Source organism: Musa acuminata, chromosome BXJ1-10 (genome assembly GCF_036884655.1).
Source record: "Musa acuminata AAA Group cultivar baxijiao chromosome BXJ1-10, Cavendish_Baxijiao_AAA, whole genome shotgun sequence".
In the NCBI taxonomy this organism is placed as follows: Eukaryota; Viridiplantae; Streptophyta; class Magnoliopsida; order Zingiberales; family Musaceae; genus Musa; species Musa acuminata.
This window is the reverse complement of record NC_088336.1, coordinates 26,384,767-26,506,662: the sequence shown is the minus strand read 5'-3', so window position 1 is coordinate 26,506,662 and position 121,896 is coordinate 26,384,767. Positions and strand designations below refer to the sequence as shown.

Here is a 121,896-nt window from a genome sequence, read left to right as displayed (position 1 = left end):
TTCAAAAGTATTCCTCTGAGTCCTAAACAAATGCTTAATTAATATTAATTTCTTCCAAATGTGACAATACTCACTGACCAAATAAAGCTAATTTTGCTAAATCAAATTAAAGATCAAATTTGATCTTATTAACATAATATAAAAAATTATTAAAAAAAATAAATTTAGTAAAAATAAAAAAGGTTAATTATTACGAATCAAATACTATCCAAAGATGCGTTTGCTGGTTTCTTTAATCGGACCGATCAGACCCGTAAGTCATTCATTCCTTCTTCCCATGTACGTATATCTACTCCTAACACGTAGGTAACACGTGAGATGTACCCACACGCCCTCTTTCTTTTACATACATGGATATATCTACGGCACGTGGATTTCACGTGAGTGTTCCCTGAGGAAGTTCTATCGATCCTCCTCATCCCTTCTCCGTTCTGGTGTCTTTTCTCTCTCTCTCTCTCTCTCTATATATGTATATTTATCGTTAAACACGTGGATATCACGTGAGAGTGGCCTCTATGGGGATCCGCTCCCCCTCTCGTCATTTCTCCGTTACGCCGACCTCGCTCGCGAATATATCTGTATATATGTCTCGCTTCAACCCCCCATCCCCCATTTGGTTTTTAACGGTGGCGGCCCTTTTCCTTTCCTTTCCTTCGTAGCTACTCTCTCTCTCTCTCCTCCGTTGTGGCCTCTCTTTCGCTCTCTCTTTTTATGTCTTTCGTTCGATGTGTATGCATCATCGCCTCATCAGCTCTTTCTCCAAAACCCTCTTTTCTTCGCCCTTTTTTCCGCATCGCCCTAATCGTAGGCCCGTATCATTTTTCGATCTTTTTCCTCTTTTAATTTAGATTCTTGGGGCTCTGATCTGTATCGCCGTTTGTTCTGGGCTTTTTGGTTGATCTTTGGGTGTTTGTTGGGGGTTGCAGGTTCTTGAGATAGGGGAGAGGCTGGAATCGAGATGGCGGGGAACCGGTCAAATCTGCCCTTGCGGCTGCAGCAGATCCTGTCCGGCGGGAGGTCCGTCTCGCCGGTCCTTAAATTGGAGTCCGAACCGGTGAGTTGTTTCTAGATTAAACCCCTTTTCTATTCCGTTCTTGGCGTTCCAATTTACTTGACATGATCAGATGGGGGTTTTCTTTTCGGTTGGTTCTTAATCGTTGGTCGTGGAGTGTGATCGGTGCTTGTAGTTGATTCGATGGGTCACGTGATGGACTCGTATCTTAGGTATTATGTTAGCTGACTGTGATGAAAGTTATGCTGGGCTTCATTTGGGCATGTTATGCTGTTCTGAATTATTTGCTCTAGTCGGTTTTGTTACGAGGGGGAAAAAAATATTGCGCGACTGTGACGTAACAAATCTTGGTACTGCTTTTGGTGCTTCAATGGTGATATAACTCCATTGCTCCTTCTTTCTATCTCTAATCTGAGCCTTTTTTTTATTTTATTTCACTTTGTTGTTGGACGTGTGTTGGATATACTAATTACTCATGCATCACAGATAAAATAGATGATCTGTTCTCTATGCCTGACTTGGCATGACGGCTAACAGAAAGAAGAAGAAATTATTTGAGTTGCGATATTGCTCTTTGGAGTGGTTAATAAGATGGTAAGGTAAAAAATAGAAGACAAATGAGAATTGCTAGTGGTTTGTAACCCCTTTGGCACTTTAGCAATTGCTCTTCATGTGTATTTCCATGCTTTTCTTGCCTAGCCTTCTTGGGGGTGCATAAGAAAAATATAGGAGTTTTCATTTTATCATTTATGGAGAATTAGTTCCATCTGTTTTTCTTGTGAAAGAAGCTAGACTATTATGGAATTTTAAAACAATAAATAAACTGTAGGGAAGAGCTATGGTGATTGAATTTTTTACTTTGATCAGAGTAAAGAAACTTATGTATGGTTTGCATCGCTTAGATAAAAGAATTTTTCTATTTAGAAATAGATTCTATCAATCGGAAATGATCAATTCTTAAACCTGAATCAAAGAATGTGCTGCTGTCTTTTAGAAGCTTCCTGTCATATGAATTTCATAGTAGATTTGCAATTCATTGGATATTTCATATTCATAGATTGTTCATTTATGTTGGATATGCAGAAATATAAGATCTTGGTATGTGATTTCCTAATGAACAGGTGATCTACTGAGACCATGGAGAGGCTATTTTAGATTTTTAGACTTTTATGGTGTAGAGTTCTTTCTTTAATATAATGATCAGTGTTTGGACTTATATTTAATGGATAATATACTTAGTAACAACATCTTTAGTTGTTCTGAAGTATCTGGGTCAGTTAGATTGTTTGCTTCCCGCAATATATAACCTTTGGAGGACAAATTCATAGATAATCAAAGGGTTACAGTATTTTTCTTAATTCAGCAAAGCCTTTTTTCTGTTGGTTGTCTATCCCAGACTCCACTAACTGACTTATAAAATCAATATATTAGATGCCTTCTTGAAGATGGGTAAAATGTTTTAGAGATCTTTTTTCTTTTTTTGTTTTTTGATTATAACTATTACCATTGACTTTCCTTGAAAAATCATTTCTCATCATTGAACATTCATCCACTTATATTTGATGCACCAACGTTTTGAGGTGTGTTTCTACTCACATTTGTCATTTAATGGTTTACACAAATCTGTTTGTAGTTTATATTGTGTTCTTTGACTTGTATTTGCTTGTTGTTCAAGATGTACTCTCTGAGAGATAATCTCATCACTTTAGTGCATATTGATCAAGTAACTTGATGTTATCATAATTAATGCGTAGCTTAGATCACATCCATGTCTAAGCAACTGGCGAAACAAAGCCTCAAATCCTTCTATGCTTTTCCTTTAAGATAGTTTTTCAGTCATTAGGCTCTTGAATGAGCCTTTGCATATTCATCTCCCAATGCCTGTTTCTGAAAAAAAAGGTTGGATAGTGATTAATATTCATTCGACAAATACATTTAATGATAAAGTTGCAAACTATTGTTTTTTGGCAACTATATGTGTTGCTAAAGTAGACTTAGTTTATTTAATGATGATATATGTACAATAAAATCATATAACCTCCTAGCTGACAAATTAGGAGAGCTAAGAGCTCATTTGCTAAGTGCCCTCTTTTATCATCTTCATCTCCTTGTTGCAGTAACACTATTCGTATCATGCATTTACCATTTTATTCTGGATTATATTAATTGTTTCACCTTCTTCATTCTAACCATATACATCGTGTAAGTATAACTGTATTTCTTATATGATGTATTTAAATGAATTAGCACAATTTCATTGTTTCAATGCATGGAACTATGTTTCCAGTCAAGAGATAATAACTTCTTTGCTAGTGTTTAGCTATAGTGTTAGGATCCTTTTGGGTTAGCATTGACATGATTCTTGGTTGTTCTTATGGTATGGTTTGATCCTTGTTATAGTTTACTTTGTCTAGTGTAACACAATATGCACAGACAGCCTTTTATCACTCTTTAATACATTTTATGGTTTAGATTGTCCTTGTTTGTTCAGGTACAGTTTACATTTTTTCTGTCAGTTACTGTTTGTAGTGGTAAGTGCTATAACTAGTTTTTCATGTACAATAATGAGAAATGTGACCCATGTATGTCTATGATCTGTTCTCGTTTAGGTTTAGTTTTGATTCTGGGGTTGAGTTGCACTGATCTAGCTGTTAGGTATTTCCACTTTATAAATTGCTAGGGTTTGTAGGTTCACGCTTGATGATTTGTGCATCAAAATAATTTTGATTACAACAAATTGTGACAGAGGATATTTGTAATGTCTGGATATTCAGAATTCTTGTGGGATTATAGTAGAGTTTTACGATTGGGATGGCATTTCAACTTAAAGATGAACCAGAATCAAAATATCAAAAAATTTCAAGAATATAAAACCAAAGTTCGCAATTCCATGTATTGGTAGTGTGCTGATTAGGGTTTGGACCGGTATACTGATGTATGTATGTATTGAGTTTCACAAAAAAAGTCTTAAAAATAAAACTGTACAGTACCAAGAATATGGTCTGATTTACCCTGGTCTGGGTGCCAGTTGGTCGTTGGACTGGTGAATACCCTCCGGACTGAACCATAGCAGGTGGTTTTGCAAACCTTGTATAAAACCAAACATAGTACGAGCGAGAGAAAATTAAGCTAATCAATATGTGCACAGGTATACCATAATACCAAGATATTGGCTCGGTGTTTGTTTATCTTCTAAAGTAGAATGTTGGTTGTGATCTTGATGGCAAATTTTGGACTTTCCTGTGGAAACTGATACTTGTCTTAAGTATGTTACTATTTGTATTTGCAGCCTCCAAAGGTTAAAGCTTTCATTGATAGGGTGATCAAGAGCCCATTACACGATATAGCTATACCTCTTTCAGGCTTCCGTTGGGAGTACAATAAGGTGCAGTTGAGTTTAATAACCAGAAGAGTTTCTCAAATGCTTTGCTTGTTTTGAATTTTGATGTTAGTTTTTTGTTTCATTTCAGGGAAATTTTCATCATTGGAGGCCGCTTTTTATGCATTTTGATACATACTTTAAGACGTATCTTTCTTGTAGGAAAGACCTCCTTTTATCTGACAATATCGTTGAGGAAGATCCATTTCCCAAACATTCCATTATGCAGATATTGAGAGTCATGCAAGTTATTTTGGAAAATTGCCACAACAAGAGTTCATTTGGAGGTCTAGAGGTGAAACTCAAGATTCAAGTTCAGAATTATGTCCATAATATTGCACAATTTCAGCAAAATTGTAGATTATTTTATTTGGCATTCAGGCTTTCTAACTTTTTTTTAATCATGTTCTTCAATCAGCATTTCAAGCTTCTACTTGCATCCACAGATCCAGATATTCTTATAGCTACCTTGGAAACTCTTTCAGCTTTGGTGAGAATAAATCCATCCAAGATGCATTTGGGTGGGAAATTGATTGGCTGTGGCTCTACGAATAGCTATCTCCTGTCTCTAGCACAGGGATGGGGAAGCAAAGAAGAAGGCTTGGGTTTACACTCATGCGTAGTGGCAAACGAGAGGAACCAACATGAAGGACTGTGCTTGTTCCCTTCAGATCTTGGAGATAATTGTGATGGCACCCAGCATCGTCTGGGTTCAACTCTTCATTTTGAATACAATATGGGTTCTTCCATAGGTACTGAGGGAACTAAGCCATCCAATATACATGTTATAAAAATTCCAGATCTGCATCTAAGAAAGGAGGATGATCTGGGCATTTTGAAGCAGTGTGTCGACCAGTTCAATGTACCTCCAGAGCACAGATTCTCATTGCTTACAAGAATTAGGTTTGCACATGCTTTCCGCTCGCCGAGAATTTGTAGACTATATAGCAGGATCAGCATTCTTGCATTTGTTGTTCTGGTACAATCAAATGATGCTCATGATGAACTTGTGTCTTTCTTTGCAAACGAGCCTGAATACACAAATGAGCTGATCAGGCTTGTTCGTTCTGAAGACTGTGTTCCAGGAACCATAAGAGCACTTGCTATGCTTGCATTAGGAGCACAGTTAGCAGCATATGCATCATCTCATGAACGGGCTAGAATATTGAGTGGTTCAAGTATTATATCTGCTGGTGGAAATCGGATGATGTTGCTAAATGTGCTACAGAAAGCTATTGTGTCACTTAGCAACCCCAGTGATCCATCTACTCCAGTATTTGTTGATGCTCTTCTGCAGTTTTTCTTACTTCATGTTCTATCATCTTCAAGTTCTGGTAGTGCTATAAGGGGGTCAGGAATGGTTCATCCTCTTCTACCCCTTCTGCAGGACTCTGATCCAGCACATATTCATCTCGTCTCCTCTGCAGTTAAAACCTTGCAAAAGCTGATGGAGTATAGTAGCCAAGCTGTATCACTATTTAAAGATTTAGGTGGGATTGAACTTTTGGCTCAGAGGCTACAGATTGAAGTTCATAGAATTATTGGCTCAGGAGAAGGCAGCAGTAACACAGTGATTTGCACCGATCTAGGAAAATCTGATGCAGATCATATGTACTTGCAGAAACGCCTCATCAAGTTTTTGCTTAAGACATTGGGTTCTGCTACATATTCCCCAGCAAATGCTACAAGGGCCCATAATTCCCACCATAATTCCTTGCTTTCTTCTTTATCTTTAATATTTAACAATGTGAACTGGTTTGGAGGGGACATATATTTTTCAGCAGTATCTGTTATGAGTGAAATCATTCACAAGGACCCCACATGCTTTCCTGTTCTGAATGAATTGGGTGTCCCAGAATCATTTTTATCATCAGTTAATTCTGGGATTATCCCTTCCTCAAAAGCACTTATATGTGTTCCTAATGGTCTTGGTGCCATCTGCCTTAACGCTAAAGGATTGGAGGCGGTTAAAGAAACTGCTGTACTGCGATTTCTGGTGGAGGCCTTCACAACAAGGAAATATTTGGTAGCAATGAATGAGGGTGTTGTTCTTTTAGCAAATGCTGTTGAGGAGCTTCTTCGGCATGTATCTTCGTTAAGAGGTGCTGGTGTTGAGATAATAATTGAAATTGTTAACAAGCTTGCTTCCATGGGAGAGGAGAAGTGCAAGGAAACTGCAGATGATATGAATGAGAACACTGCCATGGAAACTGATCTTGAAGAAAAGGCAAATGAGGGGCATGATTTGGTAAGTGCTATGGATTTGGCTGCAGATAGCATCAGCGATGAGCAGTTTGAGCAATTAAGCATTTTTCATGTGATGGTATTAGTTCATCGAACAATGGAAAATTCTGAAACTTGTAGAATGTTCGTAGAGAAGGGGGGCATAGAGACTTTGTTGAGACTTCTTCAACGACCTAGTATCACACAGTCATCTGATGGGATGCCAATTGCTCTGCATAGTACTGTGGTCTTCAAGGGCTTTACACAGCATCATTCTGCACCCCTTGCACATGCATTTTCTTCCTCTCTTAGGGGGCACTTGATGAAAGCCCTGAATGAATTTAGTTCAGTTTCTGGCTCGCTTTTGCAGGATACCAAGTCTGTGCAAGACAATGGAATTTTCTCTTCTCTTTTTGTTGTTGAGTTTCTCCTTTTCCTTGCTGCTTCTAAAGATAATCGTTGGATGAGTGCATTACTCACTGAATTTGGAGACTCTAGCAAGGATGTCCTAGAAGATATTGGACGAGTTCATCGTGAGGTGCTGTGGCAGATTGCCCTTCTTGAAGATTCAAAAGTTGAAAGAGATTATGATTCTTCTTCAAGTGACATAAATGTAGATCCTGGTATGGTCGATTCAGAAGAGCAACGGATTGGTTCTTTTAGGCAGTATCTTGATCCATTGCTGAGACGGAGAGTGTCTGGGTGGAGTATAGAGTCCCAATTTTCTGACCTCGTTAGTATATATCGTGACCTCGGCCGTGCTGCTACTGGTTCACATAGACATGGTATAGATGGCTATTCAACTTTGCGAGTTGCTCCTACTACCCGATCTCAGCCTTCTAATTCTTTAGACACAAGTTCTGCAAGCAAAACAGAAGAGGACAAGCAGAGATCTTATTATTCTTTATGCCATGAGACGATGAGGTCACTTTGTTATCATATTAACCATCTCTTTATGGAGCTGGGTAAAGCGATGTTGCTCACTTTGCGTCGTGAGAACAATCCTGTAAATGTTTCCCCTTCAATTGTGTCTGTTGTCGGCACAGTTGCTTCCATTGTGTTGGGACACTTGAATTTTGCGGGGCGTGTGAGTGCTGCTATGGAGAGTGAGGTTTCTGTTTCCACAAAATGTCGATACCTTGGCAAAGTTATTGATTTTGTTAGTGGAATTCTATTCGACAGGCCAGAAATATCGAACCCCATCATGGTAAAGTGCTTTTTTGGACATGGGGTCATTCAGGCTGTTTTAACCACTTTTGAAGCTACAAGCCAGTTGCTCTTCACGATCAACAGGATGCCAGCTTCCCCAATGGATATGGACGATAAATGCCAGAAAGAAGAAAAAGAAGAATCAGATAATTCATGGATATCTGGTCCTTTAGCAAGCTATGGGACACTATTGGACCACTTAGCCACATCATCTTCCATCTTGTCTTCCTCAACAAAGCAGTTGCTTGAGCAACCTATTGCAAATGGAAGCATTTCATTTCCTCAAGATGCAGAGACATTTGTGAAGGTGCTTCAATCTAAGGTGTTAAAAGCTGTACTTCCTATTTGGACGCATCCTCACTTTGCTGAATGCAATTTGGAGTTTATTACGTCAATGATCTCTATTATGAAGCACGTCTACATTGGGGTTGAAGTTCGAAATGTCAGTGGCAATGCTGGAGCTCACTTACCTGGTCCCCCGCCTGATGAATCAGCTATTTCATTGATTGTAGAGATGGGTTTTTCTCGTGCTAGGGCAGAAGAAGCACTGAGACAGGTTGGCACGAATAGTGTTGAGATTGCAACTGATTGGCTATTTTCTCATCCAGAAGAACCACAAGAAGATGATGAACTTGCTCGAGCTGTTGCTATGTCCCTAGGGAACTCAGACACATCCTTGAAGGAAGATGAAATTTTAAATGCTGGTATTTTTGACCAAGAAGAGGAAGCTGTTCAATTACCTCCTGTTGATGAAATTTTATCGGCATGTATCAGACTCCTTCAGGTGAATGAACCTTTAGCATTTCCGATTAGGGACCTTCTTGTTATGATTTGTTCTCAAAATGATGGTGAACACCGACTGAAGGTCCTCTCTTATATCATTGATCATGTCAAGCATTGTTGTGTGCCATCAGCTCCGTTAAGTGAAAGTATGCTATCTGCATTATTTCATGTGCTTGCTTTAGTTCTCCATGAGGATTTTATGGCACGGGAAATTGCCTTTCAGGCTGGCCTGGTAAAGATTGCTTTAGACCTGCTTTCTGGATGGAATCTGGGCTCTTCTGATGGGGAGAAATCTCAAGTTCCAAAGTGGGTGACTGCATGTTTGCTTTCTGTTGATCAGATGCTTCAGGTGGATCCTAAGATGACTCCAGGAGCAATTAATTTGGAACAACTGAAAAAGGATAAACATAATTCCCAGAATTCAGTTGTGATTGATGAGAATAGAAAGAAGGATTTACAGTCTTCTTTGGGATCAACTACTGGGAATTTGGATATTCAGGACCAGAGGAGGCTTTTGGAGATATGCTGCAGATGTATACAGAATCAATTACCTTCTGAGACAATGCATGTGGTGCTGCAGCTATGTTCTACATTAACTAAAGTTCATACAATTGCTGTTAGTTTTCTCGATTCTGGAGGTTTGCATGCATTGCTTAGTTTGCCTTCCAGCAGCTTATTCCCTGGATTCAATAACGTAGCAGCTGCCATCATCCGTCACATTTTGGAAGACCCGCATACTCTTCAGCAAGCCATGGAATTGGAGATACGTCATAGCCTCATTGCGGCCACAAATAGACATTCAAATGCCAGAGTTTCACCACGGACCTTTGTTCAAAACTTGGCTATTGTTATTTCCAGGGACCCTGTGGTGTTTCTGAAAGCTGCACAAGCTGTATGCCAGATTGAGATGGTAGGTGACAGACCTAATATTGTGCTGTTGAAAGATCGTGAGAAGGAAAGGTCCAAGGCAAAAGACAAGGAAAAAACAGCCGAGAAAGACAAAGTAGCAGCAAGCGATGGAAAGACTACTGGAACGGAAGTGGTCTCAGTGGCCGCAGGAAGTGGACATAGTAAACTACCAGACTTGAGTGTAAAGAACACCAAAGCTCATCGAAAATCTCCTCAGAGCTTTACAAGTGTAATTGAATATCTTTTGGATTTAATTGTGAAATTTGTCCCTCCTTCAGAAGTTAATTGCCATACTGATACAGTTCCTGGTACTCCCTCGTTATCAGACATGGATATTGATTCCACTTCAGCTAAAGGAAAAGAAAAAGTTATTGCTGTTTCATCTGAAGATGGCAAAATTACTACCCAGGAGGCTTTAGCCTCTCTTGCAAAAATTGCTTTTATTATCAAGTTATTGACAGAGATACTTCTGACGTATGCTTCATCAATTCATGTATTGCTTAGAAAAGATGCTGAACTCAGTAGTTCGCGTGCAACTTCAAAAGGTTTATCTGGCAATAGCAGTGGGGGAATTTTTCATCACATTCTTCACAATTTTCTCCCATATCCAGGAATCCACAAAAAGGATAAGAAAACTGATGGAGATTGGAGGCATAAGTTAGCTACCAGAGCAAACCAGTTTTTGGTGGCATCATCTGTTCGTTCAACAGAAGGACGCAGAAGGATTTTTTCTGAAATTAGTCGTGTGTTTAATGACCTTGTTGACTCATCTAATAATTGTAGAGCAGCTGATTCCCATATGCATGCCTTTGTTGATCTACTTAATGATATCCTTGCTGCTCGTTCACCAACTGGTTCATATATTTCAGCAGAAGCTTCAGTTACGTTTATTGATGTTGGGCTTGTTCGCTCTCTAAGTCGGACTCTTCAAGTTCTGGACTTGGACCATGCTGATTCACCAAAGCTTATCCCAGGGATTATCAAGGTGTTGGAGTTGGTGACCAAAGAACATGTGCATTCTGCGTACATTAACTCTGCAAAGGGGGACAACTCTCTGAAGCTTGCTTCTAATGAGCATCAAGTCGGTTCTTCTGATTTTCATGGCGAAAGGTTTCAGGCCCTAGAAATGGCATCACAACCTGACCATACCGAAGTGGTGGCTGACCAGCGGGAAGCTGTTAATGGTATCCAAACTTCAGGCAATTATCATTCTGATGATATGGAACATGACCGGGAATTGGATGGAAATTTTGCTCGTGAAGCTGAAGATGATTTCATGCATGAAGCATCTGAGGATGGTACTGGCCTGGAGAATGGTGTTTCAACTGTGGAAATCAGATTTGAAATACCACAGAATGCGGAAGATGATATGGGTGATGAAGATGACGATGAAGATATGTCAGGGGATGAAGGAGAAGTTGATGAAGACGATGAGGATGATGAAGAAAATAATGATTTGGAAGAAGATGAAGTTCATCAAATGTCTCATCCTGACACAGATCATGATGACCATGAAATTGATGATGAAGAGTTTGATGAAGATGTCTTGGAAGAAGAGGATGATGACGACGACGACGATGATGGTGTGATACTCAGGTTGGAGGAGGGATTCAGTGGAATAAATGTTTTTGACCACATTGAAGTCCTTGGTGGTGACAATTTTTCTGTGATGCCTCTTGACATATTTGGCTCTAGACGTCAAGGACGGACAACATCCATTTACAATCTTATTGGAAGAACTGGTGATCATGGTGCTCTTCATTTTGATCATCCATTGTTGGAGGAACCTTCTTCCTTTAGACAGCTTGTTCACCAAAGACAATCAGGTGAAGTATCCATTTCCTATGTTGCATTATCGTTGATTTGATGTTTAACTGTTAATTTCCATGTGATTTTTTCATTTAAAGACAATCAGGTGAAATATCCAACTATCGATTTCCTTTGCTGTTACATCTAACCGTTTCATCTCTACATGGTTTTTCTCATCCAACCGTAGTTTCTTACATGAGTAAACAATAATACAAATAGTTAATTTGTCAAAATTGTATTTATAGGAATTTCTCAAGGCATTACATGCTGACAGTTTCAGAATTTGCTTTTTCAGAGAATGCAGTGGATATAGCTTACTCAGATAGGAATCACGAGAGTGCTTCTTATAGAATGAATGCTATCTTCCGGACATTGAGAAATGGGCGGCATGGGCATCGTTTTAATATGTGGCTAGATGATAATCATCAACGTGGTACATCTAGTGCTCCTGCAGTGCCACAAGGCATTGAAGAACTACTTGTTTCCCAATTAAGGCAGCCTACTGTCCAAATTTCTGACCAAAATATACCCACTAACAGTCCACAGGAAACCCATGAAACCAGCCAGTTACAGATGTCAGAAGTGGAAGTTAGAGAAGAAGCGGAAACAAGAGCTTCTGACAATAATGAGAATATTACTCTTCCTTCACGAGTGATAGGTGGTTCTGGAAATGCCAGTGTTGGATCCACAAATGGTGATATAATTCAAGATGCAGGTGTATCTGCTACAGGTGAGCAAGTGACAGAGATGCAGTATGAACGAGGTGATGTAATTGTACGAGATGTTGAAGCAGTGAGCCAAGCAAGCAGTGGCAGTGGGGCAACTTTAGGGGAAAGCCTTCGCAGTTTGGAAGTGGAAATAGGGAGTGTTGATGGACACGATGATGGAGACAGGCCAGGTCCTGTGGATAGGCTTCCTTTGGGTGATTTGCAGCCACCTGTTCGGCTGAGAAGGTCTTCTGGAAATCCCGTGCCAGTAAGTGGTCGTGATACGTCACTGGAAAGCGTTAGTGAGGTCCCACAACATCAGGACCAAGAAACTGATCGGAGTGCTCCACATGAGGAGCCACAACCCAATGGAAACGTTGAGACAGACACAATCGACCCTACATTTTTGGAGGCTCTTCCTGAGGAATTACGAGCTGAAGTCCTTTCATCACGGCAAAATCAGGTGGCACAGACTTCGAGCGAGCAACCTCAAGCTGATGGAGATATAGATCCTGAATTTCTTGCTGCACTTCCACCTGATATACGGGAAGAGGTCCTAGCACAACAACGTGCTCAAAGGCGACAGCAAGCACAACAATTGGAAGGTCAACCAGTTGAGATGGATGCTGTTTCAATAATTGCTACACTTCCTTCAGAAATTCGGGAAGAGGTAAGCTTAAAGCAGCACTGTTATTAGAAGTTCTAGCTATAAGTTTCCACTACATAGTTATAGCCATTAGTTTCTTAATTTGTGACATTTCTGTTCACGTTCTTGAAGATGACCTTTTTTTTGTTCATGATGTCTAAATGTTTGATCGTTCCAGGTGCTTTTAACATCACCAGATACACTCTTGGCTACATTGACTCCTGCACTTGTTGCTGAAGCAAACCTGTTGCGTGAAAGGTTTGCTCATCGTCACCACAGTGGCACACTTTTTGGCATGAGTTCTAGAAATCGTCGGGGTGAGTCTTCTAGGCATGGTGAAACTATTGGTTCCACACTAGATAGAACTGTTGAGGCTGCTGCTCGGGGAACTGCAGTTGGCAAACTGATTGAAACAGACGGTATCCCTCTAGTTGATATAGATGATCTAAAAGCAATGATCAGACTGCTGCGTATGGTTCAGGTAGTTGCTTGCTTTTATCAACTTTGTGTTGTATGAAAAGTTTACATGATTGACAGTTTGACATGCAACTTGCAGCCATTGTATAAGGGTCAGCTACAGAGGCTTCTCTTGAATCTATGCACCCATTATGAAACAAGAACTTCACTGGTGAAAATTTTAATGGATATGTTAATGCTTGAACTACGGGGATCCATTAACAATTCAGTTGACTCTGCTGAATCACCATTTCGATTGTATGGTTGCCAGAGTCATGTCGCGTACTCCCGTCCTCAATTTAATGGCGGTATAGTTTTAGCTTCAGCAGTACATTTAATTGATTGTAATAATTTGTTCATGTTTTTGTAGTTTCAGCTTTTCTCATCTAGCTTACTTTATTGGTTGCTTTGTTTAGAATAATGAATTAGCATTCATGCTAGTAAAAGCTGGTTGATTAGATATGTCGATGATCTCTCTCACATTTTGGTTAGCAGAATATTATTTTAATTATTTATCATGCTCCATGTTCACTAGATCTTTGATAATATGCAGGAGTGCCCCCCCTAGTGTCTCGTCGTATTTTGGAAACTCTGACTTACTTGGCGCGAAACCATCCGAAGGTGTCTAAACTGTTACTCCATCTTGAATTGCCATGTACACCTGCATGCCTTTTGGAAACATCTGTTCAGGCACGTGGGAAAGCTGTTCTCATGGAAGAAGATAAACCTGAAGATGAAAGAGGTGCTTTTGCCATTGTGTTGCTTCTACGTCTTCTGAGTCAACCATTGTACATGAGGAGTGTCGCTCATCTAGAACAGGTACAACTTAAGAACAAGTGCTGTGATCTTGTTGCTGTTTTAGAAGTTCATGACTGATAGAACTTCCTTTCCATTTCAGTTGTTAAACCTTGTTGAAGTTATTATTGTAAATGGTGAAAGTGACTCTGGCCTATCCAACAAACCTGGAGCTTCTCTTGAACAACAATCTGGTTCTGAAAACACCACGCAAGATGCACAGGTTACTGCTGATGCTGTTGGATCTGCTGCTGAAGAGGGTGTTAAATCTGTACAGGCCAAAGACTCTGAAAGGGCTTCTACTTCACGTGCAGACAATGTGAACAGTATAAGTGACATTCTATTGAGCATTCCAGAGGGAGAACTGCAACTTTTATGCTCATTGCTTGCACGTGAAGGGTATGTGAACAAAGCCTTTCTCTATATTCTCTTTCTAGTTACCTTTAAGTGATGCATCTAATGGCTAGTTGCTGTTGTTGCCATAATCTAAAAGAACCCTTCTTGTTTGTCATTGCGACGGGCTTCAATTTAGAGGTCATTTCTTTTAACAAAAAAGGGAATCACGGCCATTTATACAGTTCAGTGTGTGTGATCGGACTATTGGTGCTTGTTTTATTTCTCTATCATAAACTTAGCAATAGGGCAGTAAGATTTAGTAGTAATATGCTGATGCAAACTGATTTAGAGCATTTGATCAAGTCGAGTCTGTAATGTGTCTTCTTTTTGTGTGTTCTTGTATATTTGTTGGGGGTTGAGGATTACCTTCAAATTTTTCTATGTAGAAAATATATTGGTTAGGTTGGGGTCTATTTTACCTAGGAAAAATTCTCACATTGGAGATAATCATGGTTGGATTCGTTCTGTGATAAGCAATGAAGTTGTGTGTGTGTTAATATTCTATGATAGAAAATGACTACCAATTGGTGCTCTGTTGACTGATGATTAACTGTACATATTTGTTCTTGCTAGACAGAAAAGGGCCACCAATTTGTACCCACTAGATGCTTCAGTTCTAGTCTCCAAGGTGGATCAAGGGGAGCAAAAGATCATTTTTAGCTATTGCGTCTTTTTTTTATTTTTTTGAGAACCTGTTCTGGATGTTTATAAAGATGTGATGAAATTTCAATAAATCTTTAGTCATGTGGCGTTATATATCTCTTCCCTCTGATTAATGTTTTCTCTAATCTACTCATCCGTAGCAACAATCTTCTACCTGCACATTTCTTTCAATCTTGTTTCTTATCTTGTTGTCATCTTTATTTATGTATTACATAAATGGCTGCACTACATGAATTCTAAAACATATTGGAGCAGTGGGTCCGACTTACTAAGCTACTTTGTTTTATGATGTTGCAGTCTTCAAGTACTTTTTAGTTTTTAATTATTTCCTTTTAAAGTTTTAGTTTTCTGTTAATTTCTTGCGAGGTTATGATATTATTTGGAATAAAAGGTAGGTACCTTCTTGTAAAGTTACCCACTGGTTTGCCATCAGCTTTTCAGTCTTAATTTATTCTGCTTTTTCACAATGCCTATCTGGAGAAATATGTTTGTCCTCAATTTTAACAGGTTGATATTTTATTAATTAAATTTTAACCAACACAACTTAATTTTAACTGCCCATTAATATTGGCTATTGTGTGAAAGCATTCACTCAGCTATGCTGTAGGGTTTTTTCTGTTGGCTGCAGTTTAAAATCTCTTATCAGTCCACCTTAGTATAGTTGTTTGGGACTTAGGTGTAAAAGGGTGAGCCAAATGTGTGAGGCTCCCACAGATATCACCAATGTAGGATAGAGGGAGGTACAATGAGTGGATCTGCCTTTAAATACATGATGTCTTCTCATTGAAATAAAGCTGTTGTGACCATCTGGCCTCTATAGCAATTCCCGTTGTTGCTGTCACCCTTTTTCACTCGTAGTAAGCCCTAAGTGATATTTTTTAATCTTATTTATGCTCTATGCTTTAATGCTGCACATGTGCTTCTCCGATATATGACATATTAAATTAACATCATGGAACACTTGCTATGCCAATGTAAATCCTTCTGCCACCCAAGGCTTCAACTTGTTTTATCGTGCTCTTTCTTACTTTTGAAGTTCTTTCCACTGCAGATTGTCAGATAATGCATATGTTCTTTTGGCTGAAGTATTAAAAATGATGGTAGCCAGTGCTCCTACGTATTGTCGTTTGTTCACTACGGAGCTTGTCAATGCTGCGCGAAGTTTGAGTGTCTGTGCAATGAATGAACTGAACTTATATGAGGATGCTGAAAAAGCTCTTCTCAGTTCATCTTCTACCAATGGAACCGCAATCTTGAGAGTTCTGCAGGCCTTGAGTTCTCTTGTCACTGGATTGCATGAAAAGGCTCCTGATGTGCTCCCCGAGAAAGGCCATACTGATGCGCTTTCTCATGTATGGGACATAAATGCTGCACTTGAACCTTTGTGGTTAGAGTTGAGCAACTGCATAAGCAAAATAGAGATTTCTTCAGAAACCCCATCAGATATGGTTTCTATTTCAGGAAATTTGGCATCCACAAGTACACCACTGCCAGCTGGTGCCCAAAACATCTTGCCATACATTGAGTCATTCTTTGTGACATGTGAAAAATTACGTCCTGGGCAATGTGAAGTAGTTCAGGATTTTGCTACTACAAGTGACATTGAAGAGGCAACAACACCAGCTTGTGGGCAGAAGTCATCTGGGGCATGTACAAGCACTGATGAAAAACATGTTGTTTTTGTTAGGTTTTTAGAGAAACATAGGAAATTGTTAAACTCATTCATTCGGCAGAATCCTGGTTTGCTTGAGAAGTCATTTTCTCTCATGCTCAAGGTTCCACGCTTCATTGATTTTGACAATAAACGTGCTCATTTTCGGTCAAAAATAAGGCATCAACATGACCATCATCACAGTCCAGTCAGAATTTCAGTGAGAAGAGCCTACATACTGGAGGACTCCTATAATCAATTGCGAATGCGATCACCACAAGATCTGAAGGGAAAATTGACTGTTCATTTTCAAGGTGAAGAAGGTATTGATGCTGGTGGGCTTACTCGAGAATGGTATCAGTTGCTTTCACGAGTAATTTTTGATAAGGGTGCTCTGCTTTTTACAACTGTTGGCAATGAATCGACATTCCAGCCAAATCCCAATTCAGTTTACCAGACAGAACATCTTTCATACTTCAAGTTTGTTGGACGAGTGGTGAGTGGTGTCTTCCATTTATATCATTTACTTTTAAAACTATTTTTTTTTCTGTGGTTTACAGACAGAAGTTGCCTATTTCCTTCCAGGTTGGTAAAGCACTCTTTGATGGTCAGCTCCTGGATGTCCATTTCACCCGCTCATTCTACAAACACATTCTTGGTGTGAAGGTTACGTATCATGACATTGAGGCTGTTGATCCTGATTACTTTAAGAACCTGAAGTGGATGCTTGAGGTATGCTTCACTTGATATGCACTCAGGAGTTTTTGATTCTTTTGCTACCTCCAAATCTTGCTTCACTTTTGTTGTTTCATGAATATTTTATTACCCAATTATGATATTCTATTAATTTCTTATTGCAGAATGATATAAGTGATGTTTTGGACCTTACTTTTAGCATGGATGCTGATGAGGAAAAGCTGATACTGTATGAAAGGGCAGAGGTAGTTGACTGTTTCTAATTCAGATAATAATTTTACTTGTTTATAATTTTTTTAGGAATGGACATTAGAAGATGTTATAACTTAGATATGTCCTAAGATGAACATATTTGCTAGAGTTAAACAAAATGAACAAAACAGTTGGTTATTCTTGGGGACTTCTTTAAAACACATAATTAGTGTTGTATATAGTAGAAATTCAATGATGATATCTGTGATTTATTGCTGTCAAATGGAAGGTGGTCATACATCTTCTATATTAATTTTCCCTTATTAGGTTATGTATATATTCTTCTTCTTTTTGATGTGATGATCCATAAATTATATCCACATGCTTGCTGCTAAAGCTACCTCAAGGTGACCATAAAGAACATGATCACAAGTCCTCTTTTGTTATCTCTTCTTCCAGCATATGCTGTGTTTACTGTGTGCTTTCATGTGGACATGTATGTTGTTCCGTGGAGTAGCTTTAGGTGTTTTGCAGTTCCCTAAGGCTGTTCTGCTGAATCATGTGATACTGCCATGTCCGTGTGGTTAATAATGAAAAATCATTTTTAATGATTTATCTTGTACTCTTTTATTTAAAGTTGTTGTAAAGTCCTAATAACCTAAATAAGTTATGCTTTGTTATTTCTCATTTGATACTATACTTGTTCTGACATGTTGGCTGTGTAGGTAACTGATTGTGAGTTGATTCCTGGTGGGCGAAATATCAGGGTCACCGAAGAAAACAAACATGAATACGTTGATCGTGTAGCAGAACATTTGCTAACAACTGCAATTAGGCCTCAGATCAATGCTTTTATGGAAGGCTTTAATGAATTGATTCCTCGGGAGTTGATATCTATTTTCAATGATAAAGAGCTGGAATTATTAATAAGTGGACTTCCAGATATAGACTGTAAGTTGTTAATTTATATGTTTGCATGATTCTAGCATTTCATTCAATTGACATGGTTTATGTTATTTTACTTGTTACTTATATTCTTTGTTTAACTCTTTGGCAGTGGATGACTTGAGAGCAAATACTGAATATTCTGGCTACAGTAATGCATCCCCTGTAATTCAGTGGTTCTGGGAAGTCATTCAGGGCTTCAGCAAGGAGGATAAAGCTCGATTCCTGCAATTTGTGACAGGCACCTCCAAGGTATTTCTCCGAGGTTAAACGTCATATTTTTTTATGTTTCATGAAGTAGCAAGCTGCTTATAAATAGAAGCTGACAAATATATAGGGCAGTTTGTTTAGGTAATTTGCTTAAGTTTCCAGTTGATAGCAGCCGAAAGAGGGGACATTCGGTTTCATGACTCAGCTTTAAATTTGATATGCCTAAACCACATGGTTCAAAATACTCAAGCCTAAATTAATAGTAGTAGACTCATTCAAATCCCCTTCCTCATCTGATGTGGGGTTAAGTTTGTCACAATCTTCTCTGCATAAAAGTTGATGTTCTTATCGAGGTCCAAACATAAATAAAATACAAATCTTAGTATGGTGCATGTGAGGCATAGTCCAACTATGGTTCCATGTCATGATGTGCCTCTAACCCCATTTACAAATAACCTTATTCTACTTGCCCTCTTATCATGCCAAGTTATAGGGTTGCTCATATAATTTCACACGGTCCCATATGATAGATTTGAATTACATGGAAAACCTTGATATGGTTTCTCACAAACCCATCTAATAGATTGGAATCACATACTTCAAAAAGTTTATGCCCAAATTAATAATAGTATGCCCATCTAACCCCATAAACTTTCACAAATCTCCTCTTGCGTTTGATGAGGAATTAAACTGGGGTGTCACATTTTGACTTCTTGTTGCTACTAGTTCATGGTAAAATTCATAGTATGAACCTCTATGAGCCATCACCGTACATCTAATCTGATTGCTTTTTTTATGTTAAATTTTTTTAATGTAAATCTAGCTTGAAGTCACTGATGCAACATTGTCTCACTGCATTTCTTTTTAACCAATGTGCTCCACTTATTTTGGTTTTTGACATTTCTCTGTGGTTTGGAGTACCAAGGTGCACCGAGCGCACCATGTCTGTTTAACACCATATATTTGATTTATGATTTGCTGGTCGGTACTAACATGATCTTACTGGTCAGTGCTTTTTACATAGTAAGCTTTTCATCTTCATATTTGCATGAGTTATTATACATGCATAGATATCTACCTAATAAATTCTTTATGTATTTGGATGCTCTTAACTTGTTATCCTTTCTATCAGGTCCCATTGGAAGGTTTCAGTGCTCTTCAAGGAATTTCAGGCTCACAGAGGTTTCAGATTCACAAGGCATATGGGAGCCCCCACCACCTGCCTTCAGCTCATACCTGGTAAGTCTTTTTTCCTTGTATATTAACGAACTTCAGAAAATAAGTGGACCAAAAGAGAGCCAGAGTTTCAGCAATTTTAAATCTTCAAGTATTTTCATTTGTTTGAAAAAACCAATTGCATGACATCTTCCAAGGAACAAACACGTACCATCTCTTGGTGTTTTACTCAATTTGAAAAGATAAAGGTTAGTTATATGTGTTTCAGGTAGCAAAGAATAATCAACAAATTTATAAATAGGTTGATATGGGTGTCTAACCAATTTAGATATAGAATTGTCTTGCCCATATGCACTATTTAGGTCAAGTTTGTAAGAAGTTGGCAGGTTAAGATAGGAATCTGCTTGATCCTAATTGGTGGATCGGGTTAGTCAACCAGGGTGGGATTAAAATTTACAAAATGACGGAATATTATTTCACCTGCTGGTTAGACTTTTTTTTATGTGAAATACCATGTTTAATCTGATTGATGCCGTTCAGATTTGTTTGAGTTAATTCCATTTTGGTTCTGTAGCAGTAATTGTCTCCTGTGATATTATGCCCAATAGATGCAATGCTCAATCTCCAACAGTCATTTTTTCATGGCACTCAGTTCCAATAGCTTGTTGGCATGGGCTTTCATTTTATGCCTTCTAAGAGCTTAGTGTGTATAGATAAAGAAGGTGCTGCTAGATATAATGCTCTTAATGTAAGATGTCAGAGGGCTCTATGTTATGTCAACATCCATTGTTATAGCTGTTGCTTGTTTTTCCTGTCAGTTCTTCCATTACTGTGGTCTTCTGCCATATGAACCATTAGTGTTATGATCTCATGTCCACTCGTTAACATGATCATGGATCACATTGTACTTGTTGCAGCTTTAACCAATTAGACCTGCCTGAGTACACCTCCAAAGAACAGCTGCAGGAGAGGTTACTTCTAGCTATCCATGAAGCCAATGAGGGGTTCGGCTTTGGCTGAGTCGGATGGAACATTTGCATCCCTTTTGTACAGATACTGTATTGAACATGATGTCTGGATCCGACTCGGCCTTCCTAACGATTGGAAATGTGGTTTCTTGGACGCTTTCCACCTCCCACAGATGCTAGGGTTCAGAGTTCAACTGTGAAGCTGTTTCTTGATCGAATAATGATGATTTGAAAGGAGTGAAGGCCGTATATATTCTCCATCGCCATGTTCTAGTTTGCAGGTTGGGGGTGAGGTATGCTTCGAGATCAGAGTACCGTTTGGTGTTCGGTGTGATAATCTGCACGGCAACTTTCTTTTTCTTTCTCCCCAATTGTTTCCGACAGCTTTTGTACCTGAAAGTAGCACATAGTTTTTTTTATTTTTATTTTTATTTTACTTGGAATACTTTTGGAAAGATTATGTATGGTGACCTCTAGTTATCAATCAGTACAAGGTTTACATAACAATCTCATCCGGAAGGTTCTTGTGGTTTGTGTGCCTATCTGGGTTTGTAAGTAGACACTATTGAATGGTTCTGCTAGTGGAAACAATCCGTGGCATGCTTTACTCGACGGTCATGCGTTTCGACTCTGCCACGCTGGTTTGGCTCCATTCTATGCAATTGCATTACATTTCATTGTCCTCGGTTCGTCCGTGTAGGGGGATAAAATTACAACCGGTTCGGTTCATTCTGGGATCATATCTCATCCACCGAAGAAAAGCACATAATAAAATTAAAAGGGCGAGAGCGTACTCGGTCGTGGGGAGAAGCGTCAAGAGCTTTTCCGAAACAAGTTATGAGAATTAGAGATTAAGATCAATTGGCTTTCATAGCTCAGTTGGTTAGAGCACCCGTTTAGTAAGCGGGAGGTCTTGAGTTCAAATCTCAATGAAAGCATTATATTGCTTGCTATTAGTTCCTTCTTTGTTATTTTTTTAACCTTTTAGCAGCGTTGAAGACTTCTAAAATAAAATTTCTAGCACTCAAAATTGAACACTTACTAATTTCTAGCACTCATCAAATAGCTTGCTATGTGCAAAAGGTATAGCTAATTAAATATATTAAGTAAAAATATAGGAGATGTAGCTTAGATGGTAAAACGCTCATTTAGCAATACGTTTACCATAATTTCGCATTAAACAGATTTTATCATAATTGGTATTCTTTTACTTGTAAATCTCTGTTAAAGAATTCACTTATGGTAAAACCTACTTCATAAGAAAATAGACGTCCTTGTATAATTCTGAAGAATAATTACTTCCATAAACTTGGGTTACTAACCTAATAACCTAAATAAAACAGACATTAAACTATGCCATCTGAAATGTGATTTGAAGGCTTATTTCTTCCAAAAGAGAGTCCAAGCATCCTGTAACCCAATGTGATTTGCAAAAACAATGCTGCTGTGATGATGTTCTCAACAAAACAAGTTTTGAGATGGTACATGGTGTGTGAATGAATGAATGGCTAGAGGCAGAATTATGTAACAATGGCATGAGATTTATAAACCAATTTAGAGATCCATGCGATCTTACTTTTATTATTTCTTCTTCTCAGATTGATCGTTTATGTTTAGGTCATCTCTATTCATTGTAGACAAATTTGGACAATGAACTGCATGATTGCTGGGAATTTGAAAGTTCAAGGAATATGCCCAGAGCAATCATCACTAGAAGATACACCATTCACCTTCAGATGCAAAGACCAAGTGGCAAATGCTAGTTTGAAGTAGAACATGTGAAAAACTTCTGGGGAAACTAGAAACTTACAGAACCCTCTGCAAGTTAAGACCTGAGCTAACCGAGGTACCTGAAGAACTTATTTCTGCTGGTTAACTTGTCTGAACTGTCTGCACTAGACTTATCGAGGTATCGAAGTGTGTGTTTTACCGAGTCATCTCTCCTGTGTTTTCCAACATTGACTTATACCGAACTAAAAAACCCTTGGATGCTGATCTGCTTTGAGGTGCCAGAGTTAGAGTATCATGCTGAACAATATACAAATCAAATCTACTTGATCTTAGTCAAACTGTATATGATGGATGCAGCACCTGGATTTAGTTAATAGAAAGTAGAAACATCATCAAGATATTGAAGCTAACCATAAGAAGATCAAGTTCTAGCATCTTCTGAAACATTTTAGACCATGCTGTTCTGACTTCAAACTGTTTTGCCGTAACAATCAAGTAGCATCGATTGAAACATAAAGAGTATGAATTTATGTGACAAGAATATACCCTTCCTGTACTTTTAATTATACACTTCAAGTTCATATACCAATTATGTGATACTAATACGACTTGCTACTTCATGGAAAGAATGACTATTGAAGCTACATGGTTTGCAGGACCATAAAAAGAGTGAACAGAAACTGCAATTAGTTAACGTTATCTAGTTGTCGTCACTAAGAAAACAATGAGCAGATCTCATTAATCTATTCTTAATGTGCACATACTTTGCACTAGAATTATGATGCTCATCATTTCTATCTAAGTATTACAGCCTTGATAAGTAGGTAAGCTTTGTAAAGGGAGACATCTCCATGTTTTTGTTGCGGTATCATCATTCGATCCTGTAAGTTTGCGCAAAGTGAAAGTTGCAAGTCCCTCCTTTTTAAAAGAAAAACACATTTAGTGCTTGATATGTGCTTATGACAATGATGCTCTTTCAATTCATTCTTCTTCCAATGTTCACTTTAACTAATGGCTTCTATTCAGTTTGAAATGTCACAACTATTAATCTTCTTGATTAGAAAACTGAACAACAGTTTTCTATAGATGATAGGATAAAATGAGAAGAATGTTTCTATATCATGCAAATGTATTGTTATTAAATAGAGAAGAACAAAGAGAGAAGTGCAAGAAATCTGATAACACAAAGACTTCTGTGGTAAATGAAAACATATGTGAGTAAAGACAGAGACGAGTTGACAATAGCAGAAGTAAATGAAAACAGCTGCAAAGAAACCCTAAGCAGGAAATGGAACAGACTGCAAAATCCAAGATAAGACGAACTGCCAAAATTGGAAGCACAACTAACCAATTTGATTTCTTTCCAAATTGACAGCAGGCCTGATGCAGGTTTGAATTCAAGGCACACCTCACATAAATAGTATTCCCAAGCTGCACCATGTCTATCGCTGCCTTGTCACTGGGTCAACCCATCTTTAACTTCTGTGCTTGGCCTTAAATTCCCAGTGATCATGTCAGACATTATCAACTTTTATAAATCTCTCTGCTAGTTCAGACAATTCGTCAAACATCTTTGTTTCTTCAATCTTGGCTGTTATCTATCAACCTGCTCATTGTGTACTCACACCAATTGATGAACAAAAGATCACCTGGCTCCTAGTCTCGTTACTCTTGAGTCCTTTTTGTTCCTGCACTAAAGAGGTTCTACCATAAACACTGATGGTCTGCAATTAGAACTTTGCTCTCATCATCTAGAATTGCTGCTAGAATCTCTCTTTGTTCTTGAGCTACCTAGACTACACAAACTAGAATAACTATATCAACTTGTCAAGTTTGTTATACTCTGGCTAATTCTATTTAGTTGACATGAGATAAATCTCATTCAACTTCACTTATAGAGCCATCCACAAGCAGAATCAAAGTCAACACCTACTTGATGGATGCTGATACCTAGCAAAAAGTCTGGAAATCCCTTAGCAGCCAAGATCTTTTGATGAAGACTGTGACTTCAAATCAATTGGATAGGCTCACCTATAGTATCTGAACTGCAGATTGGGAACAAAACCTATCAGAACCGGAGTGAGCTGCAACCCTAAAATGCCACAATTTCCCCTTGGAAGAGACCAAATTCTCATGACACAGGAACTCCCATGAGTACCACTTCTCGATCATGCGATCCGTATCATGAACAAAGACATCGGCGTTCGCACCCATGCGTGCAAGCCTGGCTGCTGTGTAGATCGTCCCCATCCTTCCTGGCGCCTCAGGTTGGTCTCCGCTCGGTCCATCGATTACAATCACATCCCATTTCCTCCCGTATACTGCCTCCGGAAGCCCCTTCAGTGCTAGCTTGCACCCAGATTCAGTGATCAGACCCACCTGCAGCCTGCAAGAAGGGTGCTTCCGGGCATGTTCAAGCAGCTCAAATCCTTTGCCAGCTTTCTCATGGTTCTTCACCAGGTAGATCCCGATCCCTTTGGGCAGCTGAGTCTTGAGCTTCTCTGAATCATCCTCCAGAAATATGGTAGTGCCTTCAGTATTCAGTGCAGCTAGGTCAAGAAACTGCGGCTTGAGCCCAAAGAAGAGAAGGTTGCAGGGGGCTCTCCTAGAGATAAGATTGGAGAGAAGCTGGTACTCCTTCGGGCCGAGTGCGTCCTCAGTAGGAAGAGAGTCATGGTGGCTAATCTTGTGGGATACATAAGGAGTCTCATACTCTGAGATGGTGGGTGCTAAGGTATAGAGCTTGAGGAAGGACAAGGCTGAGAAGATTACCAAGATGACGATGATGGCCTTCTTTGGGATCATCTTGTGCCTTTCCCTTGACCACCTTACCACCTCATTCATGGCTTTTGTATCTTTGTTGCAATCTCTTCGAGAGATGCTGCCCTTGTGTCTCCTGTGATTCTTCTTCTTCTTCTTTTTCCCTCCTGCTTCTTTGGTGGAGATGATTTCTACTGTTGAAGGTGTACTCTCTTGCCAAGCTGCCCCAAAGTTGACCAAATGGAACAGCCCACAATAATCAATGGTTGGTGATCATTTTCACTCCTTGAATTGGATTGGTGATCTGCAATGCGTTCTTTTATGTTGCACCCAAAAGACACATCTAGTTGGTCATTTCTTCAATATATATATATATATATATATGTATGTATATATTCTTGTATATGCATGTAAATATTTATTTGGGAATGATTGCTTACACATTTTGTGTAATATGTCATGTTAAATGAATTAAATTCTAATCCTTCATAAATTCGATTGATTAATGCTCTGATTCACAAGTTTGATGCTAATAAATGTGGGACCGAGTGTAGATTTGAGTGCAATGTCAGACAGATTAGCTCCCTAAATGGGCTGGGCTAAGAAGGTACCTTGGCCCAATTAGCCTGCTATTGTTCTCATCATCAAAAGTATCTGCAAGTTTATCGGATTCTGATCTGGATTCGGATCCACAATCCGGTTCGACTACATCCGCAGACGCAAGAAACTTAATCAGAACTGCCTAATTAGCACTTGGTTCGGTTAATATAGCAGCAAGAGGGACCCGATTGGCGAAGGGAAGTGGATCCCACGAGTTATTGAGTCACTAACTCGGACTACCGAGTCAATCCCACGCCACTTTACCAACCGAGTCATCTCGGAAACCCTTCTATCGTACGAGGGTCTCCTCCAAGCTTCGCCATGACCACCGTGGCTGTGGACGCGAAGCCCTCGCCGCCCGCTCCTCCGGCTAGCATCGTCGCCTCCGCGCCTCTCCATGGCGACGACGACGACCACGACGACCTCTACGGGCGCCTGAAGTCCCTGCAGCGCCAGCTGGAGTTCATCGAGATCCAGGATGAGAACGTGAAGGACGAGCAGAAGAATCTGAAGCGCCCCATGAGGAGATGAAGCGGATCCAGTCCGTGCCCCTCGTCGTTAGTATACCAGAACAACGCCACCGTCGGATCCCCCACCGGCTCCAACTACTACGTCCGGATCCTCAGCACCAACAACCGCGAGCTCCTCAAACCCTCGGCCTCCGTCGCCCTCCACCGCCACTCCAATGCCCTTGTCGACGTTCTCCCGCCCGAGGCAGGCAGCAGCATCTCCTTCCTAAGCCAGTCTGAGAAGCCCGTCTGTGGAGACTAAATTCATCTTTGGATAATGCTAAGATCCAGAAATGAAGAGGGGATTTGGTGAAGATGATATCCAGGCAAGGATTCAAGGAGCAATTTGCAGGGCATCACTTCCAGCCGCCTCTGTTTTTTTCTCCTTGTATCTTGTTGCAATTGTCTGCCAGCAGCTGTTCTATGTGTGTGAGCGCGTGTATATATCTCTTGATTCTGGGTCTAAATGAGCCTGAGCTACCAACAGTGGATGATTCAAGAGAAGGTATGTACCTTAAAAAGAAGAACAACCAGCTGCCTAATGGATAGAAATATTGTGATACAATGCTCATTGTTTATGTTTTGGTCCATCCCGAGAGGAAGCATGAAGAAGGAACCATCACAGGGATGTCCGAGTACGCATCATTTGACTCGAGGCATGAGGAAGACGAAGGATAGTAGGGACGCGCATGACAGCGTGAGACAGTGCGTAATGTACCAAACGATGGCTTTAGCCGGTGTAGACGTGTACGCCGACGGCGATGAGGAAGATGGTGATGAGGGCGAAGTAGATGACGGCGTGGACGAGGATGGAGACGCCGCTGGTCTGGAAGTTGCCGAACTCCACCAACCTCCCGCCCTTCCCCGGGATCTGGAACAGCAGCCCCGGCGAGAGCAGCACGAACAGCACCACCGCTACCACCACCGGCCCCCAGTCCGCCATCCTCTCTGTCGAGCGACCGTGTCGGCGGAGAGAGATCAGAGCAGGTGAGGAGAGAAAAGGGGAAGCCAAGGAGACAGCGAGGGGGAGACAGTGTCAGTGCTTCGCCTCGTGGTGAGTGCGCGATCCTCGAGATCGAGGTTCTCCCCCCCTTGTATTCTCCCCCCTCGCGATGACGCGGCGAAGTCGTTCGCCTGCGGTAGCGCGCTCGGAAAAATGTGCCCTTTTTATCGTTTTCTTTTATATTTGACTCAACTTATGATTTTTCATACTACTCGTCACGATTTAATTCGAATTATTTAACGCTTATAATACCTACCCTTAAAATTGTTTTAGTGCTAACAAAATTCTTGAATTAATAATATCTATTTATCGGAAAATATTAAATATATTTAATATTCATATATCTGCCTTTCATTATATCCTTATCTAACAATTAAATAAATAATGTCAATTTCTCGATTCAAATCAAACCCAATACTAATCCAATTCAACGCGGAAGGCTCTGTTGTCGTGCCCCGCGGAAGCGTATAACATAAACTAGGCCAGGAGCTGCACCGACTGTGAGTCAGCCCAACAACAAGAAGAGCCACGTTTGTCAGAGCACCTAATAATACATGCTTCCGGAAGAGCACCGGACGCCAATTAGGGTCCTTGTCAATCGAGTAATCGAGAGGTTTGCGGAGCCGATCTCGAGGGGGTTTCTTCTAGGGTTATTGACGGTCGAGGTACGGAAAATTTCCTTTCGGCCAGATCTTGTCCTTTTCTTCTCCTTATTGATCCCTCCTCTGATTTCCTTTTTCTTCTAAGATTGGCATTTGTCTGGCCTCAATACTTCTTGTGAGTGTTAACATAGGGTAACGAAATCTTGAATTTGTTGACAAGGTTGGTTCTGCCGCTCTGTGAATAATTTATGTGAGACGTCTTTCGATTCGGCCTACGTTATGTTTTCTCAAGAAACAGTTTCTTGAGACGTTCCATTTGTTCGTTTCAAAGATTTCACGAGGGAGCCATACTCCGTTCGGTCTCGTCTGTCGCGGTGCTTATCCTCAGGGAAAATAGTAGAAAACAATTTTGTCTGGTCTCATTCTTTAAGTGTTAACCTAGTGTTGCGAAATCTTGAATCAACAAGTGTGGCTCATAAGGTTTGATCTGCCGCTCTGTGATTAGTATCTGTGAGACATCTTTCGATTCGGCTTATGCCTTGGTTCTTTTTTCTTTTCTGGAGAAACCGTCTTTGATATGCTTCATATGTTCTTTTCAAAGATTTCATTACGGCGTCATAACTGCCCGTTCTTGTCTGCTGCACTTGGGTTTTCCTTCGAGTCTCATTCTCGAGTGTTTACCTAGGGCTGCAAAATCTTGAATTAAGAAGTGTGGTTTATAAGGTTGGATCTTTTGCCCTGATAATAATTTCTGCGAGTTTTCTTTTGATTTGCCTATGCCATAGTTATTTTTTTCAAAGTACCGTTTCTTGATATGTTTCATACGTTTGTTCCAAAGATCTCGTGATGGAGTTGTACTCTGTTCGTTCTTCTCTGCCACGCTTGTGATTTTGCAGTGAATAAAACATATAATATCCTTAGAGAAAACATGGAAAGAATCTCGTAGAGAGTTGTTGGATAATACTGTTGTTGACAATAATTTGTCTGGTCTCATTCTTTTAAGTGTTAACCCTATGTTAACCTAGGGTTTTGAAATCTTGAATTTACAAGTATGGTTCACAAGGTTGGATCTTCCGCTCTGTGAATAATTACTGTGGGATATCTCTCGAGTCAGCTTATGTATTAGTTTTTTTTTTTCTTTCTCAAGAAACCATTTATTGAGATGCCATATATTTCTTGTCTTCTTCGTGCATGATATTTTGAGAATAAAGCAGATGATGTTCTTAGGAAATATGTGGAAAAAGAGCCGTCGGACGTTAATAAAGTAGTTGCAAAAGTTTTGACCTAGATTTCAATTTATTTAGACAAGATGGTTTTTGGGTTGAAAGATTTTTTATTGATGAGAGAGAGAGAGAGAGAGAGAGAGAGAGAGAGAGAGAGAGAGAGAGAGGACAAGATGGTCGTAAGTAGTGTGGAAATTTTGGAATGTGAGTTGTATTTTCAACAAAAAGAAAACATATAAAATTTGTGAAGTTTTTTAAAACAAACATTCTCATATCCATAATAATAGACCTTAAACCATCAGAGAAGTTAGGATGAAGTTACAATCAAGTGTGACATCCCCATTTGACTTGAATCTCAAGGAGATCACATTATGCACGAACCATAATCTTCTCTAAGAGATATTTATGTATTTTTTTACATTTTCTCAAATATTTTTAGACATCTCTTGCAACATGATCAGTTATGACTTATCTTTATCTTGAATAATCATTATATTCTTTTTTGGCAAAAGAATATCAATTATGATTTTATAGTTCTACAAAAGGACCTGTGGAGGTCGTTATACAAAAGAGATGACAGTTCATGGGGGAATGAATCCATCCATATGAGAGAGTTTGTCTATCCTAGCTGTTATAGCGGCCCAATGAGCTGCTTAGTTACATTCTTGAGAATAATGTATAACTGTGTATGAGATAAAGTGCTTCAATAGCTCCTTGATATCCACAATAGTATGTGAGATGGATCATGATGACTCTTTTGTTGTGGTGCGTATAGATGTGTGATGGTTCTTGCAATTGCTGATTCCAGTCCCATTTTAACTAGGGACATTGTTGTAATTTTAGTTAATGTCTAACAAAAGTAAGATATCGGATTATAGTTAGCTGCCTCCTCTATATGTACCTCATCACTGTTTCCTCCTTATCATCATCATCGCGAGTCACACAGCTTAACTATGGAAAAGATTTGAAGATAACAGAGGGGTATCACCTACGAGGGACATTGGTAGGGATTTATGTATAATGTTTTCTCTCTTGATTGCATCTGAGTTCCACACCATATTGAATTAGTGGGATGCAATCAAAAGTGAAAACATATTAAAAAGGTTCTTTCTTTATATTTTTTATATAAGATATATCATTATAGAACAACCATATCATGGTACTTGTAACCTATCGAAATCGTAGAATTTGAATATGTTTCATGTAATTCTAATACCATGATAAGAAAAAAATTAAATTCAAGATAAGATCAAAGGAAATGGATCACTATCAATCTTTCTCTTAGACGTGCCTTTTTGTCTGCTTCACCCTTTTCCGTAGCCATCTTTCCATTGAAACAATGGTCGAGGCAAGGGTGATGAGATATATATAGTGGTAGTTAACTCTGTTTTTAGTTCCTTTTTACTTAGAGATTAACTCAGATTATAAAAATACCCCTACTTAGAATTTGGGGATAACATCAAGGATTTAGATCGTAGTCTGTTATGATCCTTTGATGGACATGCTTATTTTATCCTCTAGTATTTTCATTGGCAAAGATACTTGGGTGTCAAGAAACTTTTGATCTTTTATGGTAATCTTTTATTATTTTTTATCTTTATGATACTTGAACTGAATAGTTATATTTCTTAGTGTTGATGTACTCTGTAAGGTCCTTATCTTCACGTAGTATACTTCTTCCATTTATCAATGCATGAAGATGATATAGACAAAGATAGGCTTCAGGAGATTGTAGTGCATAAAGAAAAGATGGAATCACCACATTTAGTATATTCTAAACAAAGGCACATCTAATTAAGAAGAATGATCGATATATAAGACTGTCATAAAAACAGCTCATTGTTTAGTTTGGATGGTGTATGGGATTTTATGGAAATTCCGTAAGGTAAAAATCTTTTTCATTAAATGACAAGGTTCTGTCTTCTGAGGCAACATCACAATGAAAAATGGAAACAAAAGATAATCAAACAAAGTGTTTACTGATGGTTTTTCTATAGCTTTCTTGATCTCGGCTCGAGAAGTTTAGACTCCCCTCAGATATTGAGAAAAAAAAATATATAACACTCAAAAGATGAGGAATCGGTTCTAATTTTTTTTCTTGTTTGTCCAGGAACTTTTGGGTGATTAAAGGATCATGGCCAAGCATCATCCTGATCTCATCATGTGTCGGAAGCAGCCAGGGATAGCCATCGGCCGTTTGTGTGAGAAATGTGATGGGAAGTGTGTCATCTGTGACTCTTATGTTCGCCCATGCACCCTTGTACGTGTGTGTGACGAGTGCAACTATGGATCATTCCAGGGAAGGTGTGTAATATGTGGTGGAGTCGGGATATCTGATGCTTACTATTGCAAAGAATGCACTCAGCAGGAAAAAGATCGTGATGGGTGTCCCAAGATTGTTAATTTGGGAAGTGCCAAGACCGATCTGTTCTATGAACGTAAAAAGTATGGATTTAAGAAAAGATGATCCATATCCAATTTTCATATGATGATTAGCATTATAATGAGACTGCTGAATTCAAAACCCCTGTAGTAGTTTAAATATATTAGTGCTGCCAAAGTTGGTGGCAGTCCGTTTCAACATTTCCTAGTTCTCATATAAGTAGAATGTACTGGAGAATTAAAGAAGCAATGCAAAATTGTAAAGACCACACGATCTTCTTGCCATCACGGAGTTGTATTGAATAGCCTCCATGCTTCAGAAAAGGTTCATTCTACTTTCTGATATCAACTATAGTTGTGTTGTGATTTCATTATTGATCTGACTTGGATGTTGTCAGGGATATGAATGATAGAAATGTTAATAATGCTGCATTGGCGTTTCCCGTTCATTGCCCCTGATATTTCTCTCATGGATTCATCTTCTCTTTGACACTCCAACAGAATGAATTGAAACCATTTTCTTCCGTCTGCTATGATGATTTCAACTTCCATTCCTGTTCTCTAGATCTGATTCATATCTGTCACAGGGTCTTATATTAAACTGGGAAAAAGCTACTTCATTTCGTTGATTACTGGGTTTTGACTTAGAACAGTTCATCGTGCAGCAATCTGCTATAGCATCAAAGATGGAGAGCTACAAGTATACACTTCCCGCTGATGCAACAGAAAACTCCACCTGCTTAAAATATTGCACCAGGTCCAACTTGAAAAGAGAATCATTTTTATAAGGCACAAGTGGTTACACCACACTAACTACATCTTCCAGCTACAATCTTTACTGCAAATATTGCAGATCATGGAAAGCTAATTGTGAAAGAGTTGGCTTCTCTATTTATCAGACTTCTGGATGAAGTTATTCTAGTAAGTTCAATCAGGACCAGCAACCAGGTTAAACAGAGATTCCACCATTTGTGTTTAGTAGATTATTGGAGTACAAAATGGAGTCTCCATGCTTTAAGGAGAGAGAGTTATGTGGGCAGAGTTGTCCTGTCGGAGGCACATGGTATTCAGTGATTGGTGATGCTAAAGAAAAGTTGGATTACTCCTTTCCTTCATCAGCAACAACATGAAACATTAAATCTACAGAATTATCTTTGGTGCTGGAAAAATGATGTTTATTCATAAACATTAAGCAAGCAAAGATATGGGTCCTGCCAGGAAGTAGCTCAACTAAGAAATCATTGTGCTTTGAATGGTTCTTGAGATATCTCCAAATTAATGACATCAACAAGGGGTACACAAAACCCATGAAGCCATTAACCTACTTCATATCCTTACTCCAAACTCATTGTATTACAAGTCAAAGTTTCAATGCTTCCATAGTATGTAGGGGCTTATATGGATATTTATTAGTTTGAAATGCTTCACATGAGATTATATACATCCTCTAAAGCAATAGTACTCATTCACATAGTAGCTGTATTATTATGTATTGGAATTTTTATTTTGAATTATATTTGATCTTTTGTTAATTAAAGTGGTTTTTAATCCTATTATTGACAAATCACACCTTGTAATTAGAATGTAGAGGATAGAATGGTAAAATTTTGCTTCTTAGAATATATATATAAGGCTGTGACCTTTTCCTTTTAATTTTTCTCCTTTTTAATGTTGGTCTTTATGTATTATATGTTTTGGGTCTGACGGGTGTTTGACTAAGGGAACTCTCCGGCTCCGTAATATTCGAAGCCTCAGGGTGAAATTTTGGTGTCTGAGAGCTGCTCATGGTGGCCGTTTGGTTCTGATGATTCCATCATTTACGTGGAATTCTCCTAAATTGGTGATCTCTCCTCCTCTTGATTCCCGATTGCGTGCCCTGGTTTCGTTTTTACTCCCAGCTCCGATCTGTTGGCAAAGATCTAGGGTTTCTAGGTTTATTGCTGCATAAAAGAAGATCTTTTTAAGCCAAATGATTGCCAGTTTGGACGTTTATCTTGCAGCATAAAAGAAGATTAATGTGGAGAGAGACTGTTAAGCAATTTTTTTCTGAAGAAACATTTACAGGAAGTTAGCCCTCCAGCGACACCCTGACAAGAACAAGTCCATAGGGGCAGACAGTGCTTTCAAGCTCATGTCTGATAAGAATTGGAAAATGGAATATGACCAGTTGAGAAATGTTAATGGTTTTCGAAACCAAGGTTCTCAACCGAATGGAGATCATTCTGTTCGTAGTTCTGCCATTGGTTTCTGCTCATTTTCCCACACCACATTGTCCAATAAAGGGCCTCAAAATAGCAACAGTTCAATTTGAACAGATTTTGGACATCATGCGATTATTGAAGAATGCAGTATGAATACTCTATGATTTTCTTTAATCACAATCTTTTATATCCCAATTGCCATCAAGCCTTCGTGGCTATTGAGCTTGGAATTCCAGGTAATGCAGCAAATTCTTCTATTTCTTGGTTAGCTAAGCGATGCCCACAGAATTTGAACCATAATTACATTGCTGAAAATTGCTGGTTTCAAAGCGGGCCCAAAGGAGGTTAATAGGATCACAAAAGAAGAGATGTTTCAATTTTCGCATCAGGTACCTTCTTATTTGCTTACGGGTGAAGAAGCTCATAATGCTCTGAAGGCCTGCTTTGAATTGGACCCATCCACAACTCATGTTGATCTGATTTGGAAATTTTATAAGGCACATGATGAACCTTTGGCATCAAACATAGTGGACTTGTTGCAAAATGAAGTCTCAGCGAGCTTCAAAACTCCATTTCATCATCCCAGGGTAGTTGGGCTATTCACGAATCTTATATGACAGTTGATTCTTATCCCAATATACACGGAGGTTGTTGCTGGAATAGCAATCAATTTTTGGAGACCATATTATCTTGTTAGAACCTGATTTCCATCTTTACCTTTGAAGGTCGAACTTCCTATGCCCTTAAAGGTGAGTGCAGTTCTATCATAATAGTTTCAGCAAATTGATTGTCAGTCAGAAGCTAAGACATGAGATTAATAGGCGGTTCTAGCTTCTGTTCAGTAGTTGAAGCATTCCATATGTATTAACAACCAAGAACTATGAGTAAGTGGATTTGAAATTCTGGGCGATGTAGGCAATTCCCTTTTAGGTACAATTATGAACAATAATTATGCCTACCTTAATTTCCAAAATGAGCAAATTGGGCACTTGACTTGTGTCAAGATTTTAGGTTGATTAGAAACTCGTTTAACACTGGATAATTGCACAGTGTTTTCTTTAAAATAACATCTCTCATTTTAATAGCAGACAACATCTATTACTGCAACTTTTTTGTTTTATTTAGCTGATGTTCATTAATATGATGCCTGTATTTGTCTAGTGAATATGTATATGTCCTTCCATAAAGGGGTTTCTTTTCACACATTAGCAAATTGATCTCCGTGAGTTGAACTGTTTATGAAGAAGCATCCAATTATGTTTGCCCGAAATTCATCTTAAGTACCAAATTATTCACATATATTTTCAAGTTATTTTAATGCTTTCTAGTCCACATTCATGCAAGGATGAGCTGGTTTCATGGAAAAATTAACCTCCAACACCTGAGCTAGTGGAATGAAAACCTTCAATCTGCTAATTTTTGGTACCTTACCTTTGAGAATTATAAACTGCTACCTGTGCTTTATATGCTGTTAGGATTCTACACGCATGTGACTGTCTTCTGCTGGAATTATGTCTGCGAATCAAGTCCGACACCTTTTGAGGTTAATCATGAACTCCTCTTGGCATCAACAATTTCTTGGCTACTTTCTTCTGATGAACAGATTGTCGGATTAGCCAAAAATAAATAGAAGGAGAAAAAAAGGTCCTAAATAGGTAGAGTATATGATAGAGATGGCACACAATAGCTACTTCATTTATTGATACTGACATGAATGAGTAGCCACAATTAACAGGATTAGGCAACAACTGAAATATGAGACATGATGCTGGTGATAGCTACAGTGAAGGAAGAAGGAACTAGTAGCTGTCTTGCTGCTTTAGCTCAGCCTCTCGGGTGGTGGTGGAGTCTCGGACAGATTCTTTTCTATAGTATCAAGGTGCTGGATCTGTCCAACTACACGATCATATGGAGGGTTCTGCGGATTTGGACCTGATGGAACCTGTCGCTGAATTGGAAGTAGACCTTGCATCTCATCATCATGTTTTCTGGTAACATCGATGGTGCCAGAGGCTATTTGCAGATGCTTGACAGGAAAGGCAGTCTGGCTTGTATCTTCAGCAACATGCCTGCTACTCTTTTCGAGTCTTCTTCCCATTGCATCGCCTGCAGACACAGCCAGAAGAAATGCTAGAATATAAATGACTTCTCTTTGCTCCATACCTCTGGTATGTTGAGTTTTAGATGGATCCATATGAATGAGTTCCTGGTCTTTTTATAGGCCCCTAAATGTGGAGGGAAGTATATAGATTCAGGAAACCATGTGTCTTTTTTCTTATAACCCTAGCAAACTTGTTGTCATCTACTTTAATTAGGTAACAATCTCTTTCTGTGTACTTTAAAAAGCTCTTATTGCCCTTCTGATCAGGTTGGCTAGCACTTCAGGTGTCACCCAAATCAATCACTTTCTGATCATATGTGGGAGTGGCCAACGTCAAGTAGGAGACATGAGCGCACATCATTACTTGCCAAGTGGTCAGTTCATTTCTTCAACTCAAAACTCAGTGGAGAAACCAGTATAAATTGGTACATTCTATCTAATAAACCTAAATCTTTTGATCTTGGCTTATTATAAATGATGTTGATACAGGACAATGTAGTTTTGAGATACAGCAACATGATGGTTTTAAAATGAGAATAAAATAGTTTAACTATTTTCATCCTAGATCAGACATTTTATCTAATTTATTTAAGACATTAGAAAAACACATTACACGTATTGGATGTCAGAAATTGCAGCTCTTTTAGTCGATCCATTTCATATCTTTTTAATTTGTGTTGATGGTTCAGGCAAGTGCAATATTTTATTAAATACAATAGTCTCAATTTTTTTCATTCCCATGGTTTTGTCCTTGCACCGATTGAAAATTATGAATTTTTTGTTCTTGAGGTCTATAAATGTTTACTCCTTTTTATGTTACCATGGTGTGTCAGATACACAGAGCTTCCTTGGTCAACTTTATACTTGGTTGCCTGATAGCAAAAGTTTTTGGCCAAAAATTGACCTCTGAGAAGGCCAAAAAACAGGTTCGCTGTCATCCAAATAGTTGTCAATAATGTATGCCAAAACCATGTTCCAATATTGTAAGAATAACCAGTATTTAAATGTCAATCTAAATTAAAGAAATCTTACCTTGTACTCTCACTAAGTTGCAGATGATAGCACTCTTAAAGAGCACTATAGTCTAAAACGATGAGTGATGTTGAAAGTAGTTTTGTCAATTGCCTTTTAAGTGATCCTTAATGATTTCATATGCTACCAAAATTATCTTAATGCTACCAAAGTTTTGTTAGCATAAGATTGCTCCTTAATGATTGTCCATATCAAGATTGCTTGTAGGAGTATTATTGTCCATATTGAGATTTATAATGAAGATATTATTGTAAAGCTAATGAAATAAAAGCATCATGAGTTGTGTGTGGGATAGTCAACAACATGGTGGTGGTCACATGAAGCCAATAGTGTAGGTTGCCAACCAAGTTAAAGGTGAAACACTCCCACAACCATCAATCACCTCCCACCACTTATCTCTTGCACAGTGGGACAAACTAATCTTCTTAACAATGCCATTATATGTCACGAGGCTTAAAAGAAGCACAGGTACTCACCTAAACAGCACTAATCATGCCAAGCACTTAGGAAATATTCCCCCCACCATGCGACACACTTCCACATGGTATATGCTTCATCAACAACAATGTGGAGCTCCCACTTCATAAATTTAAGTTTTGCTTTTTGGCTAAGCCTGTATGCATGCCAATTCCCCCAGAATCTACACCAAAAAGTGGTCACAGACTCCATATTAAACTGTACCCCATTATGTGTTGTCTCCTTAGTCCCCATACATGAAGCTTCCTATCTCTCACAGGGAATGCTTGGAGGAAGGTCCCTTTCTCCCCAGACGCTCTACTCCACTTGCGCTGCAATCACATTGATAGCTGACATTGACATGTAGCCAATGACTTCCATCTCTCAGGCTTTCCCTAACTTTAAGGTTGTGAGTGCAAAATCAAATCTTAGCTCCAAGTTTACTATGTTTATTGTAGCCAACACTGAGACGTCAGAAAGAAACAAGTGAGGATTCACCTCTTGTTTTAACTTACAAGGATTAGCATATACTTTACACTAACTTTCACCTAAGAAACACACCAAAAAAATATTATATTTGTTCTCTTATAGGAATTACATCACATTATAATGATCTCCAATTTTAGATGGACAAGTAGCTCTCATCCTTTTTTTTCTTCCACCTTTACATGCTCACTTTCTTTCTTTTTCTTTTCCTCAACTAATCATGTCTTTTTCCTTCTCACGCCTTTCTCTCCCCCTGCAGTCAACACAGTCCTCACGGGAAGAATATGATCGAGCGCAAACATACATTCTTTCTAGTCACAATAATATCTGTCCCATCACAAGTACAGATATTATTGTGACTTCCTTCACAATGATTCCAGTGAAGTATTGTTTAGATAGAGGCTAATTGTGATTTTTTTGAGGTCAATGACCGGCCTAAGCTTGTTTTTGATACTGTGAACTCTCACAGAAATGTAGTATGTTGTGCTTTATGGGAGTGTCAGTGCAGCATAAGGAAGAAGCTTGTCAGATACAGGCTATATATATATATATATATATATATATGCACACACACACACACACACACACACACACACACACACACACACACACACACACATATATATATATATATATATATATATATATATATATATATATATATATTTGTATATGTGTATAGGTATATATATATATATATTTGTATATGTGTATAGGTATATATATGTATATATTTGTATATGTGTATAGGTATATATAAGTATATATATGTGTGTGTATACATATATATATACACACACATATATGTATATATGCATATATAAATAAATATATATATATATATATTTATATATATACATATATGTGTGTGTATATATATATGTACACACACACATATATATATATGATGCTGGAAAGTTTGCTTGTGTATTGAAGATAAAGATTGGAGATGAATTTAAGATTAGAATTCAACTGAAATTGGCAAAGGGATATGGTGGTAACCCTAAACTTGTGTGATTATGCAGTTGTAGATAGGCACTATTTGATTCTTAGAGAACTATGTAGGATCTGAAGATATGACAATATCAGGGGATCCTTGATTCCTGGAGCTGTACTCTATTGGTAAAGATTGCTGAGATTGTATCTGCAACTTGATAATTAACACTTTGTCTGTATATTAACATGGTGGCCGTTTGGTTCTGATGATTCCATCATTTACGTGGAATTCTCCTAAATTGGTGATCTCTCCTCCTCTTGATTCCCGATTGCGTGCCCTGGTTTCGTTTTTACTCCCAGCTCCGATCTGTTGGCGAGGATCTAGGGTTTCTAGGTTTGTTGCTGCATAAAAGAAGATCTTTTTAAGCCAAATGATTGCCAGTTTGGACGTTTATCTTGCAGCATACTAGAAGATTAATGTGGAGAGAGACTGTTAAGCAATTTTTTTCTGAAGAAACATTTACAGGAAGTTAGCCCTCCAGCGACACCCTGACAAGAACAAGTCCATAGGGGCAGACAGTGCTTTCAAGCTCATGTCTGATAAGAATTGGAAAATGGAATATGACCAGTTGAGAAATGTTAATGGTTTTCGAAACCAAGGTTCTCAACCGAATGGAGATCATTCTGTTCGTAGTTCTGCCATTGGTTTCTGCTCATTTTCCCAGACCACATTGTCCAATAAAGGGCCTTGAAATAGCAACAGTTCAATTTGAACAGATTTTGGACATCATGCGATTATTGAAGAATGCAGTATGAATACTCTAGGATTTTCTTTAATCACAATCTTTTATGTCCCAATTGCCATCAAGCCTTCGTGGCTATTGAGCTTGGAATTCCAGGTAATGCAGCAAATTCTTCTATTTCTTGGTTAGCTAAGCGATGCCCACAGAATTTGAACCATAATTACATTGCTGAAAATTGCTGGTTTCAAAGCGGGCCCAAAGGAGGTTAATAGGATCACAAAAGAAGAGATGTTTCAATTTTCGCATCAGGTACCTTCTTATTTGCTTACGGGTGAAGAAGCTCATAATGCTCTGAAGGCCTGCTTTGAATTGGACCCATCCACAACTCATGTTGATCTAATTTGGAAATTTTATAAGGCACATGATGAACCTTTGGCATCAAACATAGTGGACTTGTTGCAAAATGAAGTTTCATCGAGCTTCTAAACTCCATTTCATCATCCCAGGGTAGTTGGGCTATTCACGAATCTTATATGACAGTTGATTCTTATCCCAATATACACGGAGGTTGTTGCTGGAATAGCAATCAATTTTTGGAGACCATATTATCTTGTTAGAACCTGATTTCCATCTTTACCTTTGAAGGTCGAACTTCCTATGCCCTTAAAGGTGAGTGCAGTTCTATCATAATAGTTTCAGCAAATTGATTGTCAGTCAGAAGCTAAGACATGAGATTAATAGGCGGTTCTAGCTTCTGTTCAGTAGTTGAAGCATTCCATATGTATTAACAACCAAGAACTATGAGTAAGTGGATTTGAAATTCTGGGCGATGTAGGCAATTCCCTTTTAGGTACAATTATGAACAATAATTATGCCTACCTTAATTTCCTAAATGAGCAAATTGGGCACTTGACTTGTGTCAAGCTTTTAGGTTGATTAGAAACTCGTTTAACACTGGACAATTGCACACAGTGTTTTCCTTAAAATAACATCTCTCATTTTAATAGCAGACAACATCTATTACTGCAACTTTTTTGTTTTATTTAGCTGATGTTCATTAATATGATGCCTGTATTTGTCTAGTTAGTGAATATGTATATGTCCTTCCATAAAGGGGTTTCTTTTCACACATTAGCAAATTGATCTCCGTGAGTTGAACTGTTTATGAAGAAGCATCCAATTATGTTTGTCCGAAATTCATCTTTAAGTACCAAATTATTCACATATATTTTCCAGTTATTTTAATGCTTTCTAGTCCACATTCATGCAAGGATGAGCTGGTTTCATGGACAAATTAACCTCCAACACCTGAGCTAGTGGAATGAAAACCTTCAATCTGCTAATTTTTGTTACCTTGCCTTTGAGAATTATAAACTGTTACCTGTGCTTTATATGCTGTTAGGAATTATGTTAATCACAAACTCCTCTTAGCATCAAAAATTCCTTGGCTACTTTCTTCTGATGAACAGATTGTAGGATTAGCCAAAAATAAATAGAAGGAGAAAAAAAGGTCCTAAACAGGTAGAGTATATGATAGAGATGGCACACAATAGCTACTTCATTTATTGATACTGACAAGAATGAGTAGCCACAATTAACAGGATTAGGCAACAACTGAAATATGAGACATGATGCTAGTGATAGCTACAGTGAAGGAAGAAGGAACTAGTAGCTGTCTTGCTGCTTTAGCTCAGCCTCTCGGGTGGTGGTGGAGGCTCGGACAGATTCTTTTCTACAGTATCAAGGTGCTGGATCTGTCCAACTACACGATCATATGGAGGGTCCTGCTGATTTGGACCTGATGGAACCTGTCGCTGAATTGGAAGTAGACCTTGCATCTCATCATCATGTTTTCTGGCAACATCGATGGTGCCAGAGGCTATTTGCAGATGCTTGTCAGCAAAGGCAGTCTGGCTCGTATCTTCAGCTACATGCCTGCTACTCTTTTCGAGTCTTCTTCCCATTGCATTGCCTGCAGACACAGCCAGAAGAAATGCTAGAATATAAATGACTTCTCTTTGCTCCATACCTCTGGTATGCTGAGTTTTAGATGGATCCATATGAATGAGTTCCTGGTCTTTTTATAGGGCCCTAAATGTGGAGAGAAGTATATAGATTCAGGAAACCATGTGTCTTTTTTTTTATAACCCCAGCAAACTTGTTGTCATCTACTTTAATTAGGTAACAATCTCTTTCTGTGTACTTTAAAAAGCTATTATTGCCCTTCTGATCAGGTTGGCTAGCACTTCAGGTGTCACCCAAATCAATCACTTTCTGATCATATGTGGAAGTGGTCAACGTCAAGTAGGAGACGTGAGCACACATCATTACTTTCCAAGTGGTCAGTTCATTTCTTCAACTCAAAACTCAGTGGAGAAACCAGTATAAATTGGTACATTCTATCTTATAAACCTAAATCTTTTGATCTTGGCTTAATATAAATGATGTTGATACAGGACAATGTAGTTTTGAGATACAGCAACATGATGGCTTTAAAATGAGAATAAAATAGTTTAACTATTTTCATCCTAGATCAGACATTTTATCTAATTTATTTAAGACATTAGAAAAACACATTACACGTATTGGATGTCAGAAATTGCAGCTCTTGTAGTCAATCCATTTCATATCTTTTTAATTTGTGTTGATGGTTCAGGCAACTGCAATATTTTATTAATGACAATAGTCTCAATTTTTTTCATTCCCATGGTTTTGTCCTTGCACCGACTGAAAATTATGAATTTTTTGTTCTTGAGGTCTATAAATGTTTACTCCTTTTTATGTTACCATGGTGTGTCAGATACACAGAGAGCTTCCTTGGTCAACTTTATACTTGGTTGCCTGATAGCAAAAGTTTTTGGCCAAAAATTGACCTCTGAGAAGGCCAAAAAACAGGTTCGCTGTCATCCAAATAGTTGTCAATAATGTATGCCAAAACCATGTTCCAATATTGTGAGAATAACCAGTATGTAAATGTCAACCTAAATTAAAGAAATCTTACCTTGTACTCTCACTAAGTTGCAGATGATAGCACTCTTAAAGAGCACTATAGTATAAAACGATGAGTGATGTTGAAAGTAGTTTTGTCAATTGCCTTTAAGTGATCCTTAATGATTTCATATGCTACCAAAATTATCTTAATGCTACCAAAGTTTTGTTAGCATAAGATTGCTCCTTAATGATTGTCCATATCAAGATTGCTTGTAGGAGTATTATTGTCCATATCGAGATTCATAATGAAGATATTATTGTAAAGCTAATGAAATAAAAGCATCATGAGTTGTGTGTGGGATAGTCAACAACATGGTGGTGGTCACATGAAGCCAATAGTGTTGGTTGCCAACCAAGTTAAAGGTGAAACACTCCCACAACCATCAATCACCTCCCACCACTTATCTCTTGCACAGTGGGACAAACTAATCTTCTTAACAATGCCATTATATGTCACGAGGCTTAGAAGAAGCACAGGTGCTCACCTAAACAGCACTAATCATGCCAAGCACTTAGGAAATATTCCCCCCACCATGCGACACACTTCCACATGGTATATGCTTCATCAACAACGTGGAGCTCCCACTTCATAAATTTATGTTTAGCTTTTTGGCTAAGCCTGTATGCATACCAATTCCCCCAGAATCTGCACCAAAAAGTGGTCACAGACTCCATATTAAACTGTACCCCATTATGTGTTGTCTCCTTAGTCCCCATACATGAAGCTTCCTTTCTCTCACAGGGAACACTTGGAGGAAGGTCCCTTTCTCCCCAATAGCTCTACTCCACTTGTGCTGCAATCACATTGATAGCTGACATTGACATGTAGCCAATGACTTCCATCTCTCAGGCTTTCCCTAACTTTAAGGTTGTGAGTGCAAAATCAAATCTTAGCTCCAAGTTTACTATGTTTATTGTAGCCAACACTGAGACGTCAGAAAGAAACAAGTGAGGATTCACCTCTTGTTTTAACTTACAAGGATTAGCATATACTTTACACTAACTTTCACCTAAGAAACACACCAAAAAAATATTATATTTGTTCTCTTATAGGAATTACATCACATTATAATGATCTCCAATTTTAGATGGACAAGTAGCTCTCATCCTTTTTTTTCTTCCACCTTTACATATATATGTATATATATGTATATATATGTATGTGTGTGTGTGTGTATGTATATATATGTGTGTGTATATATATATATATATATATGTGTGTGTGTGTGTGTGTGTGTGTGTGTGTGTGTGTGTGTGTGATGCTGGAAAGTTTGCTTGTTTATTGAAGATAAAGATTGGAGATGAATTTAACATTAGAATTCAACTGAAATTAGTAAAGGGATATGGTGGTAACCCTAAACTTGTGTGATTATGCAGTTGTAGATTGGCACTATTTGATTCTTAAAAGAACTATGTAGGATCTGAAGATATGACAATAGCAGGGGATCCTTGATTCCTGGAGCTGTACTCTATTGGTAAAGATTGCTGAGATTGTATCTGCAACTTGATAATTAACACATTGTCTGTATATTAACATGATGAACTTCATAAGCTAATCAACATTTTGTTTACAGGAAAACCACTCTTTTCCAATGATCTGTTGGAGGTGCTGTCATCAGATCAGCAAGCTTCTGCAGAAGGTTTAGCCTTTTGGTCTTCCCTTAATACTGTGAAAGACCAATATGCATCCATTTTAATTAGCTTTTTTTTTATTCAAACTCTACTAGTATTTTCCCTAAACTCTTCAACAGCAGCAGGTACTTCAGTCTTTTCCTTTTTTTAAAGTACATATCCTCAGGAAAATTTTGCTCTCCATACCAGCTTGATATGATGCAAGCTTAATAAAGACTCCAATAATCTGAACTACCAAAACATTCAGAGATGGACTTCCAATTGGTAGACCATATATCTAGAGCAAGCCATGGAGAAGAGCTGAGAAAGAAGAGGACACAGGTATAGCCCCAAAACAGCTCCATGAAACTATCAGGACATGTTTTTCCCCAGCATGAAAGCACCAGTAAATGTGAAGTATAATTTTCTGGAACTATTCAAATCATCAATGTTTTCTTCTCCTGCAGTCACAACAACAGATGAATGGTGTCCATAGCACAAGTGCTGCATACAGGCACAAAGCTTACCTCAAACAGAACAGGGTGATGGTAATGGACAATGCTACTGGGTGCTAATGTTCAACAGAGACATGAGATGAAGAGACAATGATGGTTTGGACCCATATTATGGAGACGCTGCTTCCCTTCATCACATCCAGTCTGTCTATATGGAGTAGATGAGGTAGCCTGCCTACTAAAGATTGGTTGGATGTCAGAATCTTCACAATCTTTAGCCAAAGCATAAGAACTCTATGGCAGGCAAACAGCAACCTGACATGCCTCAAGCACACCTCCTAATTCTGAGCACAGTGACTCACTGGTCAATCAATGAAACCTTGTTCAGTGAAACCAACATACTACAAATCCCAGGCTGCAGCATCTCATCATTAATCACCAGCATCATATTTAATCAGCAGTAACCATCATTCCTGATGTAACTTTGCTTCTTGGACAAAGTGATATGGAGTCCTGGGGATTAGGAGGCCAACCCTACCTACTATTCATCAACAAGGAGATTTTAATTGGCTGTGGTTGGTTCCATGCCAGTAGCCAACCCCAACCAAGTGAAACTGAAACATGAAGAAGATTTTGAGCTCTCAAACATGGTTGGTGTACGATCCTTCAACCCCACCAACCAGCTCAGGTCCATGTTCTCACTCTATTAGTTAAATCTATTCTGTTAGAGAAGATGCAGGATCATTGAGTTCTTCTTTCAATCTCTCTATAAATAGCACGATCCGTTGGCACGCAAGAACCATCACCTCCATCATCTCTGGTTGCTCAGGTTGCTCATCAGATTCCTCAGCTGTCAAAGATGGTAGAGTCTATCTCAACTCACTTCCTCTGTTCAGCTCAGCGGCACTTAACCCTGAACACTTTTTATTGGTGCATGTGGTGTTCAGGTTGCAGAGACCAGGGAGATGTTTGAACTCAGCGTGAGGCAAGGGGAAGTAACGCTTGTTCCCCCAGCGGAAGAGACGCAGAAGGGCCTCTACTTCCTCACCAACCTCGACCAGAACATTGCAGTCATAGTGCAGACCATATACTGCTTCAGGTCGTCGGAGAAGGGGAATGAGAAGGCTGGGGAGGTGATAAAGGAGGCTTTGGCGAAGGTCCTCGTTCATTACTACCCGCTCGCCGGCCGGCTTACGATCAGCAACGAGGGGAAGCTCATCGTGGATTGCACCGGAGAAGGTGCGGTGTTCGTCGAGGCCGACGCAGACTGTGAGATGGCGGACATCGGTGACATCGCCAAGCCCGACCCCAACACACTTGGGAAGCTCGTTTACAACGTTCCTGGTGCCAAGAACATACTGGAGATACCTCCACTGGCGGCTCAGGTACTCCTCACTTCGATCACCTTGATCTGTGGCTGTTCTTTCGGGTAGAGATTGATCCGAGTTCTTAGCGTTCTTCTTCCAGGTCACAAGGTTTAGATGCGGGGGATTCATCCTTGGGTTGGCCATGAACCACTGCATGTTCGACGGCCTCGGAGCAATGGAGTTCGTCAACTCGTGGGGCGAAACGGCGCGAGGGCAGCCGGTGTCGGTGCCGCCCTTCATCGACCGCACCATCCTCAAGCCACGAGAACCCCCCGTCATCAGTTTCCCCCACCACGAGTTCGCTGAGATCGAAGACGTCTCTGACGTCGTGACCGTGTACCAGGAAGAGATGCTGTACAGATCCTTCTGCTTCGACCCCGAGAAGCTCGGGCGCGTCAAGAGGAGTGCCATGGACGACGGGGCCCTGGACAAGTGCACCACTTTCGAGGCGCTCTCCGGACTGGTCTGGCGAGCCCGGACGGAGGCGCTGCTGCTGCAGCCCGGCCAGCAGACCAAGCTCTTGTTCGCGGTCGACGGGCGGTCGCGATTCGACCCTCCGCTGCCGGAGGGGTACTTCGGCAACGGCATCGTACTCACCAATTCCCTGTGCACCGCGGGAGAGCTTCTGGCTCGCCCGCTCTCCTTCGCCGTCGGACTGGTGCAGGACGCAGTCAAGATGGTCACCGACGAGTACATGAGATCCGCCATGGACTACTTCGAGGCGACGAGGGCGAGGCCTTCTCTGACTGCTACTCTACTGATCACGACTTGGTCAAGACTGTCCTTCCACACCACGGACTTCGGGTGGGGGGAGCCGGTTCAGTCCGGGCCGGTGACTCTCCCTCAGAAGGAGGTCATCCTGTTCCTGTCGCATGGGAAGGAGAGGAAGAGCATCAATGTGCTCCTGGGGCTCCCAAACTCAGCAATGGCGAGGTTCCAAGAGCTCATGGAGATATAGGAAGTCATGGAGGACGGGTCTTCTACGTTCATGGATGTCTGTTTCCGTAGTAACTATACGCTTATGCATTCATAATTGTTTCATCATTGTGTCAGATGTGCTATTGTGGGAAAAACTATAATAAGATGGCGAATTATTAATCTTATTCTCTTTCATGATATGGTTTACATATCCTAGCATTTTTCCTATGATATTTTCGGGATGTGGACGTAGTATGCAGTGAATCGTTTCTACCATGTGCTATATTGATCATGCTAAAATGATTCCAGAGGCATTATCTATCTAATTTTATTTTCTACCATGATTGATGAGATTCTGATTTGAGCTGAACCATAAAAATTTCTTATTGCTGGTAGGAAAACCAGGATCATCACTTTTACTGACAGATACTATTTCATGAGCATGCCAAATCCTCAATTTACAGGCATCGAGACCATCGATATCTACCAAGAAATCAACATGCTATGTGCGGGAAACAAGATCGAGACAGGTAGACGAGAGAGAAACCATCGGGACTATTGAATTAAATTCCAGTTGATGCAATCGATATACATACGTTCAAGAAGTGCGATTATATATCTATATATATATATATATATATATATATATATATATATATATATATATATCGAGGAACAATCTACTCCACATGTAATAATACTCTGCTCAGACTTACCTGCTTTAAGACAAATAGTACAGCCGTCCACCAACTCGATCTGCGCAACAGAATACACAAGAAAAGACAACTTTGGCCCCTAAGAAAAGAAAACATCTGCCCCAAGTGGTTTCTGCTTACCACCAGGGGTTTCACAGATGATACTCTATTGCTGCCAACCAAACATTACCGATACATCCTTGCTCTACAATATAGAGCAAGAACAGGCACTCTTCTTCGCCAACTTGTCCACCTTCTTTTCTGTTGTTTATTGGAGAAAAAAGAAATCAAAAGCAAGCAGTTTAAATTTAGATCGGTAGTGAGAAGGCAGACACTAGTTATTAGAAATCTTCTGTAGGAAATAAATGGGCAAGAGAGATTGCTACATGTCTCATCAACTAAAGGATTTATCACACAAGCAACTCTGGCAACCAAACAAATGCCGAACACAGCAGGCATATTTTCCAGGAGAATAGCATTTTCTATCTTAAGGTCAGATAAAGAGGCACTAATGTCATTTTGAACAACAATTTGTCACGTTTTATGCTGTCATATTCTTATTCTATGACTAGTCATTGCTCGTGTTACAGTTACATGCTGATCTTAGGATCTAGGTGGATTCTATCGAATATTACAATCATGATCAGTCACTAATCTGGATGGTATCTATCAGCTCATTATTTCTTTGATATTCAACTTTCAGGTTACTAAAAGAAAGCCCCTCACCTAAAAGCCTTTTGGAAAAGCACTTAGTCAGCTGATTAGCATTCAAGTCAAGACTTATTTGAAGAATCCTATTCCATGGCATGGTACTGTCTGATCTTAAGTTTATTAATAGAAGCATATTTAACAAAAAAGATATCAGTATTTACATGTATAATTGATTGCAAGGAAAAAAAAAAAAAAAAAAAATCCTTCCAGCAGTACTTTGTTTTCCCCAAGAAAAAAAAGCATCTACCATCCAACAGCAGATCATTCGTTAGTTTCAGCTCAAGTCAGTTGCACACTTATTAGCAAATTTGATTGGTACAGTGAGGTCTAAAATGCTTTTGTATACTTCCTGATATTAAACTAGAAATAGATTGCACTATTTATAGATGCATCATATCATGAGTATTCAACTATCATCTAGTTAGTGAAAAGACCACACAATTGACCTACCTTAACAAATTGATTATTGATTAAAGGTGTCGATGCAAGATTTTGTTACTTATAAGCCTTTGCAAGAGCTTTATAAATAAGTTCTGATGAGGTTCTCCAACTAGTGACAATTTAAATCATTCTTAACAATAATACCAACCTGCTTCTACTAAAAAAAGCTACTTAATTAATGCATCAAAAGACATGGAATTGCACATACATCTAACTGTACTTCAGTGACACCAAGAAAAGATATCACAATTCATAGCATTCAAGAAGTAGCAAGATCCAGCTTACCTGTTTTAGTTTTAGTCAATGACGGTTGCACAACAACATGCATGGTGACAACCCCTGAAGGAAGTTCACCAAAAGGTGATCTGCACTGGGCAATTGTTGTGTTGTTCTCTAATACTTTGCCAGCACTTATCAATTTGACATCATTAGCCACCTTTGGTATAATCTTCTTGTCTGCAGAGAATGCAAGGACAGAAGATGATTGAGTCACTAATGAAATTAGCAATATAAAGCTAAATTAGATCAGCAAAAAATTTAGACAATCACAGGATAATATCACAAAGACAGAGAACAGACCAAAACATAAAAGTGAAAGTAACATGATGAGTATATGTAATCATTTAAATGCTACAATAATAAATTTATAGGAAAAAAAATCCTAATAACCATATGTAACTAAATCGCCAAACTTTAGATGAGCCTTAAGCAGCTTATAGTCAAACGCAACTAGTGCTACTGCAATACACACTTATATGGCCAAAATTGCCATTCGATATTCCATGTCTTAAAGCGAGATTTGCTCCTTTGGTTCCAAATAAAGGTCTTTTCGAGGAGAGTTGTGAGAGAAATGGAGTGAGACAATTCTCTTCAGAAAATATAACAATATCAACGTTACTAGTCTAACTGTATAAGTAGGATTTTCTCTTTTTGCATATCCAAAAAATCAAGCTACGAGTCCATTAGCCAATTTGACATAGATAACACCCAAAGGTTCTCCTTTCAAAGAGATACAGATACATGCCATTGAAAAGAACAGATTTAAACACAGTAAGTAAACTAAACTCGAATAACCAACTGAAAAAAGTTGTCCCTGTTATCAGATTAATGGCACAAACTTTAAAGCCTACAATTAGGCACCAAAAAGGAAATATATTCACAGAATATCCCAAAAAGATAAGATCAACCTGACTGGAAAAGCACAATACTGATAACAAATTGAATGAATCATAAAAGATACTTTAAAAGATCTCACCAGCCTGGCTAGAAAAGCCCACTGCCAACAAAAGGTTATTTTTAAACGCAATGTGATTGGTAGAATTATAGGTTTGACAGGACATATGATAAAATGCAACGAAAAATATCTCATCCATACAGTGTCAACCGAATCAACCAACTGCTATTCCTACAAATGAAATATTGTGTAAGCCCTTTCATGTCATTTCTCTGAACATAATGAATAAATACAAGTGTCACCCAATGACCTTCCTTTTATCTCTACAAGGAAACACCAAAAATGGAAAGGCACTGTCACCAATGATCATGAGAATCAGAAGCGGAAAAAGAAACAGGGCACTAAATCAATAAATCCAAGCTTCTAAGTATCACCCAGCCTTGCAAGACTCATTATATGATAGTGATAAATAGAACATGAACTGTAACTTATACCTGATTCTAATTATAACTCTACAATCAAGATACTTGATCTACATATCCAAGCTTCCAAGTATAACTTAGCCTTCAAGGAGACCTTACATGGTAGTGTAAACGGAACAGGCAAATTATATCTATAACCTGATTCTGACCATAACTTCAAATTCCAACTAAACTATGGAATTTATTCTTTTCCCTCATTACTTAGGAACCGACTCGAGACAGCTTAGTAAAAACTAAAAGATAAACTTATATTATGCACTATAACAAATCTTGTTTTATAGATTATATCATCATTTGCAAAGTGCTCCAAACTAGACAAACTAGTATTACATAAAATTCTCAAGAGGCATTCTGGTAAAAACCATCTCATATTTTATGCATCTTCCTAAAAGTTTGAGTACATCATAAGCAGTATAAGAATGAGATTTTAATTTCAAGAACATGTTATACATTTCTTAGCTTGCAGTGTTGTTTTTTCTTCTTTGTCATAGCACTTCTGGCCCATTTAGATCAGAAACAGCCACGCATTTACCCCATTTTTCAATATAGTATCCATCACACGCACTTACAATTCTACCCTTTTGGCATGACCATCAGCTACTTATATGTCACCACCCTAATAAAATTGACATTAAAATTTTTAAAAAGTAAATCTCAAACCATAAATATTCATTAAAGTCTTGCCACAGATATCATATAAACAAAAGTACAAAAAGCCACCGATTTGAAGTACAAGCAAATTGGAACAACATTAGGAGGGCAATGTGAGAATTTTTCTCTGAGAATTGCACTTTGCCACAATAAGATGCATAAAAAAATGAACAAGGTGAACATGTGTACTCCTGAAAAGGACACAATGTTGCACAAACAAATGGCAGAATACATGTTTTTACTTAAATAATGATACTTTTCATTCATCATATTAAACAGCATACAAGACACTTAGTTGAACGTGAGACTTATCAATAACACAACAATGTGATGTCGCAATAGAACGGCAGATTATTCAGACACTATAACAGACACAAATACCATTGATCAGGCACAGATTGTAATGCATACCACATGAATGTTTCAGCAAAACTTTTGACAAGTATTGCAGAATACACACATATTGAAAGAAACAAATATTATGAACTAAATAAAATATCTGAAATATATTCAATTTTTCAGTGAGCTCAATGTTTAGTACTAGAAGTGAGTAAAGAAGCAGCTTCAAACCAGACAATACAGAACCACAGAAAAGATAACTAGAGAAAAGATTGACACTGAGACGTGGCCCTTGAGATTTGACCTTCACAACTTGAATTATAGTGGCAGAGCGTTGACGTTATCCGGTTAAGTATTCGGTTAATCACCGTAAAATTTTGAAAATACATAAAGTTGAGATCATTATTCACGGTTGATATGCAATGACATAAATGTGGATTATTGTGTCTGGCGGTTAGCAACAAATTGGCATCACATAACGTCGCCAACAAAACTTGACAGCAACCTAGCAAACTAAGTGTCGTAATAATTTTGTTCATATAGGAAGCGGATCGACATTAAACTTAAATGTAAATATATTCTGATATTTCGTTTGAACTTTTAAGTCGGCATCGCTGCGAAAAGAATCAAAAATAGGATTCACCGTAAACATATTTTGACTTGTTGAAAGATCTAGGAATCGTATACCAAAATCAAGAAACGACAAGTTCACTTTCACGGGAAAAAAAGACTTGCTGATTTGAGAACCAAAGACTAAAAGAAACGTGAACTCCTACCTCGCGGCCACTCGGATATTATCCTTTCTTTGAGCATGGCGACGGTGGAAGAAGCAGAGTAGCGGATCGGGCCGATGTCCGTTCCATCATACAGCCGAAACTTGAGCTCGATCAGATCCTCGTCTGGCATTTGCTCTCTCCGATCTAGTCACCGATCACCCAAAATGTAAAGATCAGTCAAGATACGAACTAACGATTCATCCACCGGAGAAGCGAATAGGTACCAGCACAAAATCGAAATCAAGGAGAGGGGGCAAGAACCACACCTTTCGCAGCGCAAGCTAGCGGGGACGTCGGGATCCGGAAGCGAAAGCAACCGAGGAGGAGATCCCAGGAACGCGGGAGCGCGATCAATGAGGGGGATCTTGAGATTAGAGATCCACAGGTGGAGGGTTAGGGTTCAAGAACGGCACCGTTCGATCGCAAGAAGAAGATAGATAATATGAGGAAAACGGAAATTAAAGACAAGGAATCGTCAGATTAATAAAACCAACAAGAAATAAATATATATACTAATGACAACACAATGCATGTATGTAACAACGAGTCATTCCTCTCCTCCCGGTTGCTGCCGTGGGCCCACATCTGGGTCACGCGTGGCCGCCCGACGCCGCCAATCACATGACGGATAGGTGATGGGTAGCTAAAAGTGAAAGGACGGTCGAAGGCGGTGCCAACCTTTTCTATTCTTTTTTGCCAAGAACATAACTCTTTTATATATATTTATAAATATATATATGTATATATATACATATGTATATACACACATATATATCCTAAGAGTCCCACCAATATATGTTGCATGTGTTGCCTATCTCTACCTGAGCATGGATCACGGAGCAGATAGATATAGAGAGGTTGACATCCGAATCTCAAGCTTCTCCTGGATGGAGCAGATGATTGCTATCAAATCGAAGATGAAAAGAGTCTGCATGCGCAAGCTTTCAGTGGTTTAGTGGCCTTTGCATGTTGTCCCAATCTGACTCCTGGCTAGGTGTTGTTTCTTCATGCTCCCTTGACGTTTTCAAATACGAATTGTCCCAAACACCAATCACTTTGGTGGATATCGTCAAACCTTTGAGTCCGGATCACGTTACCGTGGTCGTCGTCTTCTTCTGCGGGCAGCCTTTAAAAGATCCGCACCCTCCCTCTCCTTGGAAACACGCCCTCTCCCTCTCCTTTGAGACACACTCCTTGGCTCGCCTAACTGATCATCTCCATGAAGTCTTCTGTTGCCATAGAGTTGGACCCGGGGATGTGATATCGAGACCAAGGAGAAGACTTGGTTTTTGTTTCAGGTTTCCATGGACAATACCGGTTTTGTAAGGCATGGTATGCTGAGGCTTCCACCGGGATTCAGGTTCCATCCCACTGATGAAGAGCTTGTGGTTCAGTACCTCAAGAGGAAGGTCTACTCCTTCCCCTTGCCGGCCTCCATCATCCCCGAGATCGATCTCAGGAACCATGACCCATGGGATCTACCCGGTCAGTGCCTCTTCCATGAGAGAATTTTTGTTGTTAGAACTTCTAACGTGATCGAAACTATGTATCATGGCTGCGATGTCACAGGTGGGCGCGAAGAGGTCCGGTACTTGTTCAGCTTCAGAGAGGCATCATATCTGAACCGAAACCGATCGAATCCGAGGGCAAGATCCGGATGCTGGAAAGTAGCAGGGAAGGAGAAGCAAGTGGTGGCTTCCGGGTGCAACCAGGTGGTGGGGATGAAGAAGGTTTTGGTCTTCTATCGAGGAAAGCCGCCGACGAGAACCGATTGGATCATGCATGAGTATCGCCTCGCCCGGCCCGATGCCAATCCAAGAAATGATGCAACTCATGTGAGCTCCTACTCGTACCTTAGTAGCTCTTGATGATGAGTTACTGAACTGAATTGGAATTTATTGATGCAGAGTAGCATGGTTCCAAACGGAGATTGGGTGTTGTGTCGCATCTTTAGGAAGAAGAGAGCCGCCAAGATGAAGGCCGAAGAAGATGATGAACATGCAGGAGAGCAGATGATGAGGATGGGAGATGATGGCTCCAGCTGCGTCACTGAGCTCCCTGATGTATCTAGTGATGGAGAGGAAGCGAGTTCAAGCAGCATGAGTTCACCTCCATGAGAACAAGTTACTGTAACATCACATGCTCACACTCTCCGTCCTCTAGTTGTCTTCTTCCTGGAAACCAGACGCAGAATAAAGTTCGAGCTGTAAATTCTAGGAGATACGTGTAATCTCTTCATCTCTTGCAAGTAATCCTTTGTACTACTGAAACAGTGATCATCCGTTGTGTGTTTGCCTGCAACTCTTGAGTTCAGATATCCGCTAAACACAACATGAACTCCCGAGTAGGAGATGATGATTCATTCCCCAAGCTGCAGCTCTGGAGATGGATTCGAGTTCAACGCCATCAGTGGATCAATCAATTAGGCGACACCACCTTATCCTCCAGCTCTTCCATGGACCACAAAAGCTGCACTTTTTCTTCCCCCAAGTCATCTGTGTTGATCGAAGTAGTAGTCCATGATCAAGACGCTGAGGATTGCGACGACACAGGAAATGGACACTCATTTGGATCAGATTTAAAGACTTGTACCTTGATGATTCTGAATCACAAACTTCTCCTTCCTTCCACCACTGTCGAGGTCATAAACTCGTGCAGCAACACTCACCATCATGCTCTCCTTGCATCTATGGCAACTTAATTCCGGTGGCAATAGTATCTTAATTGTATGTGGTTAGCAATCGTTTTAGTCCTCTCAACCACGAATGCTCAAGAGAAAAGAAGGGGTACTTCGTAAGCGTGACGAGTTCTACGCTCTAAGCTTATGGCGTAGATATGACATATTAAAAACTAAGTCTGTAGAACATGACATAGACTTGGATATGCTATTTTGCTGATGCACCACCTAATTTGGCACTTATATTCAACAACGTCATGTCTCAGGCTTATTAAACTTATGGGCGGCGTTATAAAGTTAATGCGAGGTCATAATCTTATGCTCCAACATAGATGAGAACGAGACGGAAACCAAGTAATCAAATAGGTCACATCCTAGTGAAACAAAACAGAAATGTAGGGATACGAAGGACCAGCAAAGTAGATTGACATGTGTATTGTATGGTCATCCGCATTTGTTCTTGCAACGACAGCCCCAAAAAGTACAGCCGACCGATGTTTCTTGTGAGCTTGGAATTGGAATCTACATCCGTCTTGAGCTTTGGGTATCCATCCAAGACAGCAACCTACAGGCCTTCGTCCACGTTCCATTCAATGAAAGCTCTGTCCAGATTGCGGCTAGTAATATAGGGGCATGTACATACGGAATCAAAAAATAACAATTTGGAAGAACGAATTAAGCATCATAAGAACCAAACACCTAAACACCGGAAGTCAAACCTATCACCGATTCAGTTCATCTTCGGTTCTCGAGCTGAGGTCCAAGACAGCATGCGTGTTTCTCCAAGATCGTGATGTCATGATCCAGCAGGAATTCATGTACCGAACTTGAGTGTAGCACTGGATTGCTGACTTGGTTCTTCTTAGTCAATCCATCACATAACGCTGCAGGCATGATGGAACACGTGATTTGTTTAGGCTGCAGTGCACTTTGACCAACCATAGGGAATTTGAGCCGAACAAGAAACACAAACATCACACATGAATTTAAAATCTAGAAGAGCTGAACGGAATGGAATGGAATGGTGGTCACAATACTCTTGACGGACAGTGGGGCCTGTGGGCCGGTTGGATCTGTGAAGTCACTCGACATATGAATACAAACACCACATGAAGACTTAAATCACAATCTGACACTGGTTTTGGTTGGACTGAACGATATACAATTCAAATAATCTGTTATCATCAAAAAAATGATAAGAATGTTATAATCCAATTCTAGGTCATGGATGCAACAGTAAATACCAGTCAGTACTAGAACGACATCATGATACCATGCCATCAATCCCACCTTGGATTGGACTGCTGTAGTTGGGGATAATTCAACCTCCCACTACTTCCGCTTAGGTCGAGCGGATACTGATGAATTAAAATGCATACCTAAACATCTTCAAAATGACACAAAAATGCAAGTTCACACCCACTTGACACAATCCAGCATTTCTCTGGTTCACCTCTATCTCAACATACAGACGAGAGACAGTCAGACATGATAAGTTAATCTTCTTGAAATACTTTTACCTTCTGACACAGAATTGCATGATTCTGACAAATTCACCACTGTTTAAATAAGTCGACCAAAGGATATGGAAACAAGGAAAAAAGGTCATTGTGTGCAAATAATAATTAACCTGTGGCATGATAAGAAAGACAACATTCTAAGCACATGTAATGAGTATTGTTTGCATATAATTGCACTCCTATACTCACAAAGGTATTGTGATGATTCTGAATCAATAGCTTTAGACTTCATTTGAGAAACCATGAAAGAAGTAAACAACAATCAAAATGAGGAAACCTATATGTAGATCATGACAGACAAAATACACGATTCTTCATGTTGCAAGAGGGATAAGCAAGTGAAGTAAAGAAAAGTAATATCAAATCTGAGATGCAAATTTTCTAGAGACAAAAGAGAATAGATAAAGAGAATAAATTCTTATCTAACAGTACCATTTCAAATGCTTGTTTTAAGCAAAAATACACAACAAAATCCGTCGGTTGCAACGATTTCCAAAGCAGAAAAGAAAGAATTATCAATGGCACTACATCTGATCTGAGTCTATTTATTTCCAACTGCAGCAGTACTTGCTGCAGTTTCTTGTTGTGGTTCAGCACAAGCCCTCAAGACAGCTTCATTCTGCATTACAATAAAAAACAACCTTTTCTATGTAAAAAAAATTTGATTCTGAAAGGAAAAATAATTGCCGAATTCATCGCATTATCAAAGATGCTAAGTAATGAAATACAGTATTTACATAAACATGAGCTTGGAATTTCATAATTTAGGGATTTCCAAGACAAGAGCATAATTTGTTTTATGCTTCCTAGATCCAACAATTAACCAAAAACAGATCAGGCTATACAGCAAAATGCCCATTCCATGATAAAAAGGGGTAAAACTGTCCCCTGAATGTTTAACATAAAAAAAATTTACATAGTCAACAACAAAATAGAACTGCAAAAAACATGGTTTTGCTTCCTTGAGTTATGTTTAATGGACACTACTGACTCATTCCATAATATGATGCTTCACTTATCTGTGGATGCTTTTCTACTTCCAGCGGGAGAGCAAAGTAAGGTTGTCAAAGGTATATCACAAGGCAAGTGTGCTGTACAAAGAAACAGCATAACCCGTTTTGTTAGGACGCCATATTTAGCATCCAGATTCCAGCTCCAAAGAATAGCAATCTTAAAGACCCTACCGAACACCCAGAAAGTGGAGATCTTGTCAACTATTCACCAGTGCTTATATGAAATCTCTTTTAATCGATTAGAACCGTTAAATGCTAAGATAATAACCTGGACATTACGAGGCACTGATGCTAAGATATTAAGCTTCTCCAGCATATAACAGCAGCACCCATTTCTCTGCCAAAAGGAAGAAGCACAAGCTGACTAAGGGCATTGGATAGATATTTCCTTGAAAGAATCCGGGAAAAAGGAATGCCCTGGCAAATGAAGCCAGGAATAATTATTTCCCTTCCTTTCCCCTAAAATCTCTAGAACCTACACAGATTTCCCCTAAAATCTCTAGAACATACACAGATTTCCCTTAAAATCTCTAGAACCTACACAGATTTCTAATATACACCTCAGTGCGATCCGATCTCATGTGTGACTAACTGCCCATAAGCAACTCATACAACCTACAATACACTTTGGGCACACAAAATATCCGGGCAGCTGGAATTCAGAAACCTAAAAATATCCAATAAAAAGTCGATTTTTCTAGAAAAGAACCGTCTTCTATGTTAATTTTATGAGAAAGATGTAATTTTGTTAGGGTTTTGCCGGTACAAAAGCAACGCAAACTACAGCGAACTCACCGACTCAAGTTAATCGACACCGTATAATTCGATCAAGAAAACAATCCATTCTGAATCAATAATCTCGAGCGGGCTCGGGTTTCGACGGGGTCGTCCGATCCTCGATCGAGAACCCTAGAGAAATGGGGAAGAATTGAGGAGCGGGATGCGGAGTCACCTGCCAGACGCGGCGGAGGCGCTTCTTGGCGTTGTTCTTGCGGGTGGTGGTGAGCTTGATCCGCTTCCAGAGGAGCCCCGGCGAGTTGTTCCGCTTCACGATCTCCAGCGCCCGCGTCCCCGAAAACGCCCCCATAAACCCCGCCATCTCTCCCCCGTCGCTCTTTGCGCGCGTGTCGGTGGGAGGCGACGAAGTGCTCTTCGGGAATAAAACGTTGTAGGGTTCAGCTACTCGTCTCATTAATAACAGGTCGTTACGACGGAGAAATGCGCGATAATAACGGTTTTGGCACGTATATAACGCAGTGATAATGATTGTAACGTATCACATTGGAAGAATACCTAATAACACAATAATATATATATATGTAATATATATATATATATATATTTATATAAACAGAGTATAAGGACGGGTAATAATCAAAACTGTATTTAGAAAATATTGCAAAAATTAGACATTTACTGTAATTTAATTAATTACATCTTCAAATAAAATCAAATAACTTGGTGATATGGTTCAATTACAACTTTTTTTTTTGTATAGGCAGGCATATACAAAATATATATGTAAAATAGCCAACCCAACTTGAGTGGATTGCTGTCAGGATCCGATGTGAGGGGATAACAAAAATATTAGCTTAGTCCTAGTCTAGATTAAAAATAGGATCTCCGTCCGATCCTAATCTTAATCTTATTTTGTTTTTTTAATATGGAAATTGAATGGAATGTGCTACGATTGCTTTATTTTGTTTGGTCAATTGAACTGTACTACATATTGACTAACCAAGAAGTTGACCCGAACACGAGACACAAATACCACACCGATTCCCAAGTTTCAAATGTACGTATAATTAGCGAGGTGCAAACGCGACCAGTCACCGGCGAGGTGCTCCCGCTTTTATAGCCTTCCCACGATAATTAGCGGAAGGCAGGCGCTGCATTCTCCTCCTCCTCTTCCTTCGTAAGTAAAGAGTCATACGATCGAATCTTGTCCGCCATGATCTCCAGCCTGATCACCTTCCCGACAAACGTAGCTTTTGCTCTTTCTTTCAGCATGAACTAATCGTTATCTGTTTGTTATCTGAAGAATGATCTGTTGTTTCATTTTCCTTCCATTTTCAGTTGCGTACTCTTCCATCCGTGGATCGCCGGCCAAGTGTTCACGTCGGGTGGCGGAGGAGGCACCGGAATCCCGTGAGCTTTTTACCTTCCTATGGACAAGCCATGCATTGCCAAGACAGGTCACTCTGTGTTTGTCACTCTAAGTTCTTCTCAGAGTGACATTATAATCTTAAGTAGATAATATAGTGATAGAAATAGTTGTAGGAGAGAAAAGCTACAGATTCTTCCTTTCATGAGAGTAGAAACGATGCAAGAAAAAGTACAGAAATAAAACCTGAAACTTCAAAAAGACACGAAGAGAAAGAAAGGGGCTCACTTCACACTCACGAGAAAGAAAAGATTCCGTCTCCGTGTGCTGCAGTAAAGAAAAGATGATTGGTCCATTTTATGGTTCCATGACTCTGGTGGCTTGATCCATATTTGCAACATTGTAGGTCTTTCGATCTTGGATGCATCGAGCTTTTCCTCTGATTTCCCCAACATGGATCCTCTGCGTGTCACAGTCGGCGTCTCACGGCTAGAACTGACAGGCTTCAGTGTGAACGAGCTGCTATATGAGGAGCATGGAGTAATTCCTGAACTTGCAGGGATGCGGTCTGTGACCTTGGTCTTCAATCGGGGGACGCCCATGGAACACATAGAAAGGATGATCACAGCTCTGTCACATCTCTCGACGACGTTCCTCGATGAGAACCGATCACAGAACCAAGTTGGGAGTGGTGTGATTACACAAACCGTTTGCTGGGTTTATTCGGGAGCGCAGTCCAAGGGAGGCTTTCTTCGCGAAGAAGAGGAACCGTGGACATTGGAGAAAGCCTCGGGGAGATATGTAGCTAGCTCATCTGCACGTTCCCACCACGTGTTCCGGTGCTGAACCCCGGAGAGGTCGTAACCAGGGAAGCTTTTGACTATCTGCAGGATGCGAGGAACATGGGAGCAGCAAGCAGATCCTCGACTCTCGTCCATGACAGTCTGCATCCGATGCTCATAGAATTGGAATCGGAATACAGATCTAAATATAAATACTAAGATTCTATTTATCAGACGTGGATTGGATTGTGTTCGCAACCGAGGAAGCAGAGGTCTCCTTCCTAAGTCCGTCTCGACTGTTTTAGTTAATTTGAACCCAAGTTTGAAAGTATCCAATGGAAAAGAAGCCTAATCGATATAAAAGTCAAGTTTTCTATGTGTTTGTGTTCTCAAACTAACAAGAATGCTTTTTTGAAATTCGATCAAGATTAATAAGTTACTTTATATTTCTCGTATATGGTAATTTTTTGTATAAGCTTACGATGTTTTTATATATATATATGTAGCAAAAAAATTATAAGCTTATTTAAATTACACTCCAAGTAGTATAAAAAGTAAGTTTTTTTTTTTTACATGATTTTCTTTTCGAACTAATAAAAATATACATATTTAAAGCCTTACAAATGTTGATAAGTTAATTTGCATTATATTTTGAGTGTTTTTTCCTCCGTTATAATATTTTTATAGGTATTTTATTGAGGTGCCAAACGCGTGCTATCCATATTCAAATATATTACTGAGGTGTCGGACGCATGGTATTCGTGATCAACATTATTCTAATCGGATCAGATCAGTCGTCTCGTGGATTGACGCAACACGAAGTATAAATATCCTTTGAAATAGACCTGTCGATGACATTGTTTTCGATGCGACGGACAAATGCCTATTTTACTGTACCTACCGGTGACATTGTTTTGGGATAGAGAAACAGTGAGAGCTTTCAGGCGGAGCCAACGCCACCGATCACCAGCGAGGTGACATACGATCGAACATTGTTCGCCATGATCTCCTCGCCGACCACCTTCCCAACAAACGTAGCTTTTGATCTTTCTTTCAGCATGAACTAATCATTGTCTGTTTATTATCTGAAGAATGATTTGTTGTTTCATTTTCCTTCCATTTCCAGTTGCGTACTGTTCCGTCCGTGGATGGCCGGCCAAGTGTTCACGTCGGGTGGCGGAGGAGGCACCGGAATCCTGTGAGCTTTTTACCTCCCTATGTACAAGCCATGCATTGCCAAGAGTAAAAAGGTCACTCTGTGTTTAAACTCTCTTTAAAAATATTTTTAAACTCTCTTTTCATAATTTAACCTTAAATATCTTCTTCTTCTTCCAGTCTTTCTCCTCTTCTTCTTTTCCCTATGGCAATGGCGACGACAAGTGCTCATGATTGACAACATCCATAATGAACTTCACCGACCAAGAAAATAAGGGATTATGAGAAAGAAATAAAATCAGTAATATTGAGACTGTACTTCAAATGTGGAGATTCTTCTTATGATATCGACGCTTCACATTTTTCCTATTATGTTTTTTCTCGGTTTTCTTCAGTCAGTCTTTCAATTCAAACATGACGAATTCATATGTTAAGAAGATTATCCTCAGAATTACTGGCCATTTTCAACAACTTATTCTACGTACAAAACAACAGAAATCTCAGATAGTTCATAGCTGTGAGTAATTTGCATACCTTGTTCCTGCTGCTATTGTTACACAGGACACCTGTGCATATCCAACCAAGAAAAAAACTACCGCTGAGAGCACCGAGGACGACAACTATGGTGGTGTAGCTCCATGTGCGACGAATGCCCCCTTCGTTTCTGCTCTAATGGCCTTTGCAGAACGAGACGCAGCTTACTTTTGTTTTCCAGGACACAATGGAGGCAAAGCTGCGCCGGCAATGCTCTCCCAACTCTTTGGCCCCGACGTATTCACGTATGACTCGACTCCCCTCCCCTGGATCGGCAACTTGTTCTCCTCCGAAGGACCACTCACCGCAGCCCAGAAGCTGGCCGCCGAAGTATTTGGCTCATCTGAGACATGGTTTCTCGTGGGAGGATCCAGCTGCGGAGTGATGGCATCGATCATGGCCACTTGCTCTCCTGGTGACTTCCTCGTTCTCCCTAGGAATGCACATATCTCTGCGACTCACGCCATGGTCTTATCCGGAGCCATACCAAAATACATCACGCCGGAGTACAGCTCGCTTTGGGACGTTGCCGGCGGAGTCACCCCATCACAGGTGGAGACAGCTATAGAGGAGCTGAAGGAAGGTGGGAAACGAGCTGCTGCGGTCCTCATCACCTCACCAACTTATCAGGGGATATGCTGCAAGATCGATGAGATCACCAAGCTGTGTCACTCGCACGGCGTTCCGGTAATCGTAGACGAAGCCCACGGTGCGCACTTCAAGTTTCATCCGAGGCTTCCGATGACGGCGCTGGAGCAAGGTGCTGACCTCGTGGTTCAATCTACGCACAAGGTTCTCTCCTCTCTTTCGCAGTCGTCGATGCTGCACATGTCCGGACATCGTGTGGACAGGGAAAGAGTACGCAGATGCCTCGAAGCACTTCAGAGCACCAGCTCGAGCTATCTACTCCTGGCGTCTTTGGACGCTGCCAGAGCTCAGCTGAGCGAGAATCCAGGAGCCATCTTGGGTAAAGCCATGGAAATGGCGGACCTCGTGAGGCTTCAGATAGGGCGAATTCCAGGTCTTTCGATCTTGGATGCATCGTGCTTTTCCTCTGATTTCCCCGATATGGATCCTCTGCGTGTCACAGTCGGTGTCTCACGGCTAGGACTGACCGGCTTCAAGGTGAATGAGCTGCTATGTGAGGAGCACGGAGTCATACCCGAGCTTGCAGGGATGCGGTCTGTGACCTTAGTCTTCAATTGGGGGACGTCCATGGAGCACACAGAAAGGCTGATCACAGCTCTGTCACATCTCTCGACGACGTTCCTCGATGAGAACCGATCACAGAACCAAGTTGGGAGTGGTGTGATTACACCGTTTGCTGGGTTTAGTCGGGAGCTCAGTCCAAGGGAGGCCTTCTTCGCGAAGAAGAGGAAAGTGGACATTGGAGAAAGCCTCGGGAAGATATGTGGCGAGCTCATCTGCACGTTCCCACCAGGTGTTCCGGTGCTGAATCCCGGAGAAGTCGTAACCAGGGAAGCTTTGGACTATCTGCAGGATGCGAGGAACAAGGGAGCTGTGATCTTGGGAGCAGCAGATCCTCGACTCTCTTCCATGTTAGTGTGCAGCGAGTGAAGCTTTCCGACCAGAGCCAACAGGACGAGTCCATCCGAGTTGGAATCGGAATACAGATCTAAGTATTAAGTACTAAGTCAGATTCTAATTGTAGCACATCTGGATTGGGTTCGCAACCAAGGAAGGAAGTATCGCTCTACTTTCCAGTCTGTCTCAGTTGCTTAATTTAATTTGGAGTTTCCGAGTCTGTCTCAATTGCTAAATATAAATTTGGATAATAAAAATCTATTGGAAACCTCACAAATGTTGATAAGTTAATTTGCATTGTATTTTTGGGCATCTTTTTCTCCCTTATAATATTTTTTGTATAGATTTACTATATCTTATTGAGGTGCCAACATGTTCTGTTGTTTTATTTGAGATGTCAAATACATATATCCATGTTCAAAATTATTCTAATATGACGAATTCATGCATCTTGCGTTTGTAACTATACCTATCGACGACATTATTTTCAGTGGGAAGTTAACATGTCCTTTTTAACTATACCGACAGATGACATTATTTTGGGATAGAAGGAATAGCGAGAGCTCTCGATGATTGCCTCTTTTGTCGCCGTGGACCAAACACTACCACGCACCATAAACGCCTTCCCACGATGATTTAGTGGACGGCAGGCACCGCACTCTCTACCTTCTTCTTCTTCTTCTTCTTCTTCGTGTGATTCAGAGCCGTACGATCGAAACTTTGTCCGCCATGATCTTCTCCCTGACCACCTTCCCGACAAACGTAGCTTTTGCTCTTTCTTTCGGCATGAACTAATCACTCTCTGTTTGTTATCTAAAGAATGACTTGTTGTTTCATTTTCCTTCCATTTTCAGCTGCTTGATCTTCCATCTGTGGATCGCCGGCCAAGACTTCACGTCGGGTGGGGGAGGAGGCACCGGAATCCCGTGAGCTTTTTACCTTCCAATGTACAATTTCATGCATTGCCAAGAGTAGACAGGTCACACTCTGTGTTTGGATCATCTCCTCTGTGAGGGAAGCATAAGAACTTCTTAGTGTGGCATTATAATCTTAAGTAGACAATATAGCGATAAGAAATGGTTGTAGGAGAGAGAAGCTACAGATTCTTCATTTCATGAGAGTTAGAAACGACGAAAGAAAAAGCACAGGAATAAAACCAGAAACTTAAAAAGGGGAAAAGAGAAGACTTTTAAGAAAATGGGGCTCAATTTACATTGTTTAGGGAGAAAAGATTCAGTCCACAATTGCTGCAGTCAAATAGGAAAAGATGACTGGTCCAATGAGGATTATATATATATATATATATATATATATGGAAACTGCGTTGGTCCATTAATGCTATTTGTGACCCATTTTCTGGAAATTGGTACATAGTAATGGCTGTTCTCACTAAGAACAATAATCCATGTTCTATAGCACTTTGTTGGTCACATAGTACACACAACTTCGTTGGCTGGCATAGACCGATGAAAACAAACAAGCAGGCATTAGTTCCTTCAGTGATTGTTGTTTTTCCACTGAGATCCAATCTGAGTATGTAGAAAAATGTTTAAATCATAATGCTGATTTGCACATATATGTTTCTAACTTGCGTTAGAAACCATGTATGAACATTAGCCAAACAAAGTGTTTTACACTCAAAAAGCCATCAGAAACTTGCCAATTAGAGAGAGACTTCGATGCCATTGTTTCTGTTTCTCCATTGACCTATGCACTTTGATTTTTCTTGGTTTTCTTCACTTGCTCTTTCCAGTCAAACATGATGAATACATATGTCAAGAAGATTATCCTCAGAATTACTGGCCATTTTCCAAAACTTATTCTACATAGAAAACAACGGAATTCACATATAATTAATAGCTGTGATTAATGTGCATACCTTGTTCTTGCTGCTATTGTTACGCAGGAAACCTGTGCATATCAAACCAAGAAACAACCTGCTTCTGAGAGCACTGAGGACGACGGCTATGGTGGTGTAGCTCCTTATGCGACGAATGCCCCTTTCGTTTCTGCTCTAATGGCCTTTGCAGAACTAGACCCAGCTTGCTTTCAGTTTCCAGGACACAATAGAGGCAAAGCTGCTCCGGCAATGCTCTCCCAACTCTTTGGCCCCGACGTATTCACGTATGATTTGGCTCCCATCCCCAGGATTGGCAACTTGTCCTCCTCCAAAGGACCACTCTCTGATGCCCAAAAGCTGGCGGCCGAATTATTTGGTTCATCGGAGACATGGTTTCTCGTGGGAGGAGCCAGCTGCGGGGTGATGGCATCGATCATGGCCACTTGCTCTCCTGGTGACTTCCTCGTTCTCCCTAGGAATGCACATATCTCTGCGACTCACGCCATGGTCTTATCCGGAGCCATACCAAAATACATCACGCCGGAGTACAGCTCGCTTTGGGACGTTGCCGGCGGAGTCACCCCATCACAGGTGGAGACAGCTATAGAGGAGCTGAAGGAAGCTGGCAAAAGAGCTGCTGCAGTCTTCATCCCTCACCAACTTATCAGGGGATATGCTGCAGGATCGATGAGATCACCAATCTGTGTCACTCGCACGGCCTTCCGGTAATCGTAGACGAAGCCCACGGTGCGCACTTCAAGTTTCATCCGAGGCTTCCGATGACGGCGCTGGAGCAAGGTGCCGACCTCGTGGTTCAATCTACGCACAAGGTTCTCTCCTCTCTTTCGCAGTCGTCGATGCTGCACATGTCCGGACATCGTGTGGACAGGGAAAGAGTACGCAGATGCCTCGAAGCACTTCAGAGCACCAGCTCGAGCTATCTACTCCTGGCGTCCTTGGACGCTACCAGAGCTCAGCTGAGCGAGAATCCAGGAGCCATCTTGGGTAAAGCCATGGAAATGGCGGACCTCGCGAGGCTTCAGATAGGGCGAATTCCAGGTCTTTCGATCTTGGATGCATCGTGCTTTTCCTCTGATTTCCCCGATATGGATCCTCTGCGTGTCACAGTAGGTGTCTCACGGCTAGGACTGACCGGCTTCAAGGTGAATGAGCTGCTACGTGAGGAGCACGGAGTCATACCTCAGTTTGAAGGGATGCGGTCTGTGACCTTGGTCTTCAACTGGGGGACGTCCATGGAGCACACAGAAAGGCTGATCACAGCTCTGTCACATCTCTCGACGAGGTTCCTCGATGAGAACCAATCGCAGAACCAAGTTGCGAGTGGCGCGATTACACCGTTTGCTGGGTTTAGGCGGGAGCTTAGTCCGAGGGAGGCCTTCTTCGCGAAGAAGAGGAAAGTGAACATTGGAGAAAGCCTCGGGGAGATATGTGGCGAGCTCATCTGCACGATGCCACCAGGTATTCCGGTGCTGAACCCCGGTGAAGTCATAACCAAGGAAGCTTTGGACTATCTGCTCGATGCGAGGAACAAGGGAGTTGTGATCATGGGAGCAGCGGATCCTCGACTCTCTTCCATGGTAGTGTGCAGCGAGTGAAGCTTCCGACGAGCGACACCAGGACGGAGTCCATCCGATGCTTATCGAATTCAAATCGGAATGCAGATCTAAATCCGATCGGATAACATCCCCCGTGTGCAATAAATAAAAATAGTTTTAAGTATTCTAATTGTACCTCAATAATGGATTTGATTAAGTCTTGAGATTTATGAGTAAATAGAAAAGTACATTGCAATACACTTGAGATATCTTTTTATAATGTGTTGGACAGTCATTATGTCACGATTGTGACAGTCATTATGTCACAATAATTTTCGTGTGAGGCGGGAGTCTTGATTCGAACCGCTGGTCCAAGTGACTCGATTTGGTTCGACTCAATCAAATGATTCGCGGTGTTATGGACCTAAATTTGGGTGAAGAAACAGCGTGCTCGGGATCCGTCTCTATCCCCTTAAGAGAGCGCCATGGCGGTCGGGAGTAGATCGAGGATGGCGACGCTGAGGACGACGGCGTCGCTGCCGATGCCCCGGCCGCCAGGAGGGCCGACGCCCCACCCCCTGTAGCGTTCCTGGACGTCAAGCCACCTGTGGCAGATCCATCCGGCTGATCCACACCTTCTCCATGGTCGAATACTTCCGGAGGTAAATTATTTGAATCCTTGCCGTTCAAATCCTATACAAACAACTGAAAATTTGATGTCCTTTGGTTTCTTGGTAATCTGTTCCAAATACGTATTTACGGGCTATGTGTAGATTAGTTAGTTTGGATTAAGAAACCCTAATCTTGCATTGCCTTTCCAAAAGCATAGCGTGTTCTTGCATTGACGTATCAGCATGTAGCATGATGAAGCAAGATAGATCGTAGGGGTGGATTTGTTTGGGCATATAGAACACAGGAGTGGAAGACAGGAAGGTCATCTATTAGGGATAGATTGTCACTAGCACCGGTGGCCTTGGGAGGCTGAGAGAGAGACCTTGTTCTGTAACTCATAAGATTCTTTCTCACATCCTCTCTCAATTGCTTACCTAAATTTATGGACAAATTAAACCCTATTAAGCCCTATCTTGAGAAGGTGGAAAAGACAAGAAGGATACCCTGGATTAAAAAAGTAAGGTGAAAGAGAAGGAAAAACGGATAAGTAGAGAAATTTTAGCTGTTAAAATTGCTAATCGTATTACTTTTTCCAAATTTTGACTTTGATTTTTACCAGAATAGCTTGGATGATTAGAAATTCAAATGAGTTAAAATGTGTCTGCTGTATACATTCTAGGTATGTTGGGGTACAGGAGGGTTGAGCAACTGTGACCCGAGATGACCTTAGTTTGATCAGGTTAGCACATCTCAGCTGTTGTCTTATTCCATCGTTCTCTCCTCTCGAGGGATTTGAGAAATCCTTCTCAAACAAGTTCTTGATGGCCTATCTAGTTGCTTGAGTTATATTGGAAACTGTAATAATGACAAATTAAGGCCTTAGGTTGAATATGATGCATCAATTTATGGATCTCATGATTCTTTCATCTTTATCTTTGAACCAGAAAAAATAGATTCCTTTCCAAAAAGAAAACAACAATTGAAAATAGATGAATGGACGATGATCTATCACTTCCAACGAGCATAAGAAACAAGCAGCATATTGATTAAATTGGTGTCTATGAACCAGTTCTACAATGTCCAAGAAATGAGTATTTTAGTTTCTTTAATTAGCATAGTTATGAATAATTGCATGAAGTATCCTATGTGCCAAAGTCTGGTACTCAAATATAGGTTTTCAACTTTAATCACTTATTAATTTCAAAAGTTACCTATTTCATGATTCATTATTCTTGAAAATTAAAAAAATTAAGTAGATTGTTCAATGTCATATGCAATCTTATTGTGAGAAGTGTCATATCCTAAAATGTGTAAATTCTTCATATGTATGGATAAGTGAGTACTTTTGTGAAGGATGAAGTTTATACTGGAGAAAGAAAAACACCTGCTTCTTATTCTAGCTAACAGAACTCTGATGCTTTATTGTAAGAATCTCTAAGTTGTCTTTATTCTGCTATATGTTTTAGAAGGCAATGCTGCAAATAAGAACTTCATAAAAGTGCATGTAAAGGATATTTTAAGAGGTTACATGTGCAAGAGCTATATAAAATATTCCCCTGATTACTGCAATTGTAACCTTGCAGAAGTGGGCATGGAGAATAATTACATAGGAAGGAAAATTAACTAAGTGAGGAGGGTCGCTGTTGTCCATAGGATTGTCTTTGGAATAATCCAAGGGGTTTTGGCCTGATGAAATTGTCATCGGCAGCCAATCAGCCTTCTTGTTTGCTTCCAGCACCATAAGCTATCTACAGATCATGTCTACTATTTGCTTAATAAGACGTCGATCCCCAAATAAACTATCTTATCTTATCTTGCTGGGGGAACATGGTTTGATGCCTGCAGACTGAATGATGCCAGAGAAGAAAAAGCAGCTGTGATTGCCGCCAACCAAGCTTCCATATAAAGTGGAAGCAGTTGTGCTGCTCTTGATGTATCTCGTACAAAATATGTAGTAGGCTTATCAACAAAGAAAAGAGAAAATTTGAAGTAAGTTTGATGGATCTCTTTTACGGCATAGTCAGACAGGACAGGTAGTAGGCAGTTCAAGAGAAAAGGCTAGGCTTCTGATTCATCCATTTGTGGAACTTCAACCATGAGGCCCTTCTCATTCCCGCTCCTTGAATATGCCATCTTTTTCATGATCCTACACACACTGAGTCAAACTTACATCCACAAGTTTGGCGCTCTGCAATGAATGTGCAGTTGTTTGTCAATCATAGCAACAATATTGATAACCTTTTTCTGTCAAGTTAATGTTTTAAAATAAAATGTTAAACTCTTTCAGTTAGCATCTTAATGTAAGTGGAGCTCATGATGGTGCCCCTTGTCAGAAGCTGTAAGGAGGCCTTGCTACCACACTTGGATACATAATGAAGGTGAGTGTCCTTGTTGGTTTCTGTTGGCCTACAATTGTACAGGTTATGTACACTTGTAACATTATCTATGGACACAGGACTGGCTTGTCCTGTTGTGGGGCTGGTGGATGCAAGCGAGGATCAACACAATTCTCAACACAACAGTTCAAAGCAGCTTCGCATAATGGTCTGCAACAATCTGTGCTGAAACTATGAAGAGAAAGGTTAGTGGTTTCTCGTGTTTTATCAAGTAAAAAATATGGCTGGCCATGTGTATGTCGAAATCTGGCACAGTTTAAGAGGCTTCTCTGGAAAGTTTATCCGCATATGCGTTCCTATTGGATTACAGCCAATGAAGCCTCTTAAACTAGTGAGAAAGGTGAGGAAGATGCCATCAAATAATACAACATTGACAAAAGAACGTGGCCCCAATTACAATAACCATCTTTTTCGTGTCCACCATGCACACCATGTGTTGGCGGAAATAAAAGTAATCAGCAGGAATCTAATCGTTGTGAAGGGATGTTGTTCTTTGGCTAGACACAATATGACAATTACTGTATCAATTTAGTGCATCCACGCAGGATGATTCCCTGTGGCATGTCATTGGCCATGTTCACTGGAAAACTCCATGCTGGTTGATTAGATTATGAGGGCAGATTCTTGAAAGCATGTTTAGGTGCCTCCTGAAGTCTTTTACTCTCCTTGGATAGATTTAAAGCAAAGCCTCCATATGCTTCCTTTCTCAGGTGTTATCCTCTGCTTCTATTTTATATATATCAAGCTATTTATTAGATGCAGTGGTTCGGAAGTGAGTGACATTCAATGGAAGATCAGTTCCGCCTAGTAACCAGCAATGGAGCAGTCGATCCGGCAATGATAATGGCAACGCAAGCCAAGCGCTACGGCGACAACGATGGCAGATCTTGGAGCCCCACCGTTCTCAACTTTCTCGAGGTGAAAGCCGAGCGCCCGACGGAGCCTTTTGAGCTAAATGGTTCCGTGAGCACTTCCCTATTGTTCCCTTCTCCTCCATGCTCTTCTCTTTGCTCTTCGTTGGTTCGGTCATACGTCGTCTTCCCTGCAAGCGATGTCCCTCCTGCAGGAAAACGAGATTTCCACCTCCAAACGCATCAGAAACTTCATCAGCGCAGCGCCCCTCAATGGCTGCAGATTCACAGTACCAACTCGACATCGTCGCTTCAGCAGCGGCTGGGGCATGGACCGGTGAAGCTCTTCAGAGGGGTGAGACAGAGGCAGTTGGGGAAGTGGGTGGCGGAGATAAAGCTGCCGAGGAACCGGACCAGGTGTGGCTGGGGACATTCGACACGGCCGAGGACGCGGCCATGGCCTACGACATAGCGGCCTACGAGCTCAGGGGAGATGCGGTGCATCTCAACTTCCCTCACGCCAAGCAACAGCTCCACGTCGCTGCCCGGGGACCCGGTCATCCTCATGCAGCGATTGCTTCGCTACTGGAAGCAAAGCTCCAGGCTTCTGGCAGCTCCGCCTGCTCCACTTCTCCGTCGTGGAGCTTGAACGAGTTGAAACGAGCGTGGGAGAAAGATCTTTTACGTGTGGGCGTCGACGAATGCGGCCCACCGGAGATGAAACGGCACAAGACCGCGAGCGCCGACAGTAGCCCGGCCTTCATTGAGTGCTCCGGGCAAGGAGCTGCAGTGGGATGCAGGTGGGGTGACGATAAGCAGGATGCCTTCCTTGGACATGGACATGATATGGGATTCTCTCCCCAAACCTTGATTTCCGAGTTCTTGGACTCCCTCCGTCTCTCCCTGCCTCTTAGCTTCTTTTTGTTGATCACGAGTCCCGAGAGGCCGCTTCTCAGGCCTCCGGATTTTGTCCCTCCCATTCGTGAGTAGAACAACCATATTCTTGAACTGGCTTCGAGTTCGCTCTAGGTATAATAATAATTAAAATTATATTAAGATTTTTACACCTTGATCAATATCTCTGCTCAGGAAGACAAGTAGCAAGGGGCATATTTGATCTTCAACATCAAAATTCTTAAAGAGAAAAGGAAGAGTCGCTAAAGTAAGTTGTCAGATGGAGCAGAAGCACTTGATGGAAGAATGCGACGTTAAAAATGATCTGAACCTATAAGAATCAGACAACCTTCCTTCCAGAGGTGTAACTGAGATGTGAAGTGCCCAATGCCAAATTATAGTGCCCCCAAAGAACTACCATACCTTTTTCTCACAACAAACAGAGAAACAACCATACCTTTTTCTCAAAACCTCTGTCGTGAGAGCGTTTACAGTAAAAGCATGCTGGCCATGATGCCATAGATCAAATTCGATCAACTAGCAGCATTCATTGCACAACGTAAACAGAACATAGAGCAGCAACATATTTTTTAAGTTCTTCCCTAATTTACAGGCCCTCCTTACCGGATAGGTTTACTTCTCATCTTTCCTCAAAGCTTCGCAACAAGTCCATTGTGCATCAACTTAGGTGCTCCACACTCCTTGTCTGCCTCATTGGGACTAGGAGGCACGTCAACTGCCGGGGAGCAGTTGAAGAAACCATGAGGCTGGAAAATTTCAAACTAAGAATCAGTGGAGACACCAAAATGTACCTAACATTTATACAAGATAAAAGAAGCTCCAGCCGGATTCTAATCAGGGACCAAAATTTCTTTCCAAAATTTGCCACGACAAGGAGTTTGAAAAAGACAGCTCAGATACATAGAATTTTCTACTGCTAGATAACTGGATCAGTAACCTTTTTTTCTCTCTTTTTTTTTTTTGATCAAACACACAATAACAGTAATGATTCCACAGGCTTTCATACAAGTCACCTTCAGATAATAGCATAAATGATCAGCTAATATTTTTCTTAATCATGCAAAGACTTCAAAGTTAAACCAATTAACTTGAAAAAAGTATGGCTAGCAAAATTCTTTTCCAAGATAATCAACCTTGATTCATAACCTACAAGACGCAAATGCTCCTAGTATATGTGTAATCCTTAAGCTAATTCAAAATATAATAAGGCTATGTTCCATAAGTAAACAGTACAACAATCTGTGAAATGTTCATTTCCCTTCCTTATAACCAAACATTATTGACTGTCTCTAATATCAATCATTTTATATGCAATAAAGCCAAACTGACAAACACAGATGAGAAAGCTTGAAAAAGAAGTCAAACGGAAGAGGCAATACCATGAGCATAAAGCCAATATGCTCAACAGGCATGACGGGCCAGTCTTCCAGCCTTGGGATGTGGGTGATTCCGAATACGTACCTGTAAATAAAGTTCATTAGTATGAAAATAAATCAGTGGACATCCTTAAGAATTCAAAACAAAATGGAGAATCTTGAAGTTGTACATATCTTCCAAAACAAAAGATCTGAGGAACTAATATTTAGAACCAAAGTCTGAAATAGCTAAATTTAATGCTACTAATCTCCGAGATAAAAATGTGTAATCTTATGTGCAAAAGCTGTAGACATAACACACAATGGGGAGAAAGGAATTGATTCCAAAATAAATAAATAAAGCCTTTATATTAATTCTAAATCCTACTGTTAATTCCAGATACTAACCATAGGACAATGTCAGTTTCCTCAAGGGACCTATTCTTCCTAACCCATGTAGCTAGTCCCTCGTTTATGCGTGGATTTTGATTGGGAAACTCTCCTCCTGGATACATCTCATCATGTTTATATGATGTAACCCAAAGGTTATGCTTTAAAAATGCAGCTCTTCTCAAAAATTTTGCCTCTGGCCCAGCTAACGGAAGGCAATTGGAACCAGGCATCAGCTTGTATCCTGCAGGTTGACCAGTTCGATTTACAGTTCTGGTGTTCCTCACCTGAAATTCAAAATGGAAGTCTTAAATGGTTAATACGATAACGAATAGGCAAATTTTAGTTATTTCAGCTGAACCAAAGTAGTAATAAAAACAACAACTCCAAGTCCTATCATCATAAGACATACTTTTCATTCCTTAGCAAGAAACAAAGCAGATGGAGAATTCCTGAAGAGTTATGAAAGGCTATCCTCTTAATGCAACTTCTTTCCAAATGTGTATAAGAGATTATTGAAGAGAACAAAGTCAAAATGCACAATAATTATCTTGCAAATCCAAATTAGATAAATTATTTGGCTACCCTGAACAGATAGCATCAGCAAACAATTTGTAACCATTACTTTACATGATTGTGTGTGCTTGTCCAAGCTATCAGCTAACAATTTGTAGCCATTTAATTAAGGTCATTTGTTAGGAACAATTCTACTTCTAAGTAAATGAAAAAGCCAGCTTGGTGGAACTCCAGAGATGCTATTGGGATGTCATTCCCCATCACAGATGATGGTTACATTTAAAATCCTTTTGCAATCTGCTATCAGTAGTCTATGAAAACTAGAACACAATATTTCACATAATGTGCATGTCAAAAATTAAATATTAAAAAATCTAATAAGCAAATGAGTCAATAAGGACAAAACAGAGTAAAAATACAGTGAAGTATGTACAATCCAGTGTCGTGCCGACAAAGGTTGGCAATCACGCATCGCCTGCAACTCAGATCTGAGAAGCTTTTCTTCAGCATAAAATGCATTATTGTGAATATTATCCTTGCCAGGTTCTTCAACTTTAACATTCACCTCAACCACCTACAGGAAAGAGAATATAGCACTCATACAACTACATAGAGCTTGTCACAACACAAACAGTTCAAATAAACCAACCATTGAAACAAAACTACTGCTCATAAGTCTGGACAATGATAGTTGTTGTTGATGAAACACAGAACAAATAATTGTTGTAAAATAGATCACAATTAATCAAAATTGTATAGCCTTGGAAATTTTATTTGAAGTTTGTACTTTGTACAATGACTATTACATGTACAACACAAAAATGGAAGCGAATTGCATAATACATGGACCAAAGTTTCACGACAATTATTGACATATTTGGAAATTGAAGAGAATGTTATATCTGGTCAATGGACAACTAATGGAAGAAAGCAAGATTGTGTTCCATACTTGAACAAGCAAAGGTTGTGTGTCTAAGCATGCGCGCGCACGTGTGCGTGTGTATGTGTGTGTGTGTGTGTGTGTGTGTGTGAGAGAGAGAGAGAGAGAGAGAGAGAGAAGCTAACCATGTGGAACTGAGTAATCAAGCCCCTGGATACTTAGGTAGCATGGTGACCACCATGCTGATTTGGCCTCATTTACGACAGGCATCAAATTTCTTCCATGTATGTGGGCAAATATACAGTAGCACAGGCCTAGGGTGTTCTCTACACAAACCTTTGTCTCAACATTATATGCCTTCTAGTTTCTTGCTTCATAACTTTGCAGCAAATTTTTCATGCTATAAGTTAGAGACAACCAAGCTCAAAATTGAAATACAATAAAAAATTTAAATTTCCTGTTGATAAATTCATTGCAGTTCATCTTTCTAATGACCATTCAACATTTCTTTTTGTATACTCTTTTAACTTTAGCATCTCCGAAATATTTCAAGGTTTTCAATTTTCTTGTTTGTAGAATCTGTCCCATTCTTTGCCTGTTTTCATATCAGCACCCCAGATTTCCTAATGCTATCTTCCTTTGTTTCCCTAATTAAATCCTCATCGATAGGTTTGCCATTATGATTATGTAAGAAAAAATTTCTGCTAATTACATGTTTGAAATAGTTATGAGGACAATTGTAATTACAACAACAAACTTTCATCTCTATTTAATGATTGAGCCACCTCCATTTTTCATCCCTCGGTTACTCCTTGACATCATCATGAATTATTTTAGAGGGTGTACCTAACTACTTAAGTACAACAGTCAGTTAGCTGTTTTGTGACCTTAGCGAACAGCGTTCAAGTAATGGAAACAATTGACAGCAAGCCTAGTACATGGGCAAGGTTGTTCTTTTCTACCTTAGTGATCAAGGTTCTTCAGATCTCATATTGGTTCATCATTTTATTGTCATGAATTTATTAAGTTTATTTCCAATAAAATATGTCTGTTAGACATCAATAAGACAAACCCTTGGTTTGTTCACATATTAAATTTGTCCTTGCAATTATCTTACACAGCAACCAGAAAATTTAACTGTTGTTGTATCCCAAATTAGTAACATGAGCTGATGACTGATGTGAAGATAAACCAGGACTACATTAATCTCCCTGTGTAAGTGTATAGAATAGGCATAATTTAAGTGCCATTCCCAAATACTAGACTCCAGACACTCAGATGAAATCATTATTGACAAGAAACTGGAGCATAAACACAAATAAGAAACAGGTTGTTAGGTTAAATATTAACTATTACACTTTCATAGTTACCCTTAATTAATTTAGGTCAAGCAGAAGTCTGGCTGAAAGATAGAAGGTAACCACAAAACAGTAGAAACACAAAACTACAGCACAATGCAAAATATTTATCAAAAGAGTACCTGATTGAAGGCTTCATTGGGTTTACAATCAACAGCCATATTCATGCGAGCAACAAAGAAATGCTGATGAACTGGTGCATATAAACCTGGAGCTATTGTTGTACCAAACTTTCTTGATTCACCAGGTTGTAATGCTCCTAAGCTTAGAATGCCAGTCAGTTTTACTTCTGCCTCAATTTTACCATCCTGCGAGCAAGTGAAAGCTACTTTTAGCCATATGCATCAAATCCAAAGCATACGGTAACAACTAACAAGCATTTGAAATAATTGAATTATGTGCGACTAAATCGGTGATTGAAAATGGATGTGTTGTGTTATTCTGTTTAATGAATTAAAAGTGAAAAGTCATGGCAACATAGCAAAACTACAGCCAGTTTTATCAAAAAAGAAATGGAACTGAGATGTCATTAAGAATGCAACTGATTATAACAAAGTACTACACAACTTTAATATACTCACTCAAACTCTCCCATGTAAAGAAACTCTGTCGATCTATCTTCTAAGAACTCAACACCATCCCCTTTTCTTTATTATTTTCTTTGCTAAAGATAGCATGTGTAGAAAAACATCTCATGCTCGTGTACAATCTATTACCACTCATACAATTTTCATTTTATTTAGTTATTTGATTTCCTGCAAGAAAAAATCTTTGACAATACTTTGGAATGGATTAAGGCAAGTGACATGACAAAGGTATCTAAAATCTCTACAGTAATGGATGTTACACCTTTTGTATCTAGGCCTTACACATGCATTTCATGGGGTTACCATCTGTGACCATCTAGGTGATTTGGCAACTTGTGTAAACTCTAGAGGAAGAAAACACAATTAAGTAAAGAATCTTAAAATGAGATTTTAAAATTTTCAAGTTTCATTAATTTCTCTACATCTTTATGTCAGTCATGCTCAGGAGTCTCCCTAATATACTTTATTAAAATTTAAAACCTCTACTGTCTAGCCCTAACCTTAGGGCCATGGCCCCAGGCCATCAGCAAAATAACTCCATTGCCAGTTCTCTCTCTCTCTCTCTCTCTCTCTCTCTCTCTCTCTCATTAGTATCTTTGAAATCATTATATCACCACCTTTCAAATATAATATCATATTAAAGATGTTACACAGGTTACTGAAATGGGTTTGGTTCATGCCAATGTATGCCACACAGGTTGAACTTTCCTAACCCAATTACAAATGGGTTTGGTTCGGATTAAACAAGTGTATGTTCACCCAAAATTAACCCAACACAAAAGAGTATCATGCCATTTGGCAGGATTGCAACCCCCAACTTTTCTTATATACTATTTCCATCATTAGGAAATGGCAAGTTGTCAATTTGATTTGACAGAATATTAAAAGCCCAACCAGAAACTCTATCTTGTTCTATCTCTCTCACAGACTTGCATATGGGTCAGAGCCTCCAAGTACAAGATAGAAGAAACAACAGGAAGCTCATCAGGAACCATTTACCATAGTTTCTGTTTGCATTTTCACTGCATGTTGCAGAATCTATCCAAATTAAGTTATGACAGCTACCTATAATAACAACAACAAACCGTATGAGATAGGAACATTTAAATTTTTTTATATGTTCTAATAAAATCTTTCTAGGACTGCTTGAAGAAGCATGACCTCGTCATCAAGAACCACGACCGCTTGAAGAAGTCCTCGCGGTAGAAGAAGCTACCTCCCTCCTACTTTGACTCCTCCGCTTCTGGTCCCGATCTCCCTCGCCGACTTTGTCGTCAAGAACCGCGACCGCTTGAAGAAGCCCTCACGGAAGAAGAAGCTGCCTCCCTCCAACCTTGCTTCTAACTAATTTATGTCTCCTTAACACATATCTATACCATTTTGAATGTTTATCCCTCATTTTATAATTTTATCCTCTATCGCAGCATCTATAGGTCTACTAGCAGATAGTGAATCCAACTAATTTTTGTCATATACTAGATCCTCCTACCACTTACCCTGCAGCACATCATGTAAATTTCATGCTCATGCATTTAGAATAGATAGCAAATCCTTACAACTTATAAGAACCCTAGTTCCATGCACTGTTACTCGGTCCTCACCAATTAAAACAAGACAGCAAAGAAGCAAAACCTTTCTCCACTTTTGCTGCAAATTATGACTTCTTCCGCTAATAGCAGATTATATGAGGTTCACATGTACTTATCCATCTTTCTTTCCGTGCCTCATTTTCTCTCCTACCTTCTGTAGGCCTGATTCCTCTTGAACACAATCATGTTTTAATCAATTAATTGATTTCGAAATTATTACCCAATGGCCTACTAGCTTAACTGTAAATCTTTTATGAATTGTTAGTAAACTACAAAATACTCTCATGGACCTCATTGAGAATAGGTTGTGGAACAATTGGCCAGTGCACAGATGAATCATACCATATTAGCTTTGCTCCACATGGCTTGTACCATGTTAGCTGTGTGTGGACGGATGCTAATGTGCCAAGCATGCAAAATCAGAATTTTCCAGTCAGAATGTGCACAGCGGCACATGTGAAGCATGCTAATCCAGCATATAGTGATGGTGCATCTGGTATAAAAGAAACACGTAGAGTTACAATTAGTTTGTTAAATTTTAATAGTATGGTCAATAACAAAAGAACCTGAACAAGGAATATCTTCCACTAAACATATGTGAAAGATTTTAGCCAAGGAGTCTAGAGGTAGATAATGAGAGGACCTCAATAATGGCTTTAATTATAACCAGCTTGTCCAAAAACAACTAAAAGCAGAGAATGCAACGTAACTTTACACAAAATCAACATAACTTTACATCGCTAGCAACCAGAATTAGAAGCAGAGAATGCAAAATTTTCCAACTTACCTGATAGAAGTGCCAAAAAAAGCCATACTCATAGTTAGCCACTGTACATATGAAAGACACACTTAGCCTTCTTGACCGCCTAACCTCTGCTAAGCCTGTTCTCCAGTCTTGATGCTTCCACAAAATCCCATGGTCTTCTTCATGCAAACACACACAATTCTCAATAGTCTCGACACCACCAGTATAGTTAGTGAAATGGGCATCAAAGTATTTGATGTAGCCCAAGCAGTCACAACCCTGGATTATTAGATCCATTGAGACAATTATACAAAACACAAAGTGCATACAACTAAGAGAGTAAAAAACAGAATTTCATGAATAGCACATTTAACCTTCTTGAGAGAATGTGCATTTTTTCCAAGGCCATCTTCTCCAGCATCAAATGCATTCTTAAGGTAATGAGGCTCATTTGGATCTCCATAAGGAACTACCATCTCAACGAAACTTAATCTGTGAGCAATAGGTCTCCGTCCACGACTACCATCAATGTAGGCCACAGAATGTATTACCAATCCCTCCCTAGGGGTGAAACCAATCCGGAAATTCCACTGTTTAGAAGCATAGCAGAAAATTGTCAATTCAGATTCACTACAACATTTGCAATAAATATCGGCTGCAATATAACAAGAATACTGAATACCTTCTGCCATTGTACAAAGTAACCATTTACACGAAAACTTGGACCTTCAGGCTGCAGAATATGCAAAGGTTTCACATCACTTCGGTCAATGCCTCCTCGCATTTCTCCTGCAGTGTAGTTTCTCAAAGGATCTGCTGGAGGTAGAGGTACCAATTTTCTATCTTCAAATTCAATTATCACATTATTTTGAATATCAACAAGAACATGTATGCCTTCGACAGGACGTGCATAACCATTCTCCATGGGGCAGTCACTCTCTGTTCTACAAAATATTAGTGGTTTTGCAAGTCTGCGGCTAGGACCATCAGCATCACTGTAGTAACCAACACACCTGTATACATAGGTCAAAATAAAGATATAGTAGTTAGAAAGAAGCAACTATAAATGTCATTTGATATCATAATTGCTTATAGTAAATAAATGAACAACTCTTAACTTACCAAGCATCAACCATTACAAGATCCATATCCTCCACTCCTCTCTTTCTCATTGCCTCTATAAATGCAGGGTAATTTTTTACAGCAGCCTCACATTCTGCATATTCCATGGCATCCTACATTTAGAAAGGAAGATTACACAGTTCAAAATCATCTCATACATGACAGAAATTTGAGCTTCTAATAAGAAGGTTGCTCTGATATTAAAAAAAAATGTTGCTTCTCAACATAAAAGCACCACCAGAATAGTTGTAAATAAGAAACTTCAGGTATCTGCTTCAATCAATGAAAACAAATCCAAATATGCAATAAAAGGAAAAAACAAAGCTTACTCCAGTTGCCATGCTATACAAGATATTTGATAATTTTAGTATTTAATATATATATATATATATATATATATATATATATACAAGCACAATTTTAGGAAAAAATGAACTCAGACCTAACAGCTGTAACATGCCACTTGTTGGGTGAATCATGAATTTAGAGGCCTAGGACAGGAGTTATAAATACTTCATGCTCAGGTTAACACATCAATCCCATCCTATTGTTGATGACTCATGGCAACATCAGGGGTCAATGCCACTGAAGCCAACACTCATCCTAGTCAGGAACAAGCCCAGCTTAAAATCCTCCTAGTTTCTTCTTGTCAGTATACCTTATAGACTATGTGGGGTTTTCATCAATGAAATTTGCAGGTGCTGATGAGTCAAGAATTAATGGGCATCAGGTCAACTGTATGGTGTGCAGACTGTGATCTTTGGCCACAAGCCAGTAGTCACCAATAGCCACTGGTGTGATAGCTGGTCAATAGCAAACCACAAAACCTACACCTGTAATTAGAAGGTACAAATTCGCTGTCTGGAAGCCCGTAGCACCTGCCAGGGTGCACCATCTGTTGATGTTCCCCAAGATGCACATGTCGCAAGCAAAGGGAAGGGCTTGTAAATTTGCTCCTAGAAAGGTACACCAAATTTATTTTCTATAAACAGATAGAAAAAAGTTAATATCTTCATTTTTTTAATATAATATTGATGCTTTCTTCAACTAACCACAATGGAATTTTAAAGTATATCCATCTAGTGGCCATTTAGAGGATGAAAATGGTCACCGTGATAAGGTTTCTCCACTTGAACCTGGATGTCAAGTTTGACAACTTAAGTTGACCCACCCCATGATCCTCGCTGGCGGATATCTGAACTAGAACACCCTTTCTTCTATCAAAACATTTAACTATTTCAATATGCTCATCCAGGTAACTGTTCTGTAAGATCCAATGTTAATAATGACTAACAAATGCTAATGACTTTACAATTTACACTGCTAGCCAACTGCTTCACACAATTCTCCTATTATAGAATTGACCAGAGCTGAAAGGAAGAACATTCTTACAGATTCCGATTATTCAAAGCATTGATATGATATATTGGACATGAAATGAGTATATTCAAAATTGGCATACATCTTTAGCATTCTATTATAAAAGCTTGGTGGAAGAAATGTGGACTTCAGCAAAATAATGAATGTAACAAGAGATAGGACCATAAGAACAAAATGGAAGTTTAATGGCACAAGGGTTTCACAAGAACAGATCAAGGTAAAAAACACAAGTTGCAATCTAGAAGACAAGGTATAATAATAAAAAGGAAAACAAGCAGTTACCCGACCCCACTACTTCTGCCTCCAAGTTAGCATAAGTGAATTGTTATTATATATTCGTCTACTGATTACTAGAAAATCTTATCTCAATTATACTCATCATTTCCATATATTATCGCGTAAATAGCAATGTAAAAAGGCATGTCTACTCTTATAACTACCCTTCAATATTCATACCTAAGTTATTTGATGGCACATGAACCTTATTGACTTCAACTATCCAACGACCGCAGGTGCAGAATCCTGTATGGTATCCACCACTTGATTAATAATGCAGCCAAGGTACTGCAGACTTTGATTTCGATACAATTAACTTCAACCGTGCCTTAATTTCTTCATTCAATATTCCATAATTTATAGTAGCTTTGCTCTATATATCGTGGACGTGAAATAGAGATATTTAGTTTGCATTTTAGTTACTTCTATAGCTTGCTGGCCACTCTTTAAGGAGAAAGATATTGAGAAGAATGAGTTCAGCAAGATATGTTAGCACAAAAAAGATACGGGAAGAAAATTATCCAAGTTATCCGAGCAAAAGAATACTCATCAGCTATTCCCAAACCCACATACCATAGAGGGCTGGACATCATGGACAACTTCAGATGAGATGACTTTTCCCCTGTGATGGCCACCCCGAGTTGCTGCATGCACTTCTGACAGTTCGACAATCCAAATGCTTGTCTCATTTGACCTTTTGTTATAAACAACAAGCCTAGCCCTCCTAGGAGGAAGCTTACTAGGGATGACAGGGCCACCTTTCGTTCTGGGGAGCAGTGATGGTTGAAATGGGGGGAAGAAGTAGGCATCGGCCAGTGCCACAATGTTTTTCTCTGGTTCCAACAGAACTACTTCTATAAACCGCATACCATCTCTCACCTGAAGAGAAGTTTACCTAAATTTATTCATGCCAAGTATTCACATCTACCAAAAGAAAGTTGATGAAGCAAGCAAAGCATCTAAAGTATAGTAAGAAACAAAACCTCCGGAGTTGCCCCTGCAGCCCTGACTGTTGCTACTGCAACAGATATTTCAGCCGAAGACAACGGATCCAAAGGGTGGCTTGTTTGAGCCCTCATCATAACTGGGATTCCTGCAGTTAAACCACTGAACATCATGAATCAAACAAAGCATTACAGTAACCACAAATGTACTGACCAAACTATAAGAAGCAAGGGGGAACATACATAAACAACTTATAATTTATCATATGAACAAAACAACCAAAGATAAAAGATAAAAAAAGACACCAGCAAAAAAAAAAATGAAAATCGATACAAGTATGCTATTCAGGCCCCTAAACCATAGCTAGGAACTGGTGTGCAGAGTCCACCTTGTCATCCAGGCACATCTAAAATGGCAAAGCCTTTGTGATGGAAAGTACAGGGGAGAAAGCAACAGGCAACTGTGCAACAGAATAAGGTATCGAGCTTCATGTGATATCCAAATAAAACACGATGCTGGCTACATAGATAATAGATACATAACAAGCTGTGTACGTCACTACACATGTTATCACCAATCAACATGACAAGTTCATGATAAAGCATCATAATATGAGTTTGCTTAAGCAATCAATAAATGGAACATGGTATGAAAGTGTTAGTCGAATTGATAATTGAAACAAGTGCCTTAAGTCATTAATAACAGGGTTTGCCAAACTATGCTAAGAAGATAGCAATACAAGGATCTGTGCCATCCTTTCCTTTTATTTTTTTGTTGAACCAGCTCAAACATTGAACCAGCCTAATGTTCAATATAAGGAACCAGTTTTAGGGTTCAAAGCATCGGGGCTGTGGAACACCTAGAATTGTTACAGCACAGACCAAAATTGCAATCCATGACCAATCAATAGGCTAAGGCCAGTTGGTGTCCTTTGATATCTTAGCTAGAGAATTAAAGATTCATCAAACTAGTTCAACAAAATTGTCAGGACTGAATGCGGAGACCAATCCACGATTGCATCATATAAAAACACGAGAAATATTCAGTTGGCGCATTGTTTCTCATGACAAATTACAGATATCATGTATATTCTAACAATCTAACCTTTCAATTAAAATAACAAACCGTTGAACCCTGAAAATAAAAAAAGAAACTCCTTTTGCAACAAGAAAGCTAGACCCAAAACATGCATGTTCTTAATATCTTGTCCTGATAAGATGAAAAAGACCAAGATGCAATGGAACAAAAAAGGAAAAAAAATGGCCCTGATGATGCTGGGCGAGGTCAAAGAGATTTTCAAACTTTTGAAAGCAAAATTCTAGATTGTACTGGGGGAAATGAAAAATGAACACATGAGAAAAATAAAGACAAATTAAGCTAATTAAGTTTCAGTCTAAGTACATATCTCTCTTTTTAACTCTCTAACATCTATCTTCAGAACTCAGATTTGTTCCACAACATTTTTCAAAAAAGCGAACACTTAAAAACAGAAATCTCAATCCCTAACTAAGGACTTGTCATTCCCTCCCCAGTAATGCAGCACAGTAACAGCTGCTAGGGTAAAATGGTGTAAACATCAGCAGAAAGCAAAAGGAATATAGACTGAAAGTAATGATTGTTCTTAAATATATAATGAAGTTAGGTTCATCCTCTGATGTGCTTCTGAATCACTATCATACTTCATATTGACAGTAATGCTATTTTGACGTTGTGCAAGCACATCGCAGAGAGTGGCACGTGCTTTGAACTTTGAATGTGTTTGGTAAAGACTAAGCATACAATAAAATAAAGGGAAAATAATTGATATGGGTAAACAGAATTACCAGCAACTGCATATTGGTAACCATGCAGCGACAGAGCTCAATAATTGATCCATCAAACCTGGACTTGACAAATTTTGACATAAATAAGATGCATAGCATCCAGTCATTACAGCTGAGGCTGACATAACTTTTTAGTTCTCTTAGAAAGAGTTGGATGTTGGGCATAACTAGTAAACTTGATCACTGAAGTAACAAGTGCAGACAAGATCATAAGCTGCACAAGACCCAACAAGAGGAACTTTAGTGGAAAGACAGTTGTGGCACTTGTTATTTTGTTTCCGCCTTGTCATAGTCGTTATATTATGTAATCATATTATGTAATCAGGAGTACAATCTTCAACTTAATCAATTTACCTAAAGTTCTCTTTTAAGTATTTGGTAGTAGAGAATACGTGGAAGCCATGCAAGTGTGCTATTATGAGCACAAATGCTATTAGCATAAACCACCCAGAATACCAAGTCAACCACATTAGGAAAGACTGAGTCTTTTATAATTTCCACCAACTGAAACACACTGTATATCCCATGATGATAACTTGAGGCAGCACTGACATATAATATTAACAATTGGGCATCATATAAAATCTTAGTGATCAATGTCCTCCCAGAACGACCATATATAGAGAATTTTCAAGCCAGATTGGGGAATGTAAAAAATTGATGGTTTGGCGGAACGGGGGAATATTCCACACCAACACCTGAAATCTTGTTGTGTAAAATCCTTTTCTCTAATTCTATATCCGATTTTGCCCTAGCTCTGCTTTCTTTCTAATGTCAGCACATCATAAATAATTCCACCAGACCTATATTCATCCAATAAACTGCGGCTCTCCTCTTAACTCATCCATGATCGTAGAAATTTGACGGCAAGATTACTTTGACGGAACCACTTAATCAACTAACTCGATGGGATACCTATCCCTGTCATTTCTTTCCTATCTTACTGCCTGGATCTGAACAACTTTCTTTTAAATTATTCGATATCAGATCCCCGACATTGATCGACACAAAGACAACGTGATCCGTTTCTTGAATCGCTCCTCTTCGACTAGCGTGACCTCCCTACGCAGCAAAAGATTTTGTTCCAACAACCACAAAAAAAGAGGAAGGGAGGTCCAAGAAGTCGTCACCTTTGGAGGAGGGCTTCGCGGGAGGGTCCTGTACGTCCTCGACGGGGGCGATCAGCGGGCTAACGGTCTCCACCGGCGGCGCAGAAGCTTGCTTATCAACGGCTGCGGTAACCCATTCTTGGACGGGGCCGGGGACCCCTCCGGCCTTGGCACCGGCGACGCCGACGGAAGCGTGGGCGGGCGTCGCTTTTTCCTGAGTTGCGGCCATTGTAGAGGGTTGGCAAGCTCACCGAATCCGCCGTCGTAGTATCCCTCCTCTCTGCTACTGCAATCTGACATGCAGCGCGCCTCCGTAGCCTTCCTCTCTCTCTCACTCCTCTCCACCAAACCCTCCCCCTGTCTCCCTTCACGATTTGATTCTCTTCTTTAAGGTTGTTTTAGGAGAGGTCACGAAACTGGAGAGAGCAGTGGCCTCCAAGACCCAAGCCCTCGAGAGAAGGAGAACGATGGAGAAGGGAGAAGAGGTGGGTAGGAGGGTCGTTATGGTTTCTTGACCTGAGGTTACAGAGACGAGAAGGGGGGAAGAGAGGGAGATGGCGCATTTATAAGCAGGAGAAACGGTTCGGCTCGGGTTTTAGTGACAACTGGCGAGAGAAAGAGAGAGAGAGAATGCAGTAAATTTAAATGGTGGAGGTGGGTGGGACGGGAAACCCCAAGACATTTATGGAAACCCAGCAAAATCTTCGTAATTGCACTCGTGATTCATGTACTTGGGTAAGGGCAGCAATTTTTTTTACTTAATTCCTTTACAAAGAAATAACTTTATTTTTTTACTTATTCTTCTGCATGAGTTTTTTTTATTGGTTTGTGATAAATTTATAAATATATTAACAATGTTTTAGATGACTTTTATAGGATATATCTCATATTTTGGGTTTTTTTCCGGATAGTACTCCTTATTTTCGCATAGATGTCATATCTTTTCAAATATCTAAAATTTTGTATTTTAATTAAAAAATCTTATTAAAATTAAGCCAATCAAATGTGAAGTTACAATATTTTAGTTCATCAAATCGATTATAATACTTTTATTCATCAACCAAGAACATTATAAGTTCATTACAAAAGAAGTAATAAGCATAGTACAAAAGTGTTGATTGTTAACTTTATCATATACTAAATGATTTATTTGAGAGTCTTTTATTTTTTTGATGAAAATCAGACTTATTCATACATATTTTAAAATACAGAATGATAAATATTTTTTACTAATCAGTCTTTAATTTAGGTTTATATATTTTCTAAAATATGTATTTATTATAAAAAAAATATAATAAAACGACAAGACAATAGGTAGGTATAATATATTTTAGCAAAGTTATAGTATCTTAAATCAAAAGGCAAAAATACTTTTAACTCCAGTAAAAAATATTATAATCAATCTAGTTAACCAAAATATAATAATTTCATAAAAAAAAACATTATGCTGGTGTTATCTAACACTGTACAGGTTTGGTCTTCTGTAATATGAGAGAATTTTGGCCATTTAGAAAAATTAAGATTTTTTACTAATATTCTAGAAATATTATATCTTTTCTCGAGAATAACCCAACTTTTTTTAATTATTTAAGTTATTGAGATTTGAGTATCCACTCAAAATCTTTATTATTATTATTCTCATAGACCATATGCATTGATAACAATATATTTTATGATGCGTTTAGAAACCATAGACTTCTCTATGTCAAGGCAGCGAAGCAGGATTCTTTTCTCTTCCACTCTATTTTTTCTCCATGCGAGTTATTACCAAAGGAGCCTCGACGTCTCGTGCAATTCAACAAGCACAAGGCGGGGGGTTGTTTCGAACGAGGGTGGAGTTACCGGAGGCGGTGAGGGGATCGGGTGGAGCGGATAACGATAAGCGCGGTGGGTGGTGTGATAGGAGCACCCACTTGTTGGCACGCACCCACGGATTATATTAATCGGACGGCATTGGACCGGGCGACGATGGATTCTTGCCCGTGGCCGTCACGCCGGGAAGTCCCACTTCAATCTGTCCTTGAATCCAGTTGTCTTCAAGTTCCCCGATGCGGTAGGAGAGAAAGAGGGAGCATGATCTCTGTCACTTGCTGTTGTGAGATGACAGCCTGGGTAGGCCCGACGGGTGCACGACCTTTGTTTTATTCTGCTCCTCACAAGCGGCAGCCAAAATGCCCAAACGGACAATCTATCATTTCCGGCCATCTTAGGGGCCACGCATTTCGTCAAACAGGACTCGTGCAGCACATGATGGTTCCACTTGTCCGCCTCGCGGTCCTCATGGGTACAGGAATCAACGATTGTTTGCGGATGCGAATCGAAGATGCCGCTCCAGATTTCAGGATGGATGTGAAGAGCGAGAAGGATTCCAGGTAGTGCTTATCTGGGTTACTGCAACTCTGAGTCAACTTATCGAACAGGTTATGGGCGTCTGTGCCTGCCGATTGGGACCTCGCAACAAAAAGTAGGCCGTTGGTGGGATTGCTTTTGCCCGTGGGGAATCTAACTTGGAAAGCAAGGCATAGAAGACATGGTGGCTGGTGGCCTCAAGCTGTTTGCAGATTTGACTGAATGGGACGCTCGTGTCGGGGCCTCGTATTTTTATACGGACGGGAGCATCGTTTCGTATCGCGACGAAAGGTTTGAGTGGCGTAAAGTCGGTGTACCGTGTGTTGGATCCGACACGATCTTTTGCTTTCGTGAAGCAAATATGCCAAGGATTGCACACCGGTTTGCGGTGTTCGTTTTTGCATATGCAATCCACGTAGGGCGGCAAGAAGAATATATTAGAATATGTTTAAGTCAGGTTGTCCAACAAGTGAATGGGTTCATAAGCAACCAAATCCACTTTGAAATCTATATCAGGTTAAGATATCGGAAAGCTTTGAGAATTCTATTCTAGACCCTATAAAAATTATATAGGAACCATCTCCGATAATATATCTCCAGTAATTTAGTCGGTAAGGATTCTATTGATTTAATCAAATGACCAAGTAAATAAGTATAATCTCAAGAATATAGTCGGGGAACGTATGATGAGATCAGGATAAATGTCAAGAATAATTATAAATTGATTATCGATGAATCATAAAGTTGTACCGTTTAACCTAAAGTTACGAAGTAATATTTACCGAGTTAGTGTGCCGGTCACTGCATAACTAACTCCATAGGATCACCGTGATCCTATCATGTCAATAGGATCACGGTGACATGTCGACTGAAAAGAGGTGACCTGTCGATGACTGTATATTAAAATGATACGGTAATGGATCCATTGGTTTATTAAAGGAAGTTATATTGAGTGGGAAACAACAACAGTAAGGAAGACAGGAACGGGTAGTATCAAACTCGTGCACGTGATTTGGAGGTGAAGATTACGAGGGAAGAGAAGACAAGGACTCCTTGCCTCCGCTACATTCCAAAGCTCGTACCAGTGTGTTGTTGTTGTGCAATTAATAACAGTAGTGCTTGCCGCAAGGAACTCGAAAGATGAAGCAGAGTGGCACCAAATAGTGGTCAAATCATGTCGAGTGGTTCGCTCACGAAAGTGTGCATTAGAGTTGCGAAAGGTTGATTCCCCGAAGCACCCAAACAGCTGGGAATGTCTTGACGAAAACAACGACAATGACAACACGTCAAGCATTCTATTTTGAATTCCATCGCGTGATGATTATTGGATGATCATAGTCCCTGCGCGCAATTTAAAGCCTACTATGGGCCCAAACACGGGCCTTCCGGCCCACCAAAACAACACCCTTGTTCCTTAACACGGGCGTCCTTCAAACCCCCCCCCCCCCGGTCTCCCTCGCTCTCTTTCTGGAACGGCAGCGGGGATGGCGTGGTGCGAAGGAGTGGAGGCGCCCCGTCTCCTGATCGCCCCCTGTGAGTTCGCTGCCCCTCTCCCACTTCTTCTCTTGACCGTGCCCTGTTCGTTCTCTCGTGTCCAAGATCCTCGTGTCAGTGTTGACACTTATGGCTTCTGTTCGAAAGGGGTACCAAAACGCATGACGGATGTTAGAGTGTGGATCGAAGGCTATCTTCTTGGCTGGATTACTGAACTTTACTATGGTCGGCATTGTTTATAGATATTGTGATGCCAGATCCTCTGAGATAGTAGATTTAGCGGAACTAGGGCATCTAACAAACTATGGTTATGGCCTCACCTGAGAGTAGGCATGGTATCTTCTTTTCTTCTTGTAATCCCTCTGTTCTTTCTTTTCATGCTTCTATTTTAGGATCTGCATTAGGCTCTTATAATTTATTTTCCATAGGATGTTCATTTTGATCTTGTTTCCATCACCAACAAACTCTTCCATTCGAGCTATTCTCATTCCTTAAACTTGTCTTTGTTTGTCAAAGGCCAAATGCTGGTATTTCTTTTCACCGATTCTCCAACCCTTCAAGTTTAGCGACAGACAGTAGGGTTAAAATAATTGGTCACCTCAGCTCTGCGCCCTATTCATTTTTGGTCCTTGAATTCATTTGTAATGACTGTACCCTCGTTGTTGGTGCTTCATGTCGTCTTTTGTTCAATAGAATATCGTACTCCTTGAAGAATATTTTGCAAGAAAGTCCAGAGCTGAGACATTCTAGCAGAAACAGATCAATAAACACCATCGGAAGCCTTCTTACTGTTAGAGCTGCTTCCCAAAGCATGATGTAAAATCTGAAAATGCTCTGTCCCTGATCTGTTTGTCCTCTTTGACATCCTTAGATAACCTACATATTAGACTCCCATCCTTTGTAATCTATTTATGTTATCGTTCGCTATCTTGTGCTCATCTGGCAATCACATTGCTTTAGTGGTGGATTCTGTTCTTTTACACTAATTTATAATCATATTAAACTGTTTAAGATTTTAGACCTGGAGGATGACATTTCACACCTTACTGTGGTGCAACTTTTCCTTAAACCTCATTCATATAACGAGTTTTTTTTCTGAACATAAAAGATATGTTATTTATAGCAGATAACTAAAGATAACTTTATCTGAAGTCTTTGCACTAAGATTTCATTCTTTGCAGTACCTCCCATTACAAACAAAGGGGACGATATAATTGGAAATGCAAATGCAGAAGGATGTTTATTATCTTTACGTCATCCACAATCAGGTAAGTCAATGTGTCTGAAATCTTTTTTTTTCTATTTTGTAACCTTAACTTCTACATTGTGTTTACCCTTGAGGCCTTTCAGGTTTTTGCATATGCACACTTTCTCATTTAAAACTGAACTGTCATTGGTCATTATTCAAAATCAATGATGTATTTCAATGATAATTATATCCTTGAGCACAATTTGGTGAGCCTAAAGTGCATGGAAAGAGAAATCCAATCTCCTTCATTTAGTGTGAACAGAATCAGTGAATAGAAGTTTATTGCTACCTTTTTTAAGAAAGGATCCATGCTATTGATTATTATCTAAATATTTGAAGTATAAAAAGATAAACCTGTTTGGATGTATTTACACATTTTGACATATGGTTTTATTTGCATATGCAACCAGGCCTCATATAAGAGAATCAGATAGTGGAGACCTACACTAGTGAACCAAAAATTCAAATTGATGCTCGGGTTTGTTTAAAGTAATGCAAGACCTCTAAGTTGCTTATAGTGTGATACCTCAGTTGACTTGTATTGGTAGGTTGTGAGAAATTGGATTTTTTTTATATGACTTAATTGGTTTGCTGCTAAATAATTTATCCTTCTGGTTATAATGGTGTCAACACAACTCAATTGATTCTGTTATGTTATCACTGTTTTCGTGGAACAAGAAGAAGAAAGAGAATTGTTGCAAGATCAACATCCACGAACAGGGCATTCCCTAGGACTTCTGAAGGATGTCAGTTGAGTTTCTTAAATGCTTGGAAATTTTTATAGAAGTAAAGAGTGCTTTTAACATATTGATTGATATATATTTTGGAAGAAATTTACACATATTGGCATTATTAAGAAAAAAATTTGATATTTATAGATTTCATGTTTTACAAATTTGGGCAGTTTCATTGTTCTGGCTTCAAGAAGCTTCTAATAAGCACAAGTATTTCCTCACAATTTTCCGTGTCTAGTGGGTTCCTAATTAGACCTTAATCACAAGCTCTCAAAAGATGACCGAACAAGATACTATGAAAACTATATCTTTTTGTTTATTGGTGGCCTAAAATGTTGTTTAAAACAATCGTTCCTTAATAAATTAAAGAATATCTCAGTGTTACTCCATTTACTGAAAATTTCTCATTGGTGAGCTGATTGTATTACTTTTTTATTTTCTTAACATGCAAAAGATGCCTACCACTCTGCTTTCAGTCAACAGTTGTCATTTACTAACTGAAAACTGAATTTTTTTGGTGTGCAATAAGACAGTTAGTAATCAGGACATAATATTTTGATAACAAGTATATTTTACATAAAGCAATTGCTTTTACTAATTTTACATCTAGTTTAACAGGAAAACCAGCATGTTACCTTCTCAGGGAAGGTTATCTTCAAGAACTGCATTGGTTTAAGCAGTCTTATGGCTCTTGGTTTCTGGGAGACTATGTTTGTGAAGGTAAATTTTTATGCTGGAATTGTCATTTATCATCCACAGATTGAAGTATATTTTCATTTTTGCCATTGTAATAAGGACCTGTAGTTATTTGTTTTTTCTATTGGCCATTTTCCTGTACAATTGGTGGGTTAATTTTCATAAAATGATGGAATTTGAGGTTACATATGACACTTTACGTTAATATGTTAATCTGACTTTTGGATTAAGAAATACTTGTCTATTATCAGCTATATGGTTGTGTAGTTATGCTTTTGGCATGAAGTAGGAGCACTTAGCTAGAAATTCTTCTTGCTTTGGTACCTCAGATTATAATATATGAAGAATGGATGTACTCAAGGAGGTAGACTTCCACTCCTAGCTCAGTTATGCTTAGGAAGATTGGTTCCTTTGGCAGCTATTGTCGACGGGGTTTACTTAACTCTGGGTTTTCTCTTTTGAAATGGGCTTGATCATCTAATGGATGCAATTGAACTACATAAAAACAATAACTCTTAGAATCAAGAATACTGAAGAACTTATCTAGGTGATATCAAGGAAGGACATGGACATGGCATGTTATGGATATGTTTGGATATATCAACTGTCGAGAAAGAATAGGACATGATGCAACACGGAACCGACAATTAATTATTTCCAAGAACTTAAATTATATGGTCATTTTAATTTGACATTTTCTTCCTATGGTGCAACAGATGGCAGCCTATATATTTCTACTCCAATTGACCCCATATTTGTCCTTTTGCCAATATTTGAGGAAGCTCGTATGAAGGTATCTTCAACATATACTTTTATTTTTAATCAAAGAAAATTGTGGTTCTTTTTATTCTTGATGGCATTTGCACTTGCTAGGTTTTCTTTACTATTGAAATCCGATCTGTTAACTCCTTGCCCTATAGTTACCTCCCATAATGTTTCTTAATGTGATGTGTTATTTTTTGCCTATACCATATTGAATTATCAGGAATGTACTTTCAGAAATGATATTAATAATTAATTGGATTGATGACATACACATTATTCCATTGATGATAGTGGGTACTGTGTCATGTCATCAGTTTATAATGAGTGGAGCCCTAAAAGTTGCAAATCATATCATACATCATGTTTTATCTATGAATGTATTGACAAACCCATACCTAATTGTTGTGTGATAATTCCCATTGAAAATATGATGGATCTGCTCTTATTCATTCAACCCTGTTTATACATCAAACAAAAATATTTACCTTTATGCATATATTTAACTGGAACATTTACGTATCTGCTAATTTTTTGTCTATCTAACTTTAACATGCTGATTCTTTGATAAAAATGATTGAAGTTCTCTCCCATAATATCAGTTTTTAGTGCATGGACCAATTTCACACTGCTGCATTAGTATTCACAAAGTTATTCAGTTTATTTCTTGAGTGATCATCACATTATATTTCATTATAAATTGGCCATCATAAAATAAATGAGCTAATGCTGTGTGACCAATCATAATATTCAAATGCAGAAGGCAAGTGATCAAGGGGTGTTTAGACAATTGGATGAAATTCTGTATGTTGATGGCTATCCGGGTTATCAGCATCTTTTTTCTGTGGCAAAAGATACCATGAATATGGTTTGTGAAGTGAAAGGTGATATCTTTTTTGTTTTGTTTTGATTTGTGTTGTAATAAGAATTGGCCTGTATCATATGTTATTAACAAATTTAATCTCATTTGCTAATGCATAACATAATGAATTTGACTGTGTACTTCACATTTGTTTTGTATTCAAGTATTGGATCTTGCTTTTGAGATTCATGTTTCTTGGGTTGTTTATATGTTATTTTACTATTATTCTATATAATGACTTGGGGGTAGCCACTGTTTGGTCCGAATTGGAACCAAACCGAGTCAACAGTTCAGCAGTTCTGAACCGAACTGGAACAGGGGCCATACGGTTCAGTTCTGGTTCTTAGAAATTGGAACCAAAACTGGCGATTCCAAACCAGCTAAATATGAAAAAAATAAAAATAAAGCACAAATAGCTTCCATGGTATAGTGGTTAGTACTTTAGATTTAAAGCCTATTGACATGGGTTTGAATCTTGGTGAAGTACTTTAATTTTTTCTTTTTTATTAATCGAAATCGGTGGATCAAATTACTGGAACCGGCAGTTCTAGAACCGGAATCGGAACCCCATGGAATTGATTCAATTTCAATTCCAAATTTGGTGAAATCGGAATCAGAACTGAAAATGGCGGTTCGCGAAGCGTGATCACCGTTATAATGACTACATAAAATAGACTTAACTCAATATTTGTTGGATAATTCTATGGTTCTTTTTTTTTTGGAAATATTAAGCTTGTAGTCTGATTGCAGTTTCTTTCTGAAGTAATTTATTCAGAATATGTTCTTGAAGAGTTCTCTGAAGATAATTGTGCCCGTCATGAACTAGCATTACGACTGTGAATTTCCAAAATGCTTTAGCTAATGTATCTTTTCCTTCAATTCCATGTGTGCTTTCTCTGTTGCATAAAGATCCAAGTAGGTTTCTGATCCGTGATATCATTCAGTCCTTAATGAAACCAAATATCATAGGTCATGTATTTACTATGGGTAACTCTTTCTAATATCCTTTCATTGTTTGCTGTAGAAATTGGATCCTCAAAGTTCTTCAGACTTGATAATTCAAGGGTCCTGGCTTGGTTGTGTTGTAAGGTGTGTCTTCATCTATTTCCAGTACAAGTGAAAAGATTGATCTTATTACCTAGTCATTCCAGGATCGTGAAATCATATATTCATCTATATCTGTCTGATGTATGTTATTGCTGCTATACATGGATTATAACTGCTTTCTTCAAGTTCCCTATTTATGCAAGTATCGCAAAATAATTTAATTTTTTGAGTACATGAGTGGAATATACAAGAAAATATTTCAAAGCATATGAATCAGCTATAAAATACATATAAAGAGATAGACAGCAATACTGCAATAATTTGTTTATTTAAGGTTCCTTGGCTAAAACATCAGAACATCCTTGACAGCAAACTTGCACAATCAAAGTCCTGGTTACGCTTCAGATCTTCCGAAAGGGTTACTAGTGAGCTAAATTCTGAAAACTGAAGCCCAATTGTACTGAGAAATCACATCATGTATCAGATCTAAATTTTGACTCTTGTTTATAGAAGAAAGTCTTTCAGGATGCCTGTCACTCGAAACAAATTTGTAAAGTTTGAGTGAGCTAAATGATGAGTTGATAATTTGGTTTGATCTAAAGAATTGAAGCTGCTGACAGCCAATGAACCCTGAACCAAGGTTTAGCTCCTAATTCACCAGAATACCTAAGTCACTCTTATAACAAATTTGTGAAAGTTTGAGTGAGCTAAGCACTGAGTTGATAGTTTGATTTGGCCCAAAGAATTTAAGCTGCCGGCAGTTAATGATTCCTAAGCCAAAGTTAAGTTCCTAACTCTTGGTGAAGAATTGTAGCAGTAACCAATGCCTAATAGTTCAATAAATATATGAAAAGCTCGTAGCTTATATTATTCATAGATATTTTTTTCAGAACTTATTATGCCATATCATGATCTCCTTTGTTGTGGCATGCCTTGATGGTCTTTTGCTTATTCAGACATGTCAAGTGAAGCAAGTGGCATACACATAGATATGCTTATGATCTTTGGCCTGGGGACTAGTACGAGATACTATCAATGCCAGAAACAAAAAACAAATAGAAAAAGCTAAGAACCTATAAGTCTGTGGTGACATGTAGGTTCAATAATTCATATTTTATTTAGTAACATGGATTCTATCGTTCTATACATTATGGACCACAGCTAAGGTTTTGGTTTCATGCTAATGATCTTTATCACATCTGTCAAATCAAGAGAGTAGACTTGTATCTTTTAACTTTTAGAAATCTGTTCTCGATCTGAAAAACAATGCACTTGGTGTGACTTTTCGCATACTGTAATACATGAAATCGTCAGAGGTTGATTCATGGAACATTTCCTCAATCATTGTTTCATCTCAAACTGATTCAAATGCTTTCATCTAGGACTTCCATCCCCTTGCTCGGGATAAAAAAATATTCATCAACTACTGTTGTGTTGTTTGCGTTGGATCGTGGCTTTCATTAGTTTTTTATTTTCTTGTGCATAATTTTTTCCCATAATCAGAGAAGTACGAATTGAATCCTCATATTTTCTTTTTATTTGCAGGTACAACACTTAAAAGCAACATTGTTAGAATTGGACAAAAACTACACTGCTCAAGAAGAAGGGGAAACATGTATGGAACTAGAACTATTATATAAATTCCAGTTCCATATTCGGTTACTATGTCTATTATTGGACTGACAGAATTTCACATAGCCAAGATCATGTGGAGGGTTATACAGGGTACCATAATGATTGTACCATACCTTATTAAGTGAAAATAGCAGAGAAAAAAGATATATTTATATTTTTAATCTATCACAAATGTCCTTCTACTGGACAGCCTCTTTATTCCTAGACAGTACAGCTTCATTCTTGTTTTTGCTGTTGTTATTAAGACTTCAATCTTAATTAAACAAGGACCCTGATACATATTTGAAATTAAATTCCGTATGGTTTAAATACTCTTGACTCTTCACAGGACTAACTTTGACTTTCTCAGTAATTAACAGGAGGGGTGAAGGTCATCGGTTATAGTTATCTAGAACCCTGTACAACTTAAACCGAATCCTAGATTATTTGAATTGTTACTCATGGGTTGTCTGACATAGGCTTGATGTTCCTGTCTCACAGTGAAGGATGTTATCTCAATCTTGGGTGAGTATGTGAAGGATGAGCCTTGGTTGATGCTGCTTTGCAGTCACTTGAAGTAAGACCTGTTTCTGTGGCTATGACCAAATTCCAATTACATTCTGCAACCTGATCTGCATAATGTGTTGATTTTCAAGATGATGTCACTTCTTTTGAGTTCTTTTCAGGTTGGATATTGAAGAAACACACAAGGAAACAACAAATACCATGACAGGCCAAATTTTCCTAGAGAATAATTCAGAATCTTGTCATACATTTCAGGTACTTCTGGAAGACCCAGCAGACTCCTCTTTTCCACGAACTGACCTGCTACTTGTCTGCTAAGGTTCTTCTGAACGATTGGTGTGTTGTCTGAATATTTATTTGCAGAGTAAAGTAGAGAATGGAAGGAGCATGACGAGCAATAGAAGACAATCAAAGAGACCAAAAACAGAAACCAATTCGCAGAACATTAAAGACATGTTCCGCAGGGTTACGAGAAAGGGTACATCATGAATCTGGATTGAAAGATGTGTTAACCTGTTGTTGGTCCTTTGTTCTTTACCTGTAAAATGATTTTATATTGAAGACCCCTTGATTTTGTTTGAGCACAAAAAATTCTCCGCTTAATTCTTTGGGTTCTTATGCTCAAGTGTGCAGCCATGATCAGTCTAAATAATTCAGTTCAAGTGGTAAAGTAAAACAATGCAGTCTCCAAACTACTTTCTGCGAGTCCACAACTCGTGAGAGAACTGTAAGTTTCTCCTTCAAAAGTTGATTGATCATTTTTCTTTCCGCTACGATAATATTCCTTTGAGCCAACACGCCTTCTAATGTTGTTTACTGAATGTATTGTGTTCCACATGCTACTTTTTTTTTTGTTTATACCTATCAATTGAAAAGACTTTATGTTATCATTTTTACTATCTTTTGCTATAATATATTGTTCATGATCAATTATAAAGTGATCTATTACTAAGATTTGCTCCGATGTTCCCATTTTTTTTCTTTTAATAAGATTAAATCTGTGTTTTGAATAAAAAGTGCCACGCGCAACAAGGAAGAAGAATCGAAGCACTAAAGATGTTGCGCAGGAAGGAAGAAGAAGATATCACGCGTGACATCTCATGATTGCCAGTGTCTTCCGTGGTGCACGAGATGGTTGCATGGCCTCGGGGTGCCGTGGCCATGATGGTAGTGTTGGCGGCCGTGCACTCGAAGATCTCCGGCGGCGGCGGCAGATGCGTCGGGCTTCTCGCACCAGCTATGCAACTTCTCCCGCATAGAGGCCTGGCGGACGCAACGCTCGGCGGCTGCGACCGGATCGACGGGACTTCTGCAAGAAGCTTCTGAGGCACGGAGGAGGAAAAGGAAGGCTCGGATCTTTAGAGGGGAAGACCGACGGTCTCGGCTCGCTAGGTCGTATTCCTCGACGAGGTTGGCGAGGTCCTCGTCGGAGGTGACGGAGACCAGGGCGTCCATGTCCTCCGTTGGCAGTTGGCACCGGAGGCTCACCGCGCCCCACCCGCACAACTCCCTCAGCTTCACCTGCAGCTCTGTTCCACGCACACGTACGCATGATTCCTAGTACCTCCGTGCTTCTCCCGACCTGTATCCCACAGTAAACAGAAGCAGAGTGGAGGATACCTAAGAAGGAGATGGATCTGCGGACGGCGACGACGCGGGTGTGACCGCCCACGTAGCGGAGCCTGCCGTCGGGGCGACGTGGGAGAATCTTGCCGCCGTAGCTGCAGAGGAGCTTCACCGGTTCCGTGGGCACGACTGAGACGTCGTCCAAGGAAGCGCAAGAGGAGAGCGAGGAGGCTGAGGTCCCAACCATGTCTTCCTCTCTTCTCCTCCTCCGACCTCAGAGCTGCTGCTGCTGCTGGCTTCAGGCGTCACATTGGCACCGTTCGCCCTTCATTTATACTAAGAGAAGAAACGTGACGCCTGTGTGCTAATGATAAGGCTTTGATTTCATAGAGGAAGGAAGATGCCAAGTGGCATCACCCACCCTTTTCCAATTTATTACTTAGTAAAAACCTTTCCTTTTTATTTAATGCTACCTGTAGTTGGGGATACACAACGCCTACGTGGAATTGGATGTTGCTGACTAGGACATGCCCTCGCAACTTTTAATTTTTTAAAAAAAATAATTTTTAGCCACGCGAACTCAAACATTACTCCTTTACATCAACCACTATAATATCTTAACAAAGACTTTGTAATTATTATTAGGATCGATAATTTTTTTGGTTTAAGATTAAAACAGTTGTTCTAATCCAACAAGCTATTATTATTATTATTTATTTTATTTATTTATTTATTATTATTATTATTATTATTATTATTTAAAAAAAAATAAATGATGAAGAAAAGATTTGATCTTTCTTAATTTCTTTGACCAACTTGTACTCATACACCACTATTGACTCAATCCGAACCTTAACCAGTTCTAACTCTCAAAAACGTGGGCGTAGACTTGTCATGTCCGAGAATAGAATAGATAGAGATAATGCACCAAATAACGTGAGGTGATGCGTATCAGCTTGTTGAATCGATGCAGGAAATGTTTATCCGGTGGACATGGCAGATAAGTATCTCGATTTTTTATATGCTAGGTGATAAGGCTGGCCCACAATCCAAATAGCATGGGCCCCAATTTTGTTCTCCAATGATCGTGTCCAAGTCCCCACCCAATCATCTTAACGGTGAACGTTTGACTCTGCTCCTGACAAGCTTGCCGTGCTCGTCCCGTTCCTTCGTGGCTCGAATTGTCGTTTGGGTGTTTGGGGTTGCTTTAGTGTGTGTTTGATATTTCTTTAATGCGTGTGGATAAGGGCGTCCACAGAGCCACAATGTTCGGCAAGGATCGGAATATCCAGGGATCAAGGATCAGATTCTTCACCTCACCTCCGCCAAATCGATTTAATTCCAGTGAGAAATCTTTTTTTTAATTCACTAAGCGGTGGAGATTAGCTATGAAATCTTGGAAAGTGTTTTGAACAACCAGTGTATCATCATCAAATTAATATTTTATATAAATAAATTATTAATATTTTAAGATATCAATTTATTTATAGATCAAAATTTTAAACCTTTGTTTATTATCATAATACTACTATTAATCTCACATCAATAATAGATTAAGATAAGCCTGACACCCTTTTAAATTATTATGATTCCATCTATAATCTTAATAATAATAACTCTTAAAAATCATTCTTAGTCTTTCTAATTTAACGATCATTTTTATTCTCATATACATTTTGAAGTCAATATCTTTTTCTATCTTTAATTATTATGAGTGATATGGTATATTTTGGATTTAAGGCATGTCAAAATCGATGTCACGTCGTGCGAATCAACAAGGGGAGCACCCCCAAGCGCTAAGTCAGAATATGTACCAAGGCATTGTTTAGAGGGGCGACGGATCACCGCCGACATCAGCACCGTCACCCTCAAGATCCTCATCCGCGAGAGCAACCTCGTCACCGGCGTCTGCGCTGGCCTCAGCTTCGTCGCCATCCTCCTAAGTAGCAGAAGGGGAGAACACGATCTGTAAGATCTAATTGAGACTCCCAAATATTCTTCTTCAGCTGTTAGCGTTGGTGTTGTATGGCTTAGGAGCAAAAGTTAAACAAGGTAATCCCTCGTGAAATAGTATGCATCTCTGTTGAACCAGTGAGCTTTGCGGTAACCAAGCAATTGGATTGGGCTAAGTAGCGTACCAGTCCAAGTGACCTTCCCTCGAACAAGTCCAAACTCAGTTGCTGCCGATGCTCTTCAAGTCAATTTGCTGCGGCTCAATCTCCGTCTGTGAGTTACAACCTACCACAAGATTCCAACGGAATCAAAAAGAAGAAAAAGTAACATCCACAATCCTTTAATAACTGGTAAGATTTAGAAACTGCCACATCAATCTCAAGAGACACCACATCAGATAATGATATTTGTACTACAAACTGGAGAAAACAAAGTCAATCTAAAGCTTCTCCTACCAAAATTTCCGCTGCTGCTACGGGATAAGCAAGGAAAGATACCGAGTCCATAGGGTATCAAATGAACTACCCACTGGAGAGAGAAAAAATTGGGCTACCAATCTCAAATATTAGTTTCAGTAATCTTGCAGGCATCGAGGATCACTAAGCATTTGATAAAAGAAGCAAGGAGTTACAGGCTAACGAGAACCTGAAGCTCTGCTCTCAAGGCAAAAATCTATTCATCATACACAACCAAAAAGCTCATCCATGGACTGCTACAGGTCATAATTTTTTAGCCCAAGAAAACTCCCTAACCAAGTCAATTTTATTAAACATGTTTGCACAGCTCCTTGAGCAGTCTTTGCTCTACAATATTCTCATCAGCGGCTCCTTTTGATGTTAGTACCATAAGTTCACATGCTGTGGAAACTACTGCACGCATTGATCCCCATACATTCTTCAGGCCATGCACCATTAGTTTGATTCCTGGTGAAACTGCTCGTCAAGACGGAGGTAAAGAATCCATCAATTAAAGGACACTCTGATGTATACTCATGCATGCAATTCTAATGGAAAACCAGGATCAATAAAACTACAATACACAGAAGCAGGAGACCCTTGTAGAAGTGTTTATGTGCCCGCATAAAGCCTTACTCATGCAACATTATTAAATCCATCCTATGCAAAGGAATTCATGAGTCACAATAAATTGCTAGCTACTCCCTTGATAACAACTAACAATGTAGAGGAGACCTAAAAAGGTCTAAATTATATGACCCAGAAGACGAGGAGGTGGTGGAAAGGAGAGGAGCTGTGTGGGGACGAAGCCATGACCAGGGTGGTGGATGGACAAGGAACGTGAAAGTGAGAAGTGAGATGATCACGACGCTGAAGGAGGGAAATGTGTCTTTATAGAGCATTGGCTTGTGTCTATGTCATCATCATACATATCATATTTATTATAGGTAAGCATGTATGTACACATCATCATATTAATATTTAAGAGATTACAATTAAATAAGATTTTGAATCATTAATCTTTGATACATAAGTCTTTTAGATGTAAGAATATCTCAGGCAAGTTTTTGAAACATCAATCTTCGATAAGTGAACTTTCATCGTATTGAAAATATTCAGCCAAGAGTAATCTATGACTAAAGATTGAAGGAGTCTGATTACACATAATAAAAAGAATAATCAAGCCAAAATTTTCGGATCTAAGTTGACAAGTGACACCAAGTTTAGCCTTTCTCTTGAACGTTGGCCGCTTTCCAAAATCATCGGCCGACCCACTTCGCTCTCCACTTTCAATATACAACCTCAAAGAGTTAGATTATGTGATCCTATTTAATTAGATAAAATATATTATAAATATAATCAGATTCTAATTATGGTTATGGTTATTGACCAATAGAAAAGAAGTTCATGTTAAAATAGGATTCCTTAGGAGGAACTCTCATAATAATTTATCCTAGCCCAGACAGGATCTCTAGGGGCTAAAAGCGAGGCATCTTAATGTAATTAAGAGATTAAAATTTTTCTCTTAATTTTCCTAATCCATCAATCTAGGTGATCATATAAGGTTTATTCTTCTGAACAAACAAGGTATGTATCTTAATATTGTTAGATCTAATTTATTTGATTTCAATCTTGACATAAGAATTTTTTTCGCATTACAAACAATATAATTATGGATTTTATGCTAATAATTGGTATCAGAGCTTAGGTTCTTGAGATCAAATATATTAGATCTATTATTTTTATTTACGATGCATGAATGATTCGTTGGATATTATTGATTTGGATTTTCCATATGATTTGCTCTATCGTTAATTTTGAGCAATGTATAATTTTTATGTTTGATCGATGAATTTATATTTTCTATCGATGTTATTGAGACAATGATCTCTGTTGATTGTTATTGACAACCCGACTGAAGGATCGTGTACCACCTTGCAACCGCGCATCACGGCCATGCACGGGTAGAGGTCCGCTTACGAGCGGAGGCTGCACCACAGCGTGTGCATCGCAGCAGCTGCGTTGGGCAACTTGCGCATGCAGGGGCACCTACGGAAGGGCAGTGGCCGCAGATGCTAGCAGACACTGCCCCCATGGGCAGAGGGCAGCGGCCACACGTCGCCACACGCCGCACCCAGGCAACGGGTGCGTGCGTGCACGAGCTGCGACTAAGCGACAGCCGCGCCTAGGCGGCGGCCATGCGCGATAGGAACCGCTATAGCGGCGTGGTAACGCTGCACGCTCAAAGGCGACGGCGCTGCAGATTAGATTTCTGGGCAAAATTATAGCTTTGCTCTAGGGTTTCCGTTTGGTAAAAATATAGCTTTGCCCTTCTATATTTTATTAATATCATTTCATTCTTTTGACATATTTACAATTTTATCCTCGGGGTTTTATCAAATTATAGTTTTACCCTTTATAAATTTTATAATTTCATTTATTTTCTATCAATATATTTACAATTTTACTCTTAAAATTCAGAATTCTAAGTTATATTCTCAATTATAAAATTGATAAATATATTTTATTATAATTATGATTTAATTTAATCATGATTATATTTTAATTATATAATTGGATTTAATTCTGATTAAGAAAACTATAAATTACAGTTTACTTTTATAATATTCTTATATGAATTATTGATTATATTTTTAACATATGGTAAATAAAATCTAATTATTGTTCTTGGATATATTTTTAAAATTATGAAATAATATTTATCTTTCACATGAAGGCATGATTTATATATTATCATGATTATTATATGAGTTTTTTCTTTTGTTGATTAATATTCAATAATTATTATGGTTGCTATTTTATTATTGAACTGATTCATCATGAATCAAGATAAATAAATTTGTGATTATTATTTATAATTTATCTTCATAAGTTTTATTTGATCAGTAGTTGTTAAAGTAACTAAGATGATAAACTTATGAGATATGAATTACAATAAATGTTTTATCATTTAAAAAATATTTTAGATTATATTTTATATTTTTGTATTGGTCCTATAGCCACCAAAGTGACTTGGACCAATAATTTATAAAATATATTATGAAATTAGTCTTAAATGATATTAAATAAAATAATATTCACTGCATGGATCATGATAAAGAAATTTAGTAATATTATTTGCAATTTATCTTCCTAAGTTTTATCTGATCGGTAGTTACCAAAGTAGCTTGGGATGATATACTTATGAGATATGAATTACAATAAAGTTCTTATCATTCATGGGATATTTTAGACTATATTTTGTCCTTTTGTATTGGTCATGTACCCACCAAAGTGACCTGGACTAATAATCTATAAAATATATTATGAAATTATCCTAAATGATATTAAATAAAATAATATTCACGATGGCATATATAATTAGGAGATTTAGATAATCCTAAAGGAGAATCTATTTCAAATAGTTATATGATGGGGTAGGATGATACTATTTTGAATATCTTTATAGTTTAGGGTTATATACCCAAAGGTAACAACACTATTCCACAGTATCAGTCCTCTATAAATGATCTTGAGTGAACACTAGATATGTCAATATTTCACCCAAATGTGAAATATAAATGATATCAATAGTTCATCATATTTTAGAAACTCAAAACATTAATGTTATATTATTACAGTAGTACTTCATTATATTTTTGTAAATGTCCCTATGCTTTCTAAAATAAATGGCTTGAGCATATGTAAGTTGTATTAAGTGAGACCTTGATCAGATTAATTGAGCATAACACAAATTTAATTACTGAAAGTTCTATAAAATAAATAATTAAGGTGACTGATCAAGAAATGTATGAAAGACTCAATTTTATTATACTTACACTTCAGAACAGTTTACAACTAGCTAATGAGAATATCTAAGGATCAATTTAAATTTTCTGATAAGTTAATTGACATCTTAATATGATAGTATTTGAAGAATTGATAGTATTTGAAGAATTCAAGATTATATCCTCAAAATAAATGATAAAGCTATAAGCTCAAGACTCATAATATTTTGAGTACTACTCAGTGAGTATGTAACACTAAATTAAAAATGAAGCATAAGTTACTTGAGTTTATAATTACTATAGAAACTCATAAAATAATATCTTCATAATAAAGTGTTATTTCTGTAGCAAAGAAAGTTATGTGAAGAAGAATATATATATAAATATGTATGTATATATATATATATATATATATATATATATATATATATATATATATATATATATATATATATATATATATATATATATATATATATATATATATATAGATTTGATTTAAAATGAAAAGGTATAAATATAACCTTTATATGATTCAAATCAGATATTACAGAAATTATTTTTTAATACTTGATGGATTAATTTGATGCTTCAATATATATTACCAATAATAGATATTCATTAAAATAAAATAAAAATAAAGGGGGATAAAACCAAAAGAGAATGAGATATTCATCGTTATATGAAATCATCTTAAAGTGAAAGTGATATTAGTTTATATTTATTGCCTACATTTAAAGATGATTCAATTTGATAAATCTTAAGGATCTATGTTATGTTCATATAATTTTGGGAATGTGAGTTTTTTACCTAGAATTGTTAGAATATTATTGAAATAAATCTTAAATTTACAATGATACTACAATTAAATATTGAAATGAAATGTAGTTTTATAAATTTCTTGAGATTATGCTAATATCTATGGGTCACTCTATGCTTTCGTCTCATTAAAAAGAAACATTTTATCACCATATAAATAACCTATTGAGATATAATTATATATATCTAATTTATATAAAGTCTATGACCGTTCACACTCTTAAAGTGTACATAAATAAAATCGATAGACAATTAGATAGAAAAATCAATATCATCATATTTGACAAGGGTGATAAATTTTATGGTATTTATAATGAACCCAATTATAATTCTAATTCTTTTGTTAGATTTTTGAAAAAATAAGATATATGTGTTTACTATGATTTACCAGATGTGTTATAGTAGAATATGATTGCTGAAAGATATAATTGTACTTTTATAGATTTTGTTAGAAGCATGATAAGTTATTCTTTTGTACCCAAATCAATGTAAAAAGAAACTCTATGGACAATTATGTATATCTTGAATGGTGTTCCTAATAAGTAAATTATATGACTTTTTTTAAGTCATGAAATGATAGGAAACCGAACTTAAGATATTTACATATTTGAGATTGTCCTATACAGATAAGGATCTTCTAACTCATATAAAAGAAAATTAGATTTAATAACTATTTATGAATATTTTATAATATATTCAGAAAAGTTTAAAGGGGTATATATCTTATTGCTCTAATCACAGTATGAGAATAATTAAATCTGATAATGTAAGATTCTTATAAAATAGCAAATCAGTGGAAGTGAAAATCTCGAAATTCAATTTTGATAATGAGGAGATACAAGTTAATACTCCTTTATTATTCAAGAGATTATTGTTATTCAAATCATTAAATAATTTGATAAAAGTGAATAACAAAATAACATTGCTAAATTTTCATATTTTATTGATATTGCTGTTAGTGGTCTTGTAGAATAACCATAATTAACAACCTTGGGAATATCTCAAAGAAAATGAAATCCTATCATTTATGATTATTATATGACATATCTACAAGAATTATATTATGATATAGGAATCAAAATAGATCCCTTATTATTTTTAGATGTCTTGAATGATTCTGAAAAGTAATATGATGCTATAAAAAAAGAGTTAAAATTAATAACCAGAATGGTGTTTGATAAATTTATCAAATTCGTCAATAATTATAAAAGAGTTTATTATATAAATGTGACTTAAAGGATAATGTCGAACGATATAATAGTAAGACTTGTGGTTAATAGTTTTACTTATAAAAAATGTATCGACCATAACAAGATTTTTAATGAACTCGTTAAGAATCATCATGACATTAGTGACTCGTTATGAGTTTAAGTTATATCATAATGATATGAAAATATTTTTTAAAAAGATCTAGCTTTATATGGGTTACTTTAAATGATTTACAAAAAAAAAAAAAATAAAGTTTGATATACAAATTCAGGAATCCATTTATGACCTTAAACAGGCTTCAAGACATTATATATAAAGGTTCTTGATATTGTTATTTTCAGATTTAATGAAAATACTATTGATCAGTATTTATATCAATGAGAGTAAGTTTATTATATTGACCTTGTATATGGATAATATTTTATCTTACCAATAGTGACCTTGATTTATTATACTAAATTAAGAAATTTGTTACTAAGAGTTTTAAGATGGTTGATATGAATGAAATATCTTCTATTAACATTGAGTAGTTGAAGAATAGACCTCAATGATTATGAAGAGTGTCAGAATATATCAACTGAGTCTTGAAAAGATTTAATATACAATTTTGTTTAGTAAATCATGAAAGTAAAATTTTAGTCAATAGTAAATACGTTAAAATGACTTGAAAAGTATCAGATAAAGAAGATATTCTTTGTATATGTACAATTAAAAGTCTATACTAAAGCTTATGTCATATTAGTTTTATAATTAAAATATTAGATATATATTGGAGTTACCCAGAAGTAAAAACACTAAAGGACTGCAAAGAAAATAATAAGATATCTGGAAGGGACAAAGGATTATATGCTCACATGTATGAAATTATATCAGCGTGAAATGATAGTATTTTTTAGATGTTGATTGTATAAATTATCTCGATAATAGGAAGTCCACCTTACAGTTAATATCTATATCAATTATAAGGGTAATTTATTATTATTAATAAGGGAAGTTGATTTTATAGCATATTTTGAGGCCACTAATCAAATTTTGGACTATGAAATTTCATCTCAAGACTTGGTAAAGTCAGACTCAATTGCTAAATCGTTGAAGATATTTTATGACATTACAATAGTTTTATTCTCTAAGAATGACAAGTACTATTGCATCACTATGTATTATGGTATAAAGTACTTAGTGGTTAGAGAAGAGGAGTCTAGAAACATCTAATGTCAATTAATTACTTGAGTTCCACTGTATTGATTGTTGATCCATTCACTTAGGACTTGCAATTTTGAAAGAACATGTTCTTATGATTGTGTTTGTGAGCAACCCATAAAGGATATGATGATATATGTTTGAGTGGATACTATAATTGATATTCTTACTTATATACTTAAAGTTATTTGTTTTTGTTATCCTGTTCATAATTATGTATGTACATATTATGGTTGAATGTGATGATAGAATTGTCTTGACAAGACAAAATATATGGGTCATTTTGGACTGCATTAGGAAAGGCTAACAGTGTTGTGGTACATAAAAGGAAGTGTGACACTGATAACATATAATCGCTATGACTCATATTGTTAGTCAGACTTAACGTGGTATTATTATAATTATTGGACTTATTAGCTTATTTTTAAAATTTGTGCGCGTGTATATAGTTTTTCTAAAAATTTAAAATCCAATTAGATCAAATTATTTTTAAATAATTTTTTATTTATTTTTTATTTGAAGTCTTTTTTATCTTACTAATTAATCGGTAAAATGGGAGAATATTATATTATGTAGCCTTATTTAAAAAGATAAGAAATATTATAAATATGATTGGATTTTGATTCTTGACCAATAAAAAAGAAGTTCATGTTAAAGTTATCCTAAACCCTCTACTCTCGCCTATAAATAGACATGGCCTAGGAGCTAAAAGCAAGGTTAATTGATCTTGTGAAAAGATAGAAAGAGAGGAGAAGGAGGTTTTTCTCTCAATCTCCCTTATCCATCAATCTAAGTGATCATGTGAAAAGACAGGAAGAGAAGATAATCTAGTTCTCTTTTAGATTAATATCTCATATCTAAAGCACTTGTAGATCATATAAGGTTTATTATTTTGAACAAATAATGAAAGGTTCACATCAATTTATTTGATTTTAATCTAAGTATAAAATTTTTTCCATAGTATAATAATGATATTACTACTGCAGTCTTCTCCTCCACATCTTCTCATATTAGGCCAAGGCGTTGGTTTCCTCCGCACACTATCTTTTCTCGAGATGCTGAAGTTGATGGTTTGGTTTCCTCCGCACACTATCTTTTCTCGATGCTGAAGTTGATGGTTTGGTTTCCTCCGCACACTATCTTTTCTCGATGCTGAAGTTGGGTGAGGCTTCCATCACATTCGTTCCATGTGATACACGTGTTTGTTCCACCTTTGTCTTGTAACCTAATTCTGAAAAACAACAACTTTTTTATCACTGCATGACTGTGATTCTTGCGGTCATGTAATAATTCTTGCAGTCAACCAATCACACCTTTGATAGGTGAAGGATTATGTAGGTGTGATTCACACGGCAACGTTGACATGCATTATGTCATCCCGTCCCTTATTTTTTGGTCTCGTGATGATATAATGGTGAAAATAAACATAAGTTTAGGATATGTTTTAACAGGAGAGAATATGTATATTAAAAGTCACATAAAATTGATGTATATATACACTATAGATAGAGAAAGAGAATGTGGTATTTTTCTTCAAACGGATAAAACATTGCATTTGGTATGCTGATATGCGAACACATCATGTGAGCTTTTCTTTGATGGAAAAGAGATTTGCATTTGATTACTGACGCGTATTTGAATGATTACTGTAAAGCAAAAGATGGTTAATGGCCTCACTTAAGTCACGAATGACTTGATTGGCGAGCGAAGGTTTTGCATCGCACCGTCGGTCATTAGTTACGTCGCGGCTTAAGTGGAGTGGTGAGGAAGCGATCACTGTGTTGAAACACATAAAGAAAGATAACCGTTGTCAATGTGGTTGGTTAAGTAAAAGGCAAATTCATGAGCTACAGATGGCCAGTTGACACTTGCAGAAGTCGCAACACTATCCTCATCGGCCAATGCTTGCAACTATCATCTATCTCTCAGTTACCCATCTCCATTGCTCAAGATCATCTATATTACTTCCATCTTCCATCTCCGAGTGTCATGTTGTGTACATCCTGTTACTATATGCTATCATCTTCCCTACGCGGAGACCTTCGCCTGTAAGAGTAATATTGTCCATGATAATGAGATTTGGTTGAAAGCGATAGCATATAAGATTTCGTCCAGCGATATTACTGTTGAGGAAATCTTATCTGCTATCATGAAATCTTATCTGCTGTCAGAACGACGCGTGGCACAGACATTCTTCTATAACTACATGTTGCTGATCCAGCGTTGTACCCACCTCACTTCGATCCTTGTGTCATCCTAGCCATGGCTTCATCCCCACACAGCTCATCTCATCTCTACTTCCTCCTTGTCTTCTTCCTCCTCCTGGCTGCTGCCACAGCCTTCCCGGTGACCTCCGAGTTCGAACTCGGCCGGCAGAGCAGAATCCACTTCCGCGTCTACTTCCACGAGACCTTTCTCGGCCCCGACAACACCACCGTCACCGTGGTGAACATGAGCCTCCCCAACACCTTCGGGGACGTCGACATCTTCGACGCCGTGCTGAGGACCGGCCCCTCCAAGCGTTCGACTGAAGTCGGGAGGGCGCAGGGCGTGAGCTTCCACGCATCGCAGCGGGACGAGTCGTCGCTGATACCGCTGGTGCTGGTGTTCACGGCCGGGGACTTCTGCGACAGCACGCTCACGGTGATAGGGAGGATGGACACCTCCGGGAAGGCGGACCGGGCCATCGTGGGAGGGACTCGGGTGTTCCAGTTCGCGTGGGGGAACATGGTGAGCAAACTGGTGACGTCCGACAAAGCGGGACTCGTCGCCGCCTTCGACATCTATGTCGTCTATTATGACGACGTCCGTCTCACCGCCATCGCGTGATCCGCGAGACGATAATTAAAGCCACGGCGAACATATATGTTTATCCTCCTTCATGTCAGGAGATGAATTATTATATGATAAGGCTGAAATAAAAATAAATGTCGATCTTGTTTATTAAAATTATGAATGAAAACCTATTACAACATATTCCAAAAATATGGGAACTCGTCGAACACACATATCATCTATAATTCTCTCCTTCAATAATTTATACATATATACATACATACATACACGTGAAGGATGACAAGAGAGCCATAAGTGACCGTGAGCATGTGCCCTGTGTCATCAAATTAAATGTTTAATGAGATGAATGCTCAATTAGTCATTAAGATAAGCCATTCAGCGTCATAAGTAAAACTAGCATAAAAAACACGATTGATAAAACTATACAGAAACTTAAATCAGCTCTTACACAAGGGACAAAAACAAAGTTATGAATCATGAGCTATAGAAACTCCTATTAAGTAAGAAAAATATTAAATGAGTAATTTGAATATTATTCTCTCATCCAGTTCATACTGATGGATGAGGACATCGACGAGTAACGAAGAGCAGCAATCGTAAACGACGTGCGTTCCTTCTCCAAAATTGAGGCATCAATCACATTGATGGTCTCATCCACATCGCTTTTTATCGCAAATTTGATATGCAAATATGCCTATGTAGTCACCAAATGTTCTTCCACCAAAGGTGGAAAGAAAACGTGTATCACACGGAACAAATGTTATGGAAGCCTCACCCTACGGCATCGAGAGAAGCTAGTGCGAGGATTAACCAACCAAAAGCAGCCCCATGGATGATGGCTTTCCTTTCACCCACCATGCTACTTACAATATAGGAAAAATCACGTGATCGTAGTTCATCTCAAACTTCCACCATCCTTTATGTAGCTTAGCTTCCATGACATAAAAAGAGTTAATCTTCTTTCCTTTTACCACAATTAGAGAACCTTTAGTGAGTTTCCATTTGCTTTCACTAAAATAGTGTGCAAAACGCTCATCATCAAGTCTACCTGTAGATATCAAGTTAAGACGAATATCTGGAACAAGCCTTACATCTTTGAGTATTAATTTGCTTCCAATACTAGTCTCCAAGCAAATATCTCAAATACCCACAATCTTAGATATACCACTGTTTCCCATTCTGACATTACCAAAATCACCAACAGTGTAAGATCTAAAGAAATCACCATGAGAAGTAATATGAAATGAAGCACTAGAGTCAATTACCCAATTACTGTCCTAAACTATAAGACTAACACAACCTTCATCACAAACAATAATGATATTACCTTCAGCAGCAACTGTATTGCTTCCAAAACCTACACTCTTTCTTCATGTGACCTAGCCTGTTACAGTGAAAACATTTGATATCTCTTCTAGACTTGGATCTTCCTCTATAACAATGTAGATTTCTACTATGACTTCTTCCACGTCTTTCTTGTATTTCAGTAACAAATGCCCTAGAAGAAGATTCACCTTGTCCTTTCCTTCTAGCATCTTCATTTAGTAAACTGTCTTTAACCATATTCATAGTTAGAGTCCCCTTTGGCGTAGAATTACAAATTGTCATCACATATGTTTCCTAACTTTCTGGTAAAGAGCTGAGAAGTAATAATCCTTGCATCTCATCATCTATATTCATTTTCATATTAACCAACTTATTTGCAAGACTCTAAAATAAGCTTATGTACTCAACAATGTTATCATCATCTTTATACTTCAAATTTACAAGCCTTCTGAGGAGAGAAATTCTATTTTCTACTGTCTTTTTCGCAAAGAGATTTTCTAACCTTTGCCAAACAACATCAGCTCTGGTTTCATCTGAAATATGCTCATGCAAGTTTATATTCATCCATTTTCTAATATAGACAATAGCTTTTCTATGTTAAACTTCTCATTCTTTATCGTCCATAGTAGAAGGTTTATCTTTAACCTTGATAGGCTTATACAAATCTTTGCAATATAGTAAATCTTTCATTAAACGCCTCCAAGTGGAATAATTTGATGAGTTCAATTTAATCATACCATCTGACTGCTCCATTTCAATCATACAAGAAAAACTAGTACCAAACAACCTGTTGCTCTGATACCACTTGTTGAAAAAAAACCTATTAAAACGGAATATTCTTTTCCCTCTTTATGTATCAAAATGGGTTCCTCATCAAAATACCAACTTGTAATCCAAATTAAAATATCAACCAGCATAAACAATAGAGCAAATAATCAATCACATAGTGAGACCAAATCTTTTAACGTGGAAAACCCAATGTGAGAAAAATCATGGGACCGTAGTCCACCTCAAACTTCCACTATCAATAGTAATGATAATAGGTTTACAATAGATCTTCTCTAGAATAATTAAAGGATCATAATAATATCAAGAATATATATCTTGGCTATAGCAGATCATCATATACGATGAATCTCCTCAAAAGAGAATTATAGGTCTCACAAAGTGGATTCACATAAAGTGCTCCTCTCACTTGTCAATCTTTGCAAGTATAACACGTTCCTTGTCCATCCACCACCCTAGTCATGGCTTCGTCCCCACACAGCTCCTCTCCTAACCACCACCTCCTCGTCTTCTTCCTCCTCTTCGCTGCTGCCACGGCCTTCCCCGTCACCTCCGAGTTCGAACTCGGCATCCAGAAGAGAATCCACTTCCGCGTCTACTTCCACGAGACCTTTCTCGGCCCCGACAACACCACCGTCACCGTGGTGAACATGAGCCTCCCCTATACCTTCGGGGACATCGACATCTTCGACGCCGTGCTGAGGGTCGGCTCCGACGCTAGCTCGACGGTCGTCGGAAGGGCGCAGGGCGCGGGCTTCCACATGTCGCAGCAGGAGGAGGCGTCTCTGATACCGCTGGTGCTGGTGTTCACGGCGGGGGAGTTCGCCGACAGCACGCTCACGGCGATCGGGAGACTGGACGCGTCCGGGAAGGCGGAGCGGGCCATCGTGGGTGGGACGGGGGAGTTCCAGTACGCATGGGGGAAGCTGGCGAGCGAGCTGGTGACGTCCTCGGTCGAGGGCCCCGTCGCCGCCTTCGACGTCTACGTCATCTACTACACCGACGCTTAATGCAAGACAAAAAGAACTCCGGCTATGGCGTCACTCCATGAAGCCAGCGGTTGGAATAAGGACAAAACAAAAGGCTGAAATAAATGCTAATCTACGTGTCACTTTGTTCTTCATCTTTCTCTTAAAATAAATTAAAGCTTCTTATGTGAAAAAGAAATGCTTTTACAAACGTCGATATTTGGCAGCACAGTACGGTGACATGTTTTATTTTTTTAGGTATATATGACTGTAGAAATCAATTCTTCTCCTATTTAGAATTCGTAGTGCATCGGACCACACTGTAAAATTGTTAATATGATCAACTAAAATAATATTGTATAGCCAAACTCAATATAATAAAATAAAGTTATTTTTATATATATATTTCATTATTATGTGGTAAAAAACTCATATCCTGACATTAAGGATAGATTATCTGTCAATTTTTTTCGTTATAATCTACTATAATTCTAAAAAATTATCAAACTTCGTACTAGATAAAGTCTTTTTTTTTCCGGAAACACACAAAGAAAACTGAAACAAGTGGGTACAAAATGGTCGATGGATCATATTGTTAGTGTTGTGTGTTTATGTGAACATGAAAACGTGTCGATGTCGCATATAATATAATGTAATTAAAGCATTGGATATGGAAGCAAATATGAGAACGGACAAACGATGTTTCACCTTTTTGTATCACGCAATTAATACATAATTACTGACATCATACTTTGTCATGGATCTCTAATCTTTGGAAACTAAATATAATTGAATTTTAGCTACTATTGACAAGGAATAACATGAGATATTGATAGGTTGAGCATAGCTTATTTTATAAATTTTTTAATAAATTATTATTATAAATTACTATAAATTAATAATTGAAGATGTAGGGTTCTTAATTAAAGCATCTCATAACCTTTTGCTCGTTATTCATAGATCTATCGCTCTTTGGCACACTCAATCATTAAGGAACGTAATTTTTTATTAATATCTTTATTTTTAAATTTAATATGGTAAGTATAAATTTAATTTACTATATAATAATAGTTGTATATCTTATTATATGTATAATATATTTTAGAAAGTATGTTTAGAATAATATGATTGTCATGAGTTAAGTATGAGCTAAATATGAATTTATATATTTTATAAATCTAAAATATATAAATTATGATAAATATGATATAAGAGTTGGATTGACTCGATTTGATCGATCAACCAACCTCAAGTCAGACTTCAAGTTAGACTTCTTTTATCAAATTAGATTTTAATATTTTAAATTATTAAAAAAATAATTTATATTTATAAATTAAAATTTTAAATTCATAATCTTAAATTTAAAACTAATTAAGTCGTCCAAATTCATAACTAATTCTTGAAATACAAATATATATATATATAACTAAATAAATTAAAATTATTATATTAATCTAAAAAAATAAAAAGTTTTAATAATTAAATCAATCTTAAAAGTCACTTGAGCTTAAAAGACCATTAAGTCAAATAATCATTCTAACATTATAAATTAATTATCATTATTTATTAATTATAAAATTTTAAAATTAAAATATTATTATGCATCATACGATCATGACAATTTTAATACGAAGGATTTCAAAATATGAATCAAAACTGATTAGAATAGAATAGAAAATATTTTAATATTAAAGATTTTAAAATATGAATAAAATTTGATTATAAAATAATAGAATAATTTTTTATTAGAAAAGAATATGAATAAATATTATTATGCCTCATCTCAAAATTATCTTCTTGGAAAATCCTTTCTTCAATACTTTTACTGTGCTCGGTGTGGAATGACTTTTATTATGCTCAGTGTGGAATGAGAGAGGGGGAGCTCCTTTATGCAAGAGAAGATGAAATCTCTCTGAAAAATAAGTAAATATTTAATTATTATTTTAAATTTAATTTAATTTTATTTTTACATATAAAGATAGAAATATAATATTCATTCGTTATTATTCACACATGAAAAAGGATTGTATATTATTTACTTTCTAAAAATCAATCACTTATTAGGAAATAAGTGACTCATACAATGGTCCTTAAGAAACAAGTTATCATCGATTAAACTTATGGGTCATATAATTTAGGTCTTTTTAGGTCTCGTCTGCATTGTTAGTTGTTATCAAGGACTTAAGAAACAAGTTATCATCGATTAAACTTATGGGTCATATAATTTAGGTCTTTTTAGGTCTCGTCTGCATTGTTAGTTGTTATCAAGGAGGTAACTAGCAATTTATTGTGATTCATGAATTCCTTTGCATATGAATGATTTAATAATGTTGCATGAGTAAGGCTTTCTGTGGCACGGCTCATGTTGATAATACGTGGGCACATCAAAACTTCTATAAAAGTCTCCTTACATAACCATATAGGAAGATGTTTTGGATGATGGCTACATGCAATTGGTGGTGAGGAAGGGGCCTATTTTTAGGTTGATTACATTGTAATGTTACAGTGCCTTTAAATTAGTAGGCTAAAATATATAGATTAACGGGAATATTGTGTACTTATCTAAACAAAATGATATTGTGTTTCTTCCTATTTAGAAGTTTTAATTTTCATGATTGAGTTTCATTTTGTCCCGATCCTTATCTAAATTTGACTCTTAAAACCTCGAGTGATTTAATGAATGATGTTGAATAATACTTCAATGCATTACCCTCTTAAATTAAGTTATATGTTGGAAAAAAAAACTTAATAGATTTAAATATATTTTAATTTTTAGGTTGCTCATTTAGTTGATGTCCACGTCTATAAAACTATATATATGCATGTGTGTAGAGTAATCGTGTCATTTATTAGATTCTATCCCAATATCATATGATAATAATAATATAAAGGGTGGATTTTTTTAATATATAGAGTCCTCGGATTTATCCCGTGATGCAACTCAAACTAGATGAGTTTATATGCCAGCGGTTGCAGGGAGCAGGTGACTCCTGCTTAGGTGTTGCTTTTGTTGATCATAGAGCAACTAGGTTGTAGGGTTATCCCTATCAAATACTATAATATTAGGTTTCGTTTTTGTTGATCATAGAGCAACTAGGTTGTAGGGTTATCCCTATCAAATACTATAATATTAGGTTTCGTTTTTGTTGATCATAGAGCAACTAGGTTGTAGGACCATCAAAGATTTTGATCGAACCAAGAATTTGACATCAAAACTACAAGACGGCTTTCAACCACTCCATCAAATTAAAACTCTAACTAAGACTGGGAAAATTGGACGAGAAGGAATAGTAAGAGATCGGACCTTGATCACCATATCGTGCTCGTTGCTACCGAAGAGGACCGAGAGGAGAGCCACCTCTGCGGATTCTTCACATCGTCATTTCCCACTTCATCTTTTTTAGTATTTATTTTTATCCAAAATTATATATTACTTACTGAAGAAATCTGCTGCTTTAAGATTCGTGAAAATGCAACGTTTCCATAATCAATTTGATCCTCTTTTTTACTATTTATTTTATCCAAAATAATACTTTTATTTTTCACAAATTATTTAACTCAATCAAAAAAAATTAATCTTGAGCTCTTTTAATGTTAATAAATTGTTAAGTAGGAGTGCACGGATGTTTTCGTATTTGATTAGGTATTGACTCTAATCAATTTGGGACTAAATATGTTTAAAATTTTTAATCGAGTCTTACACAGACTTGTTATACATTTTCAACATTAAGAAACGATAATTAGCCAATTTTGCTGAACCGACAGAAGTTTTAATGTGGACCGCATAAACAGTTGAAATAGGTGAAGCAAACACATCTTGACAAAGAAATGCATTGTGTGATGGGCCCACTATGTGGTTTAGATTGCGCACGGATTGGGTCAATTATTTACATTGAAAGCGAACAAGACATATGACGATCCTCTATAATAAGTGCACGAGACGCACCGATCACACTCGGGAACCATCTTCCATCTCTGAGTTTAAGGATGCATTCACCGGGAAAGCCAAACATCCATCTTCTTCCTTCGCAGACATGATAATTGCCATGGTTGGAAGTTGACATTTGTTGACGACGCTTGGCAAAGCCCCTTCTATAAATACATGTCCTTTTCGAGCGTTGTGCCCACCTAAAACATTGCATTTGGTATGTATATTAAAATATACATAAGTTTAGGATATGTTTTAACAGGAGAGAATATGTATATTAAAATTCACATAAAATTGAATGTATATATACATATAGATAGAGAAAGAGAATGTGGTATTTTTATTCAAACGGATAAAACATTGCATTTGGTATGCTGATATGAGAACACATCATGTGAGCTTTTCTTTGCTGTAATAGAGATTTGCATTTGATTACTGACGCGTATTTGAATGATTACTGTAAAGCAAAAGATGGTTAATGGCCTCACTTAAGTCACGAATGACTTGATTGGCGAGCGAAGGTTTTGCATCGCACCGTCTGTCATTAGTTACGTCGCGGCTTAAGTGGAGTGGTGAGGCAGCGATCACGCATGGGAACCAACACCTAATTTCCACATGTCAACAACTCAAGAGGCGTACATCTGTGTTGAAACACATAAAGAGAGATAACCGTTGTCAATGTGGTTGGTTAAGTAAAAGGCAAATTCATGAGCTACAGGTGGCCAGTTGACACTCACAGAAGACGCAACACTATCTGACGAGGGTAATAATAACGATGGAAAACGTCACCTACTCCTTGGGGTCGTCTGCCTTAGTATGACTTGACAACGCCTAGCTGAAGTAGATCAAAACGTCGACCGAGGTACGTCGTCATCCTACAGGAGCTCGGTCCTTCACGCAACGTCAATACCGATGTCAGATGTTATCCAAGGTACGACTCTACTCCCTACAAGCGAGCATATCAGGAAACGGTGACCTTCTCTATAAAAACCCTTGCATTCGGAACGATAGGGGAGGGAGATCAAATAAGAAAAACCCCCTGAGACTATCGATTGACTTGATCGTCGGAGGGGTCAGGCCGAGCTCTCCCGACGAAGACGGAATGCCTCCCACCGATTGCCCAAGCGAGGGGTCCCCTCCCGAAGAAAACAGTTACCCCGTCGCGATCGGACCATCAGCAGTTTCAAGGGTCGTTCAAGAAGATCTCCAATCTTCGAATCCGAACTTAACCGTATTGACCTCGAGGCCACGACGTAAAGATGTTGACACTAACACTATCCTCATCAGCCAATGCTTGCAACTATCATCTATATTACTTCCATCTTCCATCTCCTGAGTGTCATGGTGTGTACATCCTGTTACTATATGCTATCATCTTATTTTATGTACACATGATATTGAGATTTGGTTGAAAGCTATAGAAGATAAGATATTGTCTGAGGAAATCTTATCTGCTTGCATGAAATCTTATCTGCTATCAGGAAGTTTGATATTTGTAAACGACGCATGGCACAGACATTCTTCTATAAGTACATGTTCCTGATCCAGCGTTGTACCCACCTCACTTCGATCCTTGTGTCATCCTAGCCATGGCTTCATCCCCACACAGCTCCTCTCATCTCTACTTCCTCCTCGTCTTCTTCCTCCTCCTGGCAGCTGCCACGGCCTTCCCGGTCACCTCCGAGTTCGAACTCGGCATCCAGAAGAGAATCCACTTCCGCGTCTACTTCCACGAGACCTTTATCGGTCCCGACAACACCACCGTCACCGTGGTGAACATGAGCCTCCCCTACACCTTCGGGAACATCGAGATATACGACACCGTGCTGAGGGTCGGCCCCGACGAAAGCTCCACCTTCCTCGGAAGGGTGCAGGGCGCGGGCTTCCACGTATCAATGCAGGAGGAGGTGATGCTGGTACCGCTGGTACTGGTGTTCACGGCGGGGAAGTTCGTCAACAGCACTCTCACGGTGATCGGGAGACTGGACGAGTCCGGGAACTCGGAGCGGGCCATCGTGGGAGGGACGGGGGTGTTCCAGTACGCATGGGGGAAGATGGTGACCGAGACGGTGACGTCCTCTGTCGCGAAGCTCGTCGTCTCCTACGACGTCTACGTCGCCTACTACAGCGAACTCCATCTCAGTGCCATCGCATGATTACGAGACGTCGCTGTCACCGAAGCTTTATACATGACACGAAGAATCTCCGCCTATGGCGTTTCTATAATATATAAATATAAATAAATAAATATATATATATATATATATATATATATATATATATATATATATATATATATATATATATATATATATGTATATCTCTGTGTGTGTGTTGTATGTTTATGTGCCAATGTCGTATATAATTACTTGTCACTTTGTACTTTATCTTATTCTTAAAATAAATAAACACTGTATCTTTATGTGTCAATGTCGCATATAATTATTTATCACTTTGTACTTTATATTTTTCTTAAAATAATTACTTGTCAATGTCGCATATAATTTAATGTAATTAAAGCATTTGACATGAAAGCAAATATAAGAATGCAATGTTTCACTTTTTTGTATGATACAATTGATATGTAATTGCGACATCATACTTTGTCATGGATCTCTAATCTTTCGACACTAAATACAGTTGAATTTTAGCAACTGCAGAGAAGGAATAGAGATATTATTTATATATTTTACGATATGGACACAAATTTATTTACTAAATGTTAAAGTCACTATTTAAATAAGATAATTCTAATTAAGTTTCATAAGAGATCTAACACATGCACATCCGAATCTCATCATCAGAATTTATTTTTTGGAATCTTTACATTTGTCACAAACTGTAATCACCATAAAACAAATAAGTTACATCAAATTCCAAATAAATCACGTGCTTTGACAAAATGACATGTATGTATTCCTCCCATCAACATTTGGTCATTCAATTTTTCTAGTGACAATTGATTGAAAAATCTTTCACATTTTATAATTGTTAACATAAAATTTGATTATCTAACATGAAGAATTATTTGAATCTAACCATGATTCTTCATCGAGTCTATCACAAATGGATTTGGTATCAAGAACACCAAATAGTTGAGCTGAGATCTTATAAAATACTGTCAAGGACATGCATGATAAAGATCACCTAATGCTTGAGTTAATAAATAATTTCAAGAACTTAGTAAAATGTCAAATTTATTAAGAGTAAATAGTAATCCCTTAAAGGCGATATACTCAAGGAATTTTTATTGTATGTCGGTAAGACTAAAAAATGTAGTGAAATATTAGGGATAAGTACGCATATCATTCTGACTCATTTGAAGCGTATCTCAAATATAGAAGGTTAGTTATTATTAACCTAAATAAATATATATATTTTATTGATCTTTCTATCAATAATATAATCGTCTAATTTCTTTATTATTTTAAATATTAAGGTACCTCTCAAAATTATAATATCTATGGGGACCACTTATTATTGATGACAGATTTTATTACTGAAATAAATGAAGATATGAGGTATTTTTTATTATGAGCATGGTAATAGAGTAGGGATAGATAGAGCACTCCTATATTATTATATTATATATAATATATATTAGTTAATAATAATATAAATATAAAATACATATTCGAGAATTGAATCTAATACCTATAACTCTAACTTTTTGCATTAACTACTAAACGAATAATATATTTAATTTATTAATATATTTAAAAGTTTTATTTAAAAAAATAGAAAAAGTAAATAAAAATGACTAAAAGTTCAAAATCCTAATTGGCATTTGTCTCTTTTTATCAATAGTTCTTTTTAAGTTTTTATTAATAGGCACTTTATATATATATATATTTATTTATGCAGGATTAATGTTACACAAATATAACTTAGAAAAACTAGGATTAATATAGAAAATTATTAATTTTTAGAATTATTTGGATTTATTTGATTGTGATTTTATTTAACATTTTTTTATTTCGATATATTTGTATTT

The 121,896-nt window shown here is 38.4% G+C and overlaps 14 protein-coding genes, 1 non-coding gene and 2 pseudogenes across 27 annotated transcripts; 12 read left to right on the top strand and 5 right to left on the bottom strand.

Moving 5' to 3' along the window:
* The first annotated feature begins 612 nt into the window (after nucleotides 1-612).
* LOC103968470 (E3 ubiquitin-protein ligase UPL1) lies at nucleotides 613-21,337 on the top strand. Of its 2 annotated transcripts, XM_009381703.3 has the most exons (17): nucleotides 613-808; nucleotides 927-1,054; nucleotides 4,302-4,397; nucleotides 4,483-4,686; nucleotides 4,810-11,341; nucleotides 11,620-12,701; nucleotides 12,856-13,158; nucleotides 13,234-13,441; nucleotides 13,687-13,952; nucleotides 14,032-14,327; nucleotides 16,039-17,134; nucleotides 17,224-17,370; nucleotides 17,499-17,579; nucleotides 18,252-18,477; nucleotides 18,584-18,723; nucleotides 19,814-19,920; nucleotides 20,775-21,337. In XM_009381703.3, the coding sequence occupies exons 2-17, from the start codon at nucleotides 959-961 to the stop codon at nucleotides 20,875-20,877; spliced, it is 10,983 nt and encodes a 3,660-aa protein (XP_009379978.2). In that variant the 5' UTR covers nucleotides 613-808; nucleotides 927-958; the 3' UTR covers nucleotides 20,878-21,337. The 2 variants fall into 2 exon arrangements, with proteins under 2 accessions (XP_009379978.2, XP_009379977.2); XM_009381702.3 differs by having other exon boundaries at nucleotides 4,483-11,341.
* Nucleotides 21,338-21,689: 352 nt separating this feature from the next.
* On the top strand, nucleotides 21,690-21,763 carry TRNAT-AGU (transfer RNA threonine (anticodon AGU)). The gene has a single exon. It is a non-coding gene; the product is annotated as a tRNA-Thr (tRNA).
* Nucleotides 21,764-23,721: 1,958 nt separating this feature from the next.
* Nucleotides 23,722-25,583, bottom strand: LOC135595817 (glucuronoxylan 4-O-methyltransferase 1-like). The gene has a single exon (XM_065087217.1). The coding sequence runs from the start codon at nucleotides 25,398-25,400 to the stop codon at nucleotides 24,588-24,590; it is 813 nt and encodes a 270-aa protein (XP_064943289.1). The 5' UTR covers nucleotides 25,401-25,583; the 3' UTR covers nucleotides 23,722-24,587.
* Nucleotides 25,584-26,939: 1,356 nt separating this feature from the next.
* LOC135595816 (uncharacterized) lies at nucleotides 26,940-27,588 on the bottom strand. Its single transcript, XM_065087216.1, has one exon. It carries the CDS (start codon nucleotides 27,366-27,368, stop codon nucleotides 27,156-27,158), a length of 213 nt encoding a protein of 70 aa, XP_064943288.1. The 5' UTR covers nucleotides 27,369-27,588; the 3' UTR covers nucleotides 26,940-27,155.
* Nucleotides 27,589-27,945: 357 nt separating this feature from the next.
* LOC103968466 (PHD finger-like domain-containing protein 5A) lies at nucleotides 27,946-31,984 on the top strand. 5 transcript variants are annotated; one of them, XM_009381697.3, is made up of 2 exons: nucleotides 27,946-28,093; nucleotides 31,364-31,984. In XM_009381697.3, the coding sequence occupies exon 2, from the start codon at nucleotides 31,388-31,390 to the stop codon at nucleotides 31,718-31,720; it is 333 nt and encodes a 110-aa protein (XP_009379972.1). In that variant the 5' UTR covers nucleotides 27,946-28,093; nucleotides 31,364-31,387; the 3' UTR covers nucleotides 31,721-31,984. The 5 variants fall into 5 exon arrangements, with proteins under 5 accessions (XP_009379972.1, XP_009379973.1, XP_064943287.1 ...); XM_009381698.3 differs by lacking the exon at nucleotides 27,946-28,093 and adding an exon at nucleotides 28,100-28,250; XM_065087215.1 differs by lacking the exon at nucleotides 27,946-28,093 and adding an exon at nucleotides 28,182-28,205.
* Nucleotides 31,985-33,367: 1,383 nt separating this feature from the next.
* On the top strand, nucleotides 33,368-47,127 carry LOC103968465 (omega-hydroxypalmitate O-feruloyl transferase). Of its 4 annotated transcripts, XM_065087213.1 has the most exons (11): nucleotides 33,368-34,585; nucleotides 35,312-36,004; nucleotides 36,205-36,311; nucleotides 41,825-41,931; nucleotides 43,959-44,056; nucleotides 44,156-44,221; nucleotides 44,339-44,534; nucleotides 44,660-45,335; nucleotides 45,424-45,509; nucleotides 45,595-46,032; nucleotides 46,115-47,127. In XM_065087213.1, exons 8-11 carry the CDS (start codon nucleotides 45,269-45,271, stop codon nucleotides 46,970-46,972), a joined length of 1,449 nt encoding a protein of 482 aa, XP_064943285.1. In that variant the 5' UTR covers nucleotides 33,368-34,585; nucleotides 35,312-36,004; nucleotides 36,205-36,311; nucleotides 41,825-41,931; nucleotides 43,959-44,056; nucleotides 44,156-44,221; nucleotides 44,339-44,534; nucleotides 44,660-45,268; the 3' UTR covers nucleotides 46,973-47,127. The 4 variants fall into 4 exon arrangements, with proteins under 4 accessions (XP_064943285.1, XP_009379971.2, XP_064943283.1 ...); XM_009381696.3 differs by having other exon boundaries at nucleotides 35,312-36,311; nucleotides 44,403-44,534; XM_065087211.1 differs by having other exon boundaries at nucleotides 35,312-36,311.
* A 342-nt stretch (nucleotides 47,128-47,469) lies between these two features.
* LOC135595815 (membrane-anchored ubiquitin-fold protein 3-like) lies at nucleotides 47,470-52,631 on the bottom strand. Its single transcript, XM_065087210.1, has 5 exons — nucleotides 52,595-52,631; nucleotides 52,468-52,561; nucleotides 52,202-52,345; nucleotides 49,065-49,235; nucleotides 47,470-47,888 (listed from the first exon to the last, which is right to left on the bottom strand). The coding sequence occupies exons 3-5, from the start codon at nucleotides 52,329-52,331 to the stop codon at nucleotides 47,833-47,835; spliced, it is 357 nt and encodes a 118-aa protein (XP_064943282.1). The 5' UTR covers nucleotides 52,332-52,345; nucleotides 52,468-52,561; nucleotides 52,595-52,631; the 3' UTR covers nucleotides 47,470-47,832.
* Nucleotides 52,632-53,342: 711 nt separating this feature from the next.
* Nucleotides 53,343-54,480, top strand: LOC103968462 (NAC domain-containing protein 83). Its single transcript, XM_009381694.3, has 3 exons — nucleotides 53,343-53,686; nucleotides 53,771-54,036; nucleotides 54,109-54,480. The coding sequence occupies exons 1-3, from the start codon at nucleotides 53,506-53,508 to the stop codon at nucleotides 54,316-54,318; spliced, it is 657 nt and encodes a 218-aa protein (XP_009379969.2). The 5' UTR covers nucleotides 53,343-53,505; the 3' UTR covers nucleotides 54,319-54,480.
* A 6,686-nt stretch (nucleotides 54,481-61,166) lies between these two features.
* On the top strand, nucleotides 61,167-63,874 carry LOC135595813 (uncharacterized). Of its 4 annotated transcripts, XM_065087209.1 has the most exons (4): nucleotides 61,236-61,331; nucleotides 61,424-61,547; nucleotides 61,633-62,092; nucleotides 62,168-63,874. In XM_065087209.1, exon 4 carries the CDS (start codon nucleotides 62,197-62,199, stop codon nucleotides 63,562-63,564), a length of 1,368 nt encoding a protein of 455 aa, XP_064943281.1. In that variant the 5' UTR covers nucleotides 61,236-61,331; nucleotides 61,424-61,547; nucleotides 61,633-62,092; nucleotides 62,168-62,196; the 3' UTR covers nucleotides 63,565-63,874. The 4 variants fall into 4 exon arrangements, with proteins under 4 accessions (XP_064943280.1, XP_064943278.1, XP_064943281.1 ...); XM_065087208.1 differs by having other exon boundaries at nucleotides 61,167-61,271; nucleotides 61,633-63,873; XM_065087206.1 differs by having other exon boundaries at nucleotides 61,172-61,331; nucleotides 61,424-61,495; nucleotides 62,014-63,874.
* A 284-nt stretch (nucleotides 63,875-64,158) lies between these two features.
* On the top strand, nucleotides 64,159-67,187 carry LOC135595812 (uncharacterized; annotated as a pseudogene).
* A 180-nt stretch (nucleotides 67,188-67,367) lies between these two features.
* Nucleotides 67,368-71,852, top strand: LOC135586338 (ethylene-responsive transcription factor ERF062-like; annotated as a pseudogene).
* Nucleotides 71,853-72,122: 270 nt separating this feature from the next.
* On the bottom strand, nucleotides 72,123-86,316 carry LOC103968460 (amine oxidase [copper-containing] zeta, peroxisomal). Its single transcript, XM_009381691.3, has 12 exons — nucleotides 85,798-86,316; nucleotides 82,883-82,992; nucleotides 82,473-82,778; nucleotides 80,244-80,356; nucleotides 79,804-80,134; nucleotides 79,496-79,711; nucleotides 79,164-79,400; nucleotides 76,323-76,508; nucleotides 74,396-74,536; nucleotides 73,465-73,733; nucleotides 73,081-73,162; nucleotides 72,123-72,447 (listed from the first exon to the last, which is right to left on the bottom strand). The coding sequence occupies exons 1-12, from the start codon at nucleotides 86,003-86,005 to the stop codon at nucleotides 72,331-72,333; spliced, it is 2,316 nt and encodes a 771-aa protein (XP_009379966.2). The 5' UTR covers nucleotides 86,006-86,316; the 3' UTR covers nucleotides 72,123-72,330.
* Nucleotides 86,317-89,528: 3,212 nt separating this feature from the next.
* On the top strand, nucleotides 89,529-97,887 carry LOC103968459 (uncharacterized). 2 transcript variants are annotated; one of them, XM_009381690.3, is made up of 10 exons: nucleotides 89,529-89,658; nucleotides 90,801-90,887; nucleotides 92,221-92,322; nucleotides 93,015-93,091; nucleotides 93,821-93,944; nucleotides 94,947-95,011; nucleotides 96,515-96,584; nucleotides 97,085-97,160; nucleotides 97,270-97,363; nucleotides 97,472-97,887. In XM_009381690.3, exons 1-10 carry the CDS (start codon nucleotides 89,610-89,612, stop codon nucleotides 97,595-97,597), a joined length of 870 nt encoding a protein of 289 aa, XP_009379965.2. In that variant the 5' UTR covers nucleotides 89,529-89,609; the 3' UTR covers nucleotides 97,598-97,887. The 2 variants fall into 2 exon arrangements, with proteins under 2 accessions (XP_009379965.2, XP_064943276.1); XM_065087204.1 differs by lacking the exon at nucleotides 97,270-97,363 and having other exon boundaries at nucleotides 97,364-97,496.
* A 254-nt stretch (nucleotides 97,888-98,141) lies between these two features.
* On the bottom strand, nucleotides 98,142-98,983 carry LOC135595810 (protein PAL OF QUIRKY-like). Its single transcript, XM_065087205.1, has 2 exons — nucleotides 98,729-98,983; nucleotides 98,142-98,637 (listed from the first exon to the last, which is right to left on the bottom strand). Exons 1-2 carry the CDS (start codon nucleotides 98,919-98,921, stop codon nucleotides 98,207-98,209), a joined length of 624 nt encoding a protein of 207 aa, XP_064943277.1. The 5' UTR covers nucleotides 98,922-98,983; the 3' UTR covers nucleotides 98,142-98,206.
* Nucleotides 98,984-110,360: 11,377 nt separating this feature from the next.
* On the top strand, nucleotides 110,361-110,927 carry LOC135594810 (pterocarpan synthase 1-like). The gene has a single exon (XM_065085321.1). It carries the CDS (start codon nucleotides 110,361-110,363, stop codon nucleotides 110,925-110,927), a length of 567 nt encoding a protein of 188 aa, XP_064941393.1.
* Nucleotides 110,928-113,467: 2,540 nt separating this feature from the next.
* LOC103968457 (pterocarpan synthase 1-like) lies at nucleotides 113,468-114,016 on the top strand. The gene has a single exon (XM_065085320.1). The coding sequence runs from the start codon at nucleotides 113,468-113,470 to the stop codon at nucleotides 114,014-114,016; it is 549 nt and encodes a 182-aa protein (XP_064941392.1).
* Nucleotides 114,017-119,491: 5,475 nt separating this feature from the next.
* LOC135594809 (dirigent protein 1-like) lies at nucleotides 119,492-120,058 on the top strand. Its single transcript, XM_065085319.1, has one exon. The coding sequence runs from the start codon at nucleotides 119,492-119,494 to the stop codon at nucleotides 120,056-120,058; it is 567 nt and encodes a 188-aa protein (XP_064941391.1).
* Nucleotides 120,059-121,896: the final 1,838 nt, after the last annotated feature.

Bases quoted from the DNA above. Each gene is read 5' to 3' on its own strand.
- LOC103968470 (XM_009381702.3), top strand. From the start codon at position 959: ATGGCGGGGAACCGGTCAAATCTGCCCTTGCGGCTGCAGCAGATCCTG. The intron at 4,398-4,482 runs GTGCAGTTGAGT...GTTTCATTTCAG, and splicing joins TCCGTTGGGAGTACAATAAG to GGAAATTTTCATCATTGGAG. The intron at 11,342-11,619 runs GTGAAGTATCCA...TTGCTTTTTCAG, and splicing joins TGTTCACCAAAGACAATCAG to AGAATGCAGTGGATATAGCT.
- LOC135595817 (XM_065087217.1), bottom strand. From the start codon at position 25,400: ATGAATGAGGTGGTAAGGTGGTCAAGGGAAAGGCACAAGATGATCCCA.
- LOC135595816 (XM_065087216.1), bottom strand. From the start codon at position 27,368: ATGGCGGACTGGGGGCCGGTGGTGGTAGCGGTGGTGCTGTTCGTGCTG.
- LOC103968466 (XM_009381697.3), top strand. From the start codon at position 31,388: ATGGCCAAGCATCATCCTGATCTCATCATGTGTCGGAAGCAGCCAGGG.
- LOC103968465 (XM_065087213.1), top strand. From the start codon at position 45,269: ATGAAGAAGATTTTGAGCTCTCAAACATGGTTGGTGTACGATCCTTCA. The intron at 45,336-45,423 runs GTCCATGTTCTC...CTCTATAAATAG, and splicing joins AACCCCACCAACCAGCTCAG to CACGATCCGTTGGCACGCAA. The intron at 46,033-46,114 runs GTACTCCTCACT...TTCTTCTTCCAG, and splicing joins TACCTCCACTGGCGGCTCAG to GTCACAAGGTTTAGATGCGG.
- LOC135595815 (XM_065087210.1), bottom strand. From the start codon at position 52,331: ATGCCAGACGAGGATCTGATCGAGCTCAAGTTTCGGCTGTATGATGGA. The intron at 49,236-52,201 runs GTAGGAGTTCAC...CATTCTCTGCAG, and splicing joins AATATCCGAGTGGCCGCGAG to ACAAGAAGATTATACCAAAG. The intron at 47,889-49,064 runs GTAAGCTGGATC...AATAAACAACAG, and splicing joins ATTGACTAAAACTAAAACAG to AAAAGAAGGTGGACAAGTTG.
- LOC103968462 (XM_009381694.3), top strand. From the start codon at position 53,506: ATGGACAATACCGGTTTTGTAAGGCATGGTATGCTGAGGCTTCCACCG. The intron at 53,687-53,770 runs GTCAGTGCCTCT...GCGATGTCACAG, and splicing joins TGACCCATGGGATCTACCCG to GTGGGCGCGAAGAGGTCCGG. The intron at 54,037-54,108 runs GTGAGCTCCTAC...TTATTGATGCAG, and splicing joins CAAGAAATGATGCAACTCAT to AGTAGCATGGTTCCAAACGG.
- LOC135595813 (XM_065087206.1), top strand. From the start codon at position 61,299: ATGATCTCCTCGCCGACCACCTTCCCAACAAAC. The intron at 61,332-61,423 runs GTAGCTTTTGAT...TTCCATTTCCAG, and splicing joins CGACCACCTTCCCAACAAAC to TTGCGTACTGTTCCGTCCGT. The intron at 61,496-62,013 runs GTGAGCTTTTTA...ATTGTTACACAG, and splicing joins GGAGGAGGCACCGGAATCCT to GACACCTGTGCATATCCAAC.
- LOC103968460 (XM_009381691.3), bottom strand. From the start codon at position 86,005: ATGGCCGCAACTCAGGAAAAAGCGACGCCCGCCCACGCTTCCGTCGGC. The intron at 76,509-79,163 runs GTAAGTTGGAAA...ACTTGCTCGCAG, and splicing joins TTTTTTGGCACTTCTATCAG to GATGGTAAAATTGAGGCAGA. The intron at 73,163-73,464 runs GTTAGTATCTGG...CTTTATTTACAG, and splicing joins GAAACTGACATTGTCCTATG to GTACGTATTCGGAATCACCC.
- LOC103968459 (XM_009381690.3), top strand. From the start codon at position 89,610: ATGGCGTGGTGCGAAGGAGTGGAGGCGCCCCGTCTCCTGATCGCCCCC. The intron at 90,888-92,220 runs GTAAGTCAATGT...CTAGTTTAACAG, and splicing joins TTTACGTCATCCACAATCAG to GAAAACCAGCATGTTACCTT. The intron at 93,945-94,946 runs GTGATATCTTTT...TGTTTGCTGTAG, and splicing joins TATGGTTTGTGAAGTGAAAG to AAATTGGATCCTCAAAGTTC.
- LOC135595810 (XM_065087205.1), bottom strand. From the start codon at position 98,921: ATGGTTGGGACCTCAGCCTCCTCGCTCTCCTCTTGCGCTTCCTTGGAC. The intron at 98,638-98,728 runs GTATCCTCCACT...TGCGTGGAACAG, and splicing joins CAGATCCATCTCCTTCTTAG to AGCTGCAGGTGAAGCTGAGG.
- LOC135594810 (XM_065085321.1), top strand. From the start codon at position 110,361: ATGGCTTCATCCCCACACAGCTCATCTCATCTCTACTTCCTCCTTGTC.
- LOC103968457 (XM_065085320.1), top strand. From the start codon at position 113,468: ATGGCTTCGTCCCCACACAGCTCCTCTCCTAACCACCACCTCCTCGTC.
- LOC135594809 (XM_065085319.1), top strand. From the start codon at position 119,492: ATGGCTTCATCCCCACACAGCTCCTCTCATCTCTACTTCCTCCTCGTC.